Consider the following 142,635-nt stretch of genomic DNA (forward strand, 5'->3'; position numbering starts at 1 on the left):
CTGTTTGAGAAATAAATCCTGAAAACAACACAAATCATGTCATTCCTTTGTTGGAAAACAGCATTCCAATTTAAAATTAAGAGTCAACAACACATCACTATGGCCTAAGAAACCTATATACTTACTGGCATTTGCAAGTATCTCTGACGGAACTGCTATCGAGGAGTTATCTTGCCCAGTTGTCTTTCTGGAATGGTACTTTTTCCATAAGAAGACGCTAGAAACCAAAACCACAAGAACAAGTACAACAACGATGGCCATTACTACAGCTAGTTCCCATGTCTTGAAGCTTTTCCATCCAGAGGTGGATTCTTTGCAATAAGACCTTCTGTGCTGGTTCTGAGAGTCAACAGATAGACAGTTTCCAGCATATCTAACAACTCTACTGTCAGATGTATTCGCCAAGCAAGAAGGAAGTCCACCACTTAGCTTGTTACGAGAAATGTCCACAAACCCAAGTTTGCTACCACAGTTAAGTTTGTCTGGGAGGGTCCCACTTAGCACATTGCTTGCCAGATTCAAATAACTTATTTCTGGCAGAGAAAACAAGGCAGATGGGGGTGTCTTACTGAGAAAATTTGAAGAAAGATCAAGATGTTGAAGCTGATCCAGTTCTTGAAACTGCTTAGGTATCTCTCCTGAAAATGAGTTATTGCTAAGCAGCACAGTGACCACATATTTTGGCAACAATGGTAGTTCAGATTCTAAATGGTTTTCTCTTAAATCCAGAACATGTAGGCCAGTGAGAGAACTGAGACCAGGCAGGTCACCAGACAACTCATTGTGGGACAAGGAAATAACTTCAAGTGTCTTAATATTTCCCAGTGAGGAGGGGAATGAACCCTTTAAGCCATTGCTCTTCATACTCAAGATATTCAGATTGGACAGAGAATCAAAGGAATCGGGCATAGTGGTGTTAAAATAATTGTCATCAAGGGTCAGTGTGTGAAGCGTTACCATTGTGGATATTTTAGGTGGAATGGCTCCAAATAAGAAATTGGAACTCAAGTCCAAAACTTGAAGCAAAGTGAAACTGTGAATCTTATCAGGAAGTGGCCCCCAAATCCCCAAGGACACCAAGCTAAGAACCCTTAAGGTGGTCAACTCTGTCAAAGTGATGAAAAAGGAATCAATGGAGAAATTCATGGATAGAGTGTGATTAGGAACTGGATATCCATTGAACCGTGGTGGCTTCGAAGATTTTTCACCCGTAATTTTAAGCTCGGTTACCTCATCATCTTCACATTTAATGCTCAGGTTTGCAGATGGAGAGAGCGTACAAAGGTCCCCCTGGTAATATTGCCATATCTGTAAAGAGGAGGGATACTCTAGATGAACTCTTAACTGCAGCAATGCTTGTGTCTGAGCAGCTTGTAACTCATAAGTGTTTGGGATGAAAAAGAACCATGAAAGAACAACAAGATAAAGGTAGCAAAACTGTCTCATTGTACCACCTTGGAACATAACGCATCAGATTTGATGAATGCCCAAAGACTCAAAACAGATCCTTCAAACCTCAAAGAAGTCAAAAGTAGACCACCCTGAAGAAATTTCTGTTGAACAGCGAAGATTCTAAATTGCACTTGCGGTTACAGTTTCGCCACACAGTTCTTGAAATTAAAAGAAATCACAGACAAACACAGCCCATGCGACCACAGTTGCAATGCCAGAGACCCTAAAAACCATAACTTTATCGCAGAAATTTGAAGATATCATAGACAAACACAACTAAGACAGTCACAATTATAGCCCCAGAGACTCCAAAAACTTTCAAACAGAGTGACCGAAATCACATTCACACACCCTTTTTATCAAAACCCTGTCAACGGTTTCGATCACAGCATCAACAACTCTAACTTTACAATTAAAGAGAACCAACAAGGAAAAAGAGGAAACTTGGACATTGTTCACGGACTTGGGTTTGTAAAATCTTTAACTTTAAACCATGGAGCACCTGCACCTGCACCTGTCGGGAGAAAGAAAGAAGAACCCATTTATTGGTAGGTGAATGAATGCAGAGGGTAACAGAGCAGAACAGGGGAAACAGGACCTTGGTAAGTGTAACAATGGAAGGGCACAAATTGCGGCTTCAATGAATGGTGAACGTGTGTTGAAATGGGACAAAACAAGTGAGGTAGTTGAAAATGTGATAGTCTGGTGACTGAGAAAGGCATTTATTTTGGTGTTTGAAGTGGCGTTGCTGCCATTAATGGGGTCGGTAACTATTGGAGAGAAGGTGAAGGACAGAGGAGATAGCAGAGCAGGGTCATAGCTTCAAAAAGATAATGCAGTACAGAATCTCTATCCACTAATAATATATATATTTTCTCTCTCCTAATTTTCAAATCACGTTATGACATTACTTAATTACTTTTATAACATATTTTCATTAATTCATGACATATTAATACTTTGTATTCTTATTTTAAAATTTTCATTTATTATATTTAAAATTGAAGTACTTAGGTAAGACTTTGAAATCATTAAATACGAATATTTCCATATTAAATCAAGCGAGATAAACTTTGTTCATTTTAAATATTTACTATTTTTTTAATAGAAACATATCAATTTATAGAAGATGCTTTAGAAGAGAAACAATTAATGTTCTTAACTATAAAGCTCTCTCGTGAAATCCCAATTGTCTGCTTGCAATTTAATTTCTATATAATTTTTGTGTCTTAAATATCGGGCGAGTAAGGTATATTTATATAAATAATAATAATAATAATAATAATAATAATAATAATAATAATAAATATACAATTTTTTATAATATTATCCTTTTTTAATAAGAAAAATTATAAGAATTATTGAAAACCGGAAACAGTGGTTAGTTTGAATTACAAGAAACTAGAATTATAGTTAATTTGGGGTGGAGGAAATATTCATTTTAACGTACAGAAAAGTTTATTTTAGAAAATAAATGTCTAAACAAAATTAACAACTCAAAAGTTATGTTTCCTTATATTTTTTGTTTTCTAATTTTTAAAATTTAAGTAGTTTTAGAAAGTAGAAATAAGAAAGAATGATGAAAAGAAAAAAGACAGAAAAATATGAAATCAATATCAATATTGTGCTGAACATTTTGATATTGTAGTTTTGTTTAAGTTTGTTAGGTGGATAATGTGATTGTATCTTTTGTTAAGGTGAATGTTTAGGTTCAAGTGTTTAGGCTGATGTTTGTAGGTTCATGGAATGGATGATGTATCAGTCTCTATTATAAAGAGTTGAAATGAAGAATCTGATTTCGTTATGGAATGTTCAATTTAGTCCTCCTTTTAATTAAAAAATGTGCAATGTGGTGCATAATGTATATGACTATGATACATATGAAGGATACCTGACATAATATAGTAATAGAAGTGTTATAAATCATTTAATAACATAAGATTATGACGTAATAACATAATAACATTATAAGAAATGCATCATCAAAGTGCTTAATATCAATACATTTAATGTAAGTGCTTAATATTAGTACATATACATCATCAAAGTACTTAATTAAAGTTGATCAAATTACATCACCATCAAAGTACATAATTAAAGTGGTTAATATCAGTACAAAATACATCCAAATTTTCCCAATGAAAGCAAATAAATTAACATCTAAATAGTTTTTCTTCTTATATCTAACATTTTCCTTCTCATTGGTGGACTTAACTCTGGAATGGATTCTTGAGTTGCTTGTGGTGGCTAAGGGGATTTGGGACCTGGTGACTGTGATGTTAGAGGGGATTAGGGAGGAGATTGGGGACTTGGTTGTTATGATGGTAAAGGGGATTGGGTACTTGCTGGCTGTGATGATAGAGGGGATTGAGTTCTTGGTGGCTGTGATGGTACAGGAGATTTGGTAGTTTGTGGTTGTGATGGTTCTATGATGTCAAGACGTAAAGGACAATGATTTTTATTATGCCCAACTTCACTGTAGATGCTACATTTCTTTCTATGGCCACCAACACTCATTTGGGTCTAATCCCTAGTTAGCTCCCATGCTTCCAACCTTATTTTTTTCTTTGGCCTCCCAAGCAACTTCCATTTAAATGGTGGCAGTACATCTAGGAAGTTTGTTCTTTCTCTCAACAGGTGGACATTAACAAGATAAATGATGGAGCCATATGCACCTTCATATGTGGATCTTCTGAACCAACTTAAAATAAAAAAATTTGGGTCTACATTTAAGTAGTTCATTGCCGCAATTACATAACAACAAGGGATGTCATTAATCATCCATTTCTTGCAATTACATTGTTCACTATCCAGGTCCATTGTGAACTTATTCCCAATGACTAAAATGTGTCTAACCTTAAACATCTTTCGTGAAAACCAACTAAAAGAAATAAAGGATATGAAGATAAATGAAAAATGAACATGAACATAAATGAGAATTGGATATGAAAATAAATGAGAATATTACCTAGGGATCCAAAAGTAATATTCTTCTTCTTCTTCTTCTTCTTCTTTATTGCTAAGAGCATCTTTTAGACGAGACACTTGCTTCTTACTTTGGTGTCTAAGAGCATCTTTTAGATGAGACACTTGCTTCTTATATGATTTATTGTTCATATAAAATATTATCTTTTAGACGAAGTATGATCATGTTTTATATTTGGTTGTTTTTAGTATTAAATCAAAATCATGAGGTGTTTGACTTTATATCTAACAATCTTGTAATAGGGTGTTACAAGGTAAGGAATCAAGCCTTGTAAGATTCGAAACTTAGGTTTTTGTGTTGTTTTTCTTTCATTATTTTATTAAGTGTGTGTAAAACTTGAAAAATCTATAGCGACAAGACATTTGCTTCTTACATGATTTATTGTTCATATATTATCTTTTAGACGAAGCATGATCATGTTTTATACTTTATTGTTTTTAGTATTAAATCAAAATCATGGGGTGTTTGACTTTTTATCTAACAATCTTATAATAGGGTGTTACAAGGTAAGGAATCAAGCCTTGTAAGCTTCGAGACTTAGGTTCTTGTGTTTTTTCCTTTCACTATTTTGTTAAGTGTATGTAAAACTTGAAAAATCTATAGCGACGAGACACTTGCTTCTTATATGATTTATTGTTTATATAAAATATTATCTTTTAGACTAAACATGATCATGTTTTATACTTGGTTGTTTTTAGTATTAAATCAAAATCATGAGGTGTTTGACTTTTTATCTAACAATCTTGTAGAAGGGTGTTACAAGGTAAGGAATCAAGCCTTGTAAGCTTTGAGACTTAGGTTCTTGTACTGTTTTTCTTTCACTATTTTGTTAAGTGTATGTAAAACTTCGAAAAATCTATTGTGTGGAACTTGGCTGGTGTGATTAAACAACTAGATGTAGTTCTTGATATAGTATTTTTTGTGCGATTTTTCTTTCACTATTTTGTTGAATGTATGCAAAAATTGAAACATCTATAGTGTAGAGTTTGGTTGGTATGGTTGAACAACCAGATACAAATTTAATTCTCGTTATAGGTATTAAAATTTTATGCTAATCTTTCCTTCTACTTATCACTTTTCTTGCTTTAATATTGCACTTATTTGAATAAACTATATATCTTACTTATTTCAATTTTTTTTGTTCAAAAGTCTGATAAGGTTTTTCCTTCTTAATTTTTGAAAATTTGTTAAAATTTTCATTATCTTCTCCGCCTTGTCCACCGAGCACCACCATCTTTATACGCGGTCATACTTCTTGAAGTTGATAATGTGTTTAGACTCACATTACGTTGAAAATCTTAAAATTGAAATTATAAGTCTTTTTTAGTTTCTTGCTTTGTGATTTTTAGAATCAATTTCATTATCTTTGAAGTTGACCAGGAGATCCTTTTACTCGTATAACTGCATCCATGAACAATAACAATCTTGCTCTAGTTTCTTGTTTTGATCATGTGATTAAATCGTTACAAGAGTACATCAATTTATTTTTGTTGGCATGTTTATTTTTTGTGAAAATGAATATCATTATGTTGTTTGTTGTGATGATTACCTTCCTATATTTATGATTGTAAAGACCTACAAAATGCTATTTTAGAATAAATAATGTCTTTAAAATAACGATACTCGATTATTTAAATATTAAAACATTTAAGTATAAATAGAAATTTTATAAAGAAGTTTTATTCCTTTAAATCACACTATCTTTCTAGAAACCACTTTTTTATAATAATCTGACTTCTCTCTTAGTGTTCTTACCATTTGTTTACTTGTTCAAAGATGTGAGACTATTGGAGTGATAATATGAATGGAACATGCTAGAATAGTGTTATAAATTGTTAATTTCTAATATTTATATTGTTATGTGTTGTTTGAGAATTTGATGAGTGATTAAATGAGAGAGATATAATTAGATCAATTGAGTAAATTGGTATAAATTAGAATGTGTGAGCCAAATGGGAAAGTTTTAATTAAGTCTATAAGTTTTAATTGTATGTGTGAATTGGTTGATTGTTGCAATTATATGAAGTGTGAACATTATATGAATTTTGACATGATGTGTTATCTATAGGTTTTTTTTCCAGTTAGCTTATCCTATATATTTTATGTTTTTGTTGGTTGTTGTGTATGTTTTCTCTTGTTGCAATGATCACCTTATGGTATGAGTAGAGGAGAATATGGGTGTTGATGCATCTCTAGATGTGGAGAAGCCTTTTATCTGACCATCTTAACATTATTTTTCTTTTAACGTGTTTTGTTTTAGAAAAACTCTAAACTTAATAGTTTCTTGTATATAATATGTTTTATGGTTATACTGATCGCTATGTTAATATATTATACTTTGTGAGAATTATTTTCTATAATTTAGTGTTTTTATTTAATATTTTTCCAATGAGATGTTAGATAAATATTTGAATTATGAAATCAAATTATGTAGGAGTATTAAAAACACTATTAATTTTATCTTTTAACCTTGTATGATATCATTCTACATCAACAATGTAAGATGTTAAAGATAGTTATACGTTATGCATGATTTTTTTTTCACATAAGTTATTTACTAATACAAAATTATCCCAAGTGGATTTTATTTGATTTTTCCTTTTTATTAACTAATTAGTTTGATTTTAAATTTTTTATTAAAAATAAAATATCTAAGTAAATCACTTATTGTATTAAAATATATTATAAAATTATTAAGTTAATTAATAATTTAAAATATACAAATGAATGTTCTGTTACAAATTATTTCAGAGTTATAATTATAGTTATATAAACTTGATAATAAATTTGTATCATAATTTGTAATCATATAATTATGTATTTTATTTATAAAATTAGAAGAAATTTGAAATTATAAATATTATAATTGTACAAAATAAAAATTCATAAAGTTTATTTTTATTTGGTAATTTTACTGTTTTTTATATAAAAAATGTTAAACAATTTTATAATAACAAAAACATTAAAAATCGATTTAAATTGCATTTATAGTATAAGAAATCAACCCATTGGTTTGGTTATTATAAAATTCTTTAGCAGTTTTATATAAAAACTAAACTTAATTATAAGAAATCATAACTAAATTATATCAACTTGCATTTAACTTTAATGTTTAATTTAAATAATTTTTAACAAAAAGGTCAAACAAAATCACTACTAACAACCCTATTTAACACAGCATCTAATAGCACATGTGAAAGAAAAATTCAAAACTATAGAATCTAAAAGTAGTATTCAAAACTATATAAATGCTAGCACTCATTTAGTGCATTATCATGAAACTAAACCAAATATGAATCTAATACTATGCATCAAATAACTGCTAGAAGTCAATGATTTGAAATGCAAGGCTAAACTATTAATTTCTTATCATAAATAAATTTATCAAAACATTTAAAAAAAATAAACTTTTAAATCTAATTTAATTTTATAAAATTAATTTATAAGATGAAATTTATATATTTTTTTATATATTATAAACGTGTATTACTTTTAATATATATAAGATTTTTAACATACTCTTATCAAATTAAGTATATAGAATATTGAATTATATATAATTAATAATTTGATAGTAATCCAATATAACAATAAATAATATGATATGTTTAACAAATATAAATTTTCACAAACAAATTTAATCTCATCCCACATTTCGATAATTCAAAGAAATTTTTTATTACCCAGAAAGTACAACCTGTCCTTATAATTGAAGGTACTAGAATATAAATCAGAGGATTTGTTGTTGTTATTTTATATGGAAAATAAAGTCAATAATTGCATAATCATAAAAAGAAGAAAGTTGAATAAGTCATGGGAGTATCCAAGACCGAGGTAAAGGGAAGAGAAGCATTGGTCCCCTCAAAACAGCGAAAGAAATGGGTCCACGCAAGGGACAGCTTGTCGTGTCTATCAGACCACGTTCTTCTTTGGAACATAGAATCACGTCAAAAGTTGTAAACACTTACTTTATGTTTTTTTTTTTTTAATGAAAGTGTTAGACACAACAACGGATTCCCACGTAGTTTGCTACATAAACTTTTAGAGATAATTGTAATTTTTGTTAAAGTAATTTTTTTTTAAATAAATCTAATCAAACATCCGTTGAATGTTTGAATATTTACGTGTCATATGTTTTTATGTTCTTGTTTTCTAAATGATTATTCTAGAGGTTGGTCGATCGAGATTTATGATGGTTTATTATACCAATTTAACCAAGCAAATCTTGTTTACTGTTAGCGTTTGTGGACATAACTAACAAATCATGTATTAATGGCATGGCCATTCAGTATAGATAAAAATATGTTTTTAATTTGAGATTCATATATAAGTTATTTAAAATTAAAAGAAGAACTGTTATATATAATAACTCACCTATTCATATTATATAAAATTATATATAAATATATATAATTTATATCAATTTAAGAAATATTTGTTGTTGTTTTTTCTCTCTTTTACATTATAATTCTGATTAATGCTGACTTAATATCAGACTCATTGTAAATGGTACTTTTATCATTTGAGAGACAAAGAAACTCTCATATTCAACTATCTGTTTGGAAAACTTCTAACATTAACAATAACTGAAGAAAAAAAAATTAAGTTAAATAGAGCACCTAAAAACATTTTGTAAAGAAGTTTGAAAAACATATTTAAACATACAACATTCAAAAGTAGTTTTATAAGAATTATTTTTATATTATTCATTTACCTTTAGTCGCGTATAATTTTCCTTTGAATTTTTTTTATAAAATTTTACCATAAATAAAAACGTTACATGACTATTTTAGTGTTACTTTTAATTTCTATACGAGTATATAAATTCATTCTAGATTGTCTTATTTATATTCTTTAAAATGATTTTTTTTGTAATACTAAATTGCTTTTGACTTTTATAAGTATTGTTCAAAATGTCACTCTTAATTAGTTATACAAAAAGGATAAATAGTTTAAAATATAAGGATTAACATTGATGGGGAATATATATATATATATATATATATATATATATAAAGTCAAAAAATAAAAAGAACCAAATCTGTCACAAATACTTGAACTCTTAGAAATTTGTCAAACCATCGAAGTTTCCATATAATATGAATTTACATAATTTATAGAATACATATTATTATGATATCAAAGTTGATATTATCTAAAATAACCTATTAACTAGATAATTTTGAATGAGATGTATAACCAAGATACAAACTTAATTGATGTGATTAAAAGAAAGAACAATACTTTTTGCAATTAATAACTAGAAATTGAAATTTTATCATTAATTTCTCATAAAAAAGTTAATTAGACATTGGCATTATAAAAACAAAATGTTTGAACGAGTCCTTAAAAGATAAAAGACCTTTGATGTTACAAGTTGTATGAATTGTTATGTGATCATGTAGTTTAGGTGAGTCAAGTTATAATTAAATGAGATGTTTGTAATAGTTCATTGATATTCACACGTATAAGTTTGATTCTCAAATGATAATTTCAATTATTGAAATTAGATAAGTTAAATTAATGATCCTATAATAAAAATAAATAAATGGATCAAGTTCAAATTGTGATACTTATACCACTATTAATTATAACATTCCGCATAATTGTAAACCCAACTATGTTATAAAAGAATATGATCTTATTTAATGAATTCATAATGCTTTTTTAACATGATTCTAACGTTATTTATTCACACCGATATCACTTACAATAGACGTAATTTCAACATTTTATTCCCATTTTATTTAACATTTTCAATTTAAAAGTCTAGTAATAAGCAAATAGCACTAAATCTCGCGCTGATAGTTCAACTAATGCTAATATTTGTTTTTTTTTGTAAAAAAGTTCAAGCAATATGGAAATTTAAAAAGCTTGCATAATAAATAAGTATCTCAATCAAACTTAGTATTACTGGTAGATAACTCACATCCTTCCTTTATTTATAGGAATTTTATAGGATAGTTTCGAGATTTTTTGTCCTGGATCTCGGTTTTCAATTTGGTAGGGTTCAACCGTAAGGATCGGAAGCAACATTTTTTTAGTTATTCTTCCACAAGTCATGTGGATGCTTCTTTGCGAGATGTGGAGAATGTTGTTGAAAAGCTTGCAATCACAAGCCTTCAAATGTCTATAAATAATGCGTAATACTTCTTAGAAGAAACACAATTTCATGTTTTCATTATTCTCTCTCATTTTCTCTTTTCTTTTATTACTTTTATTATCCCGAGTTTACTTATTGGTTCTCTGTTAGTTTTGAGATTCTAAAAAAATCTAAAAAGTTCTTGTTTTATCTTGAAGGACTTATGTAACACACGACAAATAAGTCCTTAAGGATAATGAATATACATGCTTCAGGAAGTCTAGTTTATTTTTATTTTCGTCAACTTTATAACAATTTCAAGGACTTAATGGATAGTGTGATGAACAACAACAACTCTACATTAGAGAAGTCAAATAATATTTCTGAAACATAAAAAATCTTTGTGAAACCTTTCTGGATATTTTAAAAGTCGAAGATACCAATGAGGAGTGTGCTATTATAGTGCCTAAGGCATTATATGCCAAAGCATGTATGGAATAAGACAACTTAACTCCAAAAAGGTACGAGAAAAAACCTATAACAAGTGTAAATGAGTGGTATACTAAGCACATCTCTACAAACAAAAGTGTTTTTACCTCCTACACTAGTGTGTGGAATGAAGAAGAACACATGTATCGCGAAGATTCCAAGACAACTCTTATTCTAGGAAAGAGAAATTTCTTCTAAAGCTCACATCTAGAAACTTTGACCTTGAGTGATGTTCTATATGTATCATCAATTAGAATTAATCTAATCTTTATAATATTGCTGAGAAAAGTTAGGGTTAAAATGTCATTTGAATATGATAAGATTGTTATGACAAAAATAATAATATTTTTGTTGGGAAGGGATATTGTGATCAAGGTCTTTTGTACTTAATATTTTTGAAATTATTAATGAATTTAGTTCTTCTACATATATTGTTGATTCGTATGATGTGTGACATACTACATTAGAACATGTGAATTCCTCGTATGTTATAAATTGCAATGACTAGGATTAATTAATATGCATGGTAAAAAAAAGTAAGAAGTTTGATATATGTGTAGACTCTAAATTAACAAAACTTGTCATTCTATAGAACGTTAAACTGAATTGTTAGGACTAATATACTGATCTATTTGATTTAAAATAAACCATGTCAAGAAGTGGTAAAACTTATTTTGTAACGTTTATAGATGATTATTCTAGATACACCAAAGTATATTTAATCAATAAGGATGAAGCCTTTGATGTTGTTTTAACTTCTAAGGCAAAAGAAGAAAATCAATTGAATAAGAAAATTAAGAGGGTTAGATCATATAGGGATAATGAATATGTATTATTTAATGACTATTATGTTAAAGAAGGTATTTTTTATCCATGAACTAACGCCACCATACTCACCTGAGTCTAATGGAGTAGTTGAGAGAAAAAATAGAACTCTTAAGAAAATGATAAACTCTATGCTCATCAATATTAATGCACTTGATAACGTTTAGGGAGAAGCTCTTCTGCTTGCTTTTTACAAAATAGGATATACCCCATAGGAAAACTGGTAAAATTTCCTATGAGTTATGGAGAGGTTATCAACCTAATAGCTAAGGTAATGTTACTTGATCCTAAGAAAAGGAAAATAAGATCTATAACCTCTGATTTATGTTCTTAGGTTATGCAAAACAAAATGTTTCCTATAAGTTTCTTGTTTTTAAAAGTGGTGTAATTGAGCAGAATATTATAGTGGAGACAAAAAATGTTGGTTCTTTGAACATATATTTTCTTTAAAGGTTAGTGAGACACTTTAACAACCTATAGATACTAATAGTGATGCCATGTATGAGGATTTGAGAAGAAGTAAAAGACAAAGGAAGGAAACTTCTTTCGAAGATGAATTTTATACTTATGTAGTTGAGAATGATCCAACAAGCTTTTCAGAAGCTACTAGTGCTCCTGATCCAACATTTTGGGGGTAATGCTATTAGGATGTAAATTGAATCAATTGAGAAAAATAATACTTGGACCTTAGTAAACAATACTGAAGGAGAAAAACACATTGGTTGTAAGTGGATATTTAAGAAAAAGTATCACCCTGGTTGATCCATAGAGAAGTATGAGGAAAGTTTAATAGCAAAAGGGTTTTACCCAAAAACCCAACATAGATTACTTTGATACTTTTGCTTCTGTGACTAGGATTTCCTTTATTCGAGTATTGTTGACTCTAACAGCTATCCATAAACTAGTGATACACCAAATTAATGTTAAGGCCATTTTTCTAAATGATGAATTAGAGGAGGAAATTTATATGACTCAATCTGAAAGTTGTGTTGTACATAGTCAAGAGAATAAAATGTTCAAACTTTTAAAATCTTTGCATGGGTTGAAACAAACACTGAAACAATAACATGAAAAACTTGATGATGTATTACTTTGTGATGGTTTTTCACCTAATGATGTTGATAAATAATCTGAAAATAATGAATGTGTCATTATATGTTTGTATGTGGATGACATGTTAATCTTTGATACATTCATTAATATAGTTTCTAGAACTAAATTGTTTCTTGATCTAAATTCAAAACGAAAGATATAAGTAAATCTGATGTGATTTAAGGTGTTAGAATCATACGGAAGAGAGATAATATATTACTATCTCAAGAACAATTCATTGAGAAAATTCTCAAGAAGTTTGTGTATTATGACTTCAAACTAATGAACACCCATTATGATGCTAACTCTAAATTAAAAAAAAAATAGAGGATAATATATTTTTGGTTTAATGATTTCGGATGTCCCTATTTATGCAGAATCGTCTCAAGTAGGTCCTCGTATTTTTTTTATCTCAATTAGGTCACAATTTCTGTAAAATTGAGTCAATTGGAACATTGCCATTAATTTCAGTGAACGGCGTTAAATTTATTGTGTCGTGGCATGCTGATCAAGCAATTAATTCTGATGTGGCACACTAAGATCGCATTAGGTGGAATTTAATTATGCATTAGGTGAAATTTAATTATAAAAGACGGAATAAAGCATTGTCTTCTTCCTTGGGTGTCCTCTTCCTGTTAGGGTTTTTGAAGTTACAATGATTTCAAGCATGGTGTGAACTTTGATCTGAGCAGTGGAGAGGGTCCCACTGCTTTTGAACGACACAAACACAGAGACCATTTATTTGTTTACTAACAACAATCAATGATGTTTCAACCATGAGTCAGAGCCTAGAAGAGTTGATTTCCCATTGCAGCGGTGCTTCCCAAAGGTGAGACCTTTATGTTTCCCTCGGCTTCTGTATACCTCTTCGCGTGGTGTAGGACCCACTTGTAGGCCTCATCCTTGCGGTCCTGAACCGGGTTGAGTAATTCCCTGCCGTGAAGCGGAATGTAGCTAGAGATTTTCACCAGTTCGGGGAGGTCCCGATACTCGTAGTGGACCTCCTGGTCGAGGGTTGGGAGGTGGAAGAAGAGGGAGAGGAAAATCAAGGTGGATGGGAAGAAGACATAGGGGGAGACGTTGAATTCGGCGGCAACGTCGAAGGACCAACTACATCATTTTGTCTCAAAGGACCAACTACATCATTTTATCTCGAAGGACCAATGTCAAGAGAAGGAAAACTAACAAGAACATGTTATGAAACAAATCAAAGGGTAATCATTGATCAAAATCTCACTGATGAATAAAAGAATTAGACATACAGTTCTACAGGGGTGACATCTGTTAGAGCTAATCTAGCAGTTTTGATGTTCTCCTTGAGGAAGAAAGAATCTTGCTTTTTGAATTCATGGAACAAGGGCGTGAAACTACGGTAATATTGATACCTCGACAAAAAAAAAAAATCAATTTAAATTGTACAGTGATTTGTGAAAACAAAGTATAAGTGACTTTTGTGCTTGGACTTTGCATACATAAATTTAATTCATTTTCGCACATCACGCTTTGTCAAGTTGCAATTACTCTAGTTTTTTATTTTTTTTCCAGTATTTGAAATTACAAATTGCATATTCACCATAATGCCCTAAATCATATTCATTCAAAGAGTCTAAGTTCCTTTCATTTGTACCTCTTGCTTCATCAAATTCATCTTTCCTATGGTAGTAAGCAGAATTCCTAAGTTCATCGGCTACAAGGACATCGGACCTAGGTGACGATTCTTTGAGAAACTCATCATTGTCCTTGCCACTGTGGAAATTGAGGGCTGCGAATGTGTGGGTGACGGAGAGAGAATGGAAGGCTTGACGGAGGGAAGGGAGGGAGCGGAGAACGATGTAGCACCACACACCCCCAAATTTCTTTCATTTAAAAATTACAAACCCCTCGTCATTAATATCCCGATTGCCATATCAGAATTAATTGTTTGGTCAGCATGGCACGACACAATAAATTTAACGTCGTCCACTGAAATTAACGACAAGGTTCCAATTGACTCAATTTTACAGAAACAGGGACCTAATTGAGATAACAAAAATACGAGGACCTATTTGAGACGATTCTACACAAATAAGGACATCCGAAATGATTAAACCTATATTTTTTAACCTCAATATGTCCAAATAATTGGGAGCTTACTACATTTAATGAGCTTTTCTAAACCTAATATTGCTTATGTAGTAGGTAGACTAAGTAACTACACTCAATGACCTAATTAGGAACATTGGGATGCACTTGTAAGACTTATGAGATACTTAAAAGGTTCTAACATACTAAATAGTGATGCTAACTGGATCTCTAATTCAAATGAGATAAAATCAATTAATGGTTATGTATTCACATTCGGGGGTGGTGCGATTACAAGAAGGTAAGCCAAACAAACAATTACTGTAAGATTAACAATGGAATCTGAGTTTATTGCTCTTGAAATGGCTGATAGTGAAGTTGAGTGGTTGGAAAATTTCTAGCAATCATTCCACTATGAATGAAGTCAAACTCATTTGTGTCAATATATTGGGATTGCCAATCGATAATAACTATACCTAAAAACACATTATAATGGAAAGAACAAATATATACAATTGAAACATAATTTCATGAAACAACTGCTAAATAGTGAAACAATTTATATTGGCTATATGAAGTCAGAATGAAATCTATCACATCCTCTAACAAAAACCCTAGGGAAGAAACATGGTTTTAGAAAAATTGAGGGAAATGAGACTTAAGTCACTTGAAAATAAACAATTGATGGTAACCCAACCTTTGTAATTGGAGATTTCATAGATAAGGTTCATACAAGTAAAAACAAGCCAATTATTAGTTCTAACAACATTAAATTGATTTTACATCAATTACGTCCATTCCTATAGTGTGTGAGAAAGTGTTAGAGACTACATTATTGAGAGGTTAAACTTTGTAATTAAAATTCTATGTTTAGTTTAAACAAAGTTTTTAATGATTTCTATATCCCTTATTGGTAATGTATGATTTGTTCCATATACTTGATGAAATCACTTATATAAGTGTCGAGTAGGACCACCTGCATGAGATCTTGGCATGACCAAGCGCTCATGAATACCAGACACACACATGGCCTAGTAAACACGACATGATGATAACAATAAGAATTGTGGGAGTGTATTGTGATTGATAAACCGCTAACACACATCAAATGTCTTAGATTCATATAACTTGGTATATCAACTACAATGTGTGTTAACTTTCTCAATCTAGGACTAGTTCAAATAACTTGTTACACTAGTTTCGATACATTACATTTTATATGACCCCGAGGATCTTCTTTTTATCTTTTGAAATATGTGGAAGATTGTTGGAAAATAGAGTATCGCAAAAGATAACTTTACTTCCTTACTTATTTATAGGAACCTTAGAGCAGTCGTTCCCTTTGCTTCAACTTCGAGATTTTTTGTCGCAAATCCCAGTCATTAATATGGTGGAATTCAATCGCAAGTAACTAGATTTTTCGTCTAGTTACTCTTCCACATGTCATGCATATGCTTCTCTACGAGATGTGGAGGATGTTGTTGCAAAGCTTGTAACCATATGCCTCCAAATGCCTATAAATAATGCCCAATACTTCTCAAAAGACAAAAACACACTTTCACACTTTCATTCTTCTATTTCGTTCTCTCATTTTGTTTTCTCTTTTCTTACTTTTATTATCTTATGTTTAGTTATTTGCTCTTTGCTAGTTCTGAGATTGTAAAAAATTTGAAAAGTTCATGTTATATTAGAACTGTCAAAACGGGTAACTCAGCTTGACCTGGCCCGACCCACCACGGGTTGGTCACTTAGTAAGCTAACCCAATCCCGCTCACTTATTAGCGAGTTGAAAAAATTCGAACTCGGCCCGACCTATCACGGGTTGGCTCATGGCTCACTTAATTATAAGTTTTTTTTAAAATAAAAATATTATAATTTTTTAAATTCAAATCTAAATAAATTTCACTCTAAAATGATGTTAAACTCCAAAACAATTCAAAAAAAAAAAACAAATATCATACAATCCAAGGGTAATCCAAAAACAAGCATAAAAGATGAACAAATAAGTTTTCAATATTAATAATTTTTGTATCACTTGGTCATCTATAATATTAGAGTCTTGAATAGATAAATCTATAATATTTTTCTCTCTCGAAACATCTTTTTTTATCTCATCTACAATATAATAAAAAAATGTTAACTAATAATATTGAAACACAAAATAATAAATAATTAAATTAAATTAGGTAGGTTGGTGAGCCAACCCGACTCACCACGGGTTCAACCCGCATGAGTCGAGTTCTAAGTGAGTCGGGTTGAAAACTAACTCACATAAAAGAATTATTTTTTTTTCAAATCCAACTCGGCTCAAAGCCGTGATGGACCGGATTGACTCGGGGGTTACAACCTATTTTAACAGCACTATATTATATCATGAAAAACTTGAACAATACACCACAAACAAGTTCTTAATAACAATAAATTTAAGAAAAATAAATATATGTCTCGAAAAGTTAAGTTATTCGTGTTTTCCACCTTTGCAATAATTAAAAGATAAAATATACTTCACTTTAAAATTTATAATATTTATTAAGAAATTTGTAGTATTTCATATTCAAATACACAAATTATGAAATTTTTCATTAATGTAAATTTCAAATATATATACTCAATTTTATAATTTAATTTATCTTTTATGTAATATATTAATTATTTGTAATTATATTTAAAAATACAGTCGAAAAAAAATATGGTTTGAACAATGTCAAACTAAAAAAGGACAATTGCTTGAGGAAATGAAATCAGTTTTAATGAATGACATTATTTTGAAAACATTCAATATAAATAATCTCATGCATAATTAATTTAAATTAGATCATTTTATTAAAAGATCTTATCTTTTATATAAAAAAAATTGAAAACTGGTCAAAGACATTTGTGAGATAGGTAAAAGTGGGCTCTTACTTTCAAGAAAGGTGTTTGCTTCTTTCACTGAATTACACATAAGACAAGTTCTAATGACATGGGGAAGCAACTAACAGAAAAAAAATGGGAATATTGTCCTAAAAGAAGCTACAACGAATGGATAAGGATGTTGGAACTGGACCACATTTCTAGACACTGCCTTTCACTTTTTTCTCTTTTGGGTTTCTTCTTCTCTCACCTCTTTTCTCTTTTACTATGTAGTATTTTGCATTGTTTTCTTCGATCTAGAAGCTAGGGCACATGCCTCACCACCCACATTTGTTTTCTGGCACAATTTCTTCAATACAGTTCATACAGTTCGACATCTATCAATAAATGAACCATTTCGATGTGTATTAGTTACGTAAAGTTTAAAAAAAAAAATGGTTCCTAAAAGTTTTTAAATTTTTGTTTTTAAAATATTTTATACAATCTTGAAATAAATTTTAGTTGTCAAAAGTAGATTAAATTAGTTTTTTTTATTGAAACCCATTAAAGTTGTTCTAGTTCTTAAAACTTTTATTGATAATTTTAATTTTTGAGAAGAAATATATATTTTTATAAGAAGTAGAATACATTTGTTTCCCTTGTGAATAACATGTTTATTTTTATAGATATCAAAAACAATTTTAAATCTACATGAAATTTTAAGAGTTATGATATTCATATATTCTTATCGAAACCTTGAGTTTGAATTTGTGAACATGTGGTGAGATCTTAACAATAATTTGATTGTTCATTTTGTATGAAAAGACCTCCTTACTATTGAAAAGAAAGAAGGAAATGCACTTACAAACAACTCTAATATTTAAATAAGTAAGAAAATTAAGATAACAGGGAGTGTTTAGATAGTGAATATTCCTTCAAAAATACTAGTTGTATTTATAAGATTAATATGGATTGTGTATCTATATTCTTATTATAATAGTACTTACTTGGAGAGTATAATAACAATATGGAAAGTATAATAACAATATAATAAATAATAACAAAATGATAAATAATAACTAACATATTTATGAATTTATCCAACTCAATTTCTAATATTTTTTCACTTATAATAATACTTTGATTTTAATTTATTACAATGAGTTTATTAATAATATATTATTATTATTATCTAACTATAATATCTAATTATATATAATAATATTTCAATATATCAGTTAAAATATCTAGGGTTAAATATGTTTTTAGTCCCTAAACTATTGGCCGTTTCTGGTTTTCGTCCCTCTTTCAAAGTAAGGTACGATTTGGTCCTCAATCTTTAAAAAACGTTCGTTTTAGTCGAAAAAACGAACCCAAATATCTATAGTATCTAATGATAATAATATTTTTTTTAAATATCTAAATCCACCAAAATTATATCTCATATATTCTTTCTGTAACGCCCCGGCAATTTTGGTGATATGAGTAGTCAAATCAATTCCTTTAAGCTATCCTTCAACTGTATAGTCTCATACCTACACAGTCTCCAGATCCCTCTCCGGTGTATGTCCGATTCGTCCATATACCCCTTCCACCCGAAGCTGCCAGGAGCCGCTCCTTGTCTGTGCCCCCTGCACCATGCTTCTTGCACCGGCGTCACTCCCCGCCCTCGTCTCCGTGCCCGGGTGTCACACTTTCAACTACTTTATTTCTAAGATCTCTATTTTTCCGGTCTTACATAATTAATATTTCTTTAGTTTTTTTCTTTTTTTTTTTAAAGTTACTATATACCCTTCTAATAGATTTTAAAATTTGTACAGAATTTGAAACTCGATTCATAAATGTTTTAATTTCATTTCTAACATTAAAATTTAATAATAATTTAATTTAATTTAATTTAAAATTTTAATATTATTTAATATATATTTATTTTTAATAATTATTAAAATATATCTTCTATCATTATAATAGTTATATTAAAATATAAAAATAAAAATAATTAAAATGAAAATAGTAATAATGAAAATAAAAAATATAACATATGATTTCAAATATTTAAATATATTAAATTATATTAGTTTTTAAATTAAAATTAAATAATTATTAAATTTTAAATAAAAAATATAATTTTTAAAAATTCTTTTTATGGGATATCAAAATCCGCTAAAATATGGTAACAGATTTCAATAATTTTTTTTAAAATTATGTTTTTTAATTAAAATTTCATAATTATTCAATTTAATTAAAATTCTAATATTATTTAATATATTTTTATATTTTAATAATTATTAAAATATTATTTATATTAAAATAATAATTATATTAGAAAAAAAAAAGAATTAAAATAAATATAGTAATAAGAAAAATAAAAAATAACTACATAAAATTTAATTTAATATATTTAAATATATTAAATTATATTAAAATATTAAATTAAATTAAATAATTACTAAAATTTAAATAAAAAACAAAATTTTAAAGAAATTTGTTTATCAAATCTGTTAAAATATTTTGTTTTTTGTTATTGAAGCATTATAATCTAGAAGGTGCAAGTTTTTTCAAGTCACTCCTCAGTATCTTTCCCAAGGCATTCTTCGGTATTGCGTCCACAAATGCTACGCGCCTTATTTTCTTGTATGGTGCAACCTGCAACCGACAAAAAAACACAAAAATAATAACAAAAACGATTAGCTTAAACATTCATAAGACGTATTTTTATTATATAGTTTCACAACTTAAATAAATTAATGTAATATTTTTCGTTAAATTAATATAATTGTTTATCTGAACCAATATATATCAATTATAACATATTCAAACAATTTTTAATTATTAAAAAAACCTTTAGAAATTTTTATAATCATCATCAACTTTGTGATGACATTAAAAGTTAATGATCACTTAATTATAATAGAGAGAAACAAGATATCTTAGTTTTTTTTTTTAAAACCACAACACTTTAGTTGAAATAGTATAATATTTTAATTAAATTAAAAGAATTATTAATTAAAATCTGAATAAATAATATTAAGTTATAAAATTTTAGCGGTATACATCTTCCAGCACTCATAATAATATCCACATTATATAAAGTTCAACATACAAACAAGAAGGTTTTTAATGCATTTATTTTTAAATTGGGTAGAGACCAATATCATGTTACTTTAATTCATTATTCAAGAATATGAATTTACACTTAAATTTCCTTTTTATTAATATATTATGTTTATAGAGAATTTATCTTTTCAGGTATTTTTAAAATTAAAATTAAGAGATTTTATTTTGAAAAAAATCAATGATTTTATCTTTCATAAATATGAGAAATCTTGTAAAGTTTTAATGAGAGAAAAGGAAACCAAATCTGTACTTCTTTAAACTAAATTTTGGAAAAATTGTCCGGATAATTAAAAAAATGGTTGCATTTTACAGCTATATATTTAGTTTATGAATTTATGAGATATTTTTCATGTTAGTGTGTATATAGTTCACAAAATTCTTTTTGTCAACTTTCTTTAGAAAATATCATTAAATATGTCCTACACATAACTTTTGATTATGCAGATAATGGAATGAGTAACGAGTAGTCGTATTATGTTATCGCCCCTACCCTCTAATCCTTTTTTCTTTTATATTAAAAGTTACATAATCATAAGTGAACTCTAAATATAAAAAATTTAAAAGTATATCTCATAAATTTAAAATAAATAGACGAATAAATATTGACATATTTTATTTAATATAATAAAATAAAATTTACAGAATTAATAAAAAGTTCTAATTTATTTATTAGTGTCAACACCCAATTTCCTTCAGGTAACTAAATAAATAAAAATAAAGAATAAGAGAATAATAATTAAAGATAAGTAAAGAAAAAATGAAAAAAATAAAATAAATTTCCTAAAAAAAATATAACATCACTAGAAAATATATTTTTGAAATTTTGGTTTCTAGATAAAAGAAGGTTTAATATAATAATAATTTGAATCAATATTATGCCAATAATTATAAGCAATAATTAAAAATAATATATTGATATGATTTGCTGCGTCAATTTCTTTTTAAAGAGAAAAATATAATTTTAAAAAATGGACAATTTTTAACAATAATTATAATCAATGTCTTGAATATCATTTGATTTGTTTTTCCTAGAACCAAGACTATTTCTTTTCCTATTTTTTTCATTATCAATTAATTCATAATTAAGGCAAAATTACCATAATATTAGAATTTGTATATATAAATATGCACGATAAAAAAAAAGGGAGACGAAAAAAAATAGAGGGAGACAAATAGAAATAATAGAGTTTGAAAGGGGAAAGAGAGTATAGAGAAGAATAAGTTCTCACGCATGAAAGACTCTTCCTACAAATAATGTATTTTTTTTAAATTATAAAATAAAGAGTATAAGTAACCGGTTTCTTTCCTTTTTCGCACCATTTTTAAAATAAAAAAATACAAAATATTTAAAACCAAAAAAATGTCAATTTTGTTAAATCAAATCCTTGTTGGGTTCACTTTTCAAAAATCTCAAACAATCCAAAATAATTTTCAAACAAATTCACAAATCTTTCTCTATGTGATCGTTAATTGTTCATCAACAACGTCAATCCTTGTTAGGTTCATAAAACAATTTTTTTAGGTACTGCTTTTGGATAAGCTATCAATACCTTCCTTACTATAATCAATTTCCGAACCTAAAATCTAGTTTTCGCTCTTATTAGATGATTTTCTATAGTTTTTCTAAAATAAATTATGGTGACGACTCCCAAAATCTTTTCTTAAATCTATTTGTTTTCGGTTCGCTGTCCCGTCGTGACCAGGTTGCAACAATTAGTAATTAAAAAATATTAAAAATTTTAAATTTATAAAACAAAAAATAAAGATTTTATATTAATATTAATTTTTCTTTTAATATACATATGTAGTGATGATTATACTAAAGATTAAAAAAATATTTAATTATTTTAATCATTATTAAAATTTATTTATTTTATATAAAAATCATAACTTTTGTTCTTATTATATTAAAATGAAAATATAATGATTATTATTATACTGAAACGATTATTTCTAAAATTGAACTAATAATAAATAATACTTTAATATATGTTTTGGTAGGAATTCAAAGTTTAAAATCTCATTGAAGGCACAAGGGAATGGTACCTGTTTGGCGACAAAATCGATTATTTCTGCTTCAGTGAGGGAACTTTGGGGTTGTCTTACCACGATCGCCATGGGAACTTGCCCTGCTTCTTCATCGGGGTATCTGTTAATGATAAATATATGTGAAGTTTATTAATTCTTTTATATATATATATATATATATATATATATATAATAAATATTCTACTCAACGAGTTATTATTATATTTTATAAAATTGTGGTTTCTATATTATTATTATTCTTTATTTTAAAACTTTAAAAGAATTAGAATCTCAATAATAGAATCATCACCAGTTACATTCTCAAAAGATAACTCTTAACTCCATTTTCGCATTACCAGTCAATATTTGTATCACGAAACATTAATGAATTGTCCTTTTTCTTTTTACTTTAAGATCCTAAACATTGAAAAATCCAACACAAAACAACTAGCCAAACGTGCAATGCTTGTCAAAACAAGAAGAGACATTAAGTATAGGATAAAAGTCTTAAATATATTAAATTATATCAATGGTCACTCCAAGTTTTAACAATAAACAAGATAATTTTAATATATTTAATGTGGTTATTTAATATAAAACATACTTAATTAAAACTATCGAAGTGATACTTAATCATAATCAATAACAAGTCTTTTGTTTAGAGATATAAGGTAATGTATTCTTTAGACAGTAGATGATCATCTATCAACTTCAAATTTGTATGAACTAAAAGTCATCAAAAGCTTTGAGAAAGCTTGCCAAACTACCATGGCTTCACTTCAAGAAGAAAATGGATTGAGGCTATGATATAAAAGTTGCAAATGAAAGGCTAATAATAATACTTCTTAGAAGTACTTATAGAGATGATAGAATATTCTTTAATTCTTTTAGCATATTTTATAATCTCTGAAACACTTACAATTTTATTTGTGTATTTATTTCTTTCTCTATTTTTTAAAGTCTTCTTTTCTGAATCTTCCTTTGAAGTTCTTCTTGATTTCTTTTTTATGCTTCTTATATTTACTCTTATATATTAAGTTCTTTTTCTCCCTATTAAAGTCATGATGAAAATACAAGAGACAAGAGTAGATGAGATCATGTTAAAAGACTTTAATGAAGAAAACAAACGCTATAAGAATGTATGATGCCTTTCTAAAGTTAAGTAGGAAAACTGTTGAAAGTCCAACATCGATTAGAGATAAGACCAATTTAAAATATATAAGTGGATGCAAACCTTACCTTACAAGTTGGTTTTATAGGATTGAGTTAGGCTTAAAGTCTACATGTTCAAGAACTCATTAATGTACCACAAGATATAAAGTGTGTTTCAACTACATCAGAGTACAACGAGTCAAAGGATGTCAACAAAAACTCATGATATTTTAAGAAAAACTCTTATAAGTTTGACTATATAAGCATACATCCTCAAACAATCCTTTTTGGACACCTATATAAGAAAAAAACGAGAATAAAGTCTTGAGAGACATCATCAATATTATACATGCATGTGATTAAGTGTTCAAAGTCCTAAGGTGCAAAAGCAATAGTCTATCTTCTAAACGACTAAGTTATAATTGTAAACTATTTACATGCATGTGAAATTATTCTTTAAGAGCAAGGGGAACTATTAGGGGTTGGAAGGTATACGAGAGAAGAACAAAGTATATGAGAGAAGAAGAAGGACACCGAACGGTGGAAGACGGGGAGAGGTCGAGCCAAACAGTGGAAGGCGGTCAGGGAGAAGAAGAAGAGCATCGAACGATGGAAGGCGAGAAGATGTCGTGCCGGACGATGGAAGGCGGTGAGGAATCCTAGCTGTTGTAGCAGTGAGGATGGGCGGGAAATAATTATAGTAAATAGAGCTATATCATGGGGAAATATTCAATATAAGATAATTATAGTAAATAGAGCTATATTATAGAGAAATATTCAATATAAGATAATTATAGTAAATAAGGCTATATTCTAGGAAAATATTCCGTAGAAGATGGGTGGGAAATATTCAAAATAAATAGGGTTAGAGTCTATTGTTTGGGGTATGTTTTGATTATCTTTTCTGCCTACTATGATTGTGATTAATTAGGTTTCCTACTCCAGAACTTAACAATTGGTCCGACCTGCCGGATCTTGTTGAGAGGAGTGAAAGGTGTGATGGAGGGAAGAATGGAAGGAAGATTGAACATCGTGGAGGGAAGACTAGAAAAGATTGGAAAGAATGAATTTCTCTTATTAATGGTAATATAATTCTGTAAACAAAGGATAGTTGGGAGAATAACCTCCCTCACAGGATTGTAGTCGCCTGATAACAAACTCAATAATCAAAACATATCCCAAACAATAAACTCTAACCCTATTTATTTTTAATATTTCCCGCCCATCTTCTATGGAATATTTCCCTATATATAGCCTTATTTACTATAATTATTTTATACTGAATATTTCCCAGTAATATAGCTCTATTCTCTATAATTATCTTATATTGAATATTTTCCTATAATATAACTTTATTTACTATAATTATTTTATACTGAATATTTCCCATGATATAGCTCTATTTATTATAATTATTTCTCACTCATCCTCACTATTACAACAGTTAGGATTCTTCAATCGATCGGCTCCAATTCTTCACTTCTTTCCACCGTTCGAATCGAGTCTTCACCGCCTTCCATCGTCCGACTCGACATCTCCTCGCCTTCCACTGTTCGGTGCTCTTCTTCTCCCTTACCGCCTTCCACCGTTCCACCGTTCGGTATCCTTCTTCTTCTCTCGTATACCTTCCAACCCCTCGCAGGAACACATATTTGATATTCACTCTAGATAGTGTGAACCTTGTAATTAAATAACTTTCTTTTATAGCTTGGAGAAACTTTGCTTACCTAGTATGGAAAGACGTTGTGTATTCGATACTAAATTCAAAGTGGACAACCTAGGGAGACTTTGTATCATTGAAAGAAACTCTAGATAAAAATGAGTATAGCCAACAGAATCTTACGGAATAACTGCAGCATCATTTATGTCTGGGTGAGACAGGAGCCATTTTTCTAGCTCCGCTGGAGCAACCTGCAATGCACATTATTTTCAATGCCTTGCTATATATCACATCAAACAACAATAACAACGAACAAATCATATAACAGAAAATAATTTATACTTAATATTTGTAAAACATGTTACAGATTTTTAGTAACGACAGGTTTGTTACCTGGTAGCCCTTGTATTTGATCAACTCCTTTAACCTATCAACAACATACAACAAACCATCATTATCGAAATAACAAAGGTCTCCAGTCCTTAACCATCCATTCACCAAAGTTGCTGAGGTTGCTTCTGGCTCGTTAACATAACCTGCTCCAACATTGTCCATGCTTTGATAAGGATCATATATTAGTTGAAGAGGAGTGCAAAGAAACATGTTTTTCAACGCATGGTTTGAGTTTAATTTACTAACCATTATAAAATCATGACAGAAATTTTAATAAATAGAATGGTCCTATGGTACAAATTCTTGCATTAAAGTTATTAAAATAAATATATTATATAATAAGTTATTTTGTTTTATTTTCTGTCCAGTTTATCAGTACATATTTTTATTCCTATCTTTATATGTGTTACCAGTAAGAGACATTCAAAGTCTATTCTAATCAAGATTTTAGTCTATGCTCAATGTTCTTAATATGAATGCATGTGATAAACATAAAAGGATGTATAGAAGATCTAAAATCGACTAAAAGTCAAATTAATTTACAATATATAAATAGAGAAAAATCTCATTTTATGAGTATAAAACTTTTACCAATCAAATTTATAGTATTTAAGACCTCAATTCTATTAGCAATTAATTTCTTATCATAAATGGAGAGATTACATGGCTTAAGAGATTAAGGATTTTGAAGATACGGTTTTAGTCCCTTTACTCGAAAAATATTTACATCCTATAGAATGCAAATAGATTTTTAAATTGAAATATAATGTTGATGGTTCAGTTGACAGATATAAAGCTCAGTTAATAGTCAAAGGGTACACACAATAAGCTAGGATTGATTTCTCATACTTTTTACCGATGGTTATGTTAGGAACAAGATAATAAAAGAAAAGAGAGAAAAATAAACGACACAATAATTTAACATGATTTAGTGTACAAATGTCTGAGTATCGTATGCTTATATCCACACTATACTAGGAAGTATATTTATTTTTGTGTATCTTTCGAGTTTTAGAGAGGGTTGCTTAGATAGTTAAATAAATAACAACATCTCACAGTACTAAGTGATGTGCAACTAAATTAAACTTTATAATACTAACACGTAAAACTTACTCTTGTAAGGATCTCTTCAATTGTTGTTGCAAAAAATTGGAGCCTATACTAATTAGATATTAACAATGCTTTCTTAAACGGTAAGTTGGTTGAGGAAGTATAATATGATATTTTCCAAAGTACACAAGTACAAAAGAAATGGTTTGCAAGTTAAATAAATCTAAATATGAACTAAGACAAGTTTCTAGACAATGGTTCTCCGAGTTCTCCTCAACATTACAACAACATGGTTTTACACAATCTAAAAATGATTACTCTCTTCACTTATAGTTTTGATTTTTCATTGCTAATTTTGTTTCCTGTATCATCATCTTAGGAGGCCTTGATTCTTCTTGTGCTAACAAAGTACAATTGACACTGAGTTCCTTATTCAAACTAAAGAACTTGAAGTCATCTCAAATACTTAGGTTTACAAATTGTTAGATCTACCAAGTGTATTTCCTTGAGTTAGAGAAAATATATTCTATCTTTGATTGATGATATTGGCTTCTTAGGTAGCAAACCATTTACATTACCGAATCCCAATTTAAAGCTTAGTCTCAATGATGGTGATCTTATTGAGATCCTTTTGTATATAGAAGATTAATTCATAGGCTTATGGACTTGACTCTTTCCAAGCCAGACATTACCTTTTCAATTTACAAGTAAAAAGTCAATATATGAAGAATCCATTAACCACACATTTAACTACAATCCACACTTGTTACACTACTTCAAAATCTACTCTATGCCAATGTCTCTTTTTTTAATCAACAAATATCATCTTGTAACTATGCTAACTCAGACAGGGGAAGCTACTTAGACACCAGGAGATCAACCACTAGCTTTTGGTGATTCTTTGATTTCTTGAAAATTTGTCAAACAAGGTATTGTATATAAATCTTCAATAAAATTAAAATATATTGTACCTTATTATCAATAACCAATCAAGTAAGTTTGGCTACAACAATTATTCAAATATTTTGAAGCTTCAATTGACACAATTATACTCTTCTATAATAACTAATGTGTGAATACACTTTACTTATAACCCCTCCCAAAGAGGTCCAAAGCATATAAAAATTAATTATTATTTTATTCATGAATTTGTTCAATAATGACTCTTCACTCTCATTTATCTTAACATCATGGAACATCGAATAACTGATACATCTACAAAAGTTTTTTCTACTAGCCTTCAATGATTTCATTAATAAGCTAGAAATCATCAAACTTAGAAGATATTAAAATAAAAATATGATTAGATATTATATAATCAGTTATTTTGTTTCCTTCTATTTGCTATTATATATAACTTTCTCTTTTATATAAATAACACGTCTTATGTATTGAATTATTTAGTTTTGATAAAAGTTGAGTGTTTAATTAAATATTCATTACCTTTCATAATAGTTGGTGATTTGAGCCAGAGTTCTCCCTGTTCACCTGGAAACATGGCTTCTCCTGTGTCTGGATTCACAATTTTGGCTTCCACCCTCGATAGCAGTTTCCCTGTTGTTTCTACTTGCTTAGCATCTTCAACAAAGGTTCTGGCAACCCCACCACCTGCTTCGGTTAAACCATATCCCTAAATTATTTGCATATGAGAAACTATTGTCAATCAATGAGAGATAATTAAAGAACTTAGAGAAGTATAAGGAGGGGGAACAATCATAATTATATATTTTTAATTAAAATGAAAAAAAGGATAGACAAACATTTATCACATTCGACATCTTCTTATAAATGACTGAAAACAATTAAAAACATGTGAAAGTATTTTGATGTTTGAAAAAACGAGTAATTTGTGATTATCACTCTTACACATCATATAAGTGTTGCATCAATTAAATATTTCTTTTAAATAAACGTAAAAAGTTTAAGACAAAAAAAATCATTTTCTTTTAAAATACCAAACACACTTAGTAAGTTAGTAACACATGTAAGGACCACATATTCTTTTATAAAAGAAATGTAGTGGAGGTGGGCCTCATGTGGACAGCTGATCACGTGAAGATGGTGTATGGACCAAGGGTATGCTAATAATTGGTGTGGTGGGGGGCGTCCTTGGATGATTGGAATGGTAGGGAAGGGCTTCACGGGGGGAATACTGTTTGATCATGGGATCACGTAGGAAAGGAACACACATTCACATGCCATCAGTATTATTCTGGGCTTTTGTTACGTCCGTGAGTGCAGATTTACTTTGGAATATTGGAAGAAAGAAGATGCACTGTCTCTGCTGGAAAATGGAAGAGCACAGAGCCTTAAAGAGCACACGGTGTACACTTGGAGGAACTGTCCGGACGAAGAGCTCGTTCTTTCTTCAATGATGGATCCAGATGCACATGGATGGTTGCCCAGCTGATGAAGGAACACGAGAATGGGAGCTGCACCGTGAAGAAAACTAAGAGAAAATGTAATCCATTTCCTGCTAAAAACGCTGTCACGCCAGGCTGGAATGCCTTTTCCAGTGAGCTGCACGGTGACCATGTTGAGTGATGGAATAGCAGGCCCATGAGAAAACATGATGCGAGAAACACACACGTGCATGGAGCAGATTGTTCACAGCCAAGAGAAGAGGTGCAGGAGTCACCTTTAGAGGGGAAAATGTTCTAGCAACAAGCTGGAAGTCTCACGGCCCTGGTCCAGCTGAGTTGGAAGAAGAAGCACACGACCATGGCAGCAGAGAGCAGCAGCAGCACGTTGATGTAAATTGTGCCCGTCACGGCTGGGTCCAGGGGAGAATATATAGGAAGTGGTGGTTGATGAAGTGTTGAGTCCATTTGAAGAGCTGCACGGTGACGGCAAGGAAGCACACACCGAGCCACCAAAACGGAAGAAGAGGAGTCCAACTATCTCCATTACAGCATGCTCGGAAGAGAGCTGGGATGTGAGTGGATATGCCACCGTGAAGAAGGAGGAGCACATACGTCCACCAGCCAGCTGATCCAGTAGCGACAGCAGCTCCATCAACACAGTCCAGCAACAGACGGAGGCCACGTTCCAGCAAAGCCATGGCAGCAGCTTGGACCAGCACCAGCAGAGAAGTCACGTTCTAATATGGAGAATGAAGAAGGAAGAGGTCTGCACAGTAATGAAGAACAACACTTCATGGTCCAGCTTGAATGTTGTCACGGTCTGCAACAACACTTATGGAGGGCATAAAGGAATGAGCAAGCAGAGAGGATGGAAGGAGGAACACAGTGCAGAGATTGATTCAAGAGCTTGGTTTGGATGAGCGTTGAAGAGCGGGGAAATTATAGTGGAAAGGTGTAATTGTGTGCGTCTGTGAACGTTCGTCATTTTTCCAGGTAAGGGGAGCTAGATACTTTGTTTGATTGATTGTATATGCTTTGTATGATGCAAATCTGGGTAAAATCTGGGATGAAAGGGTTGAATTCGATGTTTCTGGAAATCTCCAATTCTGCAGAAATTCTGCAGAACCGTTCGTCCAATTTGGTTTCAAATTGGACGTTCGTCCCAAAATGGCTTAGCCAATTTTTGAACGTTCGGTTATTTGCTGAACGTTCGTCCAAATAGGCAAATTTCTTAACGTTCGTCCATAATATCCGAGCGTCCTCTTCTCTGGCTGTCGAGCGTCCTGGCTGTCGAGCGTCCTGGACGAACGAGCGTCTCTTGCTGAACGAGCGTCCTCTGGCTGAACGAGCGCCCTGGCCGAACGAGCGTCCTGCCGAACGAGCGTCCTGCCGAACGAGCGTCCTGGCCGAACGAGCGTCCTGGCCGAACGAGCGTCCTCTGGCCGAACGAGCGTCTTGCCGAACGAGCGACCCTGGCGAACGAGCGTTCTCCACTGTTGAACGAGCGTCCTCCACTGTTGGACGAGCGTCCTTCACTGTTGAACGAGCGTCCTCCACTGTTGGACGAACGTCCTCCACTGTTCGACGAGCGTCCCCCACTGTTGGACTTGGCATTCTCCGACTTTGATCGTAAACGTTCTGTATTGATGATAAGTAGTTCGGTTTTATTTATGTTCTTTCCCAGATAGAAATTTGTCCGTAATGAACCTTCGGTATTAATTCGATAGTCTTAAGTTCAAATCTTAAGCGTCCGATATTATTATATGATTAATAATTTATAGCGTTCATTCAAATAGGACCTAATCAAACAGTGTTCAGTGGATAATGTTTGGCAGATAGCGATCGTCCAGTAGCATTTCGTCCAGTCGAGTTTGATGAACAATGTTCGTTCAAATGTATTCTACTTTTAGTATTGGATTCTAAGTTGGATGAAACTATGTGTATAAAGGTTTGGAATATAGGATGTAATGTGATATGTGTGAATGCATGAGGTATGATAATTATTGTGATGTATGTATTCTATGACATTGATATGAGATCATACATTTACTCATGATATGAGTATTGTGGGGAGGTTTTGTAATGGTATAATGTGAGTTGGGGAAACGAGTATGGTATGAATCTCATGGAGAGATTCTGAAAAGTTATGTTGTTAGTGTATATGTTGATGATTGAGGGTCCCGTAGTTGGAGGTTATCCTGATACTCTAATAATTCATCCAGTCTCATGTAGAGAAGGATGAATTATGTGGTGAGAGGAGCAGGAGGTCCTGGTCTATGTGCCGGTGTTGGACATAGTGAGGGGATTAACCTTGTGAATGGTATGAAGTATTTTGGAAGGGTATTTGTAAGAAAAAGTCGGAGTCATCACAAGTGCATAACCTTCCGTGACCGCTCATCAACGTATCATCCGGATGAATGTATAGTAAGAATTGTGGTATGATGGTATGAGGATATCTGAGATAAATTTTATATGATGTTTATATCAAAACATTTATGTATGTTTTATAATTTTTGTATGTTAGCTAACCCTTACTTATTTGTGCATGTATCGGAAAAATCTTATTTTTGCGATGATCGTATAACGTTTTTGTTGTATGGGAGCAGATGAAGGATTGTCGCGTGAACCAGTGCGAATGAAGAAAGAGATGGAAGACCAAATTAGAAAGATTCAATGTTTTATATTTGTAGTTAAATTTTGAGATTAAAATATATGTATAGGGTTAAGTGTGAGGTTACGGGGTGTTACTGTAATTGTTTTATTATAGTAATTTTTGTTGAGTTTGAATTTGATAGGGTGAATTTTGGGATGTTACATTAATGGTATCAGAGCAGTTCATCCTTAGGATGACCTCTGTGGTGTGGGTTTGCCGTGTTTTCTCTGTGAAGAATTGAGTGTAAATGGTATGATTTACCATTTCCTCCGAGTTTATATTGTGGGGTGCGTATCTAACTAGAAGTTTTGAGAATAGAAAATATCTTGATAAGAGTAATGAGGGTGCACACTCATGACTTTTACCATAGATGATTTTCCTTTCTTAATTCTGAAGGTTAGAGATAAGAAAGAGTTAGAATTTTAGTGTTATTTTTTTCGGTAATAATTCCTGTCTTGCTATTGCTTTTGTGGTAGTATAATGTGCTCGATAATAGTAGAGGAATGCATATTCAAGGACAACTTGAGTTATATACCTTTGGTGGAATTGGTTTGAGCCTTTGAGACAAATCCTTGTCTCGAAGATTAGAGATAGGAGATTAAAAGTTAAGCTTCGGAGGACGAGTGGGGATATGGGAGTTTAGGAGTAATGTTATGAGTGAAGAAAATTTCAAGAAAACAAAGTCAGAAGGTCTTATATCGTTCGCAAGAAGTTCAGAGGTTAGATTAAGGAAGCCACGGATAAGCATGGTTGTAGCAAAGTTTGAGAAATAAGTTGGATTTAGTATATCAGTGACGTCAGCAGCCAGAAGAAAGGGAAGTGTGGGTGAGAAACGGAGTGGCACTGTAAGAGTTGGGTAACCTGAATCTAGGCATCAGTGATTATTGGAATCTGAATAAGAAAGTAGTGGATGGTCTAAAAGTTTAAGATAAGAAAGGAATAGGAAATTCTATAATGGATTAAAGGGAGTATGTATCAAGAAAGGAAGTACAATGAGAAGATTTCGAGAGGCAGTTAGATAAAGCAGAACATGATGTATTTGAAGAAGAATGAAGTATTGTTAAAATCTTAGGATTAAGTACAAATTTTGAAGGAGATGATCAAGTTTTATCAGCAAGTGGATGATTCAGAGTCAAGTTTAGTTGGATGTTTCAAGATTAGTAGTTCACGCAGAAGAAAGGTTTGAGCATAGGCTAAGATTAAGGGTTTCAATTGAGGAAGACAAAGGTATGTCTCTGTCGATCAATGTTTGGAGGCAAGACCTCCTGGAAGATGATAGTTGTTTCTTAGTGTTATCACTTATGAAAACAACTCAAGTTCAGAGCTTGCGACGCAGGAGAATCGGAATGTAAACCTCGTAGTTGTGAATGACTTCTTAAGATGTTTTTTCCTGAAGAAGTTTCTGGTTACCTCCTTCACGTGAGCATAAGATCACCTAAGGTCACTGTTTGAGGTTGAAAGTGTGCAAGCAAGAAGGGATTTGTCAGTTCAAGTACAACAGTGGGGATTGAGGATGAACTATCAAACGATTCAAGGTTATCGGGGGATGGTATAATAGACAACTTTACTTGGAACTTAGAGGATGAGATGACAGAAACTTACCTCGACTTGTCCTAGTAGGCTTAATTTTCGGGGACGAAAATTTTTGATGTATGGGAGAATGTAAGGACCACGTATTCTTTTATAAAAGAAATGTAGTGGAGGTGGGCCTCATGTGGACAGCTGATCACGTGAAGATGGTGTATGGACCAAGGGTATGCTAATAATTGGTGTGGTGGGGGGCGTCCTTGGATGATTGGAATGGTAGGGAAGGGCTTCACGGGGGGAATACTGTTTGATCATGGGATCACGTAGGAAAGGAACACACATTCACATGCCATCAGTATTATTCTGGGCTTTTGTTACGTCCGTGAGTGCAGATTTACTTTGGAATATTGGAAGAAAGAAGATGCACTGTCTCTGCTGGAAAATGGAAGAGCACAGAGCCTTAAAGAGCACACAGTGTACACTTGGAGGAACTGTCCGGACGAAGAGCTCGTTCTTTCTTCAATGATGGATCCAGATGCACATGGATGGTTGCCCAGCTGATGAAGGAACACGAGAATGGGAGCTGCACCGTGAAGAAAACTAAGAGAAAATGTAATCCATTTCCTGCTAAAAACGCTGTCACGCCAGGCTGGAATGCCGTTTCCAGTGAGCTGCACGGTGACCATGTTGAGTGATGGAATAGCAGGCCCATGAGAAAACATGATGCGAGAAACACACACGTGCATGGAGCAGATTGTTCACAGCCAAGAGAAGAGGTGCAGGAGTCACCTTTAGAGGGGAAAACGTTCTAGCAACAAGCTGGAAGTCTCACGGCCCTGGTCCAGCTGAGTTGGAAGAAGAAGCACACGACCATGGCAGCAGAGAGCAGCAGCAGCACGTTGATGTAAATTGTGCCCGTCACGGCTGGGTCCAGGGGAGAATATATAGGAAGTGGTGGTTGATGAAGTGTTGAGTCCATTTGAAGAGCTGCACGGTGACGGCAAGGAAGCACACACCGAGCCACCAAAACGGAAGAAGAGGAGTCCAACTATCTCCATTACAGCATGCTCGGAAGAGAGCTGGGATGTGAGTGGATATGCCACCGTGAAGAAGGAGGAGCACATACGTCCACCAGCCAGCTGATCCAGTAGCGACAGCAGCTCCATCAACACAGTCCAGCAACAGACGGAGGCCACGTTCCAGCAAAGCCATGGCAGCAGCTTGGACCAGCACCAGCAGAGAAGTCACGTTCTAATATGGAGAATGAAGAAGGAAGAGGTCTGCACAGTAATGAAGAACAACACTTCATGGTCCAGCTTGAATGTTGTCACGGTCTGCAACAACACTTATGGAGGGCATAAAGGAATGAGCAAGCAGAGAGGATGGAAGGAGGAACACAGTGCAGAGATTGATTCAAGAGCTTGGTTTGGATGAGCGTTGAAGAGCGGGGAAATTATAGTGGAAAGGTGTAATTGTGTGCGTCTGTGAACGTTCGTCATTTTTCCAGGTAAGGGGAGCTAGATACTTTGTTTGATTGATTGTATATGCTTTGTATGATGCAAATCTGGGTAAAATCTGGGATGAAAGGTTTGAATTCGATGTTTCTGGAAATCTCCAATTCTGCAGAAATTCTGCAGAACCGTTCGTCCAATTTGGTTTCAAATTGGACGTTCGTCCCAAAATGGCTTAGCCAATTTTTGAACGTTCGGTTATTTGCTGAACGTTCGTCCAAATAGGCAAATTTCTTAACGTTCGTCCATAATATCCGAGCGTCCTCTTCTCTGGCTGTCGAGCGTCCTGGCTGTCGAGCGTCCTGGACGAACGAGCGTCTCTTGCTGAACGAGCGTCCTCTGGCTGAACGAGCGCCCTGGCCGAACGAGCGTCCTGCCGAACGAGCGTCCTGCCGAACGAGCGTCCTGGCCGAACGAGCGTCCTGGCCGAACGAGCGTCCTCTGGCCGAACGAGCGTCTTGCCGAACGAGCGACCCTGGCGAACGAGCGTTCTCCACTGTTGAACGAGCGTCCTCCACTGTTGGACGAGCGTCCTTCACTGTTGAACGAGCGTCCTCCACTGTTGGACGAACGTCCTCCACTGTTCGACGAGCGTCCCCCACTGTTGGACTTGGCATTCTCCGACTTTGATCGTAAACGTTCTGTATTGATGATAAGTAGTTCGGTTTTATTTATGTTCTTTCCCAGATAGAAATTTGTCCGTAATGAACCTTCGGTATTAATTCGATAGTCTTAAGTTCAAATCTTAAGCGTCCGATATTATTATATGATTAATAATTTATAGCGTTCATTCAAATAGGACCTAATCAAACAGTGTTCAGTGGATAATGTTTGGCAGATAGCGATCGTCCAGTAGCATTTCGTCCAGTCGAGTTTGATGAACAATGTTCGTTCAAATGTATTCTACTTTTAGTATTGGATTCTAAGTTGGATGAAACTATGTGTATAAAGGTTTGGAATATAGGATGTAATGTGATATGTGTGAATGCATGAGGTATGATAATTATTGTGATGTATGTATTCTATGACATTGATATGAGATCATACATTTACTCATGATATGAGTATTGTGGGGAGGTTTTGTAATGGTATAATGTGAGTTGGGGAAACGAGTATGGTATGAATCTCATGGAGAGATTCTGAAAAGTTATGTTGTTAGTGTATATGTTGATGATTGAGGGTCCCGTAGTTGGAGGTTATCCTGATACTCTAATAATTCATCCAGTCTCATGTAGAGAAGGATGAATTATGTGGTGAGAGGAGCAGGAGGTCCTGGTCTATGTGCCGGTGTTGGACATAGTGAGGGGATTAACCTTGTGAATGGTATGAAGTATTTTGGAAGGGTATTTGTAAGAAAAAGTCGGAGTCATCACAAGTGCATAACCTTCCGTGACCGCTCATCAACGTATCATCCGGATGAATGTATAGTAAGAATTGTGGTATGATGGTATGAGGATATCTGAGATAAATTTTATATGATGTTTATATCAAAACATTTATGTATGTTTTATAATTTTTGTATGTTAGCTAACCCTTACTTATTTGTGCATGTATCGGAAAAATCTTATTTTTGCGATGATCGTATAACGTTTTTGTTGTACGGGAGCAGATGAAGGATTGTCGCGTGAACCAGTGCGAATGAAGAAAGAGATGGAAGACCAAATTAGAAAGATTCAATGTTTTATATTTGTAGTTAAATTTTGAGATTAAAATATATGTATAGGGTTAAGTGTGAGGTTACGGGGTGTTACTGTAATTGTTTTATTATAGTAATTTTTGTTGAGTTTGAATTTGATAGGGTGAATTTTGGGATGTTACAACACACATATGGACACATCAATTCATGTCGTTATGTTTTATCCCTCAAAATTTAAAACTTCAAAACATACTTTTATTAATAAAATAATTGTTAAAATTATATAAAAATACAATGTAAATATATCCTTTTTATCATTTTATATCATCAGTTATTTTATACTTGTAAATTTAATTTCCAAATTCTGATAAAATTCAAAAAAATAATTAATTATCCTGATTCTTTCAGTGAATAAGAGAAATTGCATCTTAGATTACAAGTTCGATATTATGAACTTGATGTCTGTCTTCACTCTGAATGGAGAAATATATCAACCATGAGTGATATTAATTTTTGTAGCAACTGGAATAGCTAACGATAATATTTTTAATTAAATAACCGTCAATAATTCGGTAAATATATAAATTGAGATGAATTTTTTTGTTTCCGAATTATAGAATACGTTCAATCAGCTGAGTCACAAATGTATAGGGTTGAAATTGGTTGTTTATCTTGTGTTCCAGGTTGATTTATTTTAATTAAAAGAATTGTTGGATTTCTCTAGCCAAAGAATATTGCAACATTAAACAATAGTAATTATTTCAATACGAGAAATGTAACATTGATCTTCCATTTAAATAACCAATAAAGCACTAAAAATATAAATTATAGAATAAACACATGAATCCAATCCCTTATGTGAACACGATCCTTTTCTTGACAAAATTTTGACTCACTGGTACCATCTTTTTAGAGTATAATAAATGAATAATTATTTCTATTGGTATTCAATTAAAAAATAGTAAGCATGTTATGTTACCTCGTTTTGCTCACTTGATAGTTCGTAGCTTCAAGTTTTTTATAATTATTTTCTTTATACGATATCATAGAGAAAACTCAGTTTGTATAGAATAATGGCGTGCAATATGAATCTTTTAATCATCATTTCTATCCTAAAAGAAAACTGGTATCCTATTAATTAATTTTTTGCTATTATAAAATCCGTTTTAATAAAAATTATAAACGTAAACGTTGATGTACACCCCTCAATTTGACTATATTTAAATTGTTATTTAAATATAGTATTATAAGTAAATTGATAAATTATGATAAATGACTTTATAAGAATGGAAGGATAATTTTTAAATAGTTCTTATTTCGAAATTCTCTTAGTAAAATTGTGATTATAATCTCATCAATCATTGGATGACACAATAATTTTTATAGAGTATTATTGAAATATAGTTTTCTATTATGATTGATGATATTTACAATTGAAGATTTATGTTAAAAGAATTAATTCTCTCACTTTAATATAGAAGTTAAGTCTCAACATACTCTCTAGTTTTGTATTGTTTTGGTAAATCTTTTATTCTCACTTTATTAATTCTTAGATTGGAATGAAAGTTTTATACAAAGATTTTAAGACATAGTTCTTCACTTTTGATAGTTTTGGGATTTTGATTTGGAGATCTGTAACGAGAGAAATATTTTTTGTAATTTGAACTAGCATCACCTATTTCATGTTTCAAGTTATTTGAATAATAATTTGATTTCATTTTTATTAAGCATTGGATGGAGCTCAAAAAGTTTATTATATATTTTTAAGATAATATTTTTCACTCTCTGATGACTCATATTTATATTTAGAGGTCTGTTGTAAAAAATATATTTTTGCATTTGAGGTAAGGAACAAATCTTCTCTCAACTACCATGTTATATGTGAAATGTAAAATACTATAAGACCTTGGAAAATGAACACAGTAAACCCACCTGTCAAATCAAAATTAATGCACTAAAACCCTGCTCAGACCATTTAAAACACACTCCCAAACTCTGCACACTGACGCCAGGTGTCAAGAATGGAACGTTCGAAAATCAGTAGTGGAAGACAGGTGTCTGTATGAGAGTGCGCGTTCGTTTTGCCTGGGAAAGAAAAAAATGATTTTTCTGAAACACTTCTTCCGACTCTCTGCATGCACCCTTCTTCCTCCTGAAAAACTGACTTTTCATTTCCTCCTCCTTCTCTCTAGAAAGCTTCCATCTTCTCTCTACTGTAACTCACTTCTCTTTTCTCCGATCAACATTCAGAAACCGTAGGATCGTTCCCTGAGTCGTGAGCTTCAATTTGGACCGAACAGTTTCAGAATCTGAAGCTGGTAATTTCTTTCCTTAGCTGTTCGTTCTTAGGTTTCCTGCAAAACCAAGTTTTGGCTGCATGCTAGGGTGTAGTCTAAGTATTTCGATTTTCATGTGTTTAGATTAAGTTGGAATTGTTAAGTGATCGTGAGGATAGAAAGCTGTAAGCGGACGAACCAAAATCCTACTCTTAGGACGTTCACCACTGATCTAGGTAAGGGAAGCTTATTGGATTTAATTCATATGTTGTGTTTTGTATGAACGGCCGCTGTTTGATTGAATGAATATGGTGTATTAATTCGAAGTATGAATTATGAATGTGGATGTTATAAAGTATGAAAATTTATATTTGATGTGAAGTATAAAAGTATGAACTGGTATGTTGAAAATCTTAAGTTGGAAATAGTTGCAAAATTTGAATATGAACTTCTTACTATGATTATGTACGTTCGTCATCGAACGGTCCTCTACCGTTCGGTTTTCTAGTAAACTGGTTAAAAATGGAATTCTTTCATTTGGAAAGAACTCTGATCGAGAACGAGCGTCCTCATGTGGAAATACTATCTTGGAGCGTTCGGCTCAGAATAGTCGTACCCTAATCTTCGAAATAAAGTAATATATATATATATATATATATATATATATATATATATATATATATATATATATATATCTTGTACTTTAAGATTTGTAGCGTTCGGTCTTACACCTAGCGTTCGTAATAAGTAGCGCTCGGTCTTACACCTAGCGTACGTCATAAGTAGTGCTCGATCTTATACCGGACGCTCGGATTCGTCTTTAAAATATCATAAGTGTGGAAATAGCGTACGTTCAAATTCAGTAAAATCCTCTTACCGCGTTCGGTCATAGACTGGCAGTCGGTCTCTAAAATAGAGTTATTCTCGTTATGGTTCTGAAATCGTCTTGAGGTGGTTTTATCCATTGGATCCGGTCTAGAGTCTTTGTACTTAAATTATTCTTTGAGTATTGATCTAATCCTCCGAGAGTCAGTTCATTCAACTGATTCAAATGGTAAATGACGTTCGTAAAAAATGATGTGTATTTGTAGTCGAATTCATTCTGCTCTTGAACTAAGGTTTCTCGTTCTTTTCTTCACGTTCGTCCTCATTATAAGGAGGACTGAACGTTCGTTATTTTGTGAACTTGGATTGGAAGATGAAAATGAAAATAAAGTGAAATATTATAAATAATGATCAGTATATGAGATGAATAAATGATGGTGGATTTTGAACGAGCGTTCCAGGGAGGAACGACTCTAGTCATTGAATATGGGAAGTTTGTATAGTATGAACGTGGTAAAGCTACTGATGGCAGTTCATCTTGATGTTCCGTGAGTGTTCGTCCTCACGTAAAGGAGGGTAGGTCATGTGTGGAAACGGCAGGAGGTCCCAGTGCTTAGGAGTACTTTGGACTGATGGGGCTAACCTCGGGTGGCAACTGTTGAGTGTTCCCAGTTACTACATCACCCGGGTGCACGAGCGCCTGTAGATACATAGATTCATATAGTCCAGACAGTCTGTCTAATGAGAGTTTTTGGATGGTTATGTGTGTTGTGATATTCTTGTATTGTTGGTATATTTAAATTGTATGTTGATGTATGAATTAAATTACGTAAGCTTACCCTGTGTTCTTTCCTTGTGTTGTCTCGTCCTTGTACGTCCGTCCTGTCATTGCAATGATCATCCGTGTGGATGTGAGCAGAAGGCGAGGCATTGCTAGAAGACGTTATTGAAGAGGAGAACTTGGTGGACGTCGAAGTTAAAGCCGAGCCTTAGATCGTCCAGCTGTTTTTAGAATATTAGTGTGTTTTTTTGTAGTGGTCGTTCGGTATTATAATTTTGTAAACTGTTCGATCCTGTCTTCTCATCTTATTCAATTATTGTAATCAACTACATACTTAATGTCGTTCGGCTTTTGATCGATGATGTTAGTGTAAGACTGCACTGTTTAATTATGCAATGTAATTAATTCTAATTTATGGTTATTACTATATTTTGGGATGTTACAAATACTATTATAATATTTAAATGATTCATATTGAATTTACTATTACGTGCTTGTTAATGTATCGGAAAAAATAATAACATTTAAATAATAGTATAGTAATAATATAATTTTTTTATATAATGTCCAGAGGTGAAGTGAAACAAGAAAGATTTAGTAGTTGTATCATGTATCTTTCTTCTTCATTTTTCTCTATTTTCATTTTCTTTCTCATTAAAAAAAATACCTCTTGATCAAGATTTTAAAATAGCTTGAAAAAATTATTCCATCTATTTAGAAGTAAAGTTTTACTTGAAGTTGTTTTTAGATAACAAAAATATATATTAAATCATTATTTTCTTTATATTTTTCAATTATATTTATTTTATTTAGTGAAATATTCTCAACTTTATTAATTATTTATTTTGTTATTATTATTGATATTTATTTTATTAACTGAGATGTCTCGTTTTTTTTTATATATTTATTTATTATATTATTTTATTTAGTGAGGTGTTTAAAACCTTATTTTCTTTTTTATTTGTATTTTTACTTTATTTAGTGAGGTCTGATTAACCTCAATTTATTTATTTATTTGTCATTATGCTTTATATTTATTTTATTTAGTGACTTATTTTTAGTCTTATTTTTTTACTTGTCTTTATTACTTATATTTATTTTATTAAGGAGTGTTTATAACCTCGTTTATTTATTTATATTTATTTTAATTTTTACTTATGCAATGAGGTGTTCTTAACTTTATTGTTTTTATTTATTTGTTTGTATTATTTATATTTTTTTATTTAGTGAGGTGTTTTTAAATTGTTTTTACTATCTTTACTATTTATATATTTTATTTAGTGAAGTGTCTATAACTTCATTTTTTTTTGTTATTTATACTTATTTACATTTTTACTGTATTTAATGAGATGTTCTTAATCTATTTTTTAATTTATTTATGATTTAAATTTATTTCATTTAATGAGGTGTTTATAACATCATTTTTATTTATATTTAATTTAGTATTTATTTTATTTGGTAAGGTATTTGATAACCTTATATTTTTTGTTTCTCTTTCTTATTTATGTTTATTTTATTTGTTGAGGTGTTTATAACGTATTTTCTTTTGTGTTATTTATACTTATTTGCATTGTTAATTTATTTAGTTAGGTATTCTTTACCTCATTTTTTATTTATTTATTTGTCTTTATGATTTATATTTATTTTATTTGGTGGGTGTTTTTAACCTCATTCTTATTTATTTATATTTTTTATTTCAATTTCTTTATTTAGTGAGATGTCCATAATCTCATCTCATCTTACTTTTACAAGTGAAATACTTGAACAAGAAATTAACCATGTCCATCCATAAAATAAATTAAGAGTATATTGATTACAACCTAGAAAACCTTCGAAATTGATACGAGAGTTTTTAATCCTATTCTCGACCATCGTTCTACACAAGGATAAAAGGCAACAATGTCTATGTTTGTGGTGATAATAATTTTAATTCGAAAAGAAAAATTTAGTCTTAGTTTGAAAAATCAAAAGAACATAGTTTAAAAGTTGTAAGCCTATAAGGTAAAAGAGATAACTCAAGGTGAAAGTTATTATATAGGTACTAGAAAGCATGAGACCTAAATAAATAAAAAATATTTTTGAAAATATGATATAAATTAGTTACTATGGAATTGAAGTGTGTTGTGTGACACAAGAATACATGAAATCATTGTATTAATATATATTGGATAAATTGTATGAATATGGTTATTTTTAAGGGAAAATGACCATATTGTATGGTGTAATGTATAATTGATATAGAGTGTTTCGGCGTGAATATCTTGACTTTACTAAACTCTCATATTCACTTAGATAATGAGGTTTATTCGATAAGAGTCGAAAGAGGTTTGCAATCTATGAGATCATTATGAAATGTTACTATGACTTAAAGGACAAAAAAGAATTAACCTTGTAATGATGATTTTGGAATGTGGATTGTGGTGTTGAGATAAGTAAAATGTTGTTGTTGATTATTGATTTATTGCAAATAAAACTTTTTGACAAGTGTAAGACAATATCGATATCATATGTATATATTTTCTAGCTTTAATTATGAAAATTGTTGAATGATGATTTGAATGATAAATATATGAACTAAAAACTAAATTATATGATATTAAATGCATGATAATTTTTTTATAATTAAGCTTAGCCTTGTGTTTTTATTGTTGCTTGTGTTTTGTTTAATGCAACGATCGAATACATATATTATATGTGAGTAGAGAATCAAGTGGATGAACCTATAGTTGATAGTGAGGAACAATAATAAGAATGTCGAATTTGAATATTGTATTAATTATGAATATGTAAACAAAATGTGTGTTTTAAATTAAGCACGTTTGAATAATGTAGAACTTCTTGAACATATCAGTATATGTTCTTTCTAGAGAACTTTCATATGTAGTGTACTTATGAGTATGTTGTTATGTAAAATGATTATGGACCATTAAATATAAAATGAAGTTGTTTGTAATATATTTATAGTTATTTTGAGTTGTTACATTTATGGTATCAGAGCAGTTCGTTCCAAAAGGATTGAGTGTGACAAATTAAGAAACAATGATGTAGTTGGTAAAGACGAAAGATAGAAAGTCTGACCAGTGTGTAAATTGTTAAGAGTTAAACAAGATTGTTGAGGAATGATAATTTGAATAGTTGAGTTCCATGAGGCTGTTATAAGTATGCAGTGATATTGTTTTAAGAAATGAATGTTCTAGACCATATTCATAGAAAAGTGTATTGTAGTGTATAAATGACATGTTTATATATCCTATGCTTAGGTGCATGAAGGTTACTTAAGTAATAATAGAATTATTGAGAAAAAAAATAGTAGAGTTTATGACTCTAGTTTGAAAGGAGAAGAAATGCATGCAAAAATCATATCACCAATGAGAATTGACAAGAAATATTCGAATTATGTTAACAAGAAGCCATATTAAAGACTTAATACTTTTCAAATTGGAATAGAAACACAAATCATATTAGCAACAATAATATTAACAATGACATAAAATGTTTTCCATGGAGAGGACGACATTCTTTTGAAGGATTGCAATCAAATTTTTCTCCCTTGCAGTTATTCTAGAAAGAAGGAAGGACTCTTATTTAGTATGTCTAAGTTGTTGGAGCTTATCTAATGATCAGAGTCAAATGAATAATTCTTTTGTGTGTCAAAAGAAGGTGTCGGTCATCTCTTATCTATAAAGAAAGATGATTTCTAATATCAATATTTATTTCTTTATTATAAATTATTACTTATTTTAGTGAAAAAATTAATCTTTTTTTGAAGAGATTAACAATTAAACATAGAGTCTTTTGATACAATGTAAAAATTATTTGTGTAATTTTTTTTCTCTTCTCTCTTCTTGATTATTTGCTTTGATTCAAATTAATTGAAGAAATTTTAAAAAAAATGTTGAAAAGGAAACCATTTTTAACACAGATCAATTTACCCCTCTTTATGTTTTATTTCTACTAGACCAACATTAGTATCACTTTTCAGCCTCTAAATTGGTCAACTATGTTTGAAGTGGACAAATTTCTAGGAATCAAAATTTTGATCGCTAATTAAAATCAAATGAAAAATTAGTCAATAATCATTTTCAACTAGAGTTTTTGCCACTACATAATTTTAGTAGCTAATTTCGTTCAAAATAACATTAGCAATTAATTTACCTTAGCGATAGATAATTGTGGTCGCAAAATTGTATTATTTTGTTGTGAGATAAAGTCATTTATAAGATAAAATACGATAATAATTATTAATTATAAAATCGTTAATCTAAAATTATGATAAAATTAATATATAGTTAATAATATTGAATCATGTTGTTCCTTCAACAAAATGGCTTTGCTATTTACAAATATATGATTCAATCCATTTTCATATTTACCAATCATTTGAAACAATTCATCTATTTTATCTATACTATTATATAAATTGGAATTAATCATTTTAAGTAATTATTTATCAATTTTATTATTTAAGTGGTTACTTTTAAATTTAATTTGATTATTTTTAAATTTAACTATTTTTTTTAAACTACATATTTAGAATAAGAAATTACCTACAGAATAGTTATTATGTAAAAAAAATGAATAAGGATGTGTGTGAGGATGATTATTGAGGAAGACAAACCTGGAGAACTGCGACATTGGGGAACTTGGCTTTGAAAGCCTCGGCGGTTTCCTTTCCAAGTGGAGCGGAGCCGCATGCAATCCCCTCTAACGTCCTCAAATCGTACTCGTGGGTGACACTATCCTTCGTCAAAGCTACCAACAGCGACGGCACCACCACAAGATTTGTAACCCGGAACCTCGAAACGGCGCTCAGCATTCTCCTCAAACTGAATCTCTCCATTATCACCACCGTCTCCGACAGAACCATCGCCTTGAAGCTGTAGGCGAAGCCGAACACGTGGAAAAACGGCATCGTGAACAAGAACACCGCGGGCTCCTTTCTCTTCACTCCAACGGCGTGGAATCCCCCGGCTAACGCTGTTAAGTTACGGTGCGTGAGCATCACGCCCTTTACCATCCCCGTCGTCCCCGAGGAGTACAGAATCGCTGCCACGTCAGATTGAGTCACTCGCGTAGGGGATGCCAGTGGACTCGGATTGTGAATCTTCGTCCGAGTGAGAGAGTCGAACTCGGGGGAGTCGAGGAGGGCCGTACGGACACCAAAATCGCGCTCCGCGATTGAAGTCGCTGTGAAGACGATTGTGGGTTTGCTGAGGTGGAAGAGGTGCGTGAGATCGGAGCGCGTGGAGAGAGGATTCGCGGGGGAGACGATGACGCCGAGGGAGAGGAGCGCGAAGTAAAGGATGGGAACTTGGATAAGGTTTGGGGAGAGAACGAACGCGACGTCTCCTTTGGAGAGTTTGAGAACTGTGGCGAGGTTTGCGGCTAGGGTTTCGGCACGGTGGATGAGTTCTTCGTAGGATATACTACGGCCGGTGGCGGCGTCTACGATGGCAGTGACAGAGTCTGGAAACGGCGAGTTACGGCGGAGGGAGAGGGCGTATGATACGGCGGAGACGGCAGCATTGGGCGAAGGGAGGGGGAATGGTGGTTTGAGGCTGTGGAAGGTTCTGGAAACGCGGTTGAAGCCGCTCTTGGGATCTGTTATTCTTGTTCTTTTGTTCATATTTGGAGAGTGTTTTTCTTATTAACGTAGCTTGCTATTATTTGCTGAACAGAATTGTGGTTTTCATCTACTCTTTAATTTATTGTTTTATTTTAAATTTTTTTAATAATTTAATTTTTTTTATTAACGATGATATCATTTCTTAAATTTAAAATTTCATTTCAAGTGGTGAAAAAATTATTTCTTCTTTAATAATGCTTTTTTTTTTACGCCCTTCCATGTGCGGAAAATGACACTGGACCAAGGTTGTATGGAAAGCTCCACGTTGCTTGTCAGTTAGTGAAAATCAGATAGGAACATAGAAACGGACGGAAACGCTCATGTTATAAGAATAACATATTCACTCTGCACTTATTTACATGACAAAAATATATCGGTACTTTTAAAAATTTATCTCAATTTAATATTTTAGGTTTAATTGGGTTGTAAGTTTTTTATAATTTTGATATTTATAATTAAATTTTTATTACATTTTTAAACTTAATACTTGTTGTTTAAATTTTTTTATTAATTAAATAACGTCACTGTTATATTTTCTTTTTTTATTAGTTTTTATATATTAAAAAAATATGAGGTATTTTTTTATTAATTTTTATATATTAAAATATGTGAGGTTTTGTAGTTAAGATAAAATGATATTATGATTAATGTATAAAATAACAAAATGACTTTTATCTTTGTCATTAAAAACATATTTGTTCTTGCGAATTTCGTTACTAGTTGAAAAACAAATGTTAGTCCGACTAGGTAAGATAAATGTTATAAGCCAGAAAAGTCTGTCCCCTTGCCATGGGAGTTCGTCCTATATTTAGGAGTTTTATGCCAGAAAAGTCTGAACCTACGAAGAGGGTTTTGGAATGTTATTGGTTTTTTCTATGCCAAGATGTTCCTAACGGTTAAGTACTTTCAAGAAAAGTGGAAGTTATTATTTTTGAAGATAATATCAACTTTCATAGAAGATAATTCGAAGAGTAGTATATGAGTTGTTTAGGTTATTGTACTCGGCTATATTGGTAAAATCCATGAAAATATTCACCTTAATAAATAATAATTTTCTCTTATTATTATTATTAGTAATTTATTTATGGGTAGAAAATATGATTGATAAAAAAATATTGTGGTAAGTTAAACAAAAATATACGATAGCTTAAATAGTAGATAATTATAATGATTTTAGAGGCATGGAACATATTTCTACAATTTTTTAGAAGGTTTTATAAAAAAAATTAAAAAAAAAATCAGCCAAGAACTTTTAGTGACAATCAGGAGGGAGTTATCAAGCAAAACTTCTTTTAGTGATTAAACAATGGTATATTAAAAGAATAATATAAAAATAGCAATAATTAATAATAAGAATTTAAATAAGGCCATTAATGGCCTATAAATAGCAAGGGGAGGGGGATTTTACGGAGAAAACAAGAGAGAAAGAGAGAGAATTCAAATTAGAAAAGAGATGAAAGAGTAAGGAAGGAAAGGAGAGAAGAAAGAAAAATTTAGTTTAATTGAGATTATGGAAGGTTTTTGGAACAAACTTCAAGAAAAGAATTCTAAAAATAAGGTAATGGGAGCTAACCTTTCTAGGTTTTTATATTAATTATTTAATATAATTGTATAAATATCTATGCTTTTGAGTTTTTGTGTGAACATTGTTAATGAAAAATTTACGTGATTTTGTATTGAATCTGTGAATAAGAAATTTGTGAAAATTAGTTGAGGAACACTTTGGCTAAGGAAAAACCTGGTACTTAAGTTGTCCATTAAGACACACCTCTCTTTCTTAGAAGTCTACTCAACGAGCTTCCAACTTATTTCTTATCGAACAAATTATATATATATATATATATATATTGTTAAGTTATTATGCAATATACTTAATTGATATGAAAATCTATGGTGAATTCATTTTATTATGTTGGATATGAATCGATGCATCTGAATATGGTATGAGTCTCGTGGAGAGACTTTATAAGGTCATTGTATCAATGTATATGTTGATGTTGAGGATCTTGTTGTTGGAGGTCATCATGATACTCTAATAGTTCTCCAGTTTCAAGTAGAGAAGGATGTGTTATGTGGTGAGAGTGGTAAGAGATCATAGCCTATGTTTAGTTATGGGCATAGGTGTTGAAGGACTAACCTTGTGGATGACATGGTGTATTGTATTTGGCCGTGATTTTTGTTGTCTGAGGAGTAGAGGTCACCACAAGTGCACAACCATCCTAGACTTCAATCAACGTTCTATCCGGATAATAGAGTCTAGTATAATCATTTACATCTTACACGAATTTTATTGTAAATGAGTTATGTGTAGTAATAGTATTATGTCTCCCTTTTGAATAGTCTTTTGTATGTTAGTTCACCCTTACTTGTTTATTGTTGTATTGACAATAATGTTTATGCAATGATCGTATAACGTGTGTGTTATACAAGAGTAGATGAGGGAATAACGTGGATCCAGTGCAAGTGAAGAGAGAGGTAGAAGAATAATAGAGAAGAGTTTGAGTTATTTTTATGAGTGTTGTATTTGAAATTTGAAATTAAAAAAAATATGTATCATGTGTGAAATCCTTTATATTTCCTTATGGACGACTGTAATAATGTTACAATTTGTTAACTATGAAACATTATATCTCCCATCTCTTATTTCTCTCCTCCATATCCGTCTAAGCAGCCCCACCCCCAACTTTCCAAGTCTCATTTTCTTGCTTCGGCGGTGCAGCGATGCGGTGGTGCAGTGGTAAGTGGTGCTTCGCGTCTTGGGTCTGCGAGAGGTTAGAATCTTTGTTTCGTTTCTTGCTTCGCATGATATTTTTTAATTTTTTTTTTGTAAATGAATTGAATATGTTGTCTTTGCTGTGGATGTTGTGGTGGTTCATGTTTTGTCTATGCTTTTTGTTTTCTCTATGTGTGCGTGTGTTCGAAGGAAGAAGATAATCGGCCATGAACGGATGTCGCATATCCGTTTGGCCCTGAAACGGTTGTTGATATCCGTCAACGGATATCCACATCCGTTTCCAGGCCAAACGAATATGCGACATTCGTTCAGGCCTATATGTTGTTTTTTATTTTATTTTTTTTAGTTTTTAGTTTATTATTAGTTTTAAGTTTTTAGTTATTTTTATCAACTAATTTTATTTTAATTTTTTATTTTCAATTAATTTGTTACGTAATTATTTTTATTTTATTTTTTTTAGTTTATTAATTTATTGTATTTTTAATTAATTTATAGAGTATATAAATTTAGTGTTTTTTTATAATTTGTTATTTATTTATATCTAAATTAAAATTATTTTATTTAATGAAATAATTATTATTAAATTAATGATATAATTATTAGTTTAATTAAAAATGTTTTTGTCAAAAATGGTAAGAACACGAGGTGCATCTTTTAGTTCTCGTGGAGAGAGTTCTAGAGGAGAGAGTTCTGCACAAGGTGAAGGTAGGAGACGACCTACAGCTTCGGCTTGGAAAAGACGTGCAACTCCTATTCAGGATGACCCTATAGCCGAGGACCGAGCGTTTGAGGAGGAGGCATATCAGGCCTATGAGGGTCCTGTTCAGGAGGAGACATTTGAGGCCCATGACGACGATAATGAAGAGGAGGAACATGTCGATGTTCCTGACATACAGGAGGAAGATGTCGATGGATTTCTTGGAGGTCCACGTGATGCTTCATTGCTGACGCTCTATGTTCAGCATGTTGCTTATGGTATTTCACAGGGCCGGGTGAGTGCATAACTTAAATTTTAATTATTAAGTTTTTTTCGAATACAAATGATATTAAATATTGTTGTGTAGGATCGAGGGAAGATACTGAAGTTGATCTCCATTTCAGGGCCAAACGGATATGCGACATCCGTTCATGGCCTGTTATCTTCTTCTCCAAACACACACACAAAGAAAACAAAAAACACAGACAAAACACGAACCACCACAACATCCACAACAAAGACAACATATTCAATACATTTACAAAAAAAGAAATTAAAGTATCATGCGAAGCAAGAAACGAAACGAAGATCCTAACCTCTCGTAGACCCAAGACACCAAGCATCACTGACCACCGCACCGTTGCACCGCCGCATTGCCGAAGCAAGAAAATGAGACTTGGAAAGTTGGGGGTGGGACTGCTTAAACGGATATGGAGGAGAGAAATAAGAGATGGGAGATAAGAAGAACGGATGTAGTGGAGTTGGGGGGTGAGAATCTAAAAAGAGAGAGAAGAAGAGTTGGGAGGTGGGATTGAGTGAAAAGTGAAAATGAATATAAAGATAGTGTTTAAGTTTAAAGTAAATAAATAAGGTTAAAAATAAAAAAAAAATATTTTTATAATTAAATTTTTTTTTGCAAATGGGGAGGTGGAGGGAGCAACACCCACCAAACATATATGAATCTCTTGAGCAATTTTTATTCTAGTTTAGAAGGCCTAATAGTGTGTTAGTCTATTACTAACCTTCAATGTAAAACACAGTGACTGGAGAGGTGTTTCTTCCTGCACCCCGTATAAAATGTAGAATTACCAAACTATCCCTCATTAAAATTAAAATGAAAATGTTAAAAAGAAAACATTTCAAAAATGTTTTTTTGAAATATTTGTCTTCAAAATTATTTTTATATTCTGAAAATACTGTTTTGAGAGATATTTTCAAATCTAAAATATAAATAATTTTTGGAACATATCAAAAAAATATATTTTTGGATTTGAAAAATATTTTCCGAAACATTTATTCCATTTGAAGCCTTGAGAATGGTCCATGTCTCTTCCTTTCAAATTTGATGGCCAATCAATAGAAAGTATCCAACTTGTATTTGAAGCTGGGTGACCCAAATAGCTATACGAGGCGAAATTCTTGTAGAAATGTTTTAGAAATTCTCAAATAATTAAAACTCAATTCCAAATTCTTTTTTTTATTATAAAGTAATCTTTGCAAAGTTGTACTATAATAGTTTACCGCACTAAAGTCTAAACAACTTTTTAATTGACTGAATCCTTATTTTAATAAATTAAAATCACTTCATGAATGGACCTTTATTAAATCACGTTTTCCACTAGGCAAATTTCACTTGTAATAGAAGTGTTAGAAATTTTAGCCAATTAAAATATAATTTTAATCAACTAAAATGTATTAGTTTGCAAGTCCAGTAAGGTAAATATCAATTTAGGTAATTAAAAATAATTTAATCAACTAAAATTAATTTAACTTATTTTAAATAGGCAAAAACATTTTCAAAATATACTTAAAAAAGAGTTAAATATGTTTTTGGTTATTTAACTTTCATTTGAAAATTGAAATTAATATTTTTTTTAAACTTTAAACTAATTTAGTCCATTCTCTTTAAAACAACATGATTTTAGTTTTTTAAACCAAATTTTGTTAATTTTATTTAAAGTTTTAAACATGTTTTTCAACTAATATAAAAAAAATGTAGATAATGTTAATAATTCAAATACTATTATTAAAGTTTGAAACGTTAAATAAACTTAATAAAATTTGGTTAAAAGAATTATATTTATACATTTTTAAAGTTGAGAAATTAAATTGGATCAAAGTTAAAATTAAGATACCAACAAATATTTAACTCTTAAATAAATAATCAATCAAGATCAATCATAGTAAACTTTCTTACACCTTAAATGTAAACTTATAACTCAAAAACACTATAAACTACAAAATCAACCTAGCAACGCATCATTCATAATTTTATTGAAGAGGTCAAATTTATAATAAGATACACTTTACATTATCTTCGATTCTGACATTCATATTTTTAAAATTCGACGTCTACTTTTTACTTGGTCATCTTGACACCATTTTATACCAATTATTTTTCCTCTTTTGATAAATTTGATTAGAAATTAGTTTACAAAGCATCTACATGGATAACAGAAAAAACCGCAAATGCTAAATGATAAAAGATAAACAAAAGAACAACAAAAAATCATTCCCATAAATAATGTAAATAATGTAGTTCTACTTAAATATTAACAAACTTCACACTACGATCATAAGAGAATTTACTATAATATAAAATTACAATTTTATTTTATTTTTTCTTCAACAAACTCTCAGTCATAAACATTACAATTCTTAGTTTCTATCGAAACTACAATTACAAAGTTTTATTTATAGAACAAATATCATTATAATTGACACACAAGTCTAAATTAACAAAAAGACACATAAATATTAGTTATTAGTAGAGAAAGTCAAACCCACCACCTCTTTTATCCCTTTCCAACTTTTATTATTACACCATTTTATAACTCCAACTTCTACCACCTCGACAACTAAAATTGGTGTAAACACAAAATATGTTTTAAACTTATTTATATATTTTTCATTGATTATGTTTTGATATACAAAATTTTATTTTTATTACGATTTTGTCATCTATGATGAATAATTTTTATCCGTCAGGTCATCGTAGAAAAAATATTTTTCCACGGTTTGCAATCGTAACAATAGTAATGCACACAATAATCAAAATAATAAAACAAAGTAAATGAATATATAAGGAAACACTTTCCTAGGACGTATGAAGATGGTGCTAGGTTGATTGTTTCCTGAGATTCAGATTTTTTTGTTTTAAAAAAGACAACACGCGCAAGCGTTTAATAATAAACAAATGTTTCGTGCCAATATTGTCGCCGTACCTCACGGATTCGGTGTTGCAGTGAGACTTGTTCGTGGTTGACGTAGGCAATTGAATTCTTCACTCAGTAGCGTGATGAATATGATATTATTGTACGAGGAAAAACAATCAGATTGCATTATTCTTTTACTATTTTAATAAAAAATAAGTTTAATAGTTGTATTGACCACTAACATTTTATATATCTATTTCAACTTACACTTGCGATAAAAAATACTATAGTGTCATACTGAAAATATACTAATAATTATGACTAAATATTCTGGCACACAATAATACCTAAATCAAAGGAAAGGGCGTGGGTTCTGATCGACCATATATACATATATTAGGATAACGATACTTTGACAATATTTTTTTGACAACATTTTAACATCATTTACGTGTCATTCTGTGATTGCTCCAAAATTACTTCACAATCAATAATAATAATCATAAACACTAACATGAACCAATCATAGAATGACACGTAAATGATGTTAAAATGTTGTCAAAAAAATGTTGTTAAAGTATCATTATTCTATATATTATTGTATTTTTTATAAACTTTCAAATGATTTACATGCAATTTTTTTACTTTTTTATTATTTTTTTTAACTTTTTAGCAGAAATATCATTCAATATTAGATTTGTCAACTTACTCATGTTTTATGGATAACCCTGACCCATCTTGATAAAGTTTTTTTTAGAGGTTCCTGGGACCAAAAAAAGTCTCAACTTTCAAATCCTCTTTCAAATGAGTTAAATCAAAGTTAAGGTGAGGTTAATCATACTATAAAATTTTTAATTAATTTTTAGAAACAATATTATTTATATATAAATATAAAATTATATATTTTATTAGATAGTCTAATATATTATAATTTTTAATGTTATATATCATACTTATTATTATGTTATTAAATAAAATATATAATATATAATTTAATACTCACTATAATTATTATTAATTTGCATCGATATAATATATACTATAAACTATATATACATCAGAGTCAATTTTCTTTTGTGAATATAGAGTTCAAAACTTATTAAACACTTAGATTATTTTTTTATTCTTATTTTTTTTAAGATAAACATGTTAAAAGGAAAAATGGATATGATAATGTTAATTTGATATTATTAGAAAAAGATTAAACAAAAAAACAAATTAGAATTATCTTTTGGTTAAATATATGTTTTTACACGTATGTTATGAATAATTGTTTTATTTTAATAAATGTTGTTATAGAACATAATTTCTTTTATCTTATACTGTGATCACACTTATTTGATGAATAATTAATTATAAAATAGACATTTTATCTATTATTTTTATAAGAGAAAAAAAAAAATGACAAGAAATTGTAACACACTCTGTATTTGAGATTTATAATCATATTTTAATATAGACTTTGTAATCTCTACTTACTAGCTCTATTTATTTTTAATATTTATTTTAATTAATGTTTAAACTAGCACTAACTATTTAATTTTAGTATTTATTAAAGTTAATTAAATTATTTATTTTTAATATTTATTTTGATTATCATTTTATATTGATGGATATTTATTTTAATTAACTTTTTATGTTGATGTTAATATATTTAATTTTAATTTTTATTTTAGTTAATTAAATTGACACCAACATAAAATTAATTTTATATATTATAATTACCGTCAATGCATAAAGTGTATTTTTTATATTAAATGTAACAAGAATTTATGTAAAAAATATGTATGTATTTTTTCTCATTGATTTTTTAAATATTTTTTTTTGTTTTTTTTACATTTGGACAATAAAGTGATATATATTTATAGTTATATATATATATATATTTATTGATATATTGTTAGATATAATTAGATAATATTATAAGATAATAATAATAATAAAATATATTATTTAGAAACTTATCATAATTAATTAAAATAAAGTTAATTTTATTTATTCTCAAAATATTGAGTTTTTATAAAAATAATAAAATTAAGTAAGATTTAGTATATCTTTTATTTATATTTGTCAAGGTAGAAACTCTAAGAAAAAGAGAAAAAACTTTGAGGATATAATAAGAATGAGAGTTTGATTGAATAAAGTCTTTTGAAAATTCAATGATACTATTGAAGGATATTGTTTATTCTAATAAACATGATTAACGGAAACCACTTAAGGGGAACTATACTTCTGGATGTTTTTGTGTGATGGTGCATGCATGGAATTGTTTGCATAATTTTTATGTGGTGCAGTTTTGTTATTTATTATTCCTTCTGATTTTAATGCCATGGTGCTATTTTTCCCTCTTTCTTTTGAATGCTCTTCATTTTTGTTTAATTATTGTTGTGCAATCCAATCATGATGGTATATACGCTGCAGTTCTTTTAAATTAATACGCCATTCACCATTTATTATAATTAGAGTACAGTATTCTGGGTTTACGAATTATGGTGCCATACGGTTGGCTCTACAGTTTATAATATTTTTTCTCTTGATACATATTTTAATCCCATTTATAATATAATAAAAAAACTATTAACTAATAAATATTAAAACATAAAATAATAAATAATTAAATTAAATTAAATGGGTTGGTGAACGACTCACCACGTATTCAATTCGGGTATGTCAGGTTATAAGTTAACTAGGTTGAAAACTATTCCACATAAAAAATTACATTTTTTTCAACTTAACTCGGTTCAAACCCGTAGTGAATCGGGTTGGCTCACGAATTACAACCCATTTTGACAACACTAATATTTTTTTAATGAGGAGCAAATTTTCTTCAATAGACCATTATTATTTCATTATTATAATGGTTTCGCATGGTGTAACGTTGTTCCTTGAATCTATATATGTTATGCAATATTTACCATCCTACTTTCAATTAAAACAAGCCACATATTCTATAAAGTTTTTATACCTTTCTTTACATTAGTAGCATATAACCAACATCGGGAGATTGAAAATTCATTCACTTTATTTTAGATAGCCTCTTCTCTTCTCTTCTCAAACTTTTCTCGAACGATGTTTAATGAGCATCACATGTAATCTTTCTTTCATTTGATACAAATGCATGTTAATTAATTACTTTATGTATGACTTTTGTTTGTTTTAACGGATTATTTTTTGTGATCTTGTCCTTCATAAGCGCATTCTCCTTTCTCTCTCATTGTGATGAAACTTTATTCCGACGAACCCACCTTTTGAAGGTTAGTTTTGGTTTTCGTTTTGAAGAACTTATTTGTTGAACTTGTTTGTTGTTGTTGTTTAATTGAACTCCTTTGTTGTTGTTGTTGTTTGATTGAACTTGTTTGTTGTTGGTTATTATGGTTTGTTGTTAGTTATTATGGTTTGTTGTTGATACTACACTACACGTTCATAGTTCATGCTTTATAAAATACCAAACACTGAAATTTGTTGTTTTTTTTGGTTTAACAAAATTCGATGTTAAGTTAACGTCGTATATTAACAAAATTCGACGTAAATTTAACGTTTCATGATATGATGTCGTTTGCAAATTCGCCGTTAAAAACATAAAATATTTGACCATTTAATATGAATGAATATTGATGCACATTCATGGGTAACGTGGATTTTCTTTCATCCATACCATTCTACTTTTATATTATACGGTGCTGGTAAATAATATCTTATAATATATATAATATATTGTTGATCAAACCATTAAAAACAAAAGTGATATGTAGTGGAAATAATAATATTGGAGTTTTAAATCACAAATATTGCCTAAAAAACCAAATAGAATAGAAGAAATGTAGAGAAAATTATTGATAAACAAGGAGAAGTAAAGTAATATATTGTATTATGAATTCTACATGGTGACAATTCTAAGTTGGAAATTTGATTACATAGATCACCAAAACGGAACAACAACCTATGACTTAAGTGTAGTCAAAGAAACATGCACCTTCACATGGGAACACTAACAACAAGACAGGGCCTATTATTTTCTGGTTATGTTAGGTCATGGCAAAGTAAAAAAAATGGACCATGGTTAGTTGAAAAGACATTAAAATCTTACAAGTATACTTAAAAGCGTATTTATATGAGATTGAGTCCGCATAAGCTATTAATCTAATAAACTATTAATATCATTATTCTCTGTCTAAAACTTTAAAAACGATAAATTAAATGAATAGATCTTTGTCAGACCCTGGAAAATAACGTATGTTCTCTGGAGTCCGTGTGGCAGTCAGAGAGCGAGACACCTCAGCAACGCACGTGGCGACCGCAGGACGAGACACCTCAACAGCAGACGCCAGGTGTCACGCTGCATGGAGTCGGGAATGACAAGCGCAGTGGAGTCCGTGTGTTAACCGGAACGCATGACACTTCATTAAGCGAACACCAGGTGTCATGCCGAGGGGAGTCGGAAGTCAGAAGTCAGTAGTGGGAAGCAGGTGTCGACTGCAGAGTGGACGTGCGTTCGACGGGGGGAAGCAAAACTAAAATTCTCAGAAAAACGCTTCACTCTCTGCGCACCCCTTTTCCCGATTTTTGAAGAGAACCTTTCTCTCCTCCTTCCCTCTGCGTTTTCTTAACCTTCTCTCTAAGAAAAACACCTGTTTCATCTCCTCCGATCATCATTCAGGCACCAGTTCTACACTCCCGGCGTAGAGGACGATCGTTGGAATCGATCAGTTTAAGATCCTGAACTGGTAAGTTCATCCTTTCTCCATTCCTGTCTTTTTCCGTAACATGCAAACCCAGGTTCTCGGTTGCATAAGTTGAATCTATCATCCTGAGTAATTTTCTGGTCTATATTGGTTGTAGTGGTAGAAAGCGTTGTAGAATGTTGAGACCTCTGTTAGTAGGAGAACCCTAGCACATATCTGAGAACGTTTGACCACCTTTAAGAGGTAAGGGAAGCTTATTTGATTTAATTCGTATGTTGTGTTTTATATGAACGTTAGTTATTTGACTGTATGAGTATAATGCATGGTGTTTGATGAGATTGAATTGCATGAACGTTGCTGATTTATGGTTGGGAATGAAATACATGAATTTACATGATATGGATTGTATGAAATGTGAGAATTGATGTTGATATGAACGCATGAAAACTATGAGATTGCATGATGAGAAATGAACTGGAATGAAAATGGATTGTATAAGAATTTTCCCATAATAATGTACGTTCGTTGCTGAACGGTCTTTGACCGTTCGGTTTTCCCTTGTAACATAGAAAAAAATGGGATTCTTTCATTTGGATAGAACCCTAGTTGAGGACGAGCGTCCTCGTGTTATAATACTATGCTTGAGCGTTCGGCCAAGCACAATTGTATTTGGTATTCTTTGATAAACTCCATTTTCTTATATATATATATATATATATATATATATGTAATAGTATATTTCCCCGTTCGTAAACACTACCTTGACAGTCCATTAGTATATTTATCAAATCTACTGTTATAAGTTAAATGGTGCTCGGTCTTATACCAAGCGCTCGTATTGAGAAGTGCTCGGTCTTACACCTAGCGTCCGTTCTAAGTAGTATTCGGTCTTATACCAAGCGCTTGTATTGAGTAGTGCTCGGTCTTATACCAAGCGCTCGTACTATTGTATAATCAATATTGATAAAATAGCGTTCGTCCAACTGTAGTAATACTTTCTTTTACCATGATCGGTCATTTACTGGCATTGGATTTCCGTATGTGAACTATTCTAAATATAGTTCTTAACATCTTGAATATTCTTCTTGCATTGGATCCGGCCTAAGGCCTCCATACTTGATTTATTTTTTAAGTATTGGTTTGAACTCAAGAGAGTCAGTTCATTCAACTGACTCACGTGGTAAATACCGTTCGTTATATATTGCTTTGTTTTACTCGGTTCATTTCGTAAATCCAAAAGTACTCTCTTCGCCTTAGTTTGTTCTGAACGGGATAATCATTGATCTCTTCTTATCGTCCGTCCTCGTTCTGAAGAGTGCTGAACGTTCGTTATTTTATGTCCTGGTAACTGATGATGAAATTGATAATAAAGTGGAAGATTATAAAGGGTGAACAGTATATGACACTACAAAAAAGAAGGGCGTTACCGAAGGCCAGAAGCCCTCGGAAAATGCCAAAAGCCGTCGATAATGGATGTTTACCGAAGGCCTATCGATGGCCAAAAATCCTTCGGTAAATCCCTTGTCGCTAACCATTACCGAGGGCTTTCGCCCTTCGGTAATTACCGAAGGGCGAAAACCTTCGGTAATTACCGAAGGTCGAAAGCCCTCGGTAATGAGCAATCTAGGGTATTTACCGAAGGGCGGAAGCCTTCGGTAATGGGCAGACGAGGGCATTTACCGAAGGGCAAAAGCCTTCGGTAAAATGCAGAGCAGGTTTCAGAAAAATGGTTTTCCCTCTGCAACCCAGACCTGTATAACAAATTTCATTTACAAACAGACCTGCATAACAGTTTTCAAACACATACAAAGATCCATAATGTGCATCTCAAAGATCCAAACAATGATCAATATCCAAGGCACATCAAATAATCCACAGGACATCCATTAATGTATAAATAATGTATTTATAGTTCAAACATAAAACAATGTAACACAAGGATGTTGTAACATCCAAAGTCTGGAAGTACATCTAACATTGAAATGATATCAATTCAAAATGTTCTAATATCGAAATGTTTGTCTAACAAGTAATAAGAAAATGAAACCTAATAATGTACATAACTATCATCAGAATGATTTTCATCATCCTGCTCCTCTATTGATGGCTGGACTGGTGTGGGTTGGACTGATGAGGGTTGGACTGATGAGGGTTGGACTGAAGTGGGCTGTTGAGTGGCAGCAGGTAATGAGGAAGGTCGTGATTGGGTGGGAGGGATATTTTGTACGTCCTGTGAGGTTTGAGGCAAGACAGTCATGACCAGGGCCTTCAAATTTGTAAACTCTGCTCTGAGATCAGTGAGCTCCTGGTCACGTTCATGGAGTTCCCGCCTGAGTTGAAGAACCTCGTCAGGAGTACTGGTGGAAGAAGAAGGCTGGTGCTTCAGAGTACCTCCTTTGGATGCTGTATAGTTTGCAGCAAGCTGTCCCGCACCATAGACTCGTCCCTTTTTCTTCCCACCAACGGTGTCGATCCAGCACTGCGTCCTACGGATGTCATCATCTGCATTACTGGCATCATCCGGTGTAGGAGCTGACTCATGTTCAGATCTAACCTGTGAAAGTCTCGTAGAAAAGTCTTCCTGTTGAAACATTAAAAGCAATGTCAGGGAACGATAGTATAACATAAATGAACAATTACTAATAGTGTTATTTGCTTACATGAGTCTTCCGAGATCTTTCATCAACAAATTGATTAGTTCCCTTCCAGACGTGAGTCTGTGCAAAGACCTCATCAACATGGACCGCCCGTCCTAGAGCCTGTGCCTGTAACATAATTAAGAATTACAAGCGTACATATGAAAATACAATATACATAACTTATTTATGAAAGAAAAAGTTATGTAATGAGATTATACCATACGAATGGCATGCTCATGAATGGTGATCGACCCACCAGTATGCAGGGTGCCACCCCTTTCAGACGCTCTGTTCCGCTGGGCTTTGGCACACTTATTGCGGAACTCTACTGTATTCCAATGGGCCAGTAAAGAGTTCCAAATGTGCTCACCCAGCCAGTTAGGGCGCTGTCCTGCAATCCGGGCATCCCTAAACATCTCTGACAGCCGATGAGATGCTTTCATGTGGAAATTTCTGTGTATCTGAGTTTCATGTTCAGGTTTCCACTGCACCTTCATCTGTAACATTAAAGAGAACAAACATTGATTACAGAACATACTAAAATAAGACGGACATTAGTGTAATAGATTGCTCACCTGAAAGCGCTGCCAGAATGGCTTTCTGTCGTCATGAGGTATTGCTCCCCAAGTAGGCCATGGAGTTAAAAACTGTTGCTTTATTGAACGTGTGATGGCCTGGGAAGCAACCCTAGATGGAATAAACCTGCATAACAAAACTCATTTCAATTACAATATGGTTTAAACATCAAATGATATCAACAGATTATAAACTTACCCTTTACCATAGGGCTCAATCCATGGTCGATCATGGAGGGGCGGGTCAAGATCTTCAGCATCACCACTTGAATCTGGATGAGGAAGGTATAGAAGTAGGGTCAGGGAGAGGAGTGGGGGTAATAACAATAGGGGGAGGAGTGGGGGCGGCAATAAGAGGAGGAGGAAGAGGGTCTGCTGCAGGGGTTGTAGAAGGGTGTGCTGTAGGAGGAGGAGAAGGGTCTACTGCAGTGGTAGTAGAAGGGTGTACTGCACGAGGAGGAGGAGTAGGGTCTACTGCTGGTGTAGGAGTCTGTATACTAGGGGTAGGAGGAGGCCCCACAGATGATGAACTACCGGGAGCAGGGGTAGGTAGTCTAGCAGGCACCCTAAGTACATACTTTGGTGCCTGCCGTTTCCTCTTTGTAGGCCTTGCTACCCCTTTTCCTTTATCAGGAAGCTCTGTACCTTGTCCTGTCATTACTGCATTGAAATGGTTACAAACAAAGCGAATAAATATAAATAAATAAAGAAGGATGAATTGTTTTCAAAGTCAATGTACAAGTAATTGCATACAACTTAAAGATGGTATTTTAGATAATGGTAATGAAATGATAGTCCAATTTGCTTCCATAGATGTTCAACATTCAATCATCGTCATCATGATCATCATCTTCATCTTCATCTTCATCTTCATCATCGTCTTCTTCTGCTTGTTCTTCTTCTTCATCGTCATCATCATCATCTTCTTCTTCTTCTTGTTCTTCTTCATCTTCTTCCTCTTCTTCTTGTTCTTCTTCTTCTTCTTCCTCTTGTTCTTCATCACCTTGTACTGTTGCTTCTAATTCATCTCCATCACCATCATGGTCGACCAATGCGGTTATACGTTCAACTTCGATAATTTCTCGTGGTTGTGACATTTGGTCAAGTTGGTAGGCTACATCTTCCTCAACTTCATTTGAGTCTATGCGACCTCTAGGCTTCGTTTGTATTGCTACAGCCCAACCACGCTTGTCAATATTGCGAAATGGTGGATATGGCACATAATAAACCTGTCTCACATTAGATGGTAGAATGAAAGGATCAAAAGGCCCATATCTTAATCTCTGGTTCAGTTCGACAATATTAAAGCGTGGATCGACTCTAGTACCAGCTCTAGAAGGATCGAACCATTCACAATAGAAGAGTACCACTCTGTTTGGAGAAGTAGTGCTGTTGTACTCTAACTCATATATTTTATGAATGATGCCATAGAAATCATCATAAGACCCCTCTGTTAGGCCCTTGACATACACACCACAATTTGATGTTTTCTTTCCTTTAGACCATTCATGTGTATGGAATTTGTAACCATTGATGAAGTAAGTGTGCCATTCTTTGACACATCTCATTGGCCAATTGGAGAGATGTCTTAACTCTTGAACCGTGGGAGTTAATGCCTGATTAAAAACCTACAAAGGTAGTAACAAAATTATAAAAGCAATAGTCAAATTAACCTTGCTCTAAACGTAGGAAAAACTACGGACCTGATTTCTAAACCAATGCGGAAACTCTGAGTGTATTCTAGCAGAAGTATTTCCTTCTGCGACTTGCTCAGCCACAACAAATGAGCTGGTACAAATGAAATTCATTAGTGTATAACAATTAAACCGTTTGAAAGATTAAAGATGGATGATGACATACTCAAGGTACGGCTTTACTTCACTGCAATTGATCAAGACATGGACATGAGCAGAGTTGAATTCAGCATCAGTTAACCAGTGAGTGAATTCTTTCCCTGCGTGACGGCCTGATTGTCGGAAAACTGATAATGCACCTTCACGTGGTTCAACTTGCCATTGCATTTCATTTCTGACATGAGTGGGAGACAACATGAAGTTCTTGAAATAATGTGAACAAAAATAAGTTGTCTCTCTGTGCAAGTAAGCTGCACAAATTGACCCTTCCACTCTAGCTTTATTTTTAACTGAGCGTTTGGATTCTCCCATAAACCTTTCAAAGGGATACATCCACCTGTACTGCACGGGTCCCCCAAGCCAAGCTTCATATGCAAGATGAATTGGAATGTGCTCCATTGAATCAAAGAATGCAGGAGGGAATATTCTTTCCAATTTGCAGAGAATAATCGGGATATTTTCATCCATCTTTTTAAGGGAATCTTCCTTCAGTGTCGTGCAACACAAATCTTTGAAGAAGTTACTGATTTCTATCAGTGGATGTAACACGTGCATTGGCAAACAACTGAACGCAAGAGGGATGAAAGTCTCCATGAATACATGACAATCATGACTCTTCAACCCTTGAATAGTACCGTTCTGAACATTGGCACATCTGGACAAGTTAGAAGCATATCCATCTGGCATTCTAAGCTCCTTGATCCATCCACACACTATTCTTGTCTCGTCTTTTGACATGGTGTAATTTGCTCTTGGTTTAAATAATCGGCCGTTACCTTGTGCCTTCAACTCTAAGTCTTTTCGTCCACAATACAAAGGTAAATCTTTTCTTGCTTTCTCATTATCTTTTGTCTTACCTTTAACATCCATGACTGTGTTGAAGACATTGTCAAAGAAATTTTTTTCTGTGTGCATGACATCGATGTTGTGTCTTAGCAAGTTGTCCTTCCAATAGGGAAGTTCCCAGAATATGCTTCTTTTAGTCCAATTATGCCATTCCCCAAACCCTTCTAGCCTATTATGACCGGATTCAGTCACTTTTGGATAGTCTTTCACTCTTCTCCACACGTGTGATCCAGTCAACTTTGGCGGGGGCATATCCGTTTCAACTTGTCCTTTTCGAAATGCCTTTTTGTTTCTTCTAAAGGGGTGATCAATGGGCAAGAACCGTCGATGGCAGTCAAACCAACTACTTTTCCGACCATGACTCAATTGGAATGACTTTGTATGTTCCATGCAATGTGGACAAGCTAATCGACCATGTGTGCTCCAACCAGATAACATGCCGTACGCTGGGAAGTCATTAATAGTCCACATCAAGGCTGCCCTCATAAGGAAATTTTGCCTCCTTAAAACGTCATACGTCCAAACACCATTCCATAACTTCTTCAAATCATCAATCAAAGGCTCCAAGTAAACATCAATCAATGATTTGGGATTAGATGGACCTGGTATTATACACGATAAAAACATGTAAGGCTTTGTCATGCACATCTCAGGTGGTAGATTGTATGGGGTAACTATCACGGGCCAACATGAATACGGTGATGCAGACGCCTGAATGTACGGGGTAAACCCATCAGAGCATAGACCAAGTCTGACGTTACGCGGTTCACTAGCAAAGGATGAATGTTTACGATTGAAGTGCTTCCAAGCTTCACCATCAGAAGGATGACGCAAAACTCCCGGAGTTTTGTTACCATCATGCCATGTCATGTGTTCTGCTGTTTGCATTGAAGTAAACAATCTTTGTAATCTTGGAATTATAGGTAAGTAGAACATGGACTTTAATGGAATTGGTTTTTTTTGCCTCCGTCCAGCATGCATTGTCTGATATCGAGGTGAGCCACAAAACTTGCATTCCACCAACAGTGCATCATTTTTGCCACTGTCATTGTCAGAGAATAACATACATCCATTAACACAACAATCAATCTTCTTCACATCCAATCCCAACTTTGAAACACATTTTTTGGCTTGGTAATAATTCTTTGGCATCAAATTGTTTGGTGGTGTCAAATCTAACATCAGTTTTGTATAGAAGTCCACTGCTTGAATGGGAACGTTCCAATTAGATTTGCCAGCCATGAGTCTAATGCACACTGACAATTTTGACTCAGATGAACCTTCAAATACAGGTAGATTTGCCTCTGTAAGTAAATTGTAAAACCTCTGCGTCGTTTCATTTGGAGGCTCTTCATCATGACTATCGTCTGCTTCTGCAGCATGGTGACGAAGAGCATGGTCGACCATCTCTTGCATGTAGGCAAATTGATCTATCTCACATGTATGTACAACAGTATTCGAACCTGATGCAAGCCGTTTTTCAGCTGTAGTGGAGGTCGAAGGAATTTCTTCACCATGAAATGTCCAGACCGTGTAATTAGGCATGAACCCTTTTTGGTAAAGGTGAACTTTGACGACTTCATCTTTCAAAATGCTTGTACATTCGCACTTGATGCATGGACATCGAATCCCTCCATCAAGGGCATAATATTGATATCGTCGTGTCGTCTCCACGAACTCTTCAACTCCCATGACAAAAGATTCTTTCAAACCTCTCCTTCCACTATAACAACGGTCGTACATCCATCCACGATGGTTGGGAAAATGGGCCATGTTCTGTGACAAGCCAAACAAATACAAACTTAGCCAAAACAGCAACACTCCATGTGACATAAGTAATAAACCTATTACTACTGAAGTCGAACATGGAAGGCAATTTCAACACTATGGTCATAGGCATTCAATAAGGCCATGCAAAGACAAGTCCTCAGTATTGAAATGCATTAAACATCCTAAGGGGTTGTGTATTAAAGTTGGAGGAGACAACTTATTACACCCGAAGTTCTCTTATCTAGAGTACTTCCACATATTTTGTACGTTCTAAGTGTTTATAGTATTTTTACCCTTCTCATTTCATTGAGAATGTGTGTAGTACCATAGGATTTTAAATGACTACTTAACTTAATCAAGTTGTAGCCTAATAAATGAAAGACAATATACATGAACATACAATATAAAGATGAACATAATTTAGGCAATCAAATATCTATAGAAGCATGGATATATAATACATATAAACATAATTGAGGCAATGAAATAGCTATAAAAGTATGTACTGACAATCACATTAGTGAAAATACCCAAAGTATTTATGTTCTAAAAACTCAAACTTTGAGTTTAAGGTAATTCTTTGCTTTTGACATGTTTCCTAGCTTCATTCCACTACTACTTTACACATGGTAGGATGTTCACATTACTTCAAATAAGTGTACATTAGGTGTGGTTGCAAATTCTCACCTTTTAAGCACACTTTTATACCTTCCAACTACTCAAAATTTTAGTTGTACCTAATTCTTTGCTTTTAAATAGTTTCCTAGGTTTATTTCACTACTTTACACATGTTAGGATGTTCACATTACTTAAATTTAGTCTACATTAGTTGTATTTGGAATTGTTCACCCTTTGAACACACTTTTTAGGTGCTAAATACTAAAACTTTTAGTTTTAGGTATTTATTTGTTTTTCAGTACTTTCCTACCTTGATTTGACTAAGTTATACTTGTTAGGATGTTTACATACCTTAGAATGAGTCTACATTAGGTGAAATGACAATTTCTCACCTTATAAGTACACTTTTATAGCTACTAAAAAATGAAACTTCTAGTGCTAATTTTGGTTTAAAAATGCTGCATAATTGGCTATAGCAGCTGTGACTTGAAGGATCTACTTCTTTGTGTGCATTGTGAATGTTTGGAAAAGTTTATTTGGCCATTTTAAACTTGTGTGCACTGTTCATTTGGTCAAATTTTAGCCTACATGCAAAATCACTTCAAAAACCGTAAATTTTGCTTAAATTTGGAAGTGAATTAGTGATTTTCGAGTGTACTATGATTCCTTGTTGTTTCAATGTTTAAACACCTTTAAATTGATGATATAAAGTTGCTTGAATCATCACTTAAGCTTTACAAACACTGCCAATCATTTTTGGGTTTGAAAGCACACTTTTGAAGTCCATTTTCTGGTGCAGTTTTCATTCTTAGTGCTGTTTGATTTTGTATACTTTGTATTTTCGAATTGTGCCCTCATATCTATCTTTCTTTTATGTTTTAAAACTTGTATATATAGTTGTTTTACTGTTTTGGTTAATGCTTTAATATTATGACCACTTTTAGTGTATCTTACTAACTAGTTTTAGGTTCTAGGGTGTCATATTTTGAGTTCTAAGTTGTTTTTGTAGTGTGACTTTCTCATTAGCATTGATTTACCATCCTAAACTTGTTAGGACAGTTTGTTTCAAGTTTCTTAGGTTGATTTATTGCAGTCATCAAAATTTGACCATTCTAGTGCATTTCTAGTAGCCCTTTTGAGGTTTTACTGGTGATTTCAATATACTGTAATAGGAATCAGTTCTGCAGTCCATTCTTAGTCATTTCTAGGAGGTAACAACTTCTGTAGAGACTTTTAGGCCTGTTTAACAGATTGCTCATCATCATTCTTACCAAATTTACCATGGTGTAGTGTAATTTTAGGTCACTAAATAGTCAAATCTTCTATTTCTTTGTGTTTTCGAATTGTCCACTCATTTCTATCTTTCTTTTATGTTTTAAAACTTGTGTACATACTTCTTTTACTGTTTTGGTTACTACTTTAATACAGTTTGCATTATGACCACTTTTAGTGTATTCTACTAACTAGTTATAGGTTCTAGGGTGTCATATTTTGAGTTATAAGTTATTTTTTTATGTGACTTTCTAATTAGCATTGATTTACCATCTTAAACTTGTTAGGACAGTTTGTGTGAAGTTTCTTAGGCTAGTTTAGTGCAGAATAAACAATTCAAACAAGTTCAGCAAGGTGAAAAGCTACAATTAATGGGTGAATCTTCATAAACACGTTTGGAAATATAAATTGATGTTTTTAGCAACTTTGTATCATCAATTTGAAGGTGTTTAGACACTGACCTAGCAAAGAAACACATTGCACTCAAAATTGACTAGTTCACTTCCAAATTAAGGCAAATTTGATGGTTTAGGAAGTGATTTTGCATATGAACTCAAATTTGGCCAAATGAACAGTGCATAGATGTTTGAAAAGGTGAAATACACTTGGAAAAATGTTTAAACTGCACTGAAATGGACAGATTAAAAAAAAACACCCCTATTGTAGCCAATTATGGAACACTTTTTACACAAAATTTGGACCACAATGTAGAAATCAAGGGAATCAAAACTGGACAGTAGAATCAATGACTCAAGGAGGTCATAATACACTAGATCTAAAGAATAATGTTTGGTAAATTTAAAAAACCACATGAAATGCCCACTGCACCAGAAAATGACTTTCAAAATGGTGGTTTTAAGGCCAAAAATGCTTGGAAGTGTTTCAATAGCAAAAGTGATGCTTGAAGCAAGTTTATATGATCAATTTGAAGGTGTGCAATCACTTAAACAATAAAGATAAAGACTACACCAGAAAATCAGTGGTCTACTTCTAATTTTAAGCAAAATTTGGTGGTTTAAAAGATGATTTTGTACAAACACGTTTCAACACATAATTTGCAGTTTTGAGGAACTTTGTATCATCAATTTGGATGTGTTTAAACACTGAAACAGCCAACAAACACACTGCAGCAGAAAATCACTAGTTCACTTCCAATTTTAGGCACATGACTTTAGACAAAACTAGGAAATGAATATGTAAGCTGGAATTCAACTCAGCCAAACCAAATTCACTGATTAAGATGATGAAGTAACATTAAGGAACACTGGAAGTACAAGCAGAACAAGTACAAAGACGATTTAAACCCATTTGTCTCCTTTTTAGTAAACTTTTTTAGGTTCTAACAACTCAAAATTTGAGTTTTAGGTCAATGTTTGCTTTTGAGTAGTTTCCTAGTCTCATTTCACTACTTTAGACTTGTTAGGATATTAACATTAGTTATTGTTAGTCTACTTTAGCTGAATTGCCTCTTTCTCACCCTTTTAGTAGACTTTTAGGTAGTCAAATTTTGAGATTTTGCTACTTCATCCAATTTGACATCTCTATTAGCTTCATTTAAGTACTTTAAAGTTGTTAGGATAACAACAATATACTTTCTTTGGTTATATTAGGTGAATATCAAAATTGTCAACTATTTTTAGAACACTTTTTATGTTTTAACTACTTCAATTTTGAGACTTCACAATTGAAGTCCAAAATCATATGTTCAACTTTAAGACACGTATCTTTGAACATGTTGAAGGCCAAATTAATCACTGGAGTGCCCTTAACCACTACCAGGTGGAGTAAAGTTAATAAAGTTTAACCTAAGAGATGGTCTACTTTAGCCTTAGTAAGGAATTTTCAGTTTTTTAGTTAATATATAAACTATAAAACAACTATAACTTTGGTTCCTCCTTCTACTTTCGTAACTTGGGGGATTCATGATAGTATATAACCAACATATATGCATGTTGGTTTGTCCTTGTACTCTACTTCATCCTTATAGTTACATCATGAATTGGTGTAATGAAATTGGCTATACTTAAATGTTAAAAGGTTGGGTTGTTGTTATACCTTGTTTACAGGAATGTTTGAACCAATTTTCCAAGGTTTAAGTATTTTAGAACATGTTATAGGGTCGAGTTTTACTTTTTCTGCAGATTTTGTGCAATAAAATTCAAGTTTTGGCATTATTAGTTCATATCACCAAGGCTAGACATGGTATCATTTCCTTATAAGTTAATATCTTGCTACACAACCACTTAAGGACAGATTGAAAATGAAAATAAAAAGCTGGAACATATTCACACAATTCACAACAGAACCAAAAACACCAATGCTAACAAATAATTAAATTTCAACCTCATGATCAAGTTCAATAATGCAGAGCTGGAATGGTAGGAAATTCATTATGGATGACATCAATTACAAATAAAACTTACAGGTTATAGATTTTTCAACTGAAGCTACCACTTACAGCTGCCTGAAACTTCCCTATTCAACCAATATTCTGTTTCAGCTCCTCTTCCTAAAGATGCTACCTAAAATGAATAAGGTCTCTAAGTTGGAAACTGCACCACAGCACTTAAGGTCATCACAAACCAACAATATAAACATCAATCCAAATGTTAACACTAAACCAATAAACAGTTAAGGCAATACAAAATGTAACAAAGTGAAAACTTAAACAAGTATTGACAAGGATCAAACAAGAGTTTCTATCACATGTCTACTTCCCCTACTCTTTTATCAATAAAGAACCACCTCTTCAATGTTTTCTTGTCACTGCTCTTGGGGTAACAGTCCATCAACTGCTGAGCTTCTAAAAATAATGATCATATATTTGATTTACTTTTAAGTACTTGAAAATCTGGTTATAAGAATCATTTCAACAAATGGAAATCTGGAGTTTGAGTCCACTTGTTCATCTTCTTATCAAATTGGAAGGTAATAAAACACTTGCAGGCATGTATTCAAAAAGCTTCTTTTTTAAATATATAATTCTAAATAATTAGTGGCATCAATAGAATTGGGAAATTTTTTAGGTTTGATGGATGTTACAGAAAATATTCACAGGAAAATGCTATAATCAACATTCAATCAATTAAAATACCAAAAATGCTTGAGATCTATACAAGTTGGCCTTAATTGACAGCTAAATATTATTGAGGTTACCTTGAAATATGGTTGAGTAATACGTAGGTGCTAAGGTCATACACATTCAAATAACTTGTAAAAGACAAGGTTGAAAGAGTAAAGGGATCAATGAATGTATGCACTGAGTGTGAAAGGGTAAAGGCATCAATGAGAGTTCAAAGAGTAAAGCCATCAATTTTGGCAGCTGAGTGTGAAACCCTCTGTCTCAATTTAACTTCTTGCCTTTGACCAAGTGAAAATGAAGAAGGACAAGAAAATGGTAATTAAAAAAGTATCACAGATGACTCTATTTTAGTTTGTAGCTTTGGATGACAGGGGAAGCTTATATGAAGTGGTAAATGACCAACTAAGGCTTGCACTGTGAAATACAATATATATTGAACAAAGAGATGATTGACAGTAGTACTTTTTTTATTTTAAGTCACATTGAATGAAAAATACAGGGATATAATGATGACATCAGAGCACATGGGAATGATGAAAAGAAAAAGAAGATTTGATGCAGAGACTGATGCAGGATTTCTAGATGAAAGAATTCATAATTTTTAACCTACACGCTCCAGCAAAGAGATCTTTGTATTTTTTCAAAATGAAACCTATTTATGGATGGAAACAACATAAATTGGATGGAAGCAAGTCCCTACTCCATTGATCTCAAGCATAAGCTATACGAATTTAAAGTAAAACTTGCAGTAAAAGTGTGTATAAAATAAATTTTTTGTTTCTGGTAAATATTTTCTGCTCTTGTTACTCGATAGTCAACAGTGGATTAGATTTGGTGATTTGGAAAGTACTTAGAAGTTTTTAAGTCCAAGGTGCCCAACCCTACTATTATATGAAGAACACTTTCACTCTTTGGCAGCAAGAAAGCACACACTACACTAAAGACAGCGTCTTGAAATCCGAATATGGAAGGTGAATTCATCTTCCAATTGGTATAATAGGGTAATGTATCTTTATGGATGTCAAAGCAAAGAACCTAACAAGGAAACAACTTAGGTATGCTAGGGTGCAAGGGTCCTATTAGCTGAATGAAATTACTATTTCAAGTGTTTGTTTTACACACAACATATGACCATAATTACTATTTCAATGTCTACCATTTACAGACAACATATGAGCAGAATTAAAGCTAAAAATAGGAAGAACAGTAAAATTTTAAAATATGACATCCAACTAATATTTTCCATGGTTAAATGGTTTAGAACAAGTTCAGAACAAATTCACAAAGCTAAAAATTTAAGCAAAACAGTGAAAACAATATGAAAAATAGCAAAAATGAGGAGTAAAGAGACTTACATATCGACGACAGACAAGTCCAGCAGCTGGGTTTTCTTGGATTGTTGCCTCCTCCACGCACCACGAAGCCCCTACTCACCGTTGTGCCCTCCTCCACGAAGCCCTCCTGACGCACCCACAACAAATTTGTGACGCAGCCCCTGCAACCACGGAACGTTGGGGAATGTTGGTGACTGAGACGACCTCCGACAACAAAACCTCCCAAATTTGGGCAATGTTGGTGACGGTTTGATGGCTGGAAGAAACGAGAAAGCTGGTGAGGGTTTGATGTCTCCGACAAAGGGGGAATGCTGGTGTGAGGGTTCGAAGAAAGAAACGCAATATTTTGGCTCCAAAAATGAAAGTTAGCAGAGGGAAACCAAGTCCGCTGGGTTAATTACACGAGCACCTTACCGAGGGTCATATATCCTTCGGTAAGTTAATTCACTAAAGCCAATACTAACGGCCCAAAGACCTTCGGAAAACAATCCTTCGGTAATGAGTGCATTTCACCATGGCCTTCGGTAATCATCTTTGTGACCGTCGGAAACGCAATTTTACCGAAGGGCAAAAGGCCGTCTGTAAAAACCCTTCGGTAATGCCTGAATTTCTTGTAGTGTGAGATGAATAAATGGTTGTGGTTTTTGAACGAGCGTTCCAGGGAGGAACGACTCTTGTATTGAATATTGGGATTGGTAAAGTATGACTGTGGGCATGCTAATGCTGGCAGTTTATCTTGATGTTCCGTGAGTACTCATCCTCACGTAGAGGAGGGTAGGTCATGTGTGGGAACGGCAGGAGGTCCTAATCCTTAGGGGTACTTTGGATAGGGTTAACCTCGGGTGGCAGCTGTTGAGTGTATCCCAGTTACTACATCACCCGGGTGCACGAACGTCTGTAGCTACACAGCTTCATACAGTCCGGACGGTCAGTCTAGTGAAAATTTCTGTATCGTTATATATATGTTGAACTATTATTGTGTTGTTGGAATGTTTAATTTTATATGTTGATGTGTGAATTAAATTACATAATCTTACCCTTTGTTTTTCCTTGTGTTGTCTCGTTCTGGTACGTCTGTCTTGTCAATTGCAATGATCATCCTTGTGGATGTGAGCAGAAGGAGACGCCTTGTTGGAAGAAGTGATTGAAGAGGAGAACCTGGTGGACGTTGAAGTTAAGGCCGAGTCTTAGATCGTCCGGTTGATTTGTTTTGATGTTAGTTGTTTTGTTTAGATCGTTCGGTAGTTGTTTCTTTTGTAAACCATTCGATCCTGTCTTCTTTTCTTATGCTGTTAAATTGTATTTAACTCTGTACTTAACGCCGTTCGGTGTTTGAGCGTTTATATTAGTGTAAGACTGCACTGTTTGATTATGAAATGTAATTAATTCTATTATATGGTGATTACTGTATTTTTGGGATGTTACAATCTTTAATCTTATATACTATTTTATTTTTTATTTTTGTCTAATGTGTGGAATTTGGATTCATATTTAGAATTTTAATATTAAATTGCACAAGAAAAAAAGTTCATACAACCTTTCTATACTTATTCATTAATAAATGAAATTAGATAATAAATGAAATCAGAAGTTTGAGAGTATTGATTGTCACCAAGTCGGCCACATAATAATAGTTATAAATTAAAGAAATATTAGTTTTTGCAGGGAAAAAAAATATAGTTCCTCTGCAATTGAGATTGAGAATAATAAAATTATAATAAAAGAAAATTTAATTTAGTGTAGTGAGTCTAGCAAGCAGGTAAATTTCCAATAAAATAGTTGGATGTAAGAAGCCTATATAAACAACATTAAATATTAGAATACATAATGCATTTTTCATGACGAGGAGGTGACGCATCAATGTTACAATTATTGCCACACAGATTGAGCATCCAATGAGCAACCACACCTACCAAAATGTGTCTACATCACATCCTAAACGTGGCTTCACTTTTTTTTTTTACTACTTTTAATCATTTTTTTCATGGCCACAGAGGCACTGTTAACTCTGATCACATTGAGCACGTGGAAAGTAGGGACAGAGTTGATGATTTACGACAACATATACTTGACTTTATGTTGAAACAAATGAAACAAATGTACCTGATATTGAATGCCGAGCAACCCTATATCACCTTTAGTTTTCTCATTTTTTGTATACCGCATTTTATTTTGAATTAATGAAAGTTTTCTTCTTCCATTTGTATCCTGTTTCTAATTTTTGTTGCTCGATCTTTAAAATATATCACATTAAGACTTAAGTTAGGATGATAAAAACCCATACTAAGATGCTCGATTTGCGCTCATGCCGTGCAAAAATAACTTACAAATTAATTTGAACGTTATTTGAATTTGGTTAGGGCAAACTCGTAGTCTTTACCACCGTTTGGTTGGAAAGTGTTGAAGCTTGTTTTATGGAAAATGTTGAGATCTCGATTGGTTGAGGCTTGTGAGAGTTTACGGAGAATATTTCTTAAGTAATTCGTTATAGGATGTGACAAGAGATTATGAAGAACGCTTCTTATTAATTGTGTTGCTAGGAAGAGCTATGTACAGTTAAATGCATATCTTATATATATGTTTTTTATTATGACAAAAGAAATATTTTATAGTTTCTTGCATAACAAAATGATGAAACAGTTGTTTGATTATATCTGTTTTTGTGCTTGAATTATTTATTATATGCATTCATTAATTAAAAATGAATCATTGGATAAAACATATTGCACATTGCATATCTGCATGAAATAATCGATTAAATGTTTGTATAATCTGTTAGATTTCAACATATGCATAACGAGACAAAACAACTATGTTTTAACCGATTATATTAGTTGGATAATCGATTAAAACACGTTGCTATGTCAGTACTTGATTGCTGAGTGCATTGATGTGTTCTGAATGGAAAAAGTTTTCAAAATTGCTTAAGTATGGAACTTAACCCATTATGTTATTTTTCTAATCGGTTAAAATGCGTTTTATGTGAAAATCTTTTTCTTCGAAAGCCATAACTATCAATAACGATCATATTTTTAATGTTGTGGCTTGTATGATATGTTTAATCGATTGCATGCACTTTTAATCTGTTAAATCCTGTGCAAATGTAAAATTGTTAAAGCTTAAGGAAAAGCTTAACCGATTACATTAATTGCTTAATCGATTAAAATGCGTCAGAGTTGATAAATCTATAAATAGACGCATTACTCTCTGTATTCAACAAATTTTTGATTCATAACTCTCATAACTAACTTCATTCTTGAGATTTTAATTGCAGGAGCGTCTTGAATTTCTTGGAGAATCAAGATTGCTACATTTGGAAGAAATACTTAAAGATTATTGCAAGAACATTGTGCTTCAACATAGTTGATCATTTCTACACTTTGAGGTGTACTTCTTCAGATCAGTGTTTTATACAATCAAGGTTGATTATATCCCTATCGCTGCAGCCAAGAAGAGGACTTGGTGAAGTTCAAGGACTTAGAGTTGGGATTACTCTAAGGGTGATATAAAGTGTGTGATCTTTTTGGGTTGCTATAGTTGAGATTGAGTTAGAAAGGACAATACACTTGAGAGGATTGTTCTCTGTATGTCTTGCTTGTAAGAAATCTATCAATATAGTGGATCCTTTCATCTATGGTTCATTGAAGGAAAACTGAAGGTAGGTAGTAGGTCGAATCAGTATAAACAACTGTGTGAATCTTTCTATCCCTACACTTTTACATTGTTTTTATTCTTGATTGATTGCATTCCAAGAAAAATTCAAAGATTTCAAAAATCATTTTAAAGGGTAAAACCAATTCACCCCCTCTTGGTTGAGAGTATTGACTTAACTTTTTCTATAGATCGGTTGAGAGTTGTTGGGAGTTAAGGGAAAACATTTCTTGAACAACACATTTTAGGATGTGAAAGAGTTCACGGAGAATGATGATTGTTGATCAGTTGAGGGTTGCTAGGAGTTTATAGAGAATGTTCCTCAAGCTACCCATTTTAAACGCACTTGACTCAATCATTGCATGCACAAGATATAGGAGAAACTTCTTATTTTACTTCTTTTATTTTGGTAAGTAGTTAAAAGAGGTCTCAACTAAAGTAAAACCCTTAAGTGTGAGACATTCCACATGTTTGGGATGGTTGAACCACTCGGGTGCTAAAGCCGATAAGCTTCGTTCTTCAATTCTTCAACAATTCTAAACGACCCCTCCCAATTTGGTGTCAGCTTGCCATGAGCGGGCTTCTTGAAAGCTTCCCACCTCTTCCTCTAAACTAAATCTCTTTTGTTGAAATGCGTCGGCTTCACCTTCGTATTGTACCTCCTGGTGATCACTTGTTTGTATGCCTCAGCGTGCACAATTACCACTTCTCTCCTTTCTTACAAGGTGTCCAACTCTTCCCTTAGGTGAGTTTTATTAAGATTCGCATCTTCGAGCTGTCTAATAAAGAGGGCTCGCCCATCTCAACTGAAAGCATGACATTAGTACCATACGTGAGGTTGAAGAGTGTCTCATCAATTGTGCTGTGTGGCAAACAACGTTACCCCCAAAGTACCTCTTGCAGTTCGCCCTCCCACACTTCTTTCGCATCCTTTAATTGACGCTTTAGCTCGACCAATATATTTTTGTTAACCGCCTAGTTTGATCGTTTGTTTGGGGATGCTCCATTGAGCTTGTTATATGCTTGATGCCTAAGTTCTTGTAGAAATCAGCTAATTTCTTATCAATGAACTGTCGGTCATTGTCACTAATGACTATGTAGGGGAGGTCAAAGTGGAAAATGAGTTTAGAGACAAACTTTTGTACTTGTTGCATCATGATAGTTGCCAAGGGTTCTACGTCCATCCACTTTGTAAAGTAGTCGATGGCGACTAGTAGGAACTTCTTTTATGATCGATTGACAAAGAAAGGACCAACAATGTAAATTCCTTTCTAGGCGAACGACCATAGGAAGAATATGTTGTGGAGCTTGGTCGGGGGCATCTTGATGTTGTTGTCATCTTCTTGATAGCTCCTGAACTTCTGAACAGTGATCTTGTAATCTCCCTCCACCGTTGGCCAATAATAATCGACTCATAATGTTTTCACCTTTAACGTTCTTCGCCCAATATATGAAGGTCGCACACACCATTATGTAGCAGATTCAGCACATATTCAACTTCTTCGTTCAATAAACACTTTAACGGGATGGAGAATCGTCGCCTGTAAAAGTTGTCCCCAATAAAGGCACATTGAGCGATCTTCTTTGCTTCGGTCGAGCTGACGACTCCCCTTTTATCTTACTTCCCATTAATAGGTTGATGTCCTCCCTCCAATCTCTTTGTCTAGCCACAATGTGAACAACCATTCAATGTTGGGCTTGACTAACACTTGCCTTATTTACGTAGGTAGTTGGCCTTTCTCTTTTACGCTCGCCAACTTTGATAATATATCTTAGTGAGCATATTCGGCACATGGGATGTGCTTGATGTCCACAACTTTGAAACTTTTTATCAACATCATGGCCTTGTGGAAATATCAGAGGAATTGGTCATCCTTTATCTGAAACTCTTTATTCATTTACCCGATGACAAGTTATTAGTTTGTTTGACACTCAACCAGTTAGGCACCTAAGTCATTCACCAAGGCCAGGCCAATGACCAACACTTCATACTCGGCTTGGTTATCCAAGATCTTGAACGTGAATACAAGCAAATGCTCAATCATTTCTCCATTCGGCCCTTCCAGCACTACTCTCGCTCATCCACCTTCTCTATGTAGTGACTCATCGACGTATAGCTTCCATATTTAATTGGGGTTCTCTCGCATAGGGAGACCTTAGAAGACAAATTTTCCAAGTGGTTTTCATGCATTGAGACATAAGGTTGTTACCGGAGGCCAAATTCTGATAGTTCCACGGACCAACTCATTATTCCTCCGGCAAGATCCGACTTCTTCAAAATCTTTGTGACCCGATGGTCGATTTGGACAACCACCTGATGACTTTGGAAGTATGGCCTCAAGTGGTTCGCAGAGAACATGAAAGGATTTGGGTTTCCATAAAGTCTGAGATTTGGATGTGCGAATTAGAGAACATGATTAGGGTTCATGGTTTCACTTTCTGGTTGCCTTTGCTTGCTGGTGTGAGTTGTGATGAAGTGCGAGTTACTCGCAGTGGAGAATAGATAAGGCTCATGGAGGTGCTTACGCTCACGGTTGTGTCATGGTGGCTTGAGATTTGGACTCTAGGGTTCACCATGGTTGTTGCAAGTGGTTCGATCTTGTGCAATGATGGATAGACTCGCAATTAGAGCGTCGCGATTGGGTTTTTGGTATCTGAGCTTTTGTTTTCTGGATTGGGGTTCTCAATGATGTTGATTGTGATTAAGGGTTGTTACTTTCTTTGGGTTTTCTGGGTGTTGAATTTGGTTTCTCTACAAGTTTCCATGGCGGCGTGGGGTGGTTCATGCAATGGAAGGAGGGAAAAACTTGTGATTTCTGTTGGTTAGAGGAAGAAAATGGTTTTGCGATGGTGATGGTTATGTGGCGATGGATAGTGGTGGCATTTTTTGGTGGCTGCCAAGGACTGCTAGGGTTTCTAATTTAGGGAAAGGTTGAAGATGATGACGTGCCAGAATGTGGTGACAACTCAGCTTAATGTGATGACCTTGCATCTGCCACGTCAATTAATGATTCCACCTCACACTGACAACTCAGCTTCATTTTAATATCATTAACCTAATTTAGTGGCAGGGACCCAATGACATTGATTTTTCACTTTTAGGGACCCAATTGGGAAAAAAAAAATAAGAAAGTGACCTATTTGAGAAAACCCAACATAAATAGGAACTCTCGAAATGGGTAAACCTAAAATAAAGTAGCTTAAGTTCTAGAGCCTCTTGCACGAGAGCTACGATGATCACTTCATCAGAGACGATTAGGTAGAGTTTTAACTCATTCCCTTAGATCGCTTAGGCCATAAATGATGGGCTGGTCAGGATCATCTTCACATCTGAAAAAATGGCTTAATATTGCTCTTCCACTTGACGATAGAGCACTTCTCATCATTTTCAAGATTGGTCAAATCCTCTTGGCCAACTTGTGGATAAACTGGGATAGCGAGGTTAGTCAACCTTGAAGTCATTACACCTCCTTCAATTTTTGCGAGCTCCTCATCTCCAAAATGGTTGCACACTTGTCAAGGTTGGCCACAATGCTCTGTGTGATGGGTGTGAAACCCTAGAGTTTCCCCGCTCCAACGCTAAATGTGCACTTGGAGGGGTTAGGACGCATCCTGTAGCATCTAATATGCATGAAGACTTCCTTTAAGTCCCTTATGTGTTCTTCAACCAACTGGCTTCTCACCATATCATCTACGTACACGTCCATACATTTACCAATTTGGTGGTGGAAAAGTTTCTTCATTTGCCATTGGTAGGTTTCTCCAATGTTCTTCAATGCAAACGACATCACATCATAACAATAGTTTTCTCTTTCAGTGATATAGGTTGTCTTCTCTCGATTGGGGTGGTACATGGTATCTGGTTATAACCATAATACGTATCCAAGAAAGCCTTGTTAAGAGAGGGTAGGCATCCTTCAAGAAAGCCTTGTTAAGGTCAATGAAGTTTGTGAACATCGTCCACTAGTCGTTTGCCTTCTTGACCATCACCATGTTCGCCAACCACATGGTGTAGGTGACCTCTCAAATGAAATCCGCTTCCAAGAGCTTCCTTCCTTCAGCCTCCATGGCCCTTCTTTTCTCCTCCCCAAACCTCCTCTTCTTCTAGTCATTGGGCATTTTTCCTTAAATAGGGCTAGCTTATGGGACATCACACTAGGGTGAATGTTTGGCATGTCTGCCCCAATCCAAGTGAATAGGTCAATGTTAGCCTTTAACCTTTTCTTTAGATCCCTCCATGCTATTGGCTCAAGTTGTTGCCATTGTTTTTCACATGGCATTCATTCTTCCTAAATCAAACGATTTAATGTTGCCTTACAGCTCCATCCACTCTTCGTTGTTTGTTCTCAAGTCTAGATTAGTCCTCGTCACCTCGGATCGCCTTACCTTCTTAGGAGGTACGTATAACTCCACCTTAAAAGCTGCTATGTAGCATTCCTGTGTGGTCTTTTAGTTTGCATGGATCGTGCACATGGTTCCTTTATCATAAGGGAACTTCATCGCTAAATGAGGTATGAAGAAAATGATGGGTCAAAAAACTCAAACAAACTGTAATCTTACCGAACACCCCATTACAAAGGTTTGTAGAATTAATGAGATTGATCAGGCTTTCGGAGGGGAGGCGACAAGGGAGTTGGTCGATGGTGCCAATCACTTCTAGTTCTCCTGGTATCATCATGAACTTCGCCTATGAGGTTATTTTGCATGGATTCTGGGTCCAATAAAAGGGAAATATCAACCGATTGGATTTCCCAAAAAATTTAGCTCGACCGGCTTTGGTTATTCCTCCCTTTATGAAGTTTGTTTTGAATTCCTCAAAGGAGGCAACAAAAAAGTTGAAAAGCCACCTCCTTTTTTGATATATGGGAAACCTAACCCCTTTTAACGTGTGCGCGGGTACAAAAGTAATATAAAAATTTAGGAGGGGTAGGAGTTAAGTCAAAAGTCAAACATAAAACCTCAAACACCTACATGAACGCCCATATGTTTGGGTGATGTTGTGTAGGGACAAGGTTTAGCTCCCTCTAAATGCCCATTTCGAAGTTGTTGAAAGGGAGCCAGACAAACAAGTCCTTAAAGAAGTACGAGTAAGCATAGAAGAAATCTCTGGAGGCCATCCATTTCCATGAAAGACTCGCTCGTCTGTCTTACACACAACAAGTTTAAACAACTTGGCATCCTCCATAGAGTTCACCAATTCCACCTGTTCGAAAAACCACCTAAGGCTCCTTCAGGTGGTAAAGGAGGACACATACTCCCCAACTTCTTGGGGTACCTAGTCGTAACTAGGGACATATAACAATACCTCCAATGACTCATCCCACTCCTCCGTCACATCAATCTCTATCTTTATCGTAACCTTCTTTACACCTTGAGGAATGACCTTATTTCTATTCACAATGGTTATCTCCCCTCCCTTTAGACTCCTCAGACGATGAAACAAGAACGGTCGACAATATTACCTAAAAATCAAAGTATATAGACGCTTGTTTCTTTGAGAGAGATTGAGAGCAATGGTGAAAGTGGTGCTAAGGCTCATCGTTATTTATAGCCAAATGGGAAGCCCTAAGGAGCCAACCTCAACCATCAAATCAAGCAAGATCTAATGATCCACATTGTACGACTCTTCATTTCCCAAGATGCACGAATACCCATATGACATGTGTCCCCATCCTAGCAATTATAATTTCCCCTTACCTATCACATCCCCATAAATTACGGTCGGCAATTATAACCATTCAGACGATCGGTCATGGAAGGGTTAAGTATCCTTGAACGCATCCCACACAACTTTTACAATAAACCCCTTTGCTTATCATGATAATCTCAAGCTTGGGGGCTTGTGTTTCGTATGACCATTCAGTCAACATTGGGATTCATTATGTTTAAGACCTGTAACATAAAGATTATTAGAAGTTGAAAGTGAATTTGAGATTTTGAAACATATTTTAAAAGTGCAAGCTTTATTATAACTTCATCCATTGAAATTGAGAATAAACACCAACATTGACTTTAGTAATCTATCAAGAAGAAATGCAACTTAGTGGTGACTCAGACATGTTCTTTAATCCAATCATTAACAGTTAATTAAAAACATTTTGGCTTACTTGGAGACCACGAATTATGACAAGATTTATACCAGTCGAAATTTCCATAACAAATTCTTCATCTGTTTCTCATGTATATTTATGAAAAACATCAATGCCACGAACAACCCTGTATAGCCCAAGAAGAGTAAAACCAGTGTGGCTCTCATACTATTCAATTGTATTTTTCCTGCAAGTATAAGTTAAAGAAAATGAAATAAGTGGCATCAACATACCGAAAACCAAAACATATATAAAGTATGTTCGCATCCTCTTTTGTTTGTCTTCCTTTCAACATTGACTTATTTCACATGTTCATATAATTTCTTAGATGACATATTTTGCAAACTTTCAATGCCACAAAGTAAAACAACATGTAGTCACACAAATAAAAGCTTGAGACCCATAACATTTACAAACTTGAAAATATCAACTGTTTGGTCATACTAGGAGACATACTAGGAGAAATGTTGTTCAAAACAAAAACGTTAATGGGAAAATATAGGAAGCATTAAATAAAATGGGCTATTAAGGAAGAACGTGAATCTTATAATTGGCTAAGAGAATTACATGCATCCCAAAGACTCGGCCTAAGCATGTCCATGACCTGATATAAATTGTTTTACTTTAGAAATAAAGAGAAAATCATTATTACTTACTTACCATATCAATAAACAATGAACCAACTCCAAAAGAATGAAAGGTGATTTAAGGCAGAGAAGAATGAACTTCTTCTTCTTCTTTGTGAATCAGGGTGGGACAAAATTACTATGAAGTGAACGGAGAAGGTTAGGGCGTGAATGAACAAGATTAGGAACTCACTAAAGAGTCTACGATAGTGATCTGAGTGAGGTAAGTGTGCTAAAGTGCGAGAGCGCGAGAGTTCTATGAGTGACTTCAATGAGAAATGTTGAGGATGGTTTATGTCAACTGTGTAAAAATATTACTTATGAGTTTTAATTATTAATTATTTCAAAATCTGTATGCAAAATTAGTAAATAAATTTTGTTTGACTTACCTACGAATTCCATATACTAATCTATCCTTGGCAAAACTCTCACTCTAACACACAAACATTACATACATATTTTACATACGGAAAATCTGTAGGTAAATTTCTTTGACATTACCTATGGAAAAATCCATATATAACTCAATTTTAAATATACGTATGTAAAATACATATGTAACAAGTCATTTACCTAAAATCTAAATCCATATGTAATAATTTATAGGTAAATCACATGTTTCTTATACTGAATTTAAAATTTCTACAAATAAGAATGTTTAATACTTCAGTCATGACATCCTAAATTGGAGTGTTACATCAGCTATCAACATAGGTTAGCTTCTTCTCCTTCTTCTTCAGACTCAGACAAGTCTAGGTCTTACCAAGTACTCATAAGTAGCTTCTTTTTATCCCATTTAGGGGTGACCACTTTCTTCTTGGACTTCTCTAAGTTTGGGCATTGAACCTGAAATATCTAGGCTTTCAGCATTCATAGCACACGACTAGTTCTTCCTTTTCCTTCTGTTCATTCTTAAACGCAAATCTAATGCATTTACCTCTTAAATGTGTGTTTTTCTTCTTTTTCCACATAGAGTGAATCTTCCTTGAGATGAATGATAATTCATTTTCCTCTTGTCCCCCCATAGATTCATCATCAATGTTTGACTCTTGAAACGGTTCTTCCACCTTGAGGGCTTTTGTGAGTGTCCTTCTTGTTGGTCGTTGAGTCTTAAGGGTCATGCTTCTCTCCTTTCTCAAGATTTCATCTTGTTGTGACTCCAGCTCATGGTCTTTAAGAATGCCAACAAGCTCTTCAAGACTAAGATCGTCAAGTTTCTTTGAATTCTTCAACGTAGTTACCTATGGTCTCCATTGTTTAGGGAGGTTGTGCAAAATTTTGTTGATATGATCAAAATTATCATATGACTTACCTAACGATTTTAATTCATTTAAAATAGTATGGAAGCGATTGAACGTGGTTTGAATACTTTTGTTGTCCAACATGGTAAACAACTTATATTGTCTGGTGAGTAGATTGAGCTTATTCATCTTTACTTCACTACATTCTTTCGTATGTGATCACTAGCTTGTCCCACATCTCCTTGACACCTTTGTAGGTGTGTACTTTCCAATACTCCTCTTTAGAAAGAGTGCATATCAGTGAATTTTTAGCTTTTGAGTTCATAAGATACCTTTGTTTCTGGTCATCAGACCATAAACTTCTTGCCAAGGGTTTCCCTTCTATATTGAGGGGTATGTAGTTCCCATTTTCCACAACATCCCACATATCAATGTGGCAAGACTCAAAGAATGCATTCATTCTTTGTTTCCAATAGTTAAACTTCTCCCCTTTGAATAAAGAAGGGAGGTTTATGGTAAATCCTTCGTTCTACACTATATTTCGGATAGTTTCCTCAAGTCCAGCTATAAACTAACCCCAAGAGGTTAGCTCTAATACCAATTGATCACAGGTCAACTCTAGAAAGAGGGGGTTTGAGTAGAGTTTAAAACTTTTTGCAATAAAGTGTTGGACATTGTTTGCATGAGTTAGACGGTCTGCACACAGTGTTGAACACTTAAGCATTTTTATATTGGCCCACTCTAACTAAGCTATGTCTAGTTCTTCTTTAAGCACCCTTAAAAGGTTCTACTTATTTTGAAAGAATTACAACAAGTGTAACCATTCTTAGTTTACAACGAGTATAACCACTCATAGTATTAAATAGTTCAACTGACTATAACGTTTAACTCTCACCGAGTTAAACAACCAAGTGTCTTAAATCACTTATGATTATCCAAAAACAACAAAGTGTTTTTATTTAAATAAGTATAGATAAGAACTCTCTTAGAGAGGATATTTGAGGAATACAAAATTTATTTGAAAAACTTGTTACAAAGATTTTCCATCTTTAAAGAGCTTAGACAATGCAAATAAAAGATTGCATTGACAACGTAAGAGTATATGCAATAAAGTTCTTCTTTTAATTCTTGTCTTTTTTCTTTATTAGCTTTCGAAAAGAAAAACGTTATTTAGAGATATTGACTTGACGTAGGTGTATAGCCTTTTGTGAGATGTCAAATGCTATATTGCTTTATTAGGGCAACAACGCTACTCATATGGATTGAGCAAATAATAAGTCATTGAGGAAATCTATAATGTCTTCTTATCTCTTAACGTTCTTTATAAACCAATGTAGAAATAAACCTTTGTTTTTAATGATTTACACAGATAAATAGAAACATCACAACAAACAAAGAAGTTATTCATACATTACATTTAGAACGTTAGACATTCATTAGCATTTAGCATGTTACATATATTAGCTTTTATGTGAAGTCTATTTAGAGTAGCATATATCGTTTACGATTTCTTAAAACATATATTATGTTTAGTGGTTATCATATACCAACGTTATTTCCTTATAAGTTTTTGGTAATCTCATGTTTTACAAAACTTTCCACATACTTCACCAAGCTTTCCACATGTTTCAGTGAGCTAATTGCATGTTCCACCGAGTTTTCCATATGTTTCACTAAACTAACCTCATACTTCAACCAAACTATCTCCAGTGCTTTCCACATACTCCACCAAGATCCACTCACATCATTCTAAGTTCTCTAGTTTTCCTTTTTCAAATTTAGAATTACATCAAAATTAAATATGTTACTTAAAAATAATTATAAATTCACTTTTGAAATTCCAGGTCAGACTATGTCAAAATTGTGTAAGAAAAGTACATCAAAATATCATTTCTCAATATTTTTAAAATTGTTAAAAATAGTATGTCAGAATATCATTTCCCACAATTTTTAAAACATGCGCGTAATGTTAGCCCACAAAATTACACCTATTTCTTACGAAGATCTAGAAAAGATATCATTATTTCTATCATCAGAGTACAACACTCCCCTTTGAGAGGAAGAAAAATACGCACAAAATCAATAAAAGAAATTATTGAAAAATTAAATGAGATGTATGTTAGTTATAAGTTATCAGGTAATTATAAAGGACCATAACATATTAATAATTTTTTTAACAATTTTTTGACATATCACTGTCTTATTAGTAATAGACCAATCACAAACTAAATTTGTCAAGAAAAAACTGATAAAAAAACATTTTCCAATTATAAATACAAACCAAAAGCATTGTATGACAGCGCACACTATCGAGAGGGAATTCATCGAAAGAAGATGGCAGCTACATTCCCACCTGTCACAGATATAAGGAGCGGTTTCAATCCAGCTTCCAGAACCTTCCACAGCCTCAAACCACCACTTCTTCTCCCTCCTCCCAACGCTGCCATCTCCGCCGCTTCCTACGTCCTCTTCCTCCGTCGCAACTCGCACTTTCCGGACTCCTCAACCGCCGTTGTCGACTCCGCCTACGGCCATAGCCTCTCCTACGGCGAACTCATCCACCGCGCTGAGAACCTAGCTGCCAACCTCGCCACAGTTCTCAAACTATCAAAAGCCCACACCGCGCTCGTTCTCTCCCCTAACATCATCCAAGTTCCGATCCTCTGCTTCGCGCTACTCTCCCTCGGCGTGGTCGTCTCCCCCGCGAATCCTCTTTCCACACGCTCCGAGATCACTCGCCTCTTCCACCTCAGCAAACCAGCCATCGTCTTCGCAGTGACTTCAAACGCAGAAAAAACACACGAGTTCCATGTCCGCACGGTCCTCCTCGACTCGCCTGAGTTCGACTCCCTCACCAGGACAAAGATACAGCCTCTGAGTCCAACCACGTCCCCCACGCCGGTGACTCAGTCCGACGTGGCAGCCATTCTGTACTCTTCCGGCACGACGGGAAAGGTGAAGGGCGTTATGCTTACTCACCGCAACCTAACCGCAATAGCCGCGGGATACGACACGGTCCGCACGAAGCGCGCGGAGCCCGCAGTGTACCTCTATACGGTGCCGTATTTCCACGTGTACGGTTTCACCTTCAGCCTGGGGGCGATGGTGCTGTCGGATACGGTGGTGATAATGGAGAGGTTCAGTTTGAGGGGCATGCTGAGCGCCGCGGAGAGGTTCCGAGTGACGCACATTACGGTGGTGCCGGCACTGGTAGTAGCTTTGACGAAGGACAAAGTGATAGACAGATACAATTTGACGTCGTTGGAAGGGATCGTTTGCGGTGGAGCTCCACTGAGGAAGGAAACCGATGAAGCTTTCAAAGCCAAGTTCCCCAAGGTCCTCGTCATGCAGGTACTTCAATTTTGAGTCCTATTTTCATTATTTTCTTTTTGAAAAATCATATTTTTATATATTAATATAATTTAAATATTAATATAATCGTACAATTTTATCTACACTGAAAATCGTACAACTTCTTCTAATTTTACTATTTTTATAAAACAAAATTAATTATCTTACTATATTTTAATGTTTCAAATAATTAATTATTTAAATTTAATTATTTTTAAAAATAAAATAATTATTTTACCTTTTTCATTTACATTTAGTCATTTTTTAAATTAATTTTTAGTAGTTATTATATACTTTTATTTTGTCCATATAAATTCTTTGTTTTGCTTCATTCTTGATTCAAATAAAATATTAATGTTTCAAAGGTGGGGTTAAAGTTAACTATATGAGTTTCATTGCTTCGTTCAAGGTCCAGTTGCAATATAGTGGACCATTTCTTGTGCATGTGCATGATCAGATAGTAGGTACTTCGATATTTTAGTTGAATCTTTTTACAGATAATAATTAATACAGATAATAATTATTTCACATAACATATATTCTGATCATAAATCTTTATTTATAGTTTCATGATAGATTTTTTTTTTTATTAAAATTGGTCTAATTAGTGTCCATCATGAATAATCATACTTTAATTTTTAATTAATTAATTAATCAAATGGTTTGTTTTGTCATCGTCTAGATTTAATAGCCTTCTTTTCGAGTTGGTACTTGATTATTTGATGCATGGTCATCCAATTTATTTGGTGGTCAACTAGACTCATTGACTTAGGATTTGACCATTCTGAAACATAGTCGATTGATCGATTTGTTTGGTGGTCGGACGACCTCACTGATTTGTCTCTGAATTGGTAATTAACTATTTGGGCTGGTGCATGGTCGATCGAATTGTTTGGTGATCAATAGGATTCATTGGTTTGTTCTTCAAACTAGTAGTTGATAGCCTAATCTAGTACATGGTTCCGATGTAGTCAGTCGGACTCACTAGTTTATTCTTCAAATTAAGAATTGATTATCCAAATTATAATTGATAGTTTGGATCATGATTGATAGTACAGTCCTAATTAATAATATATTTACTATACTTTTAATTTAAAAGAATTATTTTAAAGTTTATATTAACGATTACTAATAATTATATGTTATATACTTAAATATAAACAGAGAAAAAATAGTCGCACTTAAATATAAATAAATATTCCAATTTTATTTATTTTAACTTTCTTAAAACTATTCCACTTATGTGTAAACTTAAATATAATTAAATAAATATGAAGTTGTTTTAAATAATGTATTTTTTGTTTATTTTGATATAAAAACATTAAATAAATTTAATGAAAGCTTTCATTCAGTATAAAGAAATAATTTGATTTTCATATGAGTGTAGGGTGGTAGATAATAGTGTAAAATTGTTTTACTAAATTAAATTGTTACTATTTAGATAAAGGCATTATTACTTTGATTTCTAAAACACTATTTATAAAAGTCAATATACTTTTAATGTCAAAAATAAATTAGAGATATGTTAGGTGATCAATTTTGGAACAATTACAATAAACTAAATAAAAGAATGTTACACACGATGATTTTTTTTTATTGATTTATAATATAAAACACTTAATATTTTATTTTAGTATATCTGTCTTTTAGCATTAAGCCTAACCAACATGTTAGAATCATTCCTTTATAAAGGTTTTGAGTTAAAAGGATGGGAAAAACGGTATTTGAAGAGAAAACTTATAAACAACGGTTTCTGAGATTAGTCATAATCAACAGTGTATCAATAATATTATTATAAAAAGAAAAGTCAAAATGACTCCAAATTTAATATTTCAACAATAAAACATGATTTAAATAATGAGATGAGTTTTAACCTTGACCTATTATCAGATAGAAAAAAGAAGAAGCTAAATTTAGAGAATAATAAAAAATAAAATTGAAGATAAGAAATATAATATTAAGGAAAATATTTTTATTGAAATATGTTGAAGTAATATAAAAAATAACACATAAGGTCTTTTAACTGTAAAAGAAAAATAGGTTGACGTTAAAATTATAAGGTTATATGATTAAGATTTAAGTCTTGAAAAATTTCTTCATGGAAATATCATGATATAATATAAGAAATAAAACACTATTGGGAATCTAAATCTTACAAGACCTTTGGAATGGAGTTAAAATTGAAAAAAGAGAGACTTAAAATGATATAAAACCCATAAAAGTTAAATTAACACTTCAAATAATGACTTATGCGATAGAAATGCCCTAACTAAAAATTAGTATTGAAATTATATCTCAACAAATGAAAAAACTAAAAATATGAATGTTATCAAGCTAACATCTATTTCTATCAATTAAAAGTTGAGTTAACATATCTAAATGCGATACTAATGTTAAAGTAATTTAGTATTATTGAATATTCCATGACTAAACTAAAGTTAAATATTTAAAGTTTAAATATTTATTAAATATAAGTTGTAACTCAAAACGTTTTGTTATCTAATAATAATTTTAGTGTATGTTATCTTTGAATTATTTATTAGTGTAGGATGGATTTTTGGAACGTTCCAAATTTTAACAGTGATAAAATAAAGTGTTATAAAATTAATAAAATAAAACATATTTGTCTTAAATCTATAAATATAATATTAATATAGTTATTTAAAAGAAAATAATCATAATAATAAATATATCTAAACAATTAAAGATAGTCACATCCTTTCTTTGTTAGAGATGTATTAAGACTTATCCTTTATATGTTCATACTAATAAAGTGATCATCACAAAAGAAATAAACAACACACAAAAAACAACAAAAGAAATAACATGGATAAACTAGAGTTCAAAAGAAAACATCATTAGATTATTTAATCATATCAAATACTAGATCAACATTCATAAAGTACTAGAAACTCACAAAAACATACATACACTTTATTCTAGACTCATTTATTCGGATACATACTTTGACATATGTATTCAATGTAGGTGTGCACTGATAGTAGTATTTATACTCTACAAATTCTTACAAATATTATTACCCTATTACTCATAAGGTTAATCTTTTCATGTCTAAACCAAAGTCTATAGAGAAGATCTCATGCGATTCTCTTCCTCCACTCCATTATAATCTCTAAATGGGTTGAATAACTGATAGAATATCAGGATATGTCAAAGCATATACTAATCATACCACAATCAATTCCTCCTTAAATCGGTTTGATTCATTCACATATCATATTATAAGTCAACCATTCTTTTAGCATTCACATAAACACATCATAAGAGATATATGAAAATTTAGTTAAAGATTTGATATTTTTGCACAGCCGCAAGATATCTCGCTCAGCTAGAAGTTTTTGACAGCACACTTGCTCAGCCACCAGATCTGCTCGGTCAGCCATTAGATGTTTTCGTTCAACAAGTGGTGTTTGAGCACACACTCACTCAGCCACTAAATCTTCTCGGTCAACGAGTAGTTTTTGACAACACACTTACTCAGCTCAACAAGAGTACCACTAAAACTTACAAATTTAAATTCTCCTAAAAGTCACCCAATAAATATATTTTTGCCCAACAACTGTCAAGTTTGTGAACTTTCTGAATTTGGTATCGCCGAGCGACTACCAAGTTAATAGCTCTCTTACTTTGACTTTGCCTAACGAATATATGTTCACCCAATGAGTCTGCATAATTTTACAAAATTATGTTATTTCAATTATGCAAAAGATTATAAGACCAAACCACAAATGTCCAGAACAGTCAACCATCAAATTATACACAATTCAATGATTCAATTCACCTTAAATAAAATATAAACCACATGGCATCTCACAATTTCAACATATCAAAACTTCAATCACATCATCGCTAAAGACAATTCATGAATCCTAACACAACTCAACAAGTCATATTTCATCAGAAAACTCAATTATGTAAATCAATATAAATTCAGCAATTATAACTTGTTCATCATTTTAAATAAATATAACTATCTTCTATTACCTAGCAAATTACCAAACATCTCTAAAGGTCCTAAAATCGCTCCAAAAGCATAGAAAACTCTATCTGCTTCTATGAACAATATAAACACAGTCAAGACATACAATTAGGACCACTAATCAACATAAACTCTTAAAGATAACTCGTATATCACATGAAACTCTAGATAGTTCACATGCAAAGGACAACAAAACAAACCAAAGAGAGGATCAAAAAATTAACTTACTCTATTTGATAAATTGATCGTTCAAATTAAAGAGTTTGTCCCTAAGATCCATCCTATGGTCTTGGTTTTTTAATCAAACGAACAAATGATAAAAACTCCTACTAATAAGTCAGAAAACTCCCAAAAAGTGACTTTTTAAAAAATGTTGTGTTTTAAATCAATGAAACTCATTCATAAAAAATAATTTATATTAAAATATTTTAATATTAAAATAATTGAGTTTCACTATTTTTAAACCATATCATTTCTTAAAATATCATTTTCTAAGTTTTTACATATTTAATCTTTATTAACAATATATATTTTATACTTATTTAAGTAGTTATATGATAGTATTTATTTTTATCATTACTGACACTAATAAATTAAATTTTAATATTTATTTTAAAATCGTGTTGTCTTATCGTTGGCTTAGCCAAGTTATGTAAATAAAAAGAAGTACGTATTTTGTTGAAGAATAGTTTTAGTGATGCCATCTTCCTGCAGTTAATAACGAAAAGTTAACCCCCGGTCGGATTGATTTTCACTCTTTCGTCCAAAAACTCTAACTAGTCCATCAGCCAAGCCCTTCTGACTCTCCTATTCGTCCAGTTAAGATAGGAAGCTTTGAATTTGTCTATAGCCATAGATATAGAGAAAAACATGTTCAAGATAACTATGATAGAATTAATGAAAAAAAAATACACCAATTTCTTTAGTGAAAATGTCTATATCAGCTAAATTAAAATTTACTAGATGCGTTTCAATACAACACATAATTGTTTTAAAAATATGCAATAAAATTAACTAAATTTTTATTTTTCTTGTATTTTTTAAATTTTATAAAATTGTAATTTTTTTATTGACAGAGTATATTGTATATAAATATTAAGGAATACTCCAACCTCTATACAAAAAGTTTTGTACAATATTTCTTTAAAATTAGATTTCCATATTAAGTACATATATTTATTTTTGTGTACATTATTTATAACATTTTTTGAGAAATAGAATATCTGGTATGTAAATATTAATGTAGGGATACGGTTTAACCGAATGTGTGGTTACCCGAACCACTCCCGAGGAAGCTAATCACGTGGGAACAGTGGGTAGACTGAAACCAGACATAGAAGCAAAAGTTGTTAACCCACAAACAGGGAAACTCATGTTTCCTGGTGAAAGGGGTGAACTATGGATCAAAGGACCTTATGTTATGAAAGGTAATTATAAATTTATATTAATTAATTCATTACCTTAGAGTTTAATGCATTACTCTGTTGTGTTTTTTTCATGTGTTGATAAATTTTGTTTAGGATATAGAGTTATTAAGTTATTAAAAAAAATTCATCCAATCTTTTTCATTTTATAAAAGTCCAATTCCTTCTATATTAATTATAGGATATTAAATTTATTTAAAATTTATCATAAGAAGATTTATTATTGGTTAATTTTATTTTATCATTCAGTTATGAAATCATTATTAATATTTAATTCATTATATGTCTTATACTTAAGATTGAATTATATTATTATTATTATTATTATTATTATTATTATTATTATTATTATTATTATTATTATAATAGTTTGCTTACATCATGCATGGACTATGTTGGAGTAGGTTATGTTGATGATCCAGAAGCAACTTCAGCAACTTTGGTGAATGGATGGTTAAGGACTGGAGACCTTTGTTATTTCGATAATGATGGTTTCTTGTATATTGTTGATAGGTTAAAAGAGCTGATCAAATACAAGGGCTACCAGGTCAAATTAGTTTTAATTAAATCACTTAGTAAAGCTGGCTTTTATTACATAATTATTAGTAAATTAATTTTCTTATCTTTTAATTACTGTTAGATTTTTAACCTTAAAAGCTAATCAACATTCTTTTTATGATGTTATAAAAGTCTGCTGAACTAACTAAATAAGACTGCATAATTAAATAATTAGATAATTATTATGATGTTATAAAAGTTTTGATAACATGTTAGAGTTGAGATTAAAACTAATTAATATATTAAGTAAGTTATTAACCAAATATAATCAAAAATATAAATGTCACGTTTTAAAATATTCACAATGAGATAAACTTTTTCCTCTCATTTATTAGATGTTCTTCTGCATATTTTCTTTAGTTATATCATAATTCGAATAGCATACTATCCAATATATATACGTTGCATTACTTAAAAATATTCAATTTTACATATAAAATGTCAATGTTTTGATGGGAAAGATATATAGAAGATCTCATACAACCTAAAAGATAAAAATCAAATTACAATATAATTCTTATATTTCAAATTAATTTTATAATAATGAGTTAGACTTAATCTCACTTTTTTTTATTATATGAGTTATTAAAAGTTTGTCTCTAAATTTTCTTTTACAAATATTAATTATATATAATATTTATTGATATATAATTTGTACCCTTGAAAATAATATGGTTGTACATTGCAGGTTGCTCCAGCAGAGCTAGAAGAGTTGCTCCTATCTCACCCAGACATACGTGATGCTGCAGTTATTCCGTAAGATTCTAATTTTTTTAGCAACCAACTATGTTATCTTTTGCTAAATAGTTTTACATAAATACGTTGTTCAAGATAAAAATCTTTCGTTACACTTAATATGAAATAATTTGGATAGACATTTATCAAAGAGATCAGATGTTAAAACTTACTAATAAAAACGACTTTTACTAATCAAAATGTCAATATTCAAAATAAACGAACGGTCTATTTATACTTATATATAAAGAGATATTTCTTTTTCTATACATCATTTTTATTCTCATTTTACACTTTATAAACTAATTATTAACTGATTTTTATAAAAGTATAATTATTAACTAACTTTTTTATAAGTAACCATTATTTTAAAATATATTATAAAAGACTATTACAGTTTTTTATTTATTATATTTATAACTTTTACTATTAATATTCACATACTTCTTATTATTTTTTCTTTATATATTAACTTAATCAATATATATATATATATATATATATATATATATATATTAACTTATAACATAAAACAACAATTTAAAAAATATAAACACATATCCCGTTTATGTTTACACTAAGATTAAGTTGTAAAATATCTTCTGAAAATGAATAAATATAAAAGAAAAACAAACTCCTCCTTTCAAAATCAAATTATTAATATTAGAAAAACATTGACTTCATGAATATGTCAGTTTTTAAAATATATTTTATACGAATATATATATATATATATAATTTAAAAAACTAGTTTTTAATATAAATTTGTTACCATTTTTATTGGTAATCGAAGCATCAAGTTACCCTAATCGTGTTTGAAAAGAAAAACATGTGAGAAAAATTAATATGAACTTTTTCATAAACTAAAATTAATTTACCAACAAAACATATTATTAGATGACTTTAAAATTTTATACGAATTATCTTTAAATTATGGAAAAATCTGGTCTATTTACTTTCTTATTATAAATATATTAATAAATATAATCCAAAAGTACTCTAATCAATCAAAATCTGGATTTGCACAAAGAATAAAAAATGGCAATTGGTCTTCATTTTATATATTTTTTCTCCTCTACTTGCAAACTGTCTTATTCGAATCTGATTCGGGCATAATTTATGGTTTTTCATCGTGTTTTGTGGCACATGTTATATTTATATATAGTGCCAGTAGTTGAAAAGGAAAATAAAAAATCAATTTTTTCTACACACTGATATTTAATTATGAATTAATACACAATTCAATGTGATTTTCCACTACCGTGATACTACTTTAAAATATTCCTTTGTCATGTGAAATAAATAATGGTAGGGTGAGATCATTTATATTTATTTAACACATATTATCATAAAAAAATGAATTTTTATAATTTTAGAAAAAATATATATAAAAATAATAATAATATAAAAATGAATTTTTATAATTTTAGAAAAAATATATATATAAATAATAATAATATAAAATAAATGTGAAAAAATTGTGTATCAAAATATAATTTTTACCGATCTAATACAAGGTTTAGACGCTAGCTTTTGTAGTCGATTACTTTTTTTATTCATTTCATTAATTATTCCATTTCTGTAATACTAGTACTAGCTTTTTTGTTTTTGTCTAGTATATTTTAAAAGTACACACGTTTTAGTTTATATTGAAATTGTTTTTGTATATTTTAGCCTTCATATCTATATAGTCGTAAACCTACCAAAAGAAAAATATTTGTTAACTAAAAGATAGAGTACGAAAAAAATTATTTCTATATTTAAAGTCATGATTGAATATTTTATTATTTACTTTTTATTTAATTTGATTTTATATTCTTTTTTCTAAAATTATTGTGCTATTTTATTAGATCAACTTAATATTGTTTAAAGACAATAAGTTGATATATATATATATATATATATATATATATATATATATATATATATATATATATAATAAAACTTGTTTTATAATGGGAAGAAAAAAAAAACCTAGCAAACTAGATAGCGTAATAATACTACATATGATGTGAGAAAGAACTAATAAGCTTAACGTATGATGAACAGATACCCTGACAATGAAGCAGGCGAAGTGCCCATGGCGTTTGTTGTGAGACAACCTCAAAGTTCCCTTGGCGTAGCACAAGTTATCGATTTTGTTGCCAAACAGGTCCTTTTTTTCCTCTGCGTTGCTTTCTTGTCTACATTTCAATTTTCAGTCATACGTAGTTTCACAAACTTCTAGGTAAACATTCGTACATACAATAAAAATAAAAACTAAACTCTTTTCATAAACTAAAAATTATCTTATAAATATGCTAGTATGTGTGACATCCCAAAAATACAGTCATAACTATAAATTTAGAAAATCACATTTAATAATAATCTCAAACAGTTTTACACTAAAAGTTAAAGAAATGAGAAACCAACGGACGCTTAAGGACGAACGTCCTTTAGAACAAATCCAACATAACGGATGAATATGTACAAGTCGCACGCTACACATAAGAGTTTACAATTTAAAGCCAACGTACAAGAAACCTGACCGAACGGTTTACAGAGAACAATTACCGAACGGTCGAATTAACTTAAAAGAAAACAAGAGATGGTCGAACGACCACTCAGTTCAACAAAATACAATACTGGCCGAGCGGTGTCACTGCTCGATCTTCACTTCGACATCAACCGGGTTCTCTTCATTCAACGCTTCTTCCAAACGCTCATCTCCCTCTGCTCACATCCACACGGATGATCATTGCAATGACAAGACAAACGTACAAGGGCAAAGGACAACACAAGGAAACGAAAGGGTAAGCTTACGTAATTTAACTCATGCATCAACATGCAATTTCAGGTAAACAATTCAACATACATGCATATCTCAACATATACATTCATTAAATAACAACCCACGTTAACGTATTCACAAATTAAAACTCAACAAGACTGACTGTCCGGACTGTATGAACTCTGTGTAGCTTCGGTGTTCGTGCACCCGGGTGATGTAGTAACTGGAACTCTCATCAGCTGCCACCCGAGGTTAATCCTATCTGTCCAAATAATCATCAGGACTAGGACCTCCTGCCGTTCCCACACATGACGTACCCCCTCTACGTGAGGACGAGTACTCACGGGACATCAGGATGAACAATCGGCTAAGCTTACCACATTCATACTTTACAAATCTAAATAATCAATTCCTGAGTCGTTCCTCCCCGGAACGCTCTTTCAAAAATCATAACTTTCCATTCATCTCATATATATATATATATTCTTTCGCATTTACTGTTCATCATGCACTATTCATCATTTACTGTTCATCAATATCATGAATTACCGAATGTTCCATCCCAAGGAGACCGAGGACGAACGCTATCCGCGAGACCAAAAGACGCTCGTCGGATCAAAGAGCGAACGCTAACAGCGAGACCGAAGGACGCTCGTTGTACAAAAGAACGAATGGCAGAGTTACAGTTAATTACAGAAAAGGCCAAGTACGGTACTGTTTACTGGACGAACGCTATTTCGCGGGAAAAGAGTACGGGCGCTCAAAATAATACCGAGCGTCATTTAGGACGAACGCTCAGCATAAGACCGAACCTCATTTTGAGCGAGCGTTCAGAATAAGGTCGAACGCCATTTAGGGCGAGCGTTCAAAATCATAAGACCGAGCCCATTTTAGGACGAACGCTCAGTTCAACCGAGCACCATTTTGGACGAACACTCAGTGTGAGACCGAGCCCCAATTTGAGCGAGCGTTCGGTATAAGACCGAACACCATTTTGAGCGAGCGCTCATTATGAAACGAACACCAAACGGAACGAACGTTCAGTATAGGATTAGGACGAACGCTCAGTTGGAGACCGAGCACCAGGACGAACGCTCCAGCAGAGTATTTTGACACGAGGACGCTCGTCCTGAATAGAAGATTTATCCAAACGAAAAATCAACATTTGAATTGTTACTAAGGAAAACCGAACGGTCAATGACCGTTCAGTACGAACGTACATGTTCATCAAATTCTCTTACAAATCATTTTTCATTTCCAGTTCATTTCTCATAGTTCCACTCGTTCACATCGCACAAATCTCATATTTCATACATCTCATATTATATAATTTCATATATTTCATTTCATCAATCAACGAACGTTCATGCATCTAAATCTCATCCAATTCATCATATATTATTCTCATGCAGTAAAATAACGAACGTACATATCATTCCATTTCATCAAACATCATACATCATACTCATACGAACGTTCATACACACACATGCATTCAAAACAGTTAAATTAAGTAAGCTTCCCTTACCCGGAAATGAACGAACGTTCACAGACGCACACAGACGCTCTCCACTCAATCCTTATCGCCAACGTTCGTTAATCCACTATTCAGACGAACCCCAATAATGAAAATCAGAACCGCTCTACTTTAAGAAATACGAACGTACAACTCAAAACTGAGTTTTCATGCACGGAGGACGAACGTTAAAAATGAAGGAAAGGACTTACCAGCTTCGCTAGCCGAACGTTCTCTCTGAAATTCCTTGACGCCGAACGTCCTTCTTCAGTACCGGAATCACTGATCGGAGGAGGTGAATTGGGTGGTTTCTAGAGAGAGAGAGAGGGTGTAGAGAATGAAGAGAGAAGGAGAGAGAATTGAGTCTGAGAAACTGAAGGAGAGAGGGTGAAGAGGGAGATCTATCAGAATTAAAATTAAGAGTGCGTGCTCCACTCAGCCGGACGCACGTCTCCACTCAACCAGTGCGCGCTCCACTTCACCCTAATACCGGACGGTCGCTTATCCTGAGCCGGACGCGTGTATTCCATTTATGAGTGCTGGATGGACGTCCATTCGCAGGCGGACACGTGTATTTCACTAACACTTTCCACTACCGGTTCTGACTCAGCTCCACGTTCGACAGTCGGCGTCCGTTAGTGGATGTCGGGCACTGCTGTCGGCCATGTGCGTGCTGAGGTGGCGCGCTCTCCTGCCGCCACGTGGACTCCACTGTGCACGTTTTTCTGAAGCCTGACATTCCCCCCAACTACAAAAATTTTCGTCCTCGAAAATTAGGACTAAGTCTCGAACAGATGGGGATACAAATCCTTCATGGCATCTTCCACCTCCCACGTAGAGTCGCTCGTCTTCTCGTCCCAGACGACTTTCACCAATCTGACTGCTTTCTTCTTGTAGTATTTGGTGTTGCTATCTTCAATGCGTACTGGTTGCATCTCCAGTGTACGGTCTTGACGAAGACGAATATCTTCTAACTCCAATACGTGAGAAGGGTCGGATACGTATTTTCGGAGTTGAGAAACGTGAAAGATTGGATGCAAGTTTGATAACTGAGGCGGCAAAGACAACTCGTACGCAACTGGTCCAATCTTCCTCAAGATCTGATAAGGTCCGATGAACTTGGGAGACAACTTTTTGGGTCGAATAGCTCTCCCAACTCCAGTGGTCGGATGCAATCTAAGGAAAACATGATCTCCTGCATCAAACTCCAAGGGTCTTCTCCTTTTGTCAGCGTAGGATTTATGTCGACTCCTGGACGTCTTCAACCTTTCTTGAATTAACTTCACCTTCTCAGTCGTCTGCTGAATGAGCTCTGGTCCTGTTAACACCTTTTCCCCTTCCTGAAACCAACACAAAGGCGTTTGGCATTTTCTCCCGTACAGAGCTTCAAAAGGAGCCATTCCTATGCTGGCTTGAAAGCTGTTATTGTAGGTGAACTCCACTAAAGGCAAGACTTCATCCTAGACGCCCATGTGATCTAGGACACACGTCCTCAATAAGTCTTCAAGCGTCTGGATGGTTCTCTCGGACTGACCGTCCGTCTGTGGATGATAAGCCGAACTCATATGGAGTTTGCTACCGAGCTCACTTTGTAATGATTGCCAGAACCGAGAAGTAAATCTCGTGTCTCGGTCTGAAACAATGCTAGACGGAACTCCATGTAGACGAACAATTTCCTTGATGTAAAGCTTAGCCAGGTTCGTCATTGACATCTTCAGATTGACTGCTAGGAAATGAGCACTCTTCGTTAGTCGATCTACAATTACCCATATGGAATCATGATTCCTGACCGTGCGAGGTAAGTGAGTCACGAAATCCATCGCAATGCTGTCCCACTTCCATTCTGGGATTTCTAACTGCTGAAGTAATCCACCAGGCCTTTGATACTCAGCCTTGGCTCGCTGGCACGTTAAACAGGATGCCACAAAACGTGCAACGTCACTCTTCATTCCTGGCCACCAGAACGAGCTCCTGAGGTCTTGATACATCTTAGTCATACCAGGGTGTATACTAAGACGGCTGTGATGTCCTTCCTCAAGAATGATTCTTTTCAGCTCGCCATCATTCGGAATGCACGTTCTATCCATGTAGCGTAGCATACCATCAGTTCCAGTGTTAAAATGTTTTGCTTGATCCGTACCGAGTGCGCTCAAAATCTTCACCAACTCTTCATCCTCTCGCTGCTTCACTCTGATCTGGTCGAATACGTCACTGGAGATTCTAAGAGTACAACATTTGATAACATTCGGTTGCAAGTCAAACTGTAATTTCAGATCTCTAAAACTTTCTACCAAACTCAACTCTCGGACCATCATAGAGGAGACGTGAACTATCTTTCATCTTAAGGCGTCTGCTACAACATTTGCTTTTCCCGGGTGGTAGAGTAGTTCAAAGTCGTAGTCCTTCAAGAACTCAAGCCAACGTCTCTGTCGCATATTCAGCTCCTTCTGATCAAACAGGTACTTGAGACTCTTGTGATCACTGAACACTTGAAATGCCGATCCATACAAGTAGTGTCTCCAGATTTTCAAGGCAAAGACAACTGTTGCTAATTCCAGGTCATGAGTTGGATAATTCTTCTCGTGAACCTTCAATTGTCGAGAAGCATACGCAACCACCCTTTTTTCTTGCATGAGTACACAGCCCAAACCCTGATGAGACGCGTCACAATATACCACGAAGGGTTTAGCCGTGTCAGGTATGACTAATACCGGGGCGCTCGTTAACTTATTCTTCAATTCCTGGAAACTTTCTTCACACCGATCGGTCCAAGCGAACGGCTGATCCTTTCTGGTCAGCTGAGTAAGCGGAGCCACTATTTTGGAAAACCCTTCAATGAACCGTCTATAGTAGCCCGCGAGTCCCACAAAGCTGCGAACTTCAGTTACCGAGCGTGGACTCTCCCATTCCAATACTGCTCTTACTTTTGCCGGATCCACTGATATTCCTCCAGCTGAAACCACGTGCCCCAAGAATGGCACTTCCTTCATCCAAAATTCACATTTAGAGAATTTGGCGTACAACTCCTTTTCTCTTAGCACGCCTAGAACGACTCTCAAGTGATCCTCATGTTCTTCATAGTTCTTGGAGTAGACCAGAATATCATCAATGAATACAACCACAAATTTGTCTAGATACGGCCTGAAGATACGATTCATGTAGTCCATAAATATTGCTGGGGCGTTTGTCACACCGAATGGCATCACTACATACTCGTAGTGTCCATAACGAGATCGAAAGGCTGTCTTCTGGATGTCTTCTTCCTTCACCCGAATCTGATGGTATCCCGACCGTAAATCAATCTTCGAAAATATGGTCGCGCCATGTAATTGATCCAGTAGGTCGTCAATCCGAGGCAAAGGATACTTGTTCTTGATAGTCAGCTTGTTTAACTTCCTGTAATCAATGCAGAGACGAGAACTGCCATCCTTCTTCGTCACTAAGAGTACTGGCGCTCCCCAAGGTGATACGCTTGGTCTGATAAACTGCTTATCCATTAACTCTTCAATCTGCTCCTTGAGTTCAGCTAACTCTGCTGGCGACATCCGATAGGGTGCAATAGAGATAGGTCCCGCATTCGACACTAGGTCGATAGTAAATTCCACCTCGCGTGGAGGAGGTAGTCCGAGCACTTCGTCAGGAAATACATCAGGGAATTCATCCACGACTGATCGTCCTCCATTCAGTTTACTGGACGATTGCTCATGATTCAAACCTTCAAGTCGTTCGTCCGAATGCGTCATGATCAGAAAGCAACTGGCGCCACCCACTATATCTTCCTTTAGTTGACCGAGGGTCACAGATAGATCCACTTCATACTCGTCTGGAAACACCAATTCCTTTGCACCACAATCTATGAGAATGCGATTGGTAGCCAGCCAATCCATTCCTAAGATTACTTCTAGATCTTTCAAGGGTAGACAAATGAGATTCACCTTATAATTACGCCCCTCAACCTCTATAGGACATTTAACACATACAGTAGACGTCCTAACCTCACCAGCCGCTGGGGTTGATACTACCAAGTCGAACTGCATCTCGCGTTCGGCTATACCCAATTTTTCGACGCACGCCTTCGAGATGAAGGAGTGTGTCGCCCCCGAATCATACAACACACAGCAAGGCTTCCCAAACAATAAACATGTACTGGTGATGAGCGTACCTGAACTGGAAGCTTCGGCGCCTGTTATAGCATAAACACGACCAACCGCTTGTGCTCTTCCACCCCGATCCTGTTGCATCCTCCCGGCATTTGGCGGCCTCATTACTGCACGCCCGCCCATATTACACTCGTGCTCCATGTGACCGTTTCTTCTACAGCGAGTGCAGTATTTTGCTCCCTCCAACAGAGGACACGACGATCTGTAGTGTGGTCCTCCACACTTAAAACATCTGACTGATCCAGACTGTCCAGACTGTCCGGCAACAACCATAGCCTGAGAATTTGATGGTTGTGCTGGACGAGCATATGGCAACCTGTCCCGATTCATATTCGGCCTGGTCATGATCGGTCCTCTAGTTGGTTGTTGCTGCTTCTTCAGTCGTTCTGCTTCAGCCACATTTTTCTCTAACACTTTTGCTCTCTCAATCATAGTAGGAAAGGACTTAATGCAGAGGCTGGATATCAATACCTTAAGATCACTCCTCAGTCCATTTTCAAACTTCCTGCACTGCCATACTTCACTAGTGGCAAGGGTATTAAAGCGAACCAGATGTTTGAACCTGTTGGTGTACTCCGAAACAGACATATTACCTTGTACCAACTGGAGAAATTCCACCTCTTTGCCGAAACGAACACTATCCGGGAAATACTCCTCATAAAACTTTTCCTTGAAAACTTTCCAGGAAATAGGGCTGTGAGATTCTGCTAGTATCATCTTCGCAGTCGACCACCAATGACTGGCCTCTCCAGTCAACAGATACTCGGTGAATGTCAGTCTTCGATCGTTCGGACATTCCTTGGCATCGTAAATCTGTTCCATGTCCCTTATCCACTGATCAGCTCCGTCGGGAAGGCACTTCCCATCAAATTTTGCAGGACGATGCTGTAAAAAGTTCTCCAAACTCCACTCAGTCTGATGAGTAGGGTTTGAAGCAGATGCTCCTGGTGTACCCCTGGTAGCTGCAAGAATCTCCATAAGCTGCCTCTGAGTCACTTCAGAATTTGCGCGAGCGGCCTCCAAACTCTGTAAGGCAGCCGCATTTTGCTGCGTCAAAACAGCGTTCTGCTCTTGTAACCTTTCAATTACTGATTCCAACAATCTGGCGTTGTTGGGCACATCATGTTCATTGGTCTGCGGTGGAGGAGGAGGAGGAAGTCTAGATGCCATTGGTTCTCTGAGAAACAGAGAAAAGAAACGAACGTTAGTCCTGTTCAAAGTGTTGAAAATAACTCATTAACGCAATTTAAGCACACAGCAAAAACACAGTGTACTCATAACCTACAGTGTCCTTAAAAGAACAAAACTGCTCTCATACCACTAATGTGACATCCCAAAAATACAGTCATAACTATAAATTTAGAAAATCACATTTAATAATAATCTCAAACAGTTTTACACTAAAAGTTAAAGAAATGAGAAACCAACGGACGCTCAAGGACGAACGTCCTTTAGAACAAATCCAACATAACGGACGAATATGTACAAGTCGCACGCTACACATAAGAGTTTACAATTTAAAGCCAACGTACAAGAAACCTGACCGAACGGTTTACACAGAACAATTACCGAACGGTCGAATTAACTTAAAAGAAAACAAGAGATGGTCGAACGACCACTCAGTTCAACAAAATACAATACTGGCCGAGCGGTGTCACTGCTCGATCTTCACTTCGACATCAACCGGGTTCTCTTCATTCAACGCTTCTTCCAAACGCTCATCTCCCTCTGCTCACATCCACACGGATGATCATTGCAATGACAAGACAAACGTACAAGGGCAAAGGACAACACAAGGAAACGAAAGGGTAAGCTTACGTAATTTAACTCATGCATCAACATGCAATTTCAGGTAAACAATTCAACATACATGCATATCTCAACATATACATTCATTAAATAACAACCCACGTTAACGTATTCACAAATTAAAACTCAACAAGACTGACTGTCCGGACTGTATGAACTCTGTGTAGCTTCGGTGTTCGTGCACCCGGGTGATGTAGTAACTGGAACTCTCATCAGCTGCCACCCGAGGTTAATCCTATCTGTCCAAATAATCATCAGGACTAGGACCTCCTGCCGTTCCCACACATGACGTACCCCCTCTACGTGAGGACGAGTACTCACGGGACATCAGGATGAACAACCGGCTAAGCTTACCACATTCATACTTTACAAATCTAAATAATCAATTCCTGAGTCGTTCCTCCCCGGAACGCTCTTTCAAAAATCATAACTTTCCATTCATCTCATATATATATATATTCTTTCGCATTTACTGTTCATCATGCACTATTCATCATTTACTGTTCATCAATATCATGAATTACCGAATGTTCCATCCCAAGGAGACCGAGGACGAACGCTATCCGCGAGACCAAAAGACGCTCGTCGGATCAAAGAGCGAACGCTAACAGCGAGACCGAAGGACGCTCGTTGTACAAAAGAACGAATGGCAGAGTTACAGTTAATTACAGAAAAGGCCAAGTACGGTACTGTTTACTGGACGAACGCTATTTCGCGGGAAAAGAGTACGGGCGCTCAAAATAATACCGAGCGTCATTTAGGACGAACGCTCAACATAAGACCAAACCTCATTTTGAGCGAGCGTTCAGAATAAGGTCGAACGCCATTTAGGGCGAGCGTTCAAAATCATAAGACCGAGCCCATTTTAGGACGAACGCTCAGTTCAACCGAGCACCATTTTGGACGAACGCTCAGTGTGAGACCGAGCCCCAATTTGAGCGAGCGTTCGGTATAAGACCGAACACCATTTTGAGCGAGCGCTCATTATGAAACGAACACCAAACGGAACGAACGTTCAGTATAGGATTAGGACGAACGCTCAATTGGAGACCGAGCACCAGGACGAACGCTCCAGCTGAGTATTTTGACACGAGGACGCTCGTCCTGAATAGAAGATTTATCCAAACGAAAAATCAACATTTGAATTGTTACTAAGGAAAACCGAACGGTCAATGACCGTTCAGTACGAACGTACATGTTCATCAAATTCTCTTACAAATCATTTTTCATTTCCAGTTCATTTCTCATAGTTCCACTCGTTCACATCGCACAAATCTCATATTTCATACATCTCATATTATATAATTTCATATATTTCATTTCATCAATCAACGAACGTTCATGCATCTAAATCTCATCCAATTCATCATATATTATTCTCATGCAGTAAAATAACGAACGTACATATCATTCCATTTCATCAAACATCATACATCATACTCATACGAACGTTCATACACACACATGCATTCAAAACAGTTAAATTAAGTAAGCTTACCTTACCCGGAAATGAACGAACGTTCACAGACGCACACAGACGCTCTCCACTCAATCCTTATCGCCAACGTTCGTTAATCCACTATTCAGACGAACCCCAATAATGAAAATCAGAACCGCTTTCAGAACCGCTCTACTTTAAGAAATACGAACGTACAACTCAAAACTGAGTTTTCATGCACGGAGGACGAACGTTAAAAATGAAGGAAAGGACTTACCAGCTTCGCTAGCCGAACGTTCTCTCTGAAATTCCTTGACGCCGAACGTCCTTCTTCAGTACCGGAATCACTGATCGGAGGAGGTGAATTGGGTGGTTTCTAGAGAGAGAGAGAGGGTGTAGAGAATGAAGAGAGAAGGAGAGAGAATTGAGTCTGAGAAACTGAAGGAGAGAGGGTGAAGAGGGAGATCTATCAGAATTAAAATTAAGAGGTGTGTGCTCCACTCAGCCGGACGCACGTCTCCACTCAACCAGTGCGCGCTCCACTTCAGCCCAATACCGGACGGTCGCTTATCCTGAGCCGGACGCGTGTATTCCATTTATGAGTGCTGGACGGACGTCCATTCGCAGGCGGACACGTGTATTTCACTAACACTTTCCACTACCGGTTCTGACTCAGCTCCACGTTCGACAGTCGGCGTCCGTTAGTGGATGTCGGGCACTGCTGTCGGCCATGTGCGTGCTGAGGTGGCGCGCTCTCCTGCCGCCACGTGGACTCCACTGTGCACGTTTTTCTGAAGCCTGACAGTATGTAAAACTCTCGTTTGGTACCTTATATACTATTTTTTATTTATGTATAAAATAATTTTTATCTAATAAAAAAATTATTTCGTTTTTTCTTGTTTTTATTTATTTCTATAAACTTCCATTAAGTCGTTGAGAAAACAAAATAACCATTTTATTTTGTTAGTAATTATTTGACAGGTATTAAAAGGTAACTTTAATTCTATTTTTTTAGTTACATATTTTAAATTCTAATATATTAAGTGATGTGGGATTTTTCTATTATTTTTTCACGCAAAATTTGTATATCTATATCTATGTAAAACTAGATATTAATAACTAACTCGTTAGAAACTGATATTAAACATCTAAGAAAAATCATTAACGAATTTTAATACTATATTAAAAGAAATAACTTTAAATCTAATTCATTTATATAAAATTAAATCTAATTTATAATATTTAATAAATTAAATAATCATTAGTTTGTCATTATTACATGAATAAGTATAAAAAAGACTTGAATGTAGAAACGAGATTCGTACCTACATAAATATAAAATCATAGTAATAATTTTTACAATTAAATTTCTACAAAGCCTTATAAAAATCTTCATTTTTTTGAAAAACAACCATGTGAATATATTAAAAACTTTTATGTATATCCAATAAATCAAAGAAACAAATATTATTTCGAGATGCATTCACTTTTATTAGTTATCACCATTAACTCCTGAAACATCTTATGCTCATGCCAAAACGACAATTATCATAAAGAAAAAGAAAACACAATCACAAGAAAAAAGTGGATAAGCTAATACTAACATGAATATACATAGACCATTTATCACTTAATATCTCAACCAATTCAAAACATAGCATTTAATAATTTACTCATCACACCATTCATAGACACTTAAGTAAAATATAATTATAGACTCGATATTTGGATTTATGCATTGACTCGAACTTTAGAATCTATGCACTTGCCGTCAAATGAAATTGAAATCCTTAAGACCTCAAGTGTTATATATAATTTTGTTTTTCCCTTCTAATGACAAGATAAATTCTCTATAGCTTAAAAGAAATGGAGTCCACAACCCCAAAACCAACTATAGGAATTTTCTTCACTTTTCACCACCTAAACCCTATCCTTTACATGAGTCACTCAATCATGTAAAGTATAAGGATAACTTCAAAAGGGTGTCCCTAGTCAATGCATAACACTAATTAACTTACCATACCCTTCCTCTTTAGAAAAAAGATGACCATGCAACCAAAACATACATACAAAACAATGTCTTATCCCTTTATATTAAATAGGTATAATACCTATTTTGGTCCCAATTTTGGTTGAGAATGTTCGAAATGGTCCCAATTTTTTTTTGTTCAATGTTGTCCTAAAGAACGTAATTTATGTTCAATTTAGTCCTTTTTGTAAACGGTGTTTAAATCGTTAACGGCCAGATGTCTAGATGTTCCATAAATGACACATCACCCTTGACATGTCATCATCATCTCCTACCTCCAAAAGCCCTAATTTCCCCTACACAGAAACCCTAGCCACCACCTAACCCTAACCGTCGTTGCCACGGTCACGACCAACCACCATCTTCGCACCTCCATCATCTTCTCCAACACCTAAGTCCTAACTGTTGAAAATGTATTTTTGATTAGGGTCTCAGCTCGCGAGACCACCATCTTCGCGCATCATCTTCCTCGCGCTTCCGAAACCTTAGGTCGCAACCATCGCTGCGCAACAAAGCCCATTTTAGGCTATTGCCACCGTAACAATCGCGCCACTCAACACGAGAACCTGCAACCACCACATCTCCATCGCGACGCCATCAAACCTGCAGCAAATCACGAGTCTTCCTCCTCTAGCACCAACCTAAATCGCGAGTTTCGTACAACATTCATAGCCAACAACGGAATCTCCATGGCCGCCACTACTACTACTACTCTCCCTTCTTTAACGCGTCGCCGCGGCACACACCTTCATCATCCTCGCCAACCCCAAACCTGTAAACCACAAGAACCAGAAATTTGCCGCGGCACACACCTCCATCACCTCCACCGTTCGGTAGCCTCACCCCTTCAGCCATTTGGTTTCCTTCTTCTTCTCCCTCACTGCTCGGCCTCTTCCTGCCTTCCAAATCAGAACGCCACAAAGGACTCCACGTAAGCCAATACATGACATTTCACTCTGTAATTGCACATCTGGACATCTGGCCGTTAACGATTTAAACGGCGTTTGCAAAAAGGACCAAATTGAACACAAATCACATTCTTTAGGACTACATTAAACAGCAAAAAAAAAATTGAGACCATTTCGAACATTCCCAACCAAAATTGGGACCAAAATAGGTATTATACCTAATAAATAATGTCCTTAAAACATTTCATAATTCTGACACTCCTCAATCATTTCCTCTTTATTCATATTTTTCATAACACATACCATAATATATATATATATATATATAAAAGAAGATTATTTCATCACATTGACATGCCTTAATTTGTATATCACACTCATTTATCATTCTCAAAGCACATACTTTTATCAACCCAAGACCACAACAGTGCATAAGAACTTACTAACTCATCAAATAGAAATACTCTTAATAAAAGAGAAACCTAAAATATAACGCAATCAAGAGAAATTAACCGGTCTAACTACATACCTCAAATCAATGATCTTATCGGTTAAAGTGAAGAATCATGTGTCGATGATCTATTGTCAAAATTTCAGCTTGATCTTACAGTTAATTAATAGAGAATCCTAATTTTCCCAAAATGCCTCAGTGTTGGAAAATAGGATGGCACACATGCCCCACAACTAGCGCCAACGCTACTCCCATGAATTTTTCTAGAAATTTTACTCTATAGTTGAGCCCAACGATCCTTTGGTTGTGCCCAACGCCAACAAGTTAGTGAACTCACTAACTTTGTAGCGCCTAGTGGTACCAAAGCTTCACCAAGTTCAAGCAAAGTTAGTAACCACTGCATGATTGACACCCGATGACACTATAGAGCTCTTAGCACTACACTAGAAGCTAGATATTTTTCTACGAGTTTTGATTGAGCAATTTTGACTCTTCTTGAGTTATTCCTCACTTAAATAACTTTATAAAATTACAACATAACTATATTTTAACTCAAGAAGTACCAAATTTGATCAATCAAATGACTCATAGAAGAATTCCTATCAACAACAAAACTAAGATTCTACAAGAACAACACGCACTCCTTAATACCAATTGAATCAAAATCGCTTATCTTTAAATAAATCCTATAACACTAAATAGATTACACCATTGTAAACCCATTGAGTCCAATTTATCAAATTTGACAGATTTCATCATACTAAAAATCCAAGACACACTTAACATGCATTGAAAATTCCTCCAAGATAAAACTAACCAAGATGTTCACCTCACACTTCAAACCATTCAACAACATACCAATTTCATATTAAAACACCAACTCAACCAAAACGATTCAATTAAATAGTTTAATAGAAAAGATTAAATTCCACAACAAAAATTAACATATTTGACCGTTTGCATAATTAACCAATTTTACGTATAATTCCAACCAACTCATTTTAATTCAGAAATCTATAACTCTAGGTTCAAGACCAAAATTCTCATACACATGCAACCATAAAAAAAAATTAACATGTAATTAATTAAAATTAGTTTCTCTCCTTAGCCAATGACGTTTTCTTTCAAACAAGGATTGTCCTAAAAAACTAAAACACATAAAATCCCCAAACAAACAATGAAACCCCTGGATAAAGATATAAGACTACCATTAGCATGAGAGAGCAACATAGAGTCACCAAAAGTAATCTTAAGTCACATGCTTTGTTCTAAAGTACACATTTGATTCAATACCTTAAATTCTTAAAAAGGAAAAAATGAAGAACTTATTCTATTTAATTTCATAAACGATGAGTTTTTTAGAATTTTTTACCAGAAGAAATCCTATGACCTGTGATCTTGAATGAGATAAAAATTAGATTAAAAAATGACGAAAGAGTGTAGAAAAATTTAGAGCACTGTTTTTAAGAAAAAAAATAGTTTTTATAAAAATAAACTTTTCTTATTAAAAACATTAATAAACTTAACATTTTATTATTAAAATATTAGTATTATATTTTCATAAAAATCACTCTAGTCATTTTCTAGGTTTTCATATATATATATATATATATATATATATATATATATATATATATATATATATATATATATATATATATATATATATATATATATTAAATATTATTTTATATTAGATTTCAATAATAAAAGAAGTTTGAAGATATTCTCAATAAAAACACTGGGTGTTAGACATACAATAAAAAATAAAAAAATTTCATAAATTAAAAATTGTCTTATAATTATGCTAGTATTAAAGGTCTTGTTTTGTACTTTATATAATACTTTTTCATTTATGCATAAAATAATCTTTATCTAATAAAAAATCATTTCATTTTTTTCTTGTTTTTATTCATTTGTATAACTCTCATTCGTTAATGTTGAGGAAACAAAACTACCCTTTTATGTTATTAATAATCGTTTGACGAGTAAAAGTATTCTAAGGTAACTTTAATTCTAATTTTTTTTTTCTAACTTGTAAAGTGAAGATTTATCATACTTATATATTTTGGATTTTAAATGGATTGTTAATGGATTGATAAGTAACTCGCAAATGACATGTCTAATAAAAATTATTAAACTTTAATACTACATAAAAATTAAATTTAAACCTAATTCGTATATATAAAATTAAACCTAATTTATATACTCTATTTTATATGTGATTGTCTTGGCTTCAGGTTACACCATACAAGAAAGTAAGGCGTGTAGCATTTGTTGATTCCATTCCCAAGAATGCTTCAGGAAAGATTCTGAGAAAGGATTTAAGTAAAGTTGCGCTCTCTAAGTTATAATGCCTCATTTATTTTAATTTATTTTATCGAAAGTGATGCATGGTTTTTCTTTTGAGTTTACAATAAAGTGGTTATTGAGTCAATGATTTGTTTCAAATAAAAATAAATAAAAAATATTTGTTTGTATTCCTATATGCGATATATGATTTATATTTAAAGACAGCCATTTATTCTTAGATGTTGCTCTCTCCACCATCACTTTATACTTCTTTCACCTCTCCACATTATTTTAAATATAATTATATTCTTAAGTTAAAAAGATTTTTATTTTAAATACAATTATATTCTTAAGTTAAAAATATTTTTACTTTTATCCTATTTTAAATAATTAGAAACTTTAATTTTACTTTCCTAGCACCCACCTACGGAACTCTCTTTCCCTTTCCTCATTTTCGTTTCACCTCCCCACCTCTCTCGCACTTTCATTCCTTTTTCTTCCCAGTTTTTTTTTTGTTTGAAAGCTTCCATTGTCGCCATGGTGTGAAGGAGCGTCGCCGCCATGGTGTGGAGGAACATCGAGCAGCGTCCAGAGCATCAACCAGCATGAGGAAGTATACATGTGACATCCTTCAACGGATGTCCCCTAATAAAACAAACTCTAAAATAAAAAAACGTAACCTTTGAACGGAGGTGACATCTTCAACGGATGTCAACATCCGTTTAAGGTAAAACGGATGTCGACATCTGTTTAAGGTAAAACGGATGTCGACATTCGTTGAAGGATGTTGACATCCGTTGAAGGATGTTGACATCCGTTGAAGGATGTTGACATCCGTTGAAGGATGTTGACATCCGTTGAAGGATGTTGACATCCGTTGAAGGATGTTGACATCCGTTGAAGGATGTTGACATCCGTTGAAGGATGTTGACATCCGTTGAAGGATGTTGACATCCGTTGAAGGATGTCACCTCCGTTTAAAGGTTACGTTTTTTATTTTAGGGTTTTATTTCAAGGTTTATTCGAATACGAGGAAGCACGACACGCACTGCACCACGAGAGCGACATTGCACCACGAGAGGGAGACTGCTTGATAATTCTTTCCACCACCACCAATCTTTGCAACCTGTAGTATCTCACAACGACGAAAGAAAGAGAGAAAGAAATATAATATTAAAATGAAAGAAAAGTATTTTACTCATGTACGGGACTAGAATAGGTTATTAGTGAAATAGGTTGTGAATGGGTAAAATTAAAAAATAATAACCCTAAAAATAAAATTTTACTGAGGGACAAAATAGTAAAGGGGAGGTGGAGGGAGAAAGGTGTGGTGGTGAAGGGAGCAACACCCTTATTCTTAAATAGGTTTCGGACCTCGTCAAATGGTCTCTAGTGTCACATATTTTAGTTACAAAAGTTTTAAAATGAGTGGAAGTAAAACAAATTTAAATCTGTTTTCAAATAAATGAGCATCTTAATTTATCTAATGAAATAAGAGTTTGTTTTTTCTTCCTCTACCACAAATTTACTAATTACACCACAAATTTATAGAAAAAGACTAATGTTGTGTTTGTACTTTGGATGGATTTGAAAAAAAAAAAGGTGAATGTAAAGCTATTTAGATTAAGAAAAAAATATGAGAAATTAAAAAAATTTGAAAAAAGAGTTTATAAAAGTTAGTGAATGATGTAATAAGTTTGATAGATTAAAAAAATGTTTTAATTAATAAAAATAAAAGACTATTGTTATTGATTTGTCTTTGGTTATAAATGTAATTTAAAATAAAATATATTATTATTATTATTATTATTATTATTATTATTATTATTATTATTATTGTAACATCCCAAATTTAGTAATATAAGACTTACTAAAATGACATATTACATGCATAAAACAAACTACAAATTTGGTGAATAAAAATTTCGCCTAAAGAACAAGATAACTATTTATATTATCAACTCCACTTTCACCCTCCTTCAGCTGCTCCAACTTAAAAGAATGTATCCCTAAGCTCACACCAATCAGGTGATCATCGCAAAAGAGAAACACACACGCAAAGACTGGTCATAGAAAAGCAAGGGTAAGTTAGAGTAGTTTAATTGATTACAATTATCATCCAATTTAAACCAATACATAAACATGTGTCAACCAAGCATTTCCAGCATACAAAGACCTACCATACATTACATGCAATGACCGAACACTTGACTTGACCATCTGGATTGTATAAATGTGTAGTTACAAGCATTTCTGCACTTGTGGTGGTGAAACAACAAGACCCCCATCAAGCTACCCCACAAGGTTAGTCTAGTGAAGATTACCTCGATACCCTGAGGTTAAAGGACCTCTTGCCATTCTCACACGAGTTACTCCTCTTTACTTGGGAATGAGTAATCATAGAATATCAGGATAAACACCAGCTTAGCACGATGGCCACATTCATACTTTACAATTCAATAACCATCCACAAGACATTCTGCCTTGGAATTCTCTTTCACAATACTTGAAAACATAAATCCTCATCAATTAAACATAGCATGTCATTCACCAAACATATACACATTCATAAGACTGAAAACCCTGTGAGCTTTGGAGACCGAACAGTTTCTCACCACCCCAGTACAAGACCGAACGATAACGACTACCACCCATAAATATGACCGAACGATCAATTTGAAGAGTAAGGCTCAAACATGAGCCGAATACAGTTTGTGGGTCAAACACTAGAACAACCGAACACTTAGAGCTTAGACTGAATACTAATAACTTAGACTGAATACTTATAACTTAAACCGAACACTTAGTGTAAGACCGAGCGGTCTTTCACTATCCACAGAACAAGATCGAACGGTCCATACTAGGTAAGGCTAAGGAAATGGCCGAACACTTAAGGACCAACCACCAGGGACAAACCAAACACTAATACAAGTCCGAGCACTTCCAAGACAAAGTACCCACCTAAAGCCGAACACTCTAGACTTAGACAGAATACTCTGTTAGGACCGAACACTAAAGCATGACCGAATGGTCATTAACAGGTAAGGCCCATCAGAGGCCGAACACAGTTAAGACTGAACATCATTACCAGACCCAACTGAAAAAATCAGAAACACTCGCCTAACCCTAATCCACCTTCCTCAGTTATCCAATTTGTTTCTCTCTCATCTTCGTACTCTCTCTCACCCACACAATTCCAATTGGAGTAAAATCTTTCGGATAAATCAATGCAATTAGGAGGATTCGATGAAAGGACATCAATTGAAATCCTGGATTTTCGAATTGAGAGAGATATTGAGATAAATCAAGAATTCTCGCTATTTTTTAGATTCATGTATAGGTTGGGGCAACGATATCATAAAAAATACCTAAAAAAACTAAAATATTGGCAATTTGAAACGAAATATAGTTCAAGATCCATGTATTCTTTTTGTACTATCTTTTTGTACTAGATTTAATTAAATTGGAACGAAATCTTTCATCATTTTTTGAATTTTTCTTTTTTATCTTAGTTGTTTTCATCTTTTTTTAGATTCGAATCTGAAAAGAGTTATAAGTTAATTAAAAGCAATCCGTGACACCGCAATTTGTTGCTTTTGCTATGTTCGTTCATTTGTTTTCCACTTTAATAACAAAATAATTTTGATTATTTTGTTATTAAAGTGGAAATCAAATGAACAAACAAAGCAAGAGCAACAAATTGCGGTGTTGCTGGTTGCTGTTTGTGGGTGAGAGAAAATACGAAGATGAGAGAGAAACAAATTGGATAAGTGAGGAATGTGAATTAGAGTTAGACGAGTGTTTCTGATTTTTTCAGTTGGGGCTACAGTAGGGATGACAGAGAAAAGGTTAGAGTGAGAGAGATTAAAGAGAAAAGGGTTGAGAGGAATGAAGAAGGTGAGTAAGGATTTAGGGGTTTCTTGTTTTTTTTTTTAGTTTTGAGAATAAAAATTATTCAAATACCCTTGACCTTACAACTTAGAGTTCATAATATTTGAGGATATTTTTGTCTACTAAAACTCGACACACATTGCTAAAATGTACCAACTAAAAAAAGAGCATATGCAAGTTAGCAAATTCATATATATATATATATATATATATATATATATATATATATATATATATATATATATATATATATATATATATAAAAGGTTGTATAAAATCTTATTCTAACAAAGAAAAGCTTTTTTTTTTCTAAATTTTATTCGAAAAACCTTGTTTTAAATTTTTTATTTTGGAAAACTTATTCTAAAAAGTATTATATATATATATATATTATGAAAAGTTTAGTCTAAAAATTTTATTCCAGAAATTTTTCTAGAATCATTTTATATATTTCAAAGAGCTTATTTTGAAATTTTCGTTCAGAAAGTTTATTCTAAAATTCTGTTCCAAAAGTTTAAACAGATAATCTGGAAGCCACTCTTACAAAAGGTCAAATAGCCATTTTAAAATTTAAGAGGTTGTATCTAGAAATTCTGTAGGTGCAAGAAAACAAGGCTTAAAGTTTTAGTCCAGTCAAAACATGGAAAAGTGATATCAAGGATTTGTTATTGGGCCGTCAGAGGCTTTCCCTGTTAAAAGTCCAGTGATAAATGCTCGTGATTAAGCCTAACACTATAATTTATAAATTAATAATTTTACTATATATATAATAACAAAAAAATTAGTCAAACTACATCTTTAATAACTTTGTAAAATTTAAATTTAATTCATTGTACCGTTAAATTTGTTAATCTTATGAATTAAATTATACATAAAAGTTTAATAAACTTTTAAAAAAAAAATTTTCATCACTTAAATTTAGAATATGACATAATTTTAAAACATTTAAATATTCATTTTTAGATATATCTATACAAAAGTTAGTTATGTAAATTGGAAACACATTATCATTAAGATACTATTATTGAAACCAATTGTTGGAATAAAACATTTATTGAAATTGTAATTTAACTAACTTTAGTATTTCAAATAAATTTATTATGTCACTATGTTATATATAATTCAAAGATTTTATTATAAATAATTTGTTAACTTTAAATAAAAATAAGTAATTCAATAGTATATCACATATATGGCAGTAATCAATTTTATATTCTTTATAACTATGATGTTATACTCTTCAAAATACTTGGTGTAGAACTAATTGACTTTATTTTACAGTACTTGTATTATATTTTATAGAAATGTTGTATTTTCTTTCTGACAAGTTGTATAAACACAGAAACAATTTGCAATATATGTGACAAATATTTTGTAGGTATCTTCAATCTAACAAAAACTCTTGTCATGGTATCTAGATATTGCATGCTCGTGGTATGACAGCTCATAAATTTAATCATTTTAATCAAATTTTGTTTAATTTATTTGAAATTTCAAACGCATTTTTCAAGTAATATTAATAAAAAAAATGTGTCAAACAATGTAAAAAACTTAAATACTATCATAAAATGCTTTTGAAATCTTTAAATGTAATAAAATTTAACTAAAAGATATAAATGCATACTTTTTTTAAGTTGAAGTGTAACATTCTGATTTTTGAGATGTTACGGGTTATTAAAAATCGGTAAAATTCAAAATTTATCATAGCGCAAAATCGTACTTAAAGAAAACCTTGTCCAATTACAATATTTCGAGTAATAAAATAACAAAGAAAATACTCCAATTATATTGTCTTAACTTGTAAAATATCTCTCTCGAGTCAATAACGCCTCTAAAACATCTGTAACATTATCTCTCACGCATAACACATTATACGATCATCGTCGATAATTTCGTTCACACACAAACACAAACATGTATGAGGTAAGCTATCGATAAAACAATTATAACAACAAGATAAATACATACTGATTATATAAACCATAATCAACCACACAACAAAATACATATCTTCTGATTATACCAACCATAATCGAACACATCGAACACAACAAGATACACACCTTCTAATTATATCAACCATAATTACTTAAAGAAAATACATTATTTTCGAGTAATAAAATAACAAAGAAAATACTACTATTTTATTGTCTTAACTTATAAAACAAAATAACTTTAAATAGATCCCAAAATTATTTCTTCATCGTGATTATATCAACCATAATCAAACACTCCATACATAGTAGTAATGACAATAAGATTCCTAATCTTCTAACATAAACAATTCAATCATTCTGAATTACTCGATCTTCGATCTACGATCCTTGAACTTCGATCATCGATACTTGATCTCTAACCCTTGATGTCATCCCTAACATCTCACACATAGTCCCTTGGTTTATCCACTCATTAACACCCATGCTAGCTACTTACTATAAGCATTATAGTAACACCACTATCAAGATAACATAACCTGGAGCATCTCAAGTACCATGATTATCATCGTAGATACACCACCATCATGATTATCCCAATCATGAACAACACCATGAGCATCACCGTACCTTAATACCATAGTGGAAAGAGTCCATCTCACTCTTATACCCTACCTCACTGGCTGTAGCCGCTCCTATAACCCACCTGTAGCCTCTCCTACAAAATATTTGTAGCCTCCCCTATAGATCATCTCCTTCCAATGTACATAAGGTAAAAGGAAGCACCTATCCACAAATAGAACCCATATTTACGAGGTACAACAAGTAGACTTATCATTCACTCTCATGCTCATCAATCACATACTCAGGTACATCCCAACACTCACTCATGCCCCATTCTCAACCACAAGTCAAATTGACCCTAAATGTAACCATTAACCTCAATCTTTGATTATCATTATGTTCCAAGCTCCTCGGGCTTGGTTCACGTCCATTCTTCATCAAATTCCCTAGTTTTCACCAAAATGCACTGTGATAATCGATTATCACTTAAGATAATCGATTATCTCAGTGAAGTTTACCCAAAAACATCACGCATGAAGGGATAATCGGTTATCATCTCAGATAATTGATTATTCCCGAAACTACACTCAAAACCAACGCATAAATAATCGATTATAACTAATGATAATCGATTATTACCGAATCGAAGCACCTCTTGGACATAATTCAAGAATTCAAACATACATACATCAACTCCAGTTCACGTGGAAACATAGTTAACACATCATACATGCATTCAAACATATACTCATGTAAACATACTTAAACACATATAATACATCACTTGAATCATCCAGATACAATCAATGACATGTTATACCCCTAATAATAGGGTGCAAAAAATTCTCCGATAAAAACACCAAATAGGGTTTTTAATCAGCCAAACTAACTATGCATAATGCTTACAAATGAGAACCACGAAGATGAAAATTTTCCAAAATAAAACTACTGATGCGAGGTTGTTTTCTCCCAAATTAGAACTTCGATTGACGATCTGAACGGTTAAAATGAATAACCATAAGTTTAGAACCCACTTCCAAAAATAAGTTTGATCCAACGGTGAACGATTTCACAACTACGAAAACACTAGTGCATATTTTATGAAATTCTCCAAAATATAGTTTCTAATGCAAGGATGTTTTCTCCCAAACTAGACCTTTGATTGACGATCTGAACGGTTAGAATGAAGAACCATACGTCTAGAACTGAATTTCAAAAAGTCAGTTCGATCCAACGGTGAACGAGTTCACAACAACGAAAATACCAGTGCAGGTTTTATGTTATGCGAGAATAACTTCTTCTCTTCCTTTCTCTCTCACTTGTCTTTTCCCTCTCTTCAAATGACTCTAATGTGTCTTACTAATCTGACCCATCTTCACTAAAACAAAGTGAGACATAATGATCCACATTATTTGGCCTATTTTTCACATAGGAAGGGAACCCAATAACCCAACACTTACATATATTTGCATGGAAATCGCCAAGCATCATAACTTTATTCTCCCCCAACAAAACATACATAATACATTCATAGGAAAAACTCATCACAAATATTACATAAATCCTATGTCCATTCATACATAAACTCTTACCCAACAATAACTACAAATAATCATAATCATATACACATGTGTCAAAACAAGGATTATCAATTAAGATAATCAAGAACACATATAACATACAACCATAAACAAACAAAGGTAAGCTTCCCCATCTCTTGGTCAATCATAGGGCTTTATCTACAACCCTAAAACGTCACCAATCTTCCTTTACACTAAGAATTTCCCGTCACTCTCTCTTCTTCTTCCAAAACGCCAACCTCCTCTCTTCATCTGTTTTCTCTATTTGACTTGGAGTTTCTAAGGTTTCTAAACACCAAACCACTCCTTAATTAATTTCTACACCAATTAAATAAATGTAAAAGACCATTTTACCCATAGGTAAAAATATAAAAATAAAGAAATAACATAACAATTATATTATAGCAAAATATATATTCAAGAACACTAATTTGCAAACAATAACCCAAAGTCTCAAAACTATTTTATTTTTAAAACTTTTATTTTCTCGATGAATAACTAAATTTTATAAAAGTTAAAAAAAATTCTAATTTTCACAAAAATTTAAAGAAAAAAAAATTATTTTATTTAATGTATTGATAAATTCGAATTTATTTTATTTCATTACTACTCTCATCAAAATACATTAATTTATTTATCAAAATGACATTAGTTACTTATCAGCACGTTACAAATGCAATATAATTGAAGCACAATTTTTGTCTCTAGTTTTAACAGGGAAGAAATGCTTCATCAAGCTTTCTTACAAGATCATTTATTACATTTTTTTTCTTTTTCTTTTACACAAATTCACATAGTGGAGTAAATTGTCATTCACTAATTTCGTTTTCTTTCTCTTTTGAAAGTATTAACAAAATTGACTAAATTGTCCGGGAGCATTGTTATCTTCAATACCAATACTCCCTTATACTCTGACACTACATTTAAATAAATTAATATTTTACTATAATATTATAATATTTTATTATAAAAGACAGATTAAGATGTATGTTAATGGTGTATGTATCTCATTTTTTCTTAAATTTTTAAAATCAAATTATACTGCGTGATGGTACCCTTTCCCCACCGCACATTGATCTTTTCAACGCCTTTCTCTTTCTTTGTCAGTGTGGGGATATATATGCTTCCTCTTTCAGTCTTCATTAGTTGACTTCTCTTCCAACAAACAGAAAAAGCAGAGAGAAGCTAACCAAGCTTCAGCTGTAACTTTCTTTCTTTCTCATGTTTTTCTCAGTAACTTTCAGGCCACCATATATAAGCACCAGCCAAATTACTTCGGCAACCAATTAACAATACATAGCTCTACACCAAAGTGTCTATGAGGAGCAAACGTGCACACCCTTTGGGTCTTTTCCTTTTGTTTTCACTGATCTTGTTGTTTTCAAAATCTGATGCAGGAAGCCTTGGGGTTTACTGGGGCCAAAATGCAGGTGAAGGCAATTTGTCAAGAACATGCAAAACTGGACTTTTCCGCATTGTGAACATAGCATTCCTCTCAACTTTTGGCAATGGAAGTCAGCCTCTGATGAACCTAGCAGGCCATTGTTCTCCTTCATCAAACGGTTGCCAAAGGGTTGGCAGAGACATCAGCTCCTGCCAGAGGAGAGGCATTAAGGTGTGTCACAGAACCAACTAAACTCAATTTAAATGGAAGTCTAAATTTTGTAATGAATAGAAATAAAAAAAGCTAAATAAAGATTTAAATAAATTTGTTTTAAAATTTTAAAGTTTTGGTTAAGAATTAGTTTAAGTTAGGCTTAGGTTCATCTCTTATCGAAGATATGGTTAGAGTCTATCCTAATTATATTTGTTGTTTGTTGGATATGTTCTTCATCTGCTATTAAATTGTTATCGGATCACCCATTAATGTTTAGTCTCACGCTCAAGATAATGTCTATACCTCGACGTGAGAGAGGTGTATTGGAAGTCCTACATCGATTAGAGATAAGAACAATTTAAAATATACAAGTGAGTGTAAATCTTACCCGGTTTTGTGAGTTAAGTTAGACTTATAGTCCACTTCTTGACCGTTTCAACGTCTCATATGTTACTTAGATCACATTTATGTCTGATAAATTCTTGCCTTGAAAGACCACCATAGACAATGTGTAAATATATCCTGATTTCTATAAAATTATATCTAAATACCTTGAGGTTTTGAATCTGTTTCATTCTAAGGTTATGCTTTCAATTGGGGGTGGCAGCAAGAACTACTCACTGTCATCCCAAGATGATGCTAGAAATGTTGCAGACTACATATGGAATCAGTTCTTGGGAGGAAAATCAAAGAAGAGGCCTTTTGGGAGAGCCATAATGGATGGGGTAGATTTTGACATTGAAGGTGGAGAACTTCACTATGCTGCACTTGCTTATAGGCTGCATGACCATTATGCTACTTCTAACAAAAAGTTCTACTTAAACGCTTCACCACACTGTCAATTCCAAAACAACTTACTCCATGGGGCACTTTCTACTGATCTCTTTGACCATGTTTGGGTTCAGTTCTACAACAATCCTCAATGTGAGTTTTCTTCAAACGACCCCAGTGGATTTAAGAGTGCATGGAGCCAGTGGACCACATCAATTAATGCTGCCAAGTTCTTCGTTGGCCTTCCTGCTTCACATGCAGCAGCTAGAACTGGTTTTGTACCACCACATGCTCTCATAAATCAATTGCTGCCCATTGTTCGGTCACCTAAATATGGAGGTGTTGTGCTGTGGGATAGGTTCCATGATCTGCATTCTGGATATAGTCGCAAAATTAGAAGAAAGGTTTGAGAAGTTATTAGGTGTTTCGAATAATTGTTCTAGACTAAGGAGTTAAATAGATCTTCAGTTCTATTTTCTAGTCCTGTGATTATGTGACAAAACTGATTGTGGCACTCCTAATTCCTTCTTTGTGCAAGTTCAGCAGCTCATAATTAACATTAAATTGCTTAACAATTTAATTCTTATAATAGTATGAACATTATATGGTTTCTTTACAGTACTTTTTTTTATAGATAAATATTAATTATTAGTATTTTGTTAATGGAAGATTGAATTCACAATTATTAGTATATTGTTAATGGAAAATTTGACCAATAATCTTTCTTAAAGACAACCTTATAGTATGAACATTAGATTGTTTCGCACCCAATTTTCTCAATCAGTTCTATACCAAAACATGAAAATTTTAGATCAAATTCAACCCCTAGATTCTTAAATATGTTTCTTCCAGTTGTGTAGGTGGATGCTCTTTGTGCTGTCTCCTTCACTCCCTTCTTCAACGAAACAATAGTCACAATCAAAGATGACATTGTCAAGCATTATTGAGACTAAGATAATCGGTTGGATTACTGTCCTAGTACAGTAATCAGGTTTAATTAGTTAGTTAAGGTTTTCTAGTTTTATGGTTTTCCCCTTTTCCCCGAGAACTCTATAAATAGAGTTTCTCCCTTTCATTTTCAGTTGTAACACAGAATATTGAGAAGGAAGTATTACAGAGAATAAATAAAGATTGTGTTTTTCTTACCTCTGTTGAAGGCCCTCCGCTGATCTTCTTCTTTTCTTCTCCCAACATCCATGCTTGTGCGCTCCAAGTGAAGCTTCCCTTCTCTTCTCTCTCTAAGCCTTCAGAAGAGCCTCGAGCTCTTTCTCTCTCTATCATCTGAAGAGGATGACTTCTTTGGCAAAGACTGAGGCAAGAGATATTTTTTATCTCTCACGGGCTCAAGGAGATGGGCCTCTCGTTTAAAGGCTATTGGGCCTTGTTACCGAATATGGTATCAGAGCAGGTTTAATACCTGCTCTGCTTCCGCTGCCCCAGTATTCTTTCCTACTGTTTCTTGGTTCCTTTCTTGGTATCTTCTTGCTTTTTGCTGCAATGGATCACATGGATCAATCCACAAATCCTGCAAGTCCTTTCTATTTGCATCCTGGGGAGAATCCAGGACTTACCCTCATCTCTCAAGTCCTAAGTGAGACTAATTACTCTTCTTGGAGCAGAAGCATGAGAAGAACTCTTCTTTCCAAAAATAAGATAAAGTTCATTGATGGGTCAATCAAGGAACCTCAAAGAAGTGAGGTTTTATTCGATGCATGGGAAAGATGCAATATGATGGTTCTTTCCTGGATTATAAAGACACTTTCTCCACAGATTGCAGAAAGTGTGATATATGTTGAAGAAGCCAAAGAGTTATGGATGAATTGAAGGAAAGATTCTCTAAAGGTGTCTACTTTAAGATTTCTGACTTACTTCAAGACATCCATTCTATCAAACAGGGAGAAAGAAGTGTTAGCCAGGTTTTCAAGATTTAAAGATTCTTTGGGAAGAATTGGAATTCCTTAGACCCATACCCAGCTGTACGTGTGACATCCCTTGCAATTGTGAACTCTCAAAGATTTCTCTAAAATACAGAGAAATAGAACATGTTATATGCTTCTTAAAGGGGCTGAATGATACCTACAACACTGTGAGAACTCAAATCCTCTTAATGGATCCCCTCCCCAACATCAATCGTGTTTTCTCACTCATAATGCAGCAAGAAAGACAAGAAAAACCAGATTATGACACTATCAACCATAACCAAACTGCTGAGACTAAAGTTATAGCCAATGTTGCTGACAAAAACAACAATTGGAGACCTGACCAGACCTAGAAAAACCAATGGCGTGGTGCTGGATCGCGTGGCCAAGGAAGAGGAAGAGGAAAGAATCCTAACTATGGAAAACAATGTTCCTACTGTAACAAGATGAATCATACTGTGGATGAGTGCTATTCCAAGCACGGTTACCCACCTTGGTATAAGAAAAATGACAACAATCAAGACAAAAAGGTTGACTGGAATTCAGCCAATGTCTGCTAGAGTAGTTCTGGTCCAGACAGTGTTCAAGCCACTCATCAGGGCAGCACCAGTGCTGCCTTCCACTCTTTTACCCCAGAGCAGATGCAGAAACTTCTCAGAATGATAGAAAAGGTTGATGAGTCTACTCATAAGATCAACCAGAGACAGAGAAATAACACAGAAGGCAAACAAGATAACTTTTCTTGGATTATTGACACTAGGGTCACTGATCATGTGATCCATGAGAAAAACAACTTTGCCACTTTTTATAAAATTAAGCTCATTTCTGTTAGACTCCCAAATAACTCTGTTATCACTACTGAACATGCAGGGACTGTTCAATTCTCTAAAGATTTTATTCTTTTTAATGTCCTATATATTCCTGATTTTTCCTTTAATCTTATTTATGTCCAAAGTTTTATCAAAGACTTAAACTGCAGCCTAACTTTTTCTTCTAAGGTTTTTCAGATAAGGGAGAATTCTACATTGAAGATGATTGAGTGTGCTAATCCTTACAAAGGTCTCTATTATCTACAAGCTTTTTCCAATCTGAACCAAGATTTTATTTCAAAGTCTGTTTTTTCTTATAAACAAATTGATGTAAATTTGTGGCACTATAGGTTTGGCCATCCTGGACACAAGATTGTTAAACAAATATGTGAAAGTTTTCCTTATGTCCAAATGAGCCCTGATATTGTTTGTGATACTTGCCACTATGCTAAACAACATAAATTGCCTTTTCCTAGAAGTGTTTCTTTGACCACTGAATGCTTTGAAATAATTCACTGTGATATATGGGGTCCTATTTCCATTTCTTCTATTCATGGCCATAAGTACTTTCTTACTATAGTTGATGACTATAGCAGACATACTTGGGCTTTTTTAATGAACAATAAGGGCCAAACTAGAGATTTACTGTAGAATTTTATTATTAGAATTAAAAATCAGTTTGATAAAATGATCAAAACCATTAGGTCAGATAATGGACCTGAATTTAATTGTGTTAACTTGTATGATTTGTATGGCATCAACCATCAAAAGAGCTGTGTTGAAACTCTTGAACAAAATTCTGTTGTGGAGCGTAAACAGCAACATATCCTTAATGATGGAATCCTCCTTGACGTAGTCCTCCTTTTCTATTTTTACTTTTCCTAGCTTAGCTCTTAAGGAGCATGGGTTACTATAAATACCCAACTCCTCTCTTGTATTAGCACTTTTGAGATTAATGAGAATTAAGTTTTCTGAAATAGAAACAATTCTCTCTTGAAAGTCAGGCTAGAGAGTCTAAAGACTCCCTCTAGCCACCTTCCAAGCACCTCTCTCACTTTCATTTTCCATTTCCACCGTGCTTCTCTCTCATCACACACCATCCGCTTCAGCATAGTGGCGTCAACACTTCTTTGCCACGCATCCTCCTTTCTCTGGTGCACATCATCTAGTACCGTGCACGCGTCAACGTTCCTTTCCTCCACCTCTTCATTCAGCCACTCGTGATATCTTTCACGCTTCACTTTCATTCCTTTCCCGTAGAACATCACCACATTTCTCTCATTTTCCACTTTGAAGAAACCTCATCAGCTAGGGTTTTCTTCTTGAGTGCATCACCATCACAGATCCACGTCTCTTCCTTCGTAAGTTTCATTTCTCTTCATGAATATACATCTCCTTCCATATTTGCACCTCATATTCACCGTTCCTTCGATTTCCACCGATTAAAAACCTTGTTTTCTGATTCAATCCATTTTCCACCGTTCAATCTTCATTTTGAACCGATTAATCGGTTCATTTTGTGTTTTCCCCTTTTCTAGGGTTCCATCGGTCAGTCTAGGGTTTTTTGGTCCGAATAGAGCACGAGTTTAGTTTTCCTTCGAGTGAATATTTGATCTCATGTTCTCGTCATCATTTGCAACATTCCGCTGCGTATTCTTCATCGGAGAAGCTTCGAGGAGGTCCGATTCGTGTTCGCGCAGCTTCAATCGACCTCTCCTCGGGCGTTCGTCCATCAAGTGGTATCAGAGCTCAGGTTCGAGCACGCTTCAGAGGTAAGTTGTCTCGCGTTCTCTGTTTTCCCGTTGTTTTCGCTTGAGTCCGAGTTGAGTTGTTTCGATTCGGTCTTGGCCGATTCATATTTTGTTCATTTGATTTTTTGCGTTTTGTTTCGTTCAATTTCTGATTTGTTCATCATTTTCTATTACTGTCTTGTGATCTGGTTTGTGTCTTCATTGAATCAATTCCAGGTGTTTTCTGGTTTGATGTTGAACTCATTTTCTGATTTTGTGCTTGTCTGTGCCTTAAGTCAATGTTTTTTTTTATCATTTTATTCGGTGAATCCAATTTTGTTTGAGTCTTTTATTTTCTGAATCTTATTCTGTCATGTTCTAGTCTTGTGGTTTGTTTTAATTGTCATTTGAATTCTAGCTTAACTAGTTGTTGCTTATGTTTGGTGATTCATTTGAGTTGCCTGTACTGAGTAAATTCTGCTCACCATATATAAGCTATGACATTGGATTAATGAGCTTGGTGACAGATTTCAGTGGTAGAGATAATGAATCTCATGTTTTTTTTTGGAATCTGTTAATGTTTCATGATAGCCTTGTTTGTGAATTGGCCAGCTACACCAAACTGGTTTTGCTTTGAAGAGTCTGCGAGTCATTCATACTTGGTTTTAAATTCTTTGCCAAGTTCTGATTCAAATATTTTTCCAGTATTATCTTTGTTTCATTGGCATCTATTGAGGTATATGAATTTGCAGAATTGCATTAAAACTGTTTACAACAGTGATTGAATTTAGTTTGAACTTCTGAGTTTGTGATCTATAGTGTGCATTCACTGTTTTCACTTTACTATCAATTCTGCAATTGAGAATAAATTTTTGTTCACTCAAGGAAGCCTAAACCAGTGATATTGAAACTATAATTGTGGCTGAGAGTGATTAGCCTCTTGTTTTCCTTTGGATATTTTTTTTTTAGTTGAATCATTTGTTTCTATCATGACTCATATCTTGTGAAGTTGAATTGAAATAGAGTCAAATTATATGTTGTGAATTGTAGCAAAAGAAAGTGAAAGTATAAAAGCATGAGTTCTTGTGATTTGAAAAAGAAAAAGCAATTAGAAAAGAAGTATTGATTGAACCACATAAAGAGTCAAGTGGCAAGTGCAATTCACAACACAGTTTCACTCTTAATGTTTCTCTCCTTTTTCTGGTTCATCATATAATTGGATTGGAGTGAACATTTTAGAGCAATTGGCAATGCATTATTCTATTTCAGTTGCAAATCTGTTTGGTCATGTATGATTCAACTTGCTGTGATTTTCTTGTTTTATGAATCTGTTCTAGATCCTTTGGTAGGTTCAATTTTTGTGCCTTCTTCTTAAATAGCTTTGTTTCTTGTTTGTCATTTGTTGGCTGTCTTAGTTTTGTCTACATTACATGTAAAATCTGTTTAGCTGTTCTAATTTGGGCTTTGTTTGTTTTCATAATTTGATCTAGAGTTGATCTTGAGTCAGTTTCATTATCTGCTGTGCTGTCATTGTCTTGTGGCTGTCCTGTTCTGGTTTCTGATTTTGACCTTAGCCTAGCCATTCTTGATTGAGAAGTTTTTACACTCTGGTTTCTGGAATTTGAAAGAAGGTTTGTGTGCTTGGTAGCATCTTAGGTGGTGGTGGTCTGAAAGACTCTCCAGCTTTGTACTGCCAAGGGAGAATCTCCCTTCCAAACCTTTCCATTTTGAGTGCTTTAAGTTTTCAAAGTGAAGCCTGAGTGTAGTAAGTTTCGTGAGGCTAATTTGGCCTAATTCCTTGGCACTTTGAAATAGAGAATTCATTGTTAATCTAACTGTTTGTAATTGTTCATTGTGCAGGAAAAAGGAGTTGAGTGAGTAAACTAGAGCAACTATGATTTGTTGCAACTGGAACTGCAATCACTGTTGTTTTAATTGGTTATTGATTTCCTGGAACTGTTATTTGTGCTTGTGAATCTTTAAACTGTCATTGCATTCATTTTAGTTAAAACATTGCTTGCTGAATTCATGATGTATTCACTGTTTTGAAAATGAATTGTGATTTCATGGTTTAATTGGGCATGTTGAATGTTGATTCTGATTTGATAAGACCTATGGGAACTTGGTAGATGCATAGGATTTTCAAATAATGTGCTGATTATTTTATGAGCATTTCTGGAAGTGCATCAACATTGTTTTAACTGCCAATTTCTGTATTGTATCATGTTAATCTTTCTCCATTGATTTGATTAGCTTATGGTGGTTGTCTAATCAGTTGGACTAAGGTTTGAACTTCATATATTTGAATCTGATGAAAATTGAGTACATTGACTTATGTGTGCATATCAGAATTTCAATGAAATGATTTGAGAGCTTAAACAGCTGAGATTTATTTGTGCAGATTTCCATTCTGTTTAAATTCATTGTTTAATGTTAGCTGAATTTTCTGCATTACATCATATCACTCTTTGTCCATTGGTTTGATCAGGTTTGATTAATTTGGAATTATTGTTTAATCAGTTTGGTTTCAGCCTTGAATTACACTCATTTGCATCTGGTTTAATATCCATGTTTATGTGTATTTTGCTGGAATTGGTGTAATTTCAGTGTGCAGATTTGAACTAAATCAGTGCAGGGATAAAGTGTAGACTAGGAGTGTTGTGTGCAGAGTTGATAAACATTTGGAGTCAAGAATTTTAAGCAGCAGCAGAATCTCAGTAGAGTTTAGAGCAAGCTAGACCAACCATTTAATTAGGGGAGTTGCTTAACTTTCTTACCTCTGGATTGCTTAAGTGTTTCTGTCTTACCTGATGATAGCATTGATGGTTGCTTTGCTGAATTGAGTGGGAATATTTGATTGCAGATTGTCATTTGAGAGTAAAAAGAAATTTATATAGCTGCATCAAGTGCACGAGACTAGGAGAAAACAGCAACCTAAGTACTTCATGTGGAAGCTTTGAACTAAAGGGAGTTATCTAGTTTAATTGCTTCTGACTGTTTAAACTGTTTTGGATTTAAATTGTTCATTGTTGAATTACTTGATCTGCTGAATTGGTATGAATTATCTGTGCAGAGTTGCTTTCATTAGAATTCAAATTGTCCAGGAGTTTAAATGAGCAGCTGCAGAATCTTACTAGAAAGTTTGTTCAGCCAAGAGAAAGGATTGGACAAGTTAATTTCTTGATTAAGCTGAGAGAGGTAGTTGAAGGCCATATTTTGATCAAGTGAAGCCCTACAGCAGTGAACCGTACCCAGGACGTTCAAGAACAAGACTAGTAGCATAGCTTGTTTTCTTTGTAATTGTTTTCTTCAATTTGTTTGTAATAGGCCTGTGTTAGCCTACTGTTAGCCTTAGCTTTTGTTTTGTAAAAGGGCCTTTTATAAAGTCCAAGTTCTTTGGAAGAGTCCCTGGTGCTCTTTCAAACTATTGGCAATTTTACTTGCTTTAATTTTAGCATAGCTAGAGACAGGTGAGTGTGTCTTGTTAGCCAAAGTTACAAGCCTCACCATAGGAGTAGACTTTAATATTGATTGTGTGATTTGTGTTTCACGTTTAGGGATGATTTAGGCTAAAAGGGATTAAACTCTAAGCTTTATCACATTAGAGTCCGAGAGTCTAGTCTTTTAATTGTGCTTAATTGTTTGTGATTGTTTGAGTTGTGTACTTTGTTTCTAAAGGTGATTTTAGTTTAAGGGGTAATTAGTTAGTAGCCTAAGACATTTCTGGCAAGGCAAGACTTGGTACTTAAGCAGCTCTTTAGCTCACCTCTCTTACCTGGGACTTGTCTAAGTGAAAGTTTTGAACCCTTTAGATTAAGAAAACTTTTAAAAACAAAGATGTCTTCTTATGGTTCATATAGGTCTTCTAGGTTAGATAAAGTTGATGAAATGTTTAAACAAGCTAGGAATCTTCCATCCTTTGGTAAAGACATAGGTGCATTAACATATCTAGCTTGGGAAAAAGAAATTGATAAAATAAATCCTTGGTTTTATGAAGAGAGTGAATATTATGTCCTTAGCATATATCTCTCTAAGTTAGAAGAGCATGCAAGTGAGTGGTGGGATGAAAGACAATATCATGTTAGGAAAGGTAGAAAGTCCTCCATACGTGATTGGCATGATTTAAAATCTTGCATGAGAAGAAAGTTTGTGCCTTCAAGCATTAAAAGAAACCTAGAACTAATTAGGGATTGCATTGATAATGGAAAATTATTTCTTGAGAGTTTAAATGATCATGGGTTTCTTCGTAGAGAATTAGAATTTGGGGCAAGACTTAAAAAGATCAAGGATAAGAAAAGAGAAAGAGAGATTGAGAGAAAAGAAGAGGAAGAAAGGAAAGAAGAAGAGAAAAGAAAAGAAGAAGAAAGAAAAGAAATAGAGAGAAAAGAAGAAAAGAGAGAAAGGCAAGAAAGAGAGAAGAAAGAAAAGGAGAAATTGTTGTTGATGACAAATTCTATTCTTTCCAAGACTATGGAACCTAAAAGGGAAGGTTTTCAAATCTTTACTTCTTTTTCAATCATGGTTTATTCTTTAAATATGGACTTTTCTTTCAAACCAATTGTCATTATATATTCTATGAAAACATTTTCAAAATATGACAATTCAAATCTTGAGTTATTGTTATCTTTAAGAAAACAATTAACTCAAGACAAAAGTGAATTTGGACTTCTAGAATTTTCAAATGTGATAAAACAAAATATTAGAAGTCCTTATTTCTTTGTTTTTGTAGAAAAATTCTTTCTTGGATTGATATTAATTGAAAATATATTTGATGTTTATTGCAGATTTGTGTTTGATCCAGGAGGAAGAAAAAGTGGATATAAAAGAATAAGGCCACTCCAAGATGGCCATGCTTCCAAAGATTGTGTGGAGCTTCTTCATAAGGCCATTGTCAGATTTGAGGACAAATCTTTTCTTAAGAGGGAGGGCATGATGGAATCCTCCTGGACATAGTCCTCCTTTTCTATTTTTACTTTTCCTAGCTTAGCTCTTAAGGAGCATGGGTTACTATAAATACCCAACTCCTCTCTTGTATTAGCACTTTTGAGATTAATGAGAATTAAGTTTTCTGAAATAGAAACAATTCTCTCTTGAAAGTCAGGCTAGAGAGTCCAAAGACTCCCTCTAGCCACCTTCCAAGCACCTCTCTCACTTTCATTTTCCATTTCCACCGTGCTTCTCTCTCATCACACACCATCCGCTTCAGCATAGTGGCGTCAACACTTCTTTGCCACGCATCCTCCTTTCTCTGGTGCACATCATCTAGTACCGTGCACGCGTCAACGTTCCTTTCCTCCACCTCTTCATTCAGCCACTCGCGATATCTTTCACGCTTCACTTTCATTCCTCTCCCGTAGAACATCACCACATTTCTCTCATTTTCCACTTTGAAGAAACCTCATCAGCTAGGGTTTTCTTCTTGAGTGCATCACCATCACAGATCCACGTCTCTTCCTTCGTAAGTTTCATTTCTCTTCATGAATATACATCTCCTTCCATATTTGCACCTCATCTTCACCGTTCCTTCGATTTCCACCGATTAAAAACCTTGTTTTCCGATTCAATCCATTTTCCACCGTTCAATCTTCATTTTGAACCGATTAATTGGTTCATTTTGTGTTTTCCCCTTTTCTAGGGTTCCATCGGTCAGTATAGGGTTTTTTGGTCCGAATAGAGCACGAGTTTAGTTTTCCTTCGAGTCAATATTCGATCTCGTGTTCTCGTCATCATTTTCAACATTCCGCTGCGTATTCTTCGTCGGAGAAGCTTCGAGGAGGTCCGGTTCGTGTTCGCGCAGCTTCAATCGACCTCTCCTCGGGCGTTCGTCCATCACTTAATGTGACCCGTAGCCTTCTTTTTCAATCTAGTATGCCTAATGCTTATTGGTCTTATGTTGTCAGTCACGCAGTTTACTTAATAAATAGGTTACCTACTCCCATTCTCAAGAACAAAACTCTCCATGACCTTGTTTATAATACTCCTCCCACTTATTTGAATTTGAAAACCTTTGGGTGCCTATGCTTTGCTTCCACTCTTGAAAACAGCAGAAATAAGCTTGACCTAAGAGCTAGGAAGGGAATTTTCCTTGGTTACAAGAGTGGTGTCAAAGGTTACATTGTGCTTGACATCAACACTAGAGAACTTTTCATAAGTAGAAATGATGTCTTTTATGAAGACATATTTCCCTACAAAAATCAGCAAACCAGCAGAGAAACCAATGACAAAGAGGCAGACATAACTACCTTTCTTAATGATCTTCTAGGAAGCTACAATTCTATTGATGATGGGAGACTTGTTCAAACCAACACCAATGATCAAAGGCAGACACAACAAACTGCCATTGATAGCAGTAGCAATGATAACACTGTTGATAGTGAAGAAAATCCCAGTTGCAAGAGATCTAACAGAGTTAGAAGGGCTCCAGGGTATCTAAACGACTATGTTCATCAGGTTAATCAATCCTTTTCTATGAAAAACAATTTTAAAACTCCTTATCCCATTTCTAATCTATTGTCTTGTGATTCTTTGTCAGAGAAACACTTAAAGTATACTATGGCCATAGTTGCGAGTAATGAACCTCACTCTTATAATGAAGCCAAGAACCTGTGTGAGCGGGCAGAAGCTATGCAGAGAGAGATCAAGGCCTTGCAGGACAATAATACCTGGTATTTAACACAACTACCTCCGGGAAAAACACCAATTGGTTGTAGATGGGTGTACAAGACTAAATACAAGGTTGATGGCACTATAGAGAGATATAAGGCTCGCCTAGTAGCAAAAGGCTATACCCAACAAGAAGGGATAGACTATTTGGACACCTTCTCCCTTGTTGCCAAACTCACTACTGTTAGATTACTTATTGCTCTTGCAGCCTCAAATAATTGGTTCCTGCATCAACTTGATGTGGACAATGCCTTCCTACATGGGGATCTAAATGAAGAGGTTTACATGGAGCCACCACCTGGTCTTAATGTCCATGAAAAAGGTCAGGTTTGCAGGCTTACTAAGTCTTTATATGGACTAAAACAAGCCAGTAGGCACTGGTTTGAAAAATTATCTTCTTTTCTGATTTTTGTCAATTATATTCAATCCAAATCAAATCACTCACTTTTTATCAAAAAGACATCTACAGATTTTACAGTCTTACTTGTCTATGTAGATGATATTATATTGGCAGGGAATTCCATGACAGAAATCAATCACATAAAGGGTCTCTTGGATAACAAATTCCATATAAAGAATCTGGGAGAACTTAAATACTTCCTAGGCTTGGAGGTGGCCGAATCTAAGAAAGGGATTCATTTGTGCCAAAGAAAATATGCTCTAGACATCCTTGAGGAAACATGGATGCTGGGATGTAAACCATGCTCTACCCCCTTTCTAAGTGATACAAGCTCACTATATAAAGTGGACAACCACTTGGATGATCCTAGCTCCTATTGAAGACTGATAGGGAAGTTACTCTACCTCACCAATACTAGACCTGATTTATGTTTCTCTGTTAATTTATTAAGTCAGTTTATGCAATCTCCTACTAACTATCATTATCGGGTTGTACAACATATTCTTAGGTACATAAAATCTAAGCCCTCAGAGGGATTATTTTTTGCAGCTGACTCTCCAATACACCTAAAGGCCTTCATTGATTCAGATTGGGCAACCTGTCCCAATACTAGAAGGTCTACTACAGGTTCTTGCATCTTACTTGGATCATCCCTCATCTCATGGAAATCCAAGAAGCAGAGCACTGTTTACAGATCCTCCACCGAAGCAGAGTATCCTGCTCTAGCAGCCAGTGTATGCGAAATACAGTGGATCCATTATCTCCTACAAGACCTTCAAGTTCATGAAGTTGGGACTCCTGCTCTTTACTGTGACAATAAATCAGCAAGACACATAACTCATAATCAGAGCTTTCACGAAGGACCAAGCACATAGAGCTCGATTGCCATGTTGTTCGTGAAAAGATACAAGCTAATCTTCTACATCTTCTTCCAGTTCGCTCGGATAAACAGTTGGCTGACATCTTTACCAAGTTCCCTCATCGTGTACGGTTCAGATCCATCGTCCCCAAGCTTGGATTAGTGAGTATACACCATCCAGCTTGAGGGAAGGCTATTGGGACTAAGATAATCGGTTGGATTACTGTCCTAGTACAATAATCAGGTTTAATTAGTTAGTTAGGGTTTTCTAGTTTTATGGTTTTCCCCGAGAACTCTATAAATAGAGTTTCCCCCTTTCATTTTCAGTTGTAACACAGAATATTGAGAAGGCAGTATTACAGAGAATAAATAAAGATTGTGTTTTTCTTACCTCTGTTGAAGGCCATTCGCTGATCTTCTTCTTTTCTTCTCCCAACGTCCATGCTTGTGCGCTCCAAGTGAAGCTTCCCTTCTCTTCTCTCTCTAAGCCTTCAGAAGAGCCTCGAGCTCTTTCTCTCTCTATCATTTGAAGAGGGTGACTTCTCTGGCAAAGACTGAGGCAAGAGATATTTTTTATCTCTCACGGGCTCAAGGAGATGGGACTCTCGTTTAAAGGCTATTAGGCCTTGTTACCGAATAAGCATAACATCAAAGCCTTTACAATGGAGAAGGGTAAGAAAGATTGTTATGGAGACAAAAGTTCAAATCATGAACGTGACAACATATCTCTTGTTTAATTCGAGTAGTCAAACATCATTTTCAAAATATTGCGCAACTCCCACTTCTTTTATTTTCCTCTCACTGTCATTCACTGTAGAAAAAGTATATTTTATGATGATATTCAACGCAGGCTGTAATTAACCTATCATGATATCAAAACTTTGTAAATATGAAACAATTTTATTTTATTAAAATGTTAACTGATTTAGAAAGTCACAAAAATTTCTTACTTATTTCTAGGGTTTCTTATGTACGGTCTCACTCGCCTAGAGATGTAAAGAATGATTTAGGGTGATTCTTGATTCTAGATGATATAGATGAGTCTTGAAGGATCAAATATAAATTTACGTATGATATATAAGGATCAGATGTGAAAACTAATTTTTACCTCTTATGTTTATAGGATAGACGTAAATTTATTTTTAAAAACATCCTAGCAAACTTATTTTTACCTTTATTTTTAACATATTTCAATTATTTCAAATTCGCTCTAAATCTTTTCATTCAAAACTTACCTTTCTAAAATTCTCACATTCAAATATTCTAAAATTCTCATTACATTTTGTTTGCATTGGATTTAAAAAGAAATTAGTTATCATATTTAAAGATCTCATTCCCATTCAACCCTTATTTCAATTATGTTCCTTGAAATTATATTTAGTTTTTATAACTCAAAACATTAGTTTTAGGCATGTGTTAATTGCAGTTTTTGTTCAAATATCTTTACATTCGCTGGGTATGTCTGTTCCAATCTTCAATAAGTTTAATTTTCTTGATTAAAGTAAACAAGTCCAATTACTTAGGTGGATTGGAACTGGATTTGACTTTTCAAGTTGAAAGGTCAACTATAATCATTAATGTCAATAGCTAAGAAGAGAAAGCCCATTACAAATCTTAGGAAAGGTCAAACTTACTTAAGTCTGATGTTTATGAAAGCTACAATACGTCTGCTCTTCCTAAAACTAACAATACAAAAGAGTTTATGAAATTTTTGGAAGAGCATTCTCAAAGTGCTGACAAATCCCTTGTTGAGAAATTGATGAGTATGTTGACCACCATGAAGTTTGATGGTTCGCTTACTATGCAGAAGCATGTGAGTAAGATGAGAAATATCGTAACAAGACTCAAGTATCTAAGAATAGCAATGGATGAAATTTTTCTCATGCAATTAATTTTGATCTTGTTATCCTTTGAGAATGGTCCGTTCCAGATGAATTACAACACCATGAAAGACAAGTGTAATGTGCATGGATTGCACACTATGCTAGTTCAAGAGGAGACTAGACTCAAGAACTTAGGAAGTCACTTTGTTTATTATGTGACAAATCAAGGAGTTTGAAAGAAAGTTGTTAAGAAACATGGAGAGGGTAAAGGACCATTAAAGATTGACGAATCTTATACCAAAATCCAAAAGAAAAATGACAAATGTCATTTTTGTGGGAATTCTAGACATTTCCACAAGGACTACCTAAAGCGCAAAGCTTTCAAAAATAAAGGTGAACATAGTGCTTACGTATGTTATTAATCAAACTTAATTGAAGTTTCCCATAATACTCGGTGGGTTGATTTTGGATGTACGACTCATGTTTCTAATGTGAACCTTGAATTTCTTTCAACCTAAACCATAAACCAAAGATGAGAAGGTTGTCTTCGTGGGGAATAGAGAGAAAGTTCCAATGGAAGCTGTTGGGACTTATCATTTAATCTTTGACACTAGATATCACTTAGACCTGATGCATAATTTTTATGTACCTAGTATTACTAGAAATTTAATTTCTTTGTCTAAGCTTGATGTTGTTGGATATTTTTTTAAGTTTTGGAATGGTTGATTAAGCTTGTTTAAGCGTACTTGTATGATTGGATCTGGTACATGTTAAATGTTTAGGTCGTACTTGAATTTAGCAAATAATTCTTGATTTCCCCACTAATGCAATATAGTGGCAACCAAGGTATCGAACCCAAAGAAATGATGCATGTTAATTTTAGCTTGTACAATTTATCCTTCCTAAAAATGAAAAAAATGCAATCGGGGAAAATTAGAATATGGAATGAATTCTATTATCTGAATATTATGCCTAAGAATGTATGAATACCATGGAAAATGATACAATGCATACAATTAATCTATCTGACCTAATGAATGATTGGTATGCAGCAAAAATGCAAGAAAACAAATGTGAAAAAGAAAAAGATTCATGTGTAAGACCTGAGAAAATATAGAGTTATGTGGAAGGTGTTGTGAACGTTGTTTAAGTGTATATTTATAAGAAATTGTATCTTTATCAAAAATGAAGTATAACCCAAATGGTTAGAGCTCATTGTTATGAGTCACTGGTCATGTGTTCAATTTTTGGTCATGTGTTATGAGAAAAGCCTACAACAATCGTGAGTGGAGTGTTTAGAAAACTACTTTGGTTTTGTTAAGAGTGAGGGAACAAGGAGTGTGTTGTGGATTTAGAAACCCATAAGGCTTGAAGGTTTTACTAGAATAAAGGTAAGGGGAGCTGACCTTTGTCTTTCTATTTTTGTGAATTAGGGTGTGATTACCATAAGTGTTTGTACGTGTATATGGTATTGTGCTAGACGTATATTATTATTGTCTTTGGTGTTTTCTTTGTTAGTATTTATTTGTTGTTTTGGCTAAGCATGAAGTGAGCTTTTATGGGTAATATTGTGAGCATAGTCAAGACATGATCGCCTAGAGAGACTAGACCGTCTAACAACATAAGTTTTAAAGTTTAACAATAAGAAATTAATAAAATATCTTTTCAGCAAGAGAAGTGTCTACTTGAATTGAAGCATCAAAGTCTTTTCTTAATCAAAATGAAAACCTAGGATTTTATATGAGAAGCTACGTAGATCGTCCAAAGGCTAATACAAAATAATGTTTCCCTAAATTATATATCATCTAACATGTTGTTTATGTAAAGTATCTAATCAATAATAAAAGCCTGCATAAACCCTTTGGGTTAATGTGCTTGAGGATCTCTATTCATAAACTGTTGAAGAGAAAATTAGTTTACAAAGGTATCGTTTAAGGGAGATGTTAAAAATAATAAGATTGGTTCTCAAGCTCTTTGATTGAACCATTTATTATTGAGAAATCATACACACACTGAAGCTTAATGTTCATCTAAGCAATGTTATAAGCTAAAGTGTCTTATAATTGTCCTCTAGCGAAAAGCGTGCTAAAATCCAAATTTAAAACAACTTTTCATAAGAATCTAATTCTTTACATCGTCTATTGTCAATGTGCTTTCCAACTTCTAACATTTCCTTAATGTTATACTTGAACGATGCATTATTACTGAAAATATGTGTGATAAGATGTTTTGAACAAGGAATACAAATTAATGTCTATAAAAGTTCAAACCATTTAATTTCATTTAATTCATGTATTGTAAAGTGCTATTTCTTTTGTATATTGTCCTTGGTATTTGTGCATAACAGGAATACACAGAGGATTAATCATAATATTTCCACACATTGGATAAAAATGTTGAGAAGAAGTGAAGAACATTTTGGGAATGTCTCAATTGAAGACTTCTCCTTTGACAAGTTGTACAAACTACTCTGTTAAAGCATTATAAAAGACTAAAGTGTGGCCTCCCACCTAAAGGTTATCTACTCACCTAAAGGCTATCTACTCTCCTAAAATCAACTCAGCATCCAACGGTCATTTCTTATGATAACCTAAATAAAGAAGTTCAGCGAAAGAGAAGATGCTACTGCTAGTAAGAAATGTATAGGAGAGAAGAAGGAAAAGAGGAAGAGAGAGAAGTAAACATAAGAGTATGTTCAAAAATGATCATTAAAACACCTACTCTACTTTATCTTAGTGCACTTATTGTCTAATGTTCTTCAACTCAAGAAACATAATGAAGATTTGAAAGAGTAAATGAAAGCATGCTCTGGCAAAAGCGAATGAGAAGAGTAATGTGAAAGAGTAGAGAAAAGAGCCATCATAACATCCATCTTGCTACTTCATCTAAAAGGCTACAATAACGAAAGCTTTCAGAGAAGAAAAGAGAAGAGAATGAAAGAAAGCCTTTTATGAAAATCTACTTTGAAGTTTCTCTCTATGCTTGTAGCATCTAACGTAAATACTCAAAGAAAAGAAGAGAGAGAATTAGAGAGTCGATAAAAATCAAATGTAATTCTCTAAGTTTATATTGTTTGATGTCTTCGACTAAAAGTAAAGAGACAAGATTTAGGAGTTTAGGAGTGTTTTATACTGATTAAACATCCTCTTCGAGAGAGTTATGTCCAATCTTATAATCAAACACGTGTAAACTTGGAGTGGTTAAAATACTTGGATGCCAGGAGTGGCGAATAATACTTGCAACCAGGAGTGGATAAACTCGGACTGAACATTTGTCTAGGGTTAGATTTTGGAGAGGATAAACACAGACTACTCGTGTTGACTAAGGGACCAGGAGTGGTGTAAGAATACTTGTAACCAAAAGTGGGTAAACTCTGACTAGACAATTTTCTAGAGTTAGATCCTGGAGAAACTCGAACTAATTGTGTTAACTAGGGGACCAGGAGTGGTGTAAGAATACTTGTCACTAGGAGTGGGTTAAACTCATGTAATATTTGATAAGATTAATGGAACCTCTTAAGAATTGTTAAGGGAGAACTAGATGTAACTTAGATTGAGTGAACCACTATAAAAATTGCATGTTTTCCCCTTAAAGCCTTTACAAAGTGTTTTGAAATGGCATCTCCTGATCATATTCTTATTTACCTATCTTATAAAACCAGCATCTAAACATGGTACACCTTTATATACTCTTATTAAAATTCATTAGACGTTTCTTTGAAATGTTTCGAAAGCACTATTCACTCTCCCTCTAGTGTTTTCCTATGTACTTCAAGCATGTGCTGGTTTTGGTGTAATACTTCTGTATTATTCTTTTGGTATTTAAGATGAATGCAGGAATAGTAAGGTCCAAGTACGTGAATTACCCTTTTAGCTTAGGAAGTTTTTTGGTGCAACCGAATGCTTGTGATATTTGGCATAATTGACTGGTTATATTGCTTGTTGTTATGGTGCAAAATCTGTGATCATATGAAAAAAATCACTTTATAAAATGCAATAAATGACAATTGATGCCACAATTGATTTGAAATCACTGCATTATACTTTGTGTGACATGAATTATGGCAATTTTTGAAACCATCAAAGGCATAAATAAGGATTGTTATAACCACCACGATATACAAAAATAATCGTCATAATTTACACACTTTTTGTAGTGCCATGATAGTTGAGAATAACTTTTCCTTGAGATGAAGTTTTCTTCTACTATTAATCTCCAAATTCTTCCATATTTAAGACATTGTGTTCCCTACTTGAGGTGGATACCTTCACATGTTCTTTTTTCTTTTCAACCTTATCTCTAATGTAGCTTGAATCATAATATTTAAGCAACCTAAATAGAGAAAAGTTAGTTTTAAAGAAATAACACAAAATTTGTTTAACACTAGTTAGATGTAGTTATTCTAGGTCAAATTGAAAATATGCATAAAAAGCAAACAACAACATATTTAGTATAAAACTCTAATAAGTACAAGAATAAATCATTCTAGGTCACTTCTCTTGACTTGTCATCTAGTGTTAGAAAAGTAGTTGGATGTATACATATAGGTGTCTTCACAATATCTACTTTTCCTCTCAATAAACTGTTTTCAATTAAAAATGAAGTTAGTTTATTATATCCATTCCAATGAGTTTGAATTACATAATAATAATAATAATAATTAAGTTTTAAAATGTGCTATGGAAATAAAATATTTTCAAATTCAATAATTTATTCTATGTAAACTTCCTCTTTTGAAACTATCGAGGAATACATTATTAATATCCATTTAATACAACTTCATATTATTATAACCAATAATAAAAACAATATTAAGAGAATGATCACGAAGAGAAAAATGTACAACAATAATAATCATTTCATGATTATTTGAATTATTATAAATAATTTGTAAGACTTGCTTTGTAATTTTGAGTTGATTCACAATACTTGGTTCTGAACTATAAATTTTGAATTTGAAATTTAATTGAAATTTAGTTGCTAAACTTATATGACAAGTTATTTGATTTTTAATCTTCATTAAATTAAATTTGTAGTTTATGGTAAACTTTATGCATTTATACAGGATGACTGTTAATTTTTGAAATTAGGTTTGGGGTTTTATGGTAAACTTGTTATTATTATTTTAGTTTTTAAAAAATATATTTTTGAGGAAGACTTTAATAGTTATTAAAACATTTTCCATCTAAAAATGTCAACATTAATTTTATTTAAAGCATGAATTTTTTTTAAAAGAATTTATGTTAAGTAACTATGATATATGCCATCATATAAAACAATTCACTAAAAAAAACATGGAAAGTCAAATTAAATCCATGTTATAAACACTACAAAAAAGTTCAATTTTATCAGGGTTTTTTTTTAAGTTACCGGCGATTTTAATCCCGCCTAAATACGTTTTCCGCGATTACGAAAATCACTGGAAAAACCAGCGTCACTAATAATTACCGGCAGTTTTTATAAAAACCGCTGGTACTAGCGGGGGTTTTTAAAAAACCGCCAGTACCTGCAGGGGTTTCATAAAACCGCCAGAAAATAATTTTTTTTTTGACATTACAAAAATAATCTAATTACTATAAAAAATTCTTTGATAATAAAAGACAGTGAGATAATTTGAAAAAAAAAATATTATTATATAAAATATACTCTAAACATTGTTAATGTTGTTAAATACAATTAATTGTTGAACATGAAAAATAACATTATTCAACAATACAAATTTAAGAGAACAAAAAGATGTTCAAGAACAATTGCTAAAACTGTCAACTTGGCCAATAGCTCTTAATTATTGGACATCAAACATTGCTTCAATATCCTCTTCTAGTTTGGTTAGCACCAAGCTCTATGCCTTATTGTCCTTTGTCTCCAGCCCCAAAGGCATACAACTTCCCTGATTTAGTTAAGACAAAGGTATGAGCATTCCATCAAATAAAACCATGAAACAAGAACATAAAAAGACTATTAACATTCCATCAAATAACACCATGAACAAGAACATACAAAGACTGAGTTCACATACACTATGAAAATCAATGAACAACATTAAATTTTAGCAATCTCCTAATGTTCTTCCTAAAATGACCTTCTCATGAAAGAAAAAGCACTACAACTAATAACATTAATTAAAGTTAGAGTACTGTAGAAAAAAAATAACATTAAATGAAGTAAACATAGTTACAATTTGATCATATTTGAAAACAACAAAAAATATGTTCTTTTGTTGCATATAAATGAGAGCAGAGGTAGTACAATTTATATTTATAAAAACTAATAGATTTTAATAAATTGGAAAAGAAGGGAAGTCCTTATATGTAGAGTTGGATAATTATTAAAATAAGTGCTAAAGAAATTCAGTGCTGAAAAGTAGACTTGCCTCTATTAAAATCTAATTGATGTCCTATTATTTCCAGTTTCAGAATATTGGTTCTCTTTAAGTTTTCCTTCACCCCATACTTTATTTCATCTGTGTTCATAATAATTTGCATCATCATACAAAATAAGCATAACATATGAATAATATGACTAACAAGTTATAGGTTTATTCACCATATACTTATAAACTAGTGAAAGACACTCTACGACCATAAAACATGACATGCTTGAAACAAAGAATCAAATAGCATTTGAAACAAAGAATCAAATAGCATTTGAAACAAAAATGAAGTCATGTAAGTAGACCAACACACAAGAAAATGTTGAAAGATTTTCTATAAACAATCAGAAATCAGTTGGCTGTTGAGCTTCAATGCTTACCATAAGTAGCCACAAATGAAGTAAACCAATAGCTTGTACAATCATGGTATCCACCTAAATAATCATCTTGAAGTCAACCAACAGTTATTAAATAAACAATCATTTGCGAAGGTAAAAATTTCCATAACAAAAGTAAATTGACAGTCTTGTTTATAAGTCTACATCTAAAGGCCAAAGATTCATCATATTCTAACTCCAACTGTTTACAATGAAATGTTAAAACTGCTACTTTGGTATCAGTTATTCGAACATGTAAAATATGTAGCCGATTATGGGCAATTTCTGGGAAAAAATCCAAAGGAACATGTGTACTTTTTCATATTCTAACTATGTTAGTTTCCTTACATGATATGATTCACAACAAAAGCTGCATCAGACATGAGGTTGAAAACCATAGCTTGCTGCCTGAGGTAAGACAAATCCAGGTGTTCCTAGACCAAAATAAGCTGGATGATATCCAATAATGTCAGCAGAGAAAGGTGCAATTTGCATATGAGAAAACTGGGCCTGAATACAATAAAAGAATATATATTATAAAAGACTATAAAATAAGATTCATACAAAATTTAAAACAAGATTAATACAAAATTTAAAAACAAGCACACAATCACCTGTAAATT

At 33.4% G+C, this 142,635-nt stretch overlaps 5 protein-coding genes across 6 annotated transcripts in view; 2 read left to right on the forward strand and 3 right to left on the reverse strand.

Annotated features, from left to right (window-relative positions):
- Positions 1 to 2,293, reverse strand: part of LOC108346144 (probable inactive leucine-rich repeat receptor-like protein kinase At3g03770) — a 5,398-nt gene extending 3,105 nt beyond the window's left edge. The window contains exons 1-2 of the mRNA XM_017585149.2: positions 126 to 2,293; positions 1 to 18 (exon numbers count right to left, since the gene is read on the reverse strand). The exon at positions 1 to 18 is cut by the window's left edge and continues 116 nt beyond it. Of these exons, the coding sequence (XP_017440638.1) occupies positions 1 to 18; positions 126 to 1,464 (1,357 nt within the window). The 5' untranslated portion in view covers positions 1,465 to 2,293. The remainder of the gene's footprint in view (positions 19 to 125) is intronic.
- An 18,024-nt stretch (positions 2,294 to 20,317) lies between these two features.
- LOC108343957 (4-coumarate--CoA ligase-like 9) lies at positions 20,318 to 46,508 on the reverse strand. 2 transcript variants are annotated; one of them, XM_052867276.1, is made up of 6 exons: positions 45,410 to 46,508; positions 28,663 to 28,849; positions 26,170 to 26,312; positions 25,960 to 26,027; positions 22,983 to 23,085; positions 20,318 to 20,465 (listed from the first exon to the last, which is right to left on the reverse strand). In XM_052867276.1, exons 1-6 carry the CDS (start codon positions 46,415 to 46,417, stop codon positions 20,352 to 20,354), a joined length of 1,623 nt encoding a protein of 540 aa, XP_052723236.1. In that variant the 5' UTR covers positions 46,418 to 46,508; the 3' UTR covers positions 20,318 to 20,351. The 2 variants fall into 2 exon arrangements, with proteins under 2 accessions (XP_052723236.1, XP_017437906.1); XM_017582417.2 differs by lacking the exons at positions 20,318 to 20,465; positions 22,983 to 23,085 and adding an exon at positions 24,192 to 24,411.
- A 12,895-nt stretch (positions 46,509 to 59,403) lies between these two features.
- LOC128193701 (uncharacterized) lies at positions 59,404 to 61,557 on the reverse strand. The gene is made up of 7 exons (XM_052867781.1): positions 61,353 to 61,557; positions 61,099 to 61,171; positions 60,900 to 61,026; positions 60,543 to 60,821; positions 60,346 to 60,450; positions 59,844 to 60,266; positions 59,404 to 59,436 (listed from the first exon to the last, which is right to left on the reverse strand). The coding sequence occupies exons 1-7, from the start codon at positions 61,555 to 61,557 to the stop codon at positions 59,404 to 59,406; spliced, it is 1,245 nt and encodes a 414-aa protein (XP_052723741.1).
- Positions 61,558 to 85,588: 24,031 nt separating this feature from the next.
- LOC108344458 (4-coumarate--CoA ligase-like 9) lies at positions 85,589 to 110,904 on the forward strand. Its single transcript, XM_017582900.2, has 6 exons — positions 85,589 to 86,632; positions 91,879 to 92,059; positions 92,461 to 92,603; positions 93,303 to 93,370; positions 95,399 to 95,501; positions 110,671 to 110,904. The coding sequence occupies exons 1-6, from the start codon at positions 85,616 to 85,618 to the stop codon at positions 110,782 to 110,784; spliced, it is 1,626 nt and encodes a 541-aa protein (XP_017438389.1). The 5' UTR covers positions 85,589 to 85,615; the 3' UTR covers positions 110,785 to 110,904.
- Positions 110,905 to 119,779: 8,875 nt separating this feature from the next.
- Positions 119,780 to 121,669, forward strand: LOC108345047 (basic endochitinase). The gene is made up of 2 exons (XM_017583605.2): positions 119,780 to 120,306; positions 120,870 to 121,669. Exons 1-2 carry the CDS (start codon positions 120,010 to 120,012, stop codon positions 121,467 to 121,469), a joined length of 897 nt encoding a protein of 298 aa, XP_017439094.1. The 5' UTR covers positions 119,780 to 120,009; the 3' UTR covers positions 121,470 to 121,669.
- The last annotated feature ends 20,966 nt before the right edge of the window (positions 121,670 to 142,635 follow it).

This window comes from Vigna angularis, chromosome 8, assembly GCF_016808095.1.
Source record: "Vigna angularis cultivar LongXiaoDou No.4 chromosome 8, ASM1680809v1, whole genome shotgun sequence".
NCBI classification, from domain to species: Eukaryota; Viridiplantae; Streptophyta; class Magnoliopsida; order Fabales; family Fabaceae; genus Vigna; species Vigna angularis.

Bases quoted from the DNA above. Each gene is read 5' to 3' on its own strand.
- LOC108344458 (XM_017582900.2), top strand. From the start codon at position 85,616: ATGGCAGCTACATTCCCACCTGTCACAGATATAAGGAGCGGTTTCAAT. The intron at 92,060-92,460 runs GTAATTATAAAT...ATGTTGGAGTAG, and splicing joins AGGACCTTATGTTATGAAAG to GTTATGTTGATGATCCAGAA. The intron at 95,502-110,670 runs GTCCTTTTTTTC...TCTTGGCTTCAG, and splicing joins TCGATTTTGTTGCCAAACAG to GTTACACCATACAAGAAAGT.
- LOC108345047 (XM_017583605.2), top strand. From the start codon at position 120,010: ATGAGGAGCAAACGTGCACACCCTTTGGGTCTTTTCCTTTTGTTTTCA. The intron at 120,307-120,869 runs GTGTGTCACAGA...TTTCATTCTAAG, and splicing joins GCCAGAGGAGAGGCATTAAG to GTTATGCTTTCAATTGGGGG.
- LOC128193701 (XM_052867781.1), bottom strand. From the start codon at position 61,557: ATGACAGGACAAGGTACAGAGCTTCCTGATAAAGGAAAAGGGGTAGCA. The intron at 60,822-60,899 runs GTGAGCAATCTA...TTAATGTTACAG, and splicing joins CATTCTGGCAGCGCTTTCAG to ATGAAGGTGCAGTGGAAACC. The intron at 59,437-59,843 runs GTCCAACCCTCA...TTTGTTATACAG, and splicing joins CCACTCAACAGCCCACTTCA to GTCTGGGTTGCAGAGGGAAA.
- LOC108343957 (XM_052867276.1), bottom strand. From the start codon at position 46,417: ATGAACAAAAGAACAAGAATAACAGATCCCAAGAGCGGCTTCAACCGC. The intron at 26,313-28,662 runs GTAATGAATATT...ATGTTGGAGCAG, and splicing joins ATCACCAACTATTATGAAAG to GTTATGTTAACGAGCCAGAA. The intron at 23,086-25,959 runs GTAAGATTCTGT...TATCATTAACAG, and splicing joins AATGATGCTGCAGTTATTCC to ATACCCCGATGAAGAAGCAG.